At 37.0% G+C, this 144,179-nt stretch overlaps 8 protein-coding genes across 15 annotated transcripts; 4 read left to right on the top strand and 4 right to left on the bottom strand.

The window, feature by feature from the left end:
• Window positions 1–4,866: 4,866 nt before the first annotated feature.
• On the bottom strand, window positions 4,867–8,446 carry cdnf (cerebral dopamine neurotrophic factor). Its single transcript, XM_066723685.1, has 4 exons — window positions 8,271–8,446; window positions 6,633–6,760; window positions 6,160–6,301; window positions 4,867–5,693 (listed from the first exon to the last, which is right to left on the bottom strand). Exons 1-4 carry the CDS (start codon window positions 8,347–8,349, stop codon window positions 5,512–5,514), a joined length of 531 nt encoding a protein of 176 aa, XP_066579782.1. The 5' UTR covers window positions 8,350–8,446; the 3' UTR covers window positions 4,867–5,511.
• Window positions 8,447–8,651: 205 nt separating this feature from the next.
• Window positions 8,652–12,976, top strand: hspa14 (heat shock protein 14). Its single transcript, XM_066723731.1, has 14 exons — window positions 8,652–8,751; window positions 9,163–9,243; window positions 9,334–9,416; window positions 9,516–9,564; window positions 9,665–9,770; window positions 10,056–10,146; window positions 10,286–10,390; window positions 10,527–10,688; window positions 10,850–11,005; window positions 11,101–11,203; window positions 11,455–11,664; window positions 11,763–11,933; window positions 12,395–12,462; window positions 12,631–12,976. The coding sequence occupies exons 1-14, from the start codon at window positions 8,695–8,697 to the stop codon at window positions 12,707–12,709; spliced, it is 1,521 nt and encodes a 506-aa protein (XP_066579828.1). The 5' UTR covers window positions 8,652–8,694; the 3' UTR covers window positions 12,710–12,976.
• dclre1c (DNA cross-link repair 1C, PSO2 homolog (S. cerevisiae)) lies at window positions 12,851–19,530 on the bottom strand. 4 transcript variants are annotated; one of them, XM_066723727.1, is made up of 14 exons: window positions 19,381–19,530; window positions 19,197–19,248; window positions 18,821–18,905; window positions 18,503–18,562; window positions 18,139–18,194; window positions 17,592–17,693; window positions 17,266–17,338; window positions 16,752–16,892; window positions 16,451–16,552; window positions 16,175–16,311; window positions 15,819–15,873; window positions 15,271–15,359; window positions 14,970–15,067; window positions 12,851–14,838 (listed from the first exon to the last, which is right to left on the bottom strand). In XM_066723727.1, the coding sequence occupies exons 1-14, from the start codon at window positions 19,487–19,489 to the stop codon at window positions 13,850–13,852; spliced, it is 2,148 nt and encodes a 715-aa protein (XP_066579824.1). In that variant the 5' UTR covers window positions 19,490–19,530; the 3' UTR covers window positions 12,851–13,849. The 4 variants fall into 4 exon arrangements, with proteins under 4 accessions (XP_066579824.1, XP_066579825.1, XP_066579826.1 ...); XM_066723728.1 differs by having other exon boundaries at window positions 18,846–18,905; window positions 19,381–19,460; XM_066723729.1 differs by lacking the exon at window positions 18,821–18,905 and having other exon boundaries at window positions 19,381–19,460.
• Window positions 19,531–19,844: 314 nt separating this feature from the next.
• meig1 (meiosis/spermiogenesis associated 1) lies at window positions 19,845–22,390 on the top strand. The gene is made up of 3 exons (XM_066724434.1): window positions 19,845–19,972; window positions 20,515–20,687; window positions 22,053–22,390. The coding sequence occupies exons 2-3, from the start codon at window positions 20,535–20,537 to the stop codon at window positions 22,179–22,181; spliced, it is 282 nt and encodes a 93-aa protein (XP_066580531.1). The 5' UTR covers window positions 19,845–19,972; window positions 20,515–20,534; the 3' UTR covers window positions 22,182–22,390.
• Window positions 22,391–23,713: 1,323 nt separating this feature from the next.
• On the top strand, window positions 23,714–32,037 carry LOC136771386 (transmembrane protein 243). Of its 4 annotated transcripts, none has more exons than XM_066723668.1 (7): window positions 23,714–23,801; window positions 24,399–24,498; window positions 25,283–25,319; window positions 26,549–26,808; window positions 27,400–27,450; window positions 27,764–27,868; window positions 31,061–32,037. In XM_066723668.1, exons 4-7 carry the CDS (start codon window positions 26,731–26,733, stop codon window positions 31,181–31,183), a joined length of 357 nt encoding a protein of 118 aa, XP_066579765.1. In that variant the 5' UTR covers window positions 23,714–23,801; window positions 24,399–24,498; window positions 25,283–25,319; window positions 26,549–26,730; the 3' UTR covers window positions 31,184–32,037. The 4 variants fall into 4 exon arrangements, with proteins under 4 accessions (XP_066579765.1, XP_066579763.1, XP_066579767.1 ...); XM_066723666.1 differs by having other exon boundaries at window positions 24,306–24,498; XM_066723669.1 differs by lacking the exon at window positions 24,399–24,498 and having other exon boundaries at window positions 23,715–23,801.
• A 397-nt stretch (window positions 32,038–32,434) lies between these two features.
• On the bottom strand, window positions 32,435–44,441 carry dmtf1 (cyclin D binding myb-like transcription factor 1). 2 transcript variants are annotated; one of them, XM_066723665.1, is made up of 17 exons: window positions 44,301–44,441; window positions 43,095–43,210; window positions 42,773–42,895; window positions 42,471–42,565; window positions 41,787–41,895; window positions 41,326–41,402; window positions 41,002–41,159; window positions 40,142–40,174; window positions 39,423–39,532; window positions 38,998–39,226; window positions 38,671–38,822; window positions 38,242–38,451; window positions 37,951–38,036; window positions 37,469–37,627; window positions 36,808–37,188; window positions 36,156–36,300; window positions 32,435–34,801 (listed from the first exon to the last, which is right to left on the bottom strand). In XM_066723665.1, the coding sequence occupies exons 2-17, from the start codon at window positions 43,201–43,203 to the stop codon at window positions 34,713–34,715; spliced, it is 2,265 nt and encodes a 754-aa protein (XP_066579762.1). In that variant the 5' UTR covers window positions 43,204–43,210; window positions 44,301–44,441; the 3' UTR covers window positions 32,435–34,712. The 2 variants fall into 2 exon arrangements, with proteins under 2 accessions (XP_066579762.1, XP_066579761.1); XM_066723664.1 differs by lacking the exon at window positions 44,301–44,441 and adding an exon at window positions 43,976–44,179.
• Window positions 44,442–49,696: 5,255 nt separating this feature from the next.
• LOC136771383 (endosome/lysosome-associated apoptosis and autophagy regulator family member 2) lies at window positions 49,697–82,748 on the top strand. The gene is made up of 22 exons (XM_066723662.1): window positions 49,697–49,949; window positions 61,999–62,119; window positions 65,413–65,602; window positions 65,867–66,014; window positions 66,469–66,555; window positions 66,957–67,062; window positions 67,743–67,895; window positions 69,240–69,328; window positions 70,003–70,183; window positions 71,063–71,191; window positions 72,306–72,396; window positions 72,649–72,751; window positions 73,249–73,386; window positions 73,539–73,802; window positions 74,458–74,631; window positions 75,039–75,228; window positions 76,061–76,157; window positions 76,348–76,449; window positions 78,292–78,418; window positions 78,518–78,696; window positions 79,416–79,578; window positions 81,227–82,748. Exons 1-22 carry the CDS (start codon window positions 49,698–49,700, stop codon window positions 81,293–81,295), a joined length of 3,153 nt encoding a protein of 1,050 aa, XP_066579759.1. The 5' UTR covers window position 49,697; the 3' UTR covers window positions 81,296–82,748.
• Window positions 82,749–85,702: 2,954 nt separating this feature from the next.
• grm3 (glutamate receptor, metabotropic 3) lies at window positions 85,703–138,401 on the bottom strand. The gene is made up of 6 exons (XM_066723663.1): window positions 138,298–138,401; window positions 117,106–117,702; window positions 112,912–113,767; window positions 89,062–90,125; window positions 87,561–87,735; window positions 85,703–86,391 (listed from the first exon to the last, which is right to left on the bottom strand). The coding sequence occupies exons 2-6, from the start codon at window positions 117,565–117,567 to the stop codon at window positions 86,315–86,317; spliced, it is 2,634 nt and encodes an 877-aa protein (XP_066579760.1). The 5' UTR covers window positions 117,568–117,702; window positions 138,298–138,401; the 3' UTR covers window positions 85,703–86,314.
• Between the last annotated feature and the right edge of the window lie 5,778 nt (window positions 138,402–144,179).

The following is a 144,179-nucleotide window of genomic DNA, read 5'->3' as shown; positions in this document are numbered from 1 at the left end:
TAGATTATTTTCAGTATCGGGGCAAGATGCCATACTCGGAGCTATCAGGTCTGTATTTTGTCAAGTCTCCCACTGGATTCCTGAGCATTAGCCGAAGGGCAGAATTTCCCAGTCCCTTGCTTTGCTGTATTTTACACCATCCCTCAGGGCTGCCGCTCATTCCTAAATATTTCAGGCTTGGCCCAGTTTTTATTCTTGTTTTTAAGATTGTATGAAGCATTCTGTCCTAGCTAATTAAAAAACTATTCCTTTAATATAATTTTGTCTCATTTTGGTCACCATAGCCTGTAGGTGTATAGATTATTTTAGAATCTCTACACAAACTGTATTTATATACTGTACGTATGACTCGCTTCATATTGCAATAAACTTTTGTTATCTGTATTTACTTAATTTGTGATTATGTAAAATACACTGACAATTGATCATTATCTGTCCACCATGAACAGGGAGCAGATTTATATGTAACTCAATAGTTTATTTAATTGTTCAGTAGCTTATATATATAATTTATATACTATTTCCTATGTAACCTACATTTTGCAAATTAAAACTAGAAAATAAGATCTTAGATACCAGTGCCTTAGAAGAAATTATATATTGTTTGTTGTATTTGTTTAATATATTGAATCTGAGTTTCATTAATAAATATCTGAACAATATTATATATAATATAAATAAATATTTGTATATGATGTGCATTCCCTATTTCAGTGTCTCAGATCACCCTAATAGGAATCTGTACTTTATAACACAGTGACATCTGCTGGAGACTCTATTGGTATTATCCTGTTAAAATTGTTATACAAGACTTATTTATTTCAGCTTTCTACAGGTTTTTCATTATTACAAGGGTAGTAATGTTCAGCATGATTCATGGTTCCCCATGGAAGTATAGAGTATGTTGAAAAGATCATGTTCACTTTGTCTTTTTAATTGATATATCTGTGCCTTCCAGTTTAATGTGTACCAGTTACTTCTGCTTAAGTTTGTACAAGGTCTAGAAGTTATTTAAAGTATGGAATGTGAATATGAAACTCCGATAATGTTAAACTCCATTGTTAATACCAGAGAAATAAAACCCTGCTTCCTTTGTTTTAACACAGTAGATATGATCAATCTAATATTTCAATGTCACATGATTTGTTTCATGCAAAAAGTAGAACATTTGTTCAAATGAATGGGGTTTCTCGGTAGGTAGGGCAAAGTTCTCTATTCTGAGCATTTAAAGCAATACAGAATACTTTCCACCACTCTGAATCATTAATTTATTAATTATTATATATGTTTAATAAGTGGTAATTTTATTTTAAAAGCCAGTCATGCAGTAATTCGTCTCAACTCTCAAGCTATTGTAGTGGGATATTAGTGAGCCTTCAAAACACACCAACAGCCACAGTGTCACCTACCTCAGATCGCTTAATGATGGTTGGCCGAGGTATGTGTGAATAAGGTCTAGCCACATCTGGGCTTCCACCTTGAATCCCATTAATTGAGCAGACCGAGTAATTGCAATGACCGGAAGGCACTTTAGAGACACAGTCATCATTGGCGTGTGCGATGCCATGGCCATTGGAGTTAGACTTGTTGCCGTTGGGAACCGTGGGTAGCTCTGCAGGATAGTTCACAGGGCCCGGCTCTATGGAGTCCCGTTGTTTCCTTGATCCTGGTTGAACAGTGAAAACCCCCCCTCCTGGCGCATTCACATCGCACTCTGATGCTTCAGACGCTGGCGAACAGGCGCTGTGAGGAGGGGTGTCTCCTGCACTTCCGAAACACTGTTGCAGGGAAGCACAAGGAAAACTGTGCATGTTTATGGGAATACAGGTAGGCAGAAAAACACAGCTCTCCCAAATCCTAAAAAGGCACAAATAGAAAGTATAAATAATACAATTGTTGGTATGTGATGAAGTCTGCTACGTAGTCACATCAAAAAGATATCCTTTGAATCTATTCCCTTTTAAAAATCAGCAAAAAGGCAATGGTCCACGTCTTCCGCATTGCCAGACAGGCAACCAGAAGCTTCTAAGCGCTCATTCTTCCCATAACTAGATGCATTGACGGTTATAAATTGTTCCTTTATTTCCTGGCTATGATTTCATGGCAGCATCTGGCTCCAGCAGCCCCCCGCGCAGGTGCTCCCGGTGGTTCAGACGCCAGTTCTGGAAACTAACCATTCTTACAAAGCCACCGCCACGAGCCAGAGTCGCAGTCTCAGTGAGGCCTCGGGGGTGTCTGGTTACAGCTCCAGGTCTTCCCCTGCAGAGGCTCTGGCATATTGTTTAGATGTTGGTGGTGACTGACTATGAAGGCCCGAAGGCCTCAGGTTACTTGCGACGGTGTAAAGGATAGGCCTAAAGTGAAGCCTGATCCAGAGAGCCATTAGAAAACACCCGGGCATATCAGTGGCATAGCTCCACACCCCCCCCTCCCCCAAAAAAGAAAAAGTTCTACAGTTACACATATTGAAATATTTATATCCCAAAATAATGAAACCATTTCACATTCACTGTGTTTTGACATATCTGAGCAGGTCATGCATATTTAATGGCGCATCTGATTATAGGTCGGCTACAGAAATGAGGACGAAGAGCAGAGTTGCGTTAATATTGATCCCTCCATACATCAATACTGCAAGGTTTTGTATTTGAGAGTGAGATGCAAGGATCTTATTTTTTAGCAGGAAAACTTTACATTCAAACTAATTGCACATTGCCAACCATGTGGCATGATATTAAAATACTCTGAATTCTTCTAGCACGCAATTAGACAACTGTAAGACTATTTTGAAATGACTTTTTATGCAAAACCTTTTTAACAGAAACAGATATAACTTCTCAGCTGTATACTGTCACCATGAAACTGCTACATTGTTGTTTACTTTCCTATTTTCAGCTGATCTGCCATATATGCAGAATGCTCGAAATGTAATGACATTCCTTGTTCCTTGTATTAACTGGATTTAAATACTAAGAAAATACTTAATAATGCCCTTAATTCACTATAATAAACCACTCTTACAGGGGTTACAGAGAATTAACAAAACAGACATATTTGCCAAGGTTATTGGTAATCACTACATTACCATTGAAATCTCTGCACTGCTGTTAAAGACAGACATTTCAAACCACAACAGTGCGTTTCAGGTAAATTATGTGGATAACAAGGGAAGGGCTGTGGAGATGACTGTTATAAAATACACTGTATCTGTTGTTGTCATTATATGAGTTTATAATTGATATAGGGAATCAATCAAAGACAACAAAAAAATATAAATAATATTAAATGCCTATTTTTGCATCATTCAGGTGAATATGTTGGTTCACAAAATATTTTTTAATATATTATGATGTTTATAAACTCAGCAAAAATAGGAAACATCCTCTTACTTTCAACTGCTTTTATTTTCAGCAAACCTAACATGTGTAAATATTTGTATGAACATAAAAAGATTCAACAACTAAGACATAAACTGAACAAGTTTCACAGACGTGACTAACAGAAATGGAATAATGTGTCCCTGAACAAGGGGGGGACATTTCTGGGGGGAATGGCCCTAGCCCTCACCCTCCGATCCAACAGGTCCCAGACGTGCTCAATGGGATTGTGGGATGGGTTTGTGCCCATAGGCGACGTTGTTGCCGGTGATGTCTGGTAAGGACCTGCCTTACAACAGGCCTACAAGCCCTCAGTCCAGCCTCTCTCAGGCTATTGCGGACAGTCTGAGTACTGATGGAGGGATTGTGCGTTCCTGGTGTGACTCGGGCAGTTGTTGTTGCCATCCTGTACCTGTCCCGCAGGTGTGATGTTCGGATGGACCGATCCTGTGCAGGTGTTGTTACACGTGGTCTGCCACTGCGAGGACGATCAGCTGTCCTTCCTGTCTCCCCGTAGCGCTGTCCTAGGCGTCTCACAGTACGGACATTGCAATTTATTGCCCTGGACACATCTGCAGTCCTCGTGCCTCCTTGCAGCATGCCTAAGGCACGTTCACACAGATGAGCAGGGACCCTGGGCATCTTTCTTTTGGTGTTTTTCAGAGTCCGTAGAAAGGTCTCTTTAGTGTCCTAAGTTTTTATAACTGTGACCTTAATTGCCTACCGTCTGTAAGCTGTTAGTGTCTTAACGACCGTTCCACAGGTGCATGTTCATTCATTGTTTATGGTTCATTGAACAAGCATGGAAAACATTGTGTAAACCCTTTACAATAAAGATCTGTAAAGTTATTTGGATTTTTACAAAATTATCTTTAAAAAGGTCCTGAAAAAGGGACGTTTCATTCCTTGCTGAGTATATAAATACCTTCCCTGGAAAACCATCACAGATATTTTTGTCAGCATCCATGTTGACATTGTGTACAAAATTGCTAGTGAAGTTAAAAAACAACCTGTATAATACAACTGTTAAGGATTCCTAACACAATATTCCAGTAACCTGTGTGTGTACAGTCGAGGACAAAATGTTTCACAGGCTTTGCACATAAGAATAGAATGTGATAAGTTTGGCAAATATTACTTTTGATTCTCATACTCATCATATTAACCCAACAAAGTCAGATTACAATTTCCAGAGGTTCAATATTTGCTCAACCTTTGCAGAAAGTTTGCAAACGTCTACCTTCCCGCTCTGAATTGCCTACTTGATTACACAATTAACATACAGAACAAAGACTCACACATAAAATATTAATACTCTCTATTGTGAGGGGATCTGAACGGTTCTGTAAAGTTTCCATATCTGTCCCAGAATGCTGTGCGTGACGGATCATTTGTCATACATTCTTTTGTGTTTCATTGAAGGAGAATGAAAATGCATGTCACAACTTGACCCACACCAGTCACATTAGCCACAACAACAACAATACTGTTATTTTTAGAATTTTAATTAAAATTCCATTCATTTCTCATATAAATTCAGTAGAGGTTGATTTTGTATGCATAGTGCCAGAGGCTAAAATGATTGCAGTCTATATGGCACTGTAAAAAAAGAAGCCACAGGATAACAGTTGAACAGATATACATCCCATTTTCAGTGAGAGCTACACTGACAGGCTGCAGACAGTTTTCTGGCTCGCTTTTATCTCCTACCAGAAGAATGGCCAAAATGCTCACCAAAGAAAAGTTCTGTCACCGGTAATATTTTCCACTGATAAGTAACTAGAGCTCCCCCTGGTGTTTATTTAATTAACCAAATTTAAGCCAAGGTATGTATTCATGTATTCAAGAGAGGACAAATAAAATAGTAAAATAGTTCACTGGAGTAAAAAGAAAAAAACAATCACATGTATTGCACTCTGACACCTGAAACACCAGAAAACGTTTGTATTATACATAGCTACATCTTCAGTGTAAAAACATTGTAGATGTTTAGCATTTAGTGCTGTTATCCGTTTAAGCACAATTTAAGAATTATAATTTTACAAAGAGATCATTTAAACTTGACCATTTCAAATTAGAATTATACCCAGTGTCTGGAGAGTTTATTAAGGCAAAACCTTTATTCACTTGTGTATCACAAGTCTGTGCTGTGTCCCTGGCGTTTACTGTATTTTGGAGCAAGCTCTTGGATGAGGTGCACGAAGTCTGTTTTCTCAATGCAGGCTCTGCACACTTCTCCCCAGGAATTGAGAATGTTCTTCAGTTCTGCTACCCTCAGCTTAGACAAGCCGGCAACGCTGAAGTCCAGCTGCTTTTCTGAAACATGAAAGTGAGTGAAAGGTGAAAGTGTGTGGGCTTGGGTGGCAGGGGGTCTTCAGACTGCTGTTATTCATGCAAACTAATCTGTGAACAGGATGCATGCCTGTAATATTTGTTCAGCTCCTTATAACCAAGAATGCATCCAAGGATAATAATACAGAAAGGAAGGAAGTAAAGAAAAGTGTTTTCCTGTTCCTACATTCATAGTTTGTTCCAGTGTATAACAAATAATGTGTCAATGCCCAGAATGAGAATGTTAAGCCATTAATATCACACACACACACACACACACACACACACATATATGTAGACCAGAAGGAAACATGTTGTCTTTTCATAAGGGTATGCATGTAGTGGACATTTATTATAATACTTTCATATTCACACTTTGTTCTGTCATGTTAAGGAAACATCAAATCAGATGAACAGCTTATGTCAACCCATTGTCTTTTCCCCAGCATACCGTATCTCAGATCACATATCTGACTGTCCTTTTTCTGTAACTTCTCACAGATTTTCTGTACGGGCACATGGGAACTCATTGGACGGGTCACTTCACTTGTCATCTTTGTAGCTGCATCAATTGTTGCTCCCAAGTAGTAACACTGAAAGAAATTAAAGATGTGTTGTGGTTTAAAATGGCTTTTAATCCACTAATACTTATCAAATGTGATTTTTGTTTCTTTGTTTTTCAGGAATAAACTTGTCTGGCAGAGTTGCATATATAATAATATTGAAAGGAAATGTTTTCAAGGATGTAGAAACTCATTTCCGTAAGTCTTTATCAGCTAACATCCCGTTCACCTCAATCAAATTACTTGTCTTTTCAACTAAGTCACCTAAGAACAAGGGCTTGAATTCCTATACGAATCAGTGTGCCTCTAATGCAGCACACTGTCATTCGATAAGGATTTTTTCACATTTCTTCCTACTCACCAGTCGGTTTTCTTTCCCTTTGGCATCTTTGCAGGCTGCAATCAAATCTTGTTCCACCTTGGCTGGTGTCAATTCTGTGTACTTTAAATTCAAGGTCTGGTAAAACCTCTCCAGGAATCCAATACATACTAAAATTAGAATTTAAAAAATGATATATAGGCAATGAAGTAGATAGGTTGAATTAATTAGTTATTCAGTAATGTAGGCCTGTGTTTAGATCCATTTAATCTTCCCAGGAGATTTTCAATTAAATGGCATTAGCCCTCTTTCGAACTACCAAGTAAGAATGAATAAAATAAAAAACAAAACACTCCTTTTGCATTTATACAAACAATGATCGGGCCGCACTAAGATAATGTACTTAAGAGTAATAAATATCACGTGACAAAAACACCATAGCTTTTCTTATACATCACAATGTGATACATATTGCAATAAGTCCTGTTTATACCCCTTACAAGTTATCTTGGGTTTAAATAAAGATGTGGTAATAAAGCATGACTAAAAACAAAGCTATATCTGTGTAATCGCAGCGAACTCAAGATAATGATTCTCTGTTAGGGGGTCATGTCCCATCGTGATGCTGCGCCAATCAGGACTTCTGATCTTGTCCTTGCACTGTGATACAACATCTGACACCCAGTCATATTCATAAGATCATTGGAAGTACACAATGTGTTATCACCTTTTGGCACCTGCTTAAAACCCCGGTGTAGATTACACCTGGAAACCATTGCAATGTTTAATCACTGTAATGTTTAGATTACTTTTAGTGATGTGTTTACCTTTGTAGTATTGTGTACATGTGAGAATAAGATTAAGAATAAGAAAAATAATGCTTGGGATATCTCTAGAATCAATAAATGATCTTTCCCAATCTATATATATATAGACAAACGAAACACTTTAATTTGACAAATAACAATAGAACAAGTGTTCTAAATCATACAATTTGATACACATTCACACATGCTTTTTGCTGTAATTTACAGACAGCATGCAACAGAGGTAGAAGTGAAATATTTCATTGTGGGATTGGGCTGCAGCAGGTCAAAGTTCAGTCTTTATTTATAGGAAGGTAAAAACCAAGCTGTGGATGAATGGCAGCACAGGATTTTCCCATGTGCACAGTTCATTTTTCCCAGTTCACTCCAGAAAAACATCTGGAATCCAACCCATAGCTTCTCTACTCCATCTCAGATTGTTCTTGTTGTAATGCTTCTGGTCTGTTGCCATTTCAACATTTTCTTTTACACATTTATTTGTTTTCACGTCCATTTGTATACATCATGTAGATGCATACGTGTGTGTGTGTGTGTGTGTTTATTTTTGGTAAAGTTATAATGGAACATATTTGACCACACCAATATGATTTAATGCCTGTAACATCTTCCTGGGGCCAGAATGAATCTTGCTGCTAGCTCCAGTCTACCATTTTCTTGAAAATATAGATCATACTGATTTCTTGGAGTGTATTTCAGTCAAACCAATCTGATTCCCCTACTTAAGTCCACAGACCCCATTCACATGCCTTGTTTATCAATACTGTCCCCACTCTCTACACATTTGGCAGAACAGGCAGGCTCTATTTTTACATGCAGCCTCACACGCACTGCAAAGCAAGCATGTAAGTCTCACCTTCACAATCGCCTGCACTGGCAACATCAATATCAATATACAAAAATGCTATAGCTGTAAAAACCTTGGCAAACTGCATGATGTTGTTAAAAAGCAACAAAACTCAATTTCTCAAGCAGAAATCCTACCCCACACCCTAAACCCAGGACTAGCCCAACTTCTCTGGTTGTGCAACTTAAAGCGCGTCATGGGGTGCTGAGATTTGATTGGTTGGTTAATGTCGTTTAACTATTGGTTAATATTTATCAGTATTTCTATTGGACAGTTGTATTAAGTGCTGTTTTTCTATTGGTTACATTCCCGTTCTGCCGCCGAATTCCGTTTATTTTCATTGGACGCGGCGGCGGAAACTCGCATGTGATTGGTAGTTTCACTGGACGTCGATCTGACCCGGCTTCCGCTTGTGTGCCCGTAGTTAACAAGCATGGCTGCTATAGGAGTGCATCTGGGATACACATGTGGTTGCGTGGCTATTTTTAAGGTAACAATATAGTTTAATTCGTGTATTTATAAAACAGTGTCTTAATATATCGCTAGCTGTGTTGGTAGACATGTGTAGCTTATGATTATTAGGTTTTTTTCCCAGGTGTGAAATGATGGTCGAGCTCCCGGCACATTGAATGAGTTGTGTACAGTTCATTCAATTCTGTTTTATATTTAACTTGAAGTCAGTTTTACTTGGTATTTTTACGTCTTATAAAGAACTTGCACCCAGCGGTTTCATAGCCATTATTCGGATGACGTGTTTTGATTAAACCTAGCGATTTTCCTTTTTGGAACTTGGAATTCGATTTGTATGCAAAGTGTTACGTCATGAGTGTGTAACAGATCATGTGTCCATCAATGCCCAGCTGCTTGTGAAGGTGTGTATCCGTCGCCTTGTTTTATCCAGGATGGCAGAGCAGATGTCGTGGCCAACGATGCCGGTGATCGAGTCACCCCGGCCGTGGTGGCGTACAGAGAGACCGAGCAGGTGAGCGGGTTGTGGGCAGGGTTGTGAAGTTGTCCTGCTGTGCTGGTCGTTGTGCCCGCACCGTGTCACCCTGCTGTGCTTTTGTTTCAGATTGTGGGACTGGCAGCAAAACAAGGCAGAATAAGAAACGCTGCCAACACAGTGGTAAAAGTGAAACAGATCCTGGGCAGAAGGTAACTTTAAACCTGGACACTTGTTTTCCTTGTTAGGGCTTTATCAGCAGTCTGTTTTGCTGGGCTGCTTCTGATTCAATTTCCATGTATCTATTCTAGTTTCGATGACCCAGAAGCACAGAAACACAAGGCACAGAGTAAATGCTCAGTAAGTTTTGTCTGCATCAAATGTGCTTTAATTAGAATAATGTTTATTTTGTAGTGGGGGAAGAAAACAACAACATGTACTTTATCTTATGTGTTTGTAGGTTGTCAATAAAGATGACAAGCCGAAGTATGAGATCGACACTGGGGACTCTACCAAATTAGTTTCGCCGGATGATGTGGCAAAATTGATTTTTAAAAAGATGAAAGGTGAGTGTTACATGGGAAGAAGCTTGCCTCTCGGAACTAAACGTATCGGCATGTGTTAAGGTTTACTCTTCGTACAATTAGGATTTTGTCAATGCTCTCTTCAATTGCAGATTGATGACAGAAATGTAAAACTAATTCTGCATCTTTAATTAGGTACAGAATTACAGGTTGTGTGTGTTCCTTTACTAACTTGATTGATTCATCCAGAAATCACGGACTAAGCAGAAGGTTTGCACTTCATTCTGGCAGGCCTTTCTAACTTTATAATTGTTTGATTTGTTTCAGAAACCGCACAGTCTGCTTTGGGATCAGATGTCAATGATGCCGTCATTACAGTCCCTTTTGAATTTGGAGAGGCTCAGAAAAATGCGCTACGGTAACATATTAACAGTACCTTGGTTTTAAGCACCATAAAGAATTGCTTAGTATGTGTTCAGTAAAGAACAGCTTATAGAGACATTGCAATAGATTACAAATGTTCAAGTCAAGCCCTCTGTCTCTGGTTTGTTTCTTAGACAAGCAGCGGAGGTGTCTGGTTTCAACGTGTTGAGATTAATTCATGAACCTTCAGCGGCACTGTTGGCTTATGGGATTGGCCAAGACTCTCCAACTGGAAAAAGGTAAGAACTATTGAGCCAATATTGCGATCTATAAACGTATGAAACACTGGATTAACTAGGTGTATAAAAGATGAATCTTGGAGTTGGTTTAGTTATGAGAAGTGTAAAACCTTGTCTTTTTGCTTCAAATCTGCAGCCACGTGCTTGTTTATAAGCTTGGAGGGACGTCCCTGTCCGTGACGGTGATGGAGGTGAACAGTGGACTGTATCGAGTCCTGGCCACACAGTCCGACGGCAGCATTGGTGGAGAGAGTTTTTCAGAGGCTCTCGCCCAATATTTAGCATCTGAGTTTAAAAAGTGAGTGCTCAGTGTTTTCATCTGTCAACATGCAAGTTGACACTGCTGTTATTAGACTTCTTGTATCATTAATAGATGCTGCCACAAAATAATAATAAAGTGGTTTGTCACCTGTGTTTTGGGTCAAAATATAAGTACTTTTTTTGTTTCTGGCAATTTAGATCCTATAAACATGACATCACGGGCAATCCTAGAGCTATGCTGAAGCTGATGAACAGCGCAGAGGTTGCAAAGCACACCCTCTCTACTCTGGGGAGCTCAAACTGTTTTGTCGACTCTCTCTTTGATGGAATGGACTTTGACTGCAATGTCTCTAGGTAAATGGTACCCAAGGAGAGGTTGGTTAACTACCAAGTTCAATGTGTATTCTGATTTTTAATCTTCTCATATATATATATATTTTTTTTTTTAGGGCTCGATTTGAGCTTGTATGCTCTACTCTTTTTAATAAGAGTATACAGCCAATCAAAAATCTCTTGGACCAAGTCGGTCTTTCTACAAATGACGTCAGTAAGGTAAAACATTGAAATACATCATTTATAAGGATTTTTGAGTCTTAAACTTGTCTTGCACTGAAATGTTCTTGGAAGACAGTGTTTCCATAGAATAGCTTGTCAACTTGGTAGATGTCTTATTTAGAAGGAAAAACGAAGGCATATCACCATTAAATAATAAATGCACATCTATTTAAAGAACTGATTTAAAAATGGTAGGCAGGCCAAATGAAGCAGTCTGAGGTTTTACTAGCGTGTTGCTCTGTTGCTAGGTGGTGCTGTGTGGGGGCTCTGCAAAGATCCCCAAGCTCCAGCAGATGATTCGGGATCTGTTTCCAGATGTGGAGCTTCTGAATTCCATCCCCCCCGATGAAGTCATTCCAATTGGTGCTGCCATTGAGGCCGGGTTGCTGCTGGGGAGGGACGCCCTGGAGGAGGATTCTATAACGGTGGATTGTTGTGCCAAGGATATTCTTGTCAAGGTAATGAGGAGAGATGGAAAAGTGATGTTCAGCAGTGTAACATTTGTTTGGATTTTCAACCTAATAAAACATTCTCCCTCATTCTCTCTCTCTTCCAGGAGGCTGATGATTCGGGGGCGGACATCTATACAGTTTTGTTACCGTCTGGCACCCCTCTGCCCGCAAGGAGGCAGCACGTTCTGCAGAGTCCAGGGAGCCTCTCTTCGGTCTGCCTGGAGCTGTACCAGTCCCAAGGGCACAACTGCTCCATAGAAGAGAAACTGGCACAGGTAACCTTGTGCAAAGAATATCTAGTTGTTTAATCTGTTTCTGTTCTTAAGATGCCCTTAGTCGCTGCAAATCATAGGATGGGTGCACATGGAGTTACTGTTGTCATTGCTTTGATCCCTTATTTTAAATTCTAGAGGTTTTGTTGAAATGTAATTGCAGAGCAAAAAAGTGATTTATTTTAATTAACATAATTTGATTACACTGAAGTGAGCACATTAATGATGCATTTTTTAATATTACATTTACAAACTGTACATTCAATTAATTGCTACCTATCCCCTCCAAAACATTAATGATTTTATCCTCATCTATACTTGGAGTGGTTAATTTGTCTTTGATAATTGGCTTCATTGATAGCTTGAATTTAGCTCGTCTTGAGTAATTTTAATGTCTCATTAGTTAAAATTGAATTTGTGAAGTGAATTATTGAGGAATGTATTTTATTTTTTATTTTTTACAGATTGTTCTAAAAGATTTGGAATCCAAAGAAGAAAATCATGATATAGTGACAGTTCTGACAATGAAAAGGTATTACATTTACTTTATCAGCAGGATTTGTAAATTGTATTTCTAATTCTGTTCATTCAGTTTCATGAATGGCAGGGGGTGTATTTTTTCTGGCTTCTGAGAAATGCATCATTGCTTTTTCCTGAGTTCACAGGTGAACGTAAGATATTTGCTTTTTGTCTTCTGCAGGGATGGATCCTTACATGTCACATGCATGGAGCAGGGCAGTGGGAAGACGGAAGCAGTCACAATAGACGTTGCATCCTAAACAGTGTTCGTTTAAATCCATCCACACATGTTGTTCTGTTAAGGCTTAGTAACCATTTATTAGACACTTTAAAAGAGGCTAAACTGATACAATACTGTACTGTTTTTGTTAAATATAAAAACAAGTGTGGTATTAGACTGATTCAGTATTTAGTTATTTTATTGCTTAAATATAAGGTTGTTCTGTTGGGCAAATCATTTGTACTGTGCAGTTTGTTAAATTGCTCAGAATGTTTGTGAAATAAATGAAGAATTACACTATTGAAAATGTATTTTTTTTTCCTAAACAATGCATTTTGAGTAGTAACTACCTCTTGTTAATGCATTTATGGAATAGAAATATGCATCTTGTAGAAGGAAAAAAGAGACCCTGTTTTACTGATTTATACTTGTATTCAGGCACATTGGGGAAAAAAATACACAGTAATTCACTGAGCAAGTAGCGTAAGTTTGCTTGTGTGGTAAATACACACCACTGGGTTGGGTTGTGTGGTTAGGTAGATGTTCTGAAACTGGCCAATACAACCAGCTGTTGAGTACCAAATATTATACAACTTTATTATGCACAAAAGATCACTTTCATAAAAAATAAAAAAAAGTTCAGAAATAAATTATAGTTTACTGTAATCGCTGATTTGCATTTTGGTGACAAATTCTAGGTCTGTCGTTGATAGAAAAGTGGATTAAAGAACTAGCATGTCCATTAAAGTGACTCCAGTCATTAAATATCCTGTTAATGTTCAGTATTGCCTTGGTCCACCCATAAAAATATACTGTCTTTTGTAGCAACCTTACAATCTAAAAGAGGAATTAAGTATTCATTAAGCAGCAATAAAACAATGAGTGATAAAATAAATTAAGGTATAGAACCAGTTGTAACAACCCATTCTCACCCACAACTTCGGAAACGGGAGGCCAAAAAGGCAAAGGCATCGGCATCATTAGCTGGGTCCTGAGAAGTCAGATACAACCGTTGCATTGAGAAGTGCTTGAAAAGGAATGATACAAATATTCAAGTTGCCATTAAATGTGGCATTGAACATCACAAATAGTGTAATTGTTCTTATTTCTAGGACCACCCTGAGTTCCACATGATATACAAAGTAGTCCATCCTCTCCTGGGGTTTCATTTAAAATCTGGTCATGAAGTTGGTGTGCTTCCCTGACTGCCTCTCTTCACGACAACGGCCTCCCCGGCAGCCAGCTTCTTGTACAGATCCTTCAGCTCCTCTACGCGAGGCACTTCGGAGTCGGGCGTCGAGGGGATTTCAAAATCGGAGGAAGTTTGAGATTCTGATTTGACCTCTGATGGCAAATGTACAGGCCTCCGCTCACTGCTTTCCACGTGGACTTCAGGCTCATGCAAGACCTCATTTGGCCGGAGAAAACTGCACCCTCCTCTCCTTGCATCTGCGTTGTTTTCCGATTGGCTAGATTTGTGCTCACCTTTGTGTGAACACTTGAGAAGCTCTGCCCTTCTCTCTTGGGACGAGAGCAGCACGGTGTCCGTCTGGCTGCCCCAGCCCTCGCTGCCCTGCTCGGAGATGTGCGTTGACTGGGAGGAACTCTGAGAGGAGACGTGAGTGGAGTCCTCGTCATCGCTGAACAGGTCCGGCGACCGGGGTCCTGTGACTTCCGCAGAACGGGTCTGACTGTTCTCGAGTTCCGAACCCTCGTCTGTGAGGACTGGTTCCGGTTCGAAAAACTCATCCCACTTTGGAAGTTTAGAGCCATTTAACTCCACAACTGGGGTTTCCGTTTGTTGATCTTCAAGTCTTTCTTCTTCTAGGCAAGCTGTTGCCGCACAGGTCTTGGTACAACCATTTCTGCTCTGGTCACCAGAAGATGGATTGTTTGTAGTGTTTCCAGAGCTTTCTTCCTGCTCTTCTTCGACCTCATCTTCATCATCATCATTGGACTCTTCGCAGTCCATGTAGTCCTGTGTAGAGGACTTCCTTCCTGTCCCGTCATGAGAAGCCTCATTGCAGCAGTTTACGAGAGGTCCTGTCTGGATCTCCCGCGGCTTCTCAGACTTTGAGGCCATAGGTTTCTGCTCCTGTTTCCCCGGCAACTTTCTTCTCCAGGGCGTCACCTCTTCCTCATCAAAGAGCTCCTCCTCACTGTCAGAATCTGTTAAAACAAATCACATTAGTCAGTTTATTTCATCATACTGTGATGAATCTGCTTTATATCAGAATAAAGAACTTAACACTTAACGTGTGCCTAGAAATCCAGACACCATTGTTATTTATTTGTTTTACCTTTGGATGTGAAATGCAGTTTTGCCCTTTTGAGGGCCCCCAGCGGTTTGTAAACAATCTCCCCTCTTCCAGAATTTTCTCTACACATGGGTTTTAATCTGCAGGGAAAAGTGCATTAAAAACAGTGGTACAAATGTGTTCAAAACAGGCATCCCTCACCTTAAATCTAAAAACTATTAACAGTAATTGTCACTTCTCTGAAGGCCTCAAATTACATAACCCATCTCCCCTCCAAACTTTTTAAACAACAGCTTTAGAGAATTATTAAAAGATCACATTTTAAATATACAAGGACACTTACATTTCTTTGACCTCCTCTATGGTTCTGCCCATTGGGATAACATTGGGATACAAATTCACAGGGTGAATATGGGTAAGAAAATCTTTGATCTGAGAAATAAATAAAAAAACAGTAAATAAAGTGAAAACTGGTAGTTCAGTTTATTCGGTTAGATGTTATACCTAAATTGGGTTAAGAGATCTAAACTGAGCTTTAAATTATAAACAAATAAATAGGATGAAGGCATTCGGTAGCATTAATTCAGTAGACTGCACAGAGCACATATTTTCTGTTTGTGGCTGCTATTGTATTTCAAAATTTCTATGAAACTAAGTACAGAACTAATACATTGAGTCCCTCGGGGGGGCAGGCATGAGAGAGAAAAACAGATCAGGTTTTTATTGTTTTGCAAGCCTTTATCTAAGTTGTGATTCATTGATTCAGATAATCTTCCTATTTTATTCTCATCAGTGGATATATTACTGATGCCAGAATGTGAACATTTTGGTTAAATAACATGTCACATTTTCTCAACTAAGGTGATTACAAACCATACAGATAACACACACCTCTTTATAGGATGAATGAAATGAGAAACAGGCTCTGTAAGAACTCGACCCAGTCCTGAAAAGACAGAAGTCAGATGACATTCATTACACCCTGACATAATTGAATACTTAGGGACACATTGGATTTACGACATTTAATCAAATCTATTTCCTCTCTATAGCCAAGGACAATAACTAATCTGGAGAATTCAGTAAGAGTCATTCAGCTTTTTCAATTAGTTTAAAAAAAATTCTAACAATATACTATTTGATTACACAGATGGTATACCTCTACATTTTCACTTCTGCTAATGGTAGTAACAGAAAACAGTAATTAGCAGCCTGTGCAGCCCAGTACTCCAACCACACCCCCTCACCTCACAATGACATTTGTTTTCCTCGATCTTTCCCCGAACCACATGGTGGACGGTTTAATGCTGATTATGCGCAGTGGGGTTCCGTCTTTAGCCACGATTCCACACGGCAGCCGGTTTGCTCTGAAGAATTCATCATCCTGAAGAAACATTGGTTTTTTACTTAAAAGGCCACAAATAAGCAAGAGCAGTGAAGAGGTTATGGAGAAAATGTACAAAACAATCAATTTATTTTATGACTACTTCCGTTTAAAACAAATGCAAGCAAGGTCATTTTACCCTTGGATGTCTGCACGCATGGATCTGCGTTGCCCTGTCCGTGGTGACATGGCACAGTATTTCGGGCATCTTTTTGAACATGTCCAGGTACTTTACATGGACCTGAAATGAGAAGAAAAATAAAACGTACTGTTTTTAACCAGGAAGGACATTTTCCAGAAACGGTATTGTAAAGATACCAGCCACATTTTATATGCATTAATAGAAAGAAGTAAAACAGACAAATACAGACCATTTACCATTCCTTGCAGGATCCCACATAAAATTGAAACACTTGGGTATCAGTAGATGAGAAACTCACCTGTGATCCAAACTCCTCACTGAGGTTGGTGAAGAGGTACTCGTAGCCATAGGCAGCTTTGCAGTTCAACCACACAACATGGTATGGACTGAGAGTAATCCAGTTTCTCACCAGGTCCTTTATTCCATTTAAACATTCCTCCTGCAATAAGGCAGCACAAAGAAAAATGAAGGTGATGGCTGACATCTGTTGCTTTTTAAAAAGACTAGTGGAAACCCACACAAGGTCTTTACTATAGATAGATTTTAGATTTCTTGGCTAACAAACCCAAATACATTTACTCTACACATTGAGAAAGAAAAACACCTGATCACTCTCAAATAATGCATCACGGAAAAAAACAATAAAATATTTGCTTTCTTTATAAATCACTGAGATAGTGTACCAAGCGAAATTACTTCTTTGACACAGTGTACGATAAACATCTTTGTCTGATCACATCTAACATACTCAAACAAAGAATTACAATAGAAAACAAGCAACATTTGGAAAACCAGATTGTAAAGAGTCTTACCCTGCTTGGTATCTGGTAGAACCTGGGGTCAAAGAATGTTGTGTCCAGGTAAACACTCTGAATGTCTTTCACCCTAGTCATGGAAATGAAACAACAGACAGACGGAACTGATTAAACTTTAGATTTTCCCAAATCCTTTCAAAATGCACAACCGGACAATTGCAGCAACAGCTATTCTGTTATATGACGACTGTCTCAGTTACAAAGTAGTCATCATAAAGCTCAGCAAAAGCTAAATTATCAGTTTTGTTCATAAAGGTCAAGGAATCCTTCACTGCAACAACAATTGGACCACACAACACATTTAGTGGTGTACAATAGTGTACCTGTCCCCCGAGTGCAGAAACTCCATTCGAGCAGCCTCTCCTTCAGCCATTCTGAAGTCTCCTGTGTACAGAACTGTCCCATTATTGCCTTCGAACAAGAACCTGCAACAGACAGACAGACAGACAGATAAAGCTTGTGCGCCTTCAGAGACACAGGCATAAATGATACAAATGGGATCGCTTCATAAAAGAACAAAACGTCAGCACGTGAGAAATCTGACCAAAATCACTCAAAGGTCCTTTGCTCTTATAAAACACAGAGATTGTTTTTCCAATATTCCATATTTCAAGAACTTGAGATCTTCCACAGATCAAACCATCCACTTTCAAATACTAATTTAAGCAAAATCTGTGTCAAAAAGTGAGATATGCTCTTCTAATCTTACAATCAATCGTTGTCATTCTACCAATTCCAAAAAACAAAGCAGTGTTTCAAAAGACTTGCATATAATAACTGAATATAGTCCAAATATTATAATAATAATAATAATAATAATAAAAAAAATAAAGTGCCTGGATCTCCTTAAGTGGATACATCGATACTTACATGACTGACCCAGGACAGTGACCAGCAGGGAGAAGTGTCACTAGAATATCTTCCTTCTAGAGACAGAAAATGCATGAAATGTTTAAACTTTAGGTTTAGCAGTTACAATGAAAGATCAAGCAATATTCTGTTTAATGGACATGAAAAAAAAGTTTAGCTCCTTTACACACATTCATGTTGAGCAATTTGTCCTTCTAGGTCTTCTTTAAATCAGCATAAAATAGGACCTATGATTGTAAAATAATAGGTTTTATGCAAATTAGTTAGTTTTATTCAAATAGTATTTATTTTGTGCATTCAAATTCAATTACAGTATTGAGAACAGTCCATATTACATATGTTTGTAAATGTTACAGTTTCTTACCTCTCCAGATGCTTCATCAATCAGAGAAATTTGAGTTGGGCTTTCCACTTCTAAACCAACCTATAACAATAATAAGATGTACTATCAACAAATAGTATTTCAAACACAATTACAGTATATTGGCTAAACACTGCAGATCCTATAATCCATCTCACAGTGAACGATGTTTTGCCACTTCACATGGCCCAGTACAGAAACCCAAATCACAAGCACCTCGATTTTCACAAAGTTATACCACAGGATTACCATTCTGTGATCAATAACAGCAGTGTACAAACGACACCCTCTTCAGTCAAATGTGAGCCCTTCGGTACCTACAATGTGATTTTCCCAGAAAGCATACCGGGGGTTGCTCAGTAACAGCTCCTTGGTCACTGGGGAGCAGTACAGCCGGAGAGTAAGGCTGGAGTAAACGGACAATTAGCATCATTTAGTAAGCATTTATAACACAGAGATAGAACAATAGCTGATCCGCTTTCATTGGCATTTAAAGAAGGCTGTTCTGGAATCTGGAATTGTACTATTCAATGTACGTCATCACCTTCTGATTCATAACCATTCTTAAGCGTACAAGAGCACGTTAAATTGTACAGACAGATGTCCAGTCAAAAATGCATATGTAAATTGCAGAAATATTACCTGCAGTAACAAAAATGTAATTTCAGGCTGCTAGCTACATCATCTCGGAATTTACCTGCATTTTAACCTTCTTTTTAGCGCCGGTCCTTTCAATCCTTTCATATGATCTGTAGCAAAACAGGAGAATAACATGAAATCAACACTGAAAGCAGAACAACCATGTTGATTGAAAGCCTACATGATCGCATCTCTACAGAACAGCTCACACCGACCACCAACACCTGTATAACTGCACCTACCTTTGTGACAGTGAGACAGAAAATATGCCTTGGCGCTCAGATTGTCTCTGTCGAAGCGGTCTAGAGAAATGCTGGGGTATTCCTTCATCCGACCCTCAAACGAGCTCATTTTTATATTTTATCGAGCCACCCCGCCACTCTCGCATGATAATAAAACCAAGCCTTTCAAAAACTCCCCTTTAAAACCAGACCCACACACCAAGAGGGATGACTGGCAGTAACGGCCAGCGCATCATAAAGACGAGCGCCCCCTGGTGTTTGGAGGTGTTTTTGAACTGGAGATGAGTTTACATTTAGGAAAAAGTAGTACAAAATAATTAATATTGCCTTGATCAGTCCACGGTGCGCTAGAAAACTGTGAAATATGTAATTACGTAAATTCACTCATCATTTAAATGTCTAGTTTAAGGAAAATACGTGTTATTATTAAAAAACTCCGCGTTTATTTCCGCTTGGCCATAACTCTCACTCCGGGTAAGCCTTTAACCAGCCTCGGCCTGACTGACTGTTTTTGGGACTTCCACAGTTGCTAGGAAACCACTGGACGCCTGTCTCTTGAAATAACCAGCCGCAAACATCAGCTCCTTATAAAGTAAGTAAAACAACGAATTTAAACATTATACATGTATCTAGTCATGTATCTGTATCTATATATATATCGCCCTTTAAATAGGTAAACAGATATGTTCATATATAGCCTACGTACACAGATACGTAACTAAGCATAGGGCTTTTTCTATGCACGTCTGTTATCTACAAATACAACATAAAATCCTACGGTCGTAATATAGTTAGGCTGCCACATGTAGGATACGTGTCGATAGTATTATGTTAACACGTGCAAAGCCTATATCAAAGTTATATCATACTTGACTTGAGGAATACACGTTGAAAGCGTCGATGACAGCATCGACACCGGGTATGCCAGTTACGGAAATAAGTTTATGTCATTGAGATAGTCATTAACCTGCTCCCTCCAGCGCATCAGTTATACAGAGATGCGGGCCTGCACTGGAGATCAAGAAGAGACGGAGAAACACATGCATGGCTCTGTATACAGAAGTACTAAGGCAAAGCACATGCACTGAAATTGGGGTGTATCTGTCACTGATGCTGCCGCACTCCCTGGCACAGCTTGTGTACCCGGTGGCACCATGACGTGCGCGGCCCATGTGGATGCCAACGCGCAGCCCAGGTCCATGAGCCGCGCCAGCCAGTGGAGCGGCGAGGTGGAGGACCTGTACCGCTTCCAGCAGGCCGGGTACAGAGACGAGCTGGAGTACAAGCAAATCAAGCAAGTGGATCTGGTAAGAAAGAGCAAGCCTGATATTGAGGATGGTCATTTTTAAATAAATGTGCATTGAGAACAGAATGATGTCGAACACTATATTTAGTTCACCTTTTATTTATTTACATCTATTTCAGTGATTTAAATTACATTTTACCTTGGTCTGAAGAACCCGACATTCTTAGTTAGTGCGATACAGTATTACCTCATACAATGTGCATTAAAGATGAGATCAATCTGAATTGTAGAATATGTTGGGAGTGCCGAGATGATGTTTTTAATAAAAATATGTTACTTCTTAATAATCTGGGGTAGAACTGAAGATGCAAAATTAAGTAGCAGCCCAAAATGTAACTGCTTATTTAATAGTTTGTTTTTATTTTCAAAATACTAGCAGACTCCAGCCCCAAACATAACCTTTCATATATATATATATATATACTACTACTACTACTACTGCTACTCGGGATTCAATTGTAACATTTTAAATAGATATAGCATAGCAGGCAGACTACAGAAAATTAGTTAAACTGAGTCTTGACAATCAGAACACAGAAGGTGCAAACCTTTGTCCTTTCTACAATAAATAACAGTGTAATGGTAGTGTGCTATAAGATAATACATACATAGATTATAAATATTATAAGTATTGCCTTTGTTATGATGTTGATTTATCACAGACACAAATGTGGAGATGTAGCCCATACACAGCAGAAAGACACAACCTATTTTTAATTTGATTTTAAATCAGGGTGTTATTGCTGAAAGGCTTAAACCACCATATAATTATTGCTAATTATATTCAAGTTCATTTTGGTCCCTTTGTGAGTGATATCTTGGGATTTCTAATTAGATTACTGCCTGTGGTATAGAAATATGCTAAAAATAAAGATAAGCAAATCATTAAATAGGCCTAACTGACTAGTGGCTATTCCAGACGTCCTAATTGTTTAATAGAAGTTGTTCTGCTGAAGATGAATCTTGTATGTGAAATAATTTAGCCTCTCTCTATATTGAATGGTGGTTTATTTGATCAGATCAGTATTTCTATTGTTGATGTGAAATATTTCAGTTTGCTCTATTTACACAATATCACTATTTTTCTGCCACTGAAAAAAATGAAATATATTCTCAGGAGTTCATTCATCACAAATAAGTTCTTGTTTGTTTGTTTTATAAACCTTTACTGCCATAAGTTTCATATTTACCAGGAAAAAATAGTTTGTCCACAGATAAAGCAATATTGTACCAATGTACTGCAATGCTTTTTAAATAGGCGTTGGTGTGCTTGTACCTGGATCAGATGATTGATTAAAAGCTTCTTGTGCTATATTTTATATGATTTATTTAATTATATATTAATGTATTTATTAACACTTCCTAGATTGACCGATGGCCTGAAACTGGGTTTGTGAAGAAACTGCAACGACGAGACAACACTTTCTATTACTACAACAGAAAACGAGAATGTGAAGACAAGGAAGTTCGTAAAGTTAAAGTATATGCTTACTAACTTGTGTATTCTACACCCTATCTGTCTTCTCATGGAGTCATTCCTTGTAAGGAAAAAAAAACAACAATGTGAATCTTATCTAAACATAAAAGTAGGAAGTATAGCTGTACTGCAGTACCTTGAAATGAAACAGAAACATGAATCAGTACCAAAACTAAGTAAAACATGATGTTAAAATAAATGTATTTAATAAACGTTATGAGACTAAAGTGTGTTTTATCATATTATTTGTTGAATATGTCAGTGTAAGGTTAACTTATAGAAGCTACAATTTAATAAATTCATTCAATTTAATTAGATGACAACATGGGGACAGTTTTCTTTTCTACTCTCAAGAATTTCAGAAACTTTTGATTTCCATTAAGAGTATAATATTTTTGTTTTTATAATATTTTCAATTACATTTTTAACTATTATCTATGACTTCAGTTTCTGAGAATTGCTAGAGCCCTTCCAAACAAGTTATCACAAGTTATCAGCTCTGTATATTCTCTCATCGCATCTGGTCTGAGGAGATATTCAAATGCGGAGCACTAGTGCTGAAAAGGGAGCATTTGAATTTAAAGGTGGTTTGCTTAGATATTACACTAATAAGAATAACTGTTGAACACTATTCTCTGTAAGTTGCCGAACGAAGGCATCTTTTTGAAAGTGGATTCTAAAATTCTTGAAATAAAGAAGCATGTTCAATAATGCGAAATGTGTCTATGTAAGGAAACCATACTTTACATCAGCTTGACCACAATACCACCCAACTTGCAACCTCTGTTGCACCACTCTAGTTTGTATGACCTGACTTGTTTTGTAACTGATCATTAAACAAGTTTTAATCAAAATTAGCTAAAAACAACAACACGATATTTAAATGAATACACATAGGTTCCTGTATGTGTGAACATGCATTTTCAGGTTTCACCTTCATTTAAACTGTAAAAAGTTTATGTTCATTATTAAACATTTGTGTTATTGCTTCCTTGTTTAATGGGATGCCACTCCTGATGGGTTTTGTAGCACTTATCACAAACATGTTAGAAGATAGATGCAGCATAGCCCAATTTCATGATCCATGTGAGGGTTTGGTTTCATTTCTTTTTCCAAAATACTTGTTTACTCATGAAGTTTTACCCGGTTTAAATTTACCAATGAATCATCTAAATTCACTGTGAGGGACAGAAGTAATCGGGAAGTTACATGGCTCACAAGACTATTGCTCAAGACCTTTATGGTGCACATAAGCTGCAAATACATGTATTTAATGCTGAATAAGAACAGTTATTTTGAGTGGGTCTCATTGTTCAGCTATGTACATCCCTCTTTTTTCAATGTAAAATCTTCAGTCTAAACAATCATGCACATGCATATGCATATAACGCTATTTCTGCTACACAAATACATATTTCTACATAACTTTTCTATGCGAACATAGAGTCGGAATATCATTGTTTACACTACAGGACGACTTTAACGTCGCCGAGAATAAAATCTGTCAAGCGCGGACGTCCCCTTTAAGCACACTTTCCTTTAATCTCACAGCTGACCTGATTCAGTGTTAAGTTGTGCGGTTGCAGCAGCAGCTGTGGGGAAGAAACAATAAAACTGCTTTGTTTCTTTTCCTGCCAGGTGAGTTAGCCCTCTTTTACCGAGACATTTAAGATCCTTATCTCTCTTGTAATAATATGGCACACTTTCTGAATCGAGACTCATATTATGGTTGTCTTTCTCACTCGGCTCTGTTTACATGGCAATTAATAAGACACGCAAAGAACTGATTGCGTGTCGAAACCCTCTTTCATGCTTTCTTATAATGTCACATTGTATTGGATAGGCACTTGGATTTGCCCGTTTGTTGTCCTACCCTGTACTTAGTTAAGGTTATTCCACATGGGAAGCAGTTTTAGACTTATTTTCATGAAGCAACGTTTTTCAGACTCGTTGACATGTATTATTATTATTATTATTATTATTGAGGGCACATCTGTCTGTCGTCCACAGGTTGGCCACGTCAGTTTGACATGCACAACTATGTGCTGTTGATTATTTACATTACATTGCATTGTATAAAGTTGTACAGCATGTTGGACAATACAGTAGATAACGTTGTCTGTATATTATTATTATTATTAGTGAATGAAAGCAGGTGGCACGATGGCGTAAGTAATGTGAACGCAGACGCCTCTGGGTGACGGTATTATTACAGCTTCGCTTCATGTGTGTCAGGAGTTTTAAGCGGCTCAAATCTTTGGAGTAATGTGTCGTACTTCAGGATTTAAAACAAGGCCTTGGAAGTAACACACCATGTACCCTACAGAAACCCCAGGTAAGAACATTTGAATGATTGGATCCAGTCCTCCTTATGTATGTATGTATGTATGTATGTATGTATGTATGCATGATTGTATGTCCTAATTACTGCCGGATGAATAGGCCGGTCTAAGTCTGATTAGCATTATAAATATCCATCCAGGACAGCATGCCTTGGTGTTACTTACCACTTATCCTCTTGTAATCGGGACAACATAATCCTTATTGAAAAGGTACATATTCAGGTCCTGGCCGGGGACACATGAGTGCATTTTAATATTTCACAGAGAATTTGCTGTCTTAAAATAAATCAATGAGAAGTACTTATCCATTAACATGCAGACAGCTGATGTCTCTGCCAGTGGTGTGGGAGTACTGTGGGGACAACCCCAGGGACTGTACATATAACCATTAATGCCAGGAAAGCAGTTATTAAGATATATTGATTTATTGTTCATACCAATACCCTGATATCTTGCACTGGGAGACATTGGCCTACTAGGTTAATTTGGTTTGTAGTAGCTAATTGTTCCCAGAATTTCCTTTCACTTTGGATGGATTTGTCTTGGTTCTTTGATTTTTAAATGCACCTGAATTGTCTGTTTTCTGTTTCATGTTTCTAGTTCCCTTTTTTCATGCCTGCATATGTAAAATTACCAACTATAACATTAGACTCCACTCACAGTTGCTCTCAAAAATAGAACTTTCTGGTTGAAGTTGCTGACTAATATCTTATAGGTGCTTTGACAAACTCCATTTAAAAAATCAGTTATTAACCATTTCTACAATTTCCTTGACAGCTTCTGCGCTCCCAATCAGACTGAATTAATAAACAAGGTATTCATTGCCATTCTCTTCTGATTGTGTTCTGAAAAAAATACAGCCAACGTATCTCAATAGTTTACAGAAAAGTTGCCCTACATAGAAACGTTCAGATGACTTATCTCACTCCTTGGTTTGCATATTTGAAATGTTTCATTGCTGTCACAAGGTCAGGCTGTGATGTAGCCTATGGCAAAGTGTCTTTAACTTGTTCAGTTTTGCATCATGTGCTGTTTCCTTTACACTGAACCAATGCACTGAAAATATGTTTTAGTCTCTGCATGCAGGAAACATTGAGCAATTCACATGACTGGAGAGTGCAGGTGTTTTTCTGTCTCCTGAGAGTATGTGGTACAGCCATGTGACACTGCAATGCCAGCACAGTGAAAATTTTGATTAAGCTAAAAAATGTTTTATTTTTAGAATTATAATTATTGTAGAAAAAACCAGTGGCATCTTATGATTAATAAATGGCTTGAACAGCAGAAACTCTAAATATATCTGCAGATTTCAAGTACCTTCAGTGTTCAGTAACATGTGACTGCCCCATTTATTAAAACTAATGTGTTTAGATGCTATGACATCGGCCATCAAAATACAGAGGACGACCTCCCATAGAATAACTTTTTTGTATCTTGACATGGAAATTTGAAGGTAAATTTAAGGTACTGTCTGAAGTGTCAGATTGTGACACGGTTGTGACTCAGGTAGTTATTCATAAAGACACAAATGTTACACTTGTATTAACCTCAAGGTAGAAACGCAGACATGACACAAAAGCAGACTGTTTGTAATGTGTCGAAGAATTTAAGGCCTACATTTCTTAAACGTACTTAACATTTCTTTAAATTTCAATTGTGGGTTGCATGTATTTGTGTTACACATCACAAGACTACTAGTTTTATATACTTTTGTTTGTGAATTAACATAGTTATGATTTAAATGTACACACAATGATTTAATTGGACTGGTTGGTATTAAATGTAGATGGGTTTCCTATTATTAAAGCCACTTTAGATTTTATTTTACATGGTTACTACGAGTCATTATTGTCATGTCCTTTAAAGCTATCGTTTACATTGTTTGTATCTTGATTGACTTGGACAGATTTTTAAAAATTAAATAATTTTGGAGGGGATTATAATACTTTTTAAAGTTAAAAAGCCTGACAAGTGAACTTTATTTAGACAATTTAATTATTATTATTTTTTTTTAGGACTAACACTGCTTCTAATTATTCACAGAAAATCCTTCCATGGGAATGATGTGCAGAAAGTAGTGGACTCACTCTCCTCTCTTGGGAAATGCTGTTTACCTGAACAAATGTTTTCAATGAAAATGTACTGCGTGCATCTACACGTAGGAGCGTGTTTACTGAGAGATTGAAAGGCTTATTGTACAGGACTTGAACCACTATAAGCCGACAATGGATGATTTTACAACCAGAACGTATGGGACCAGTGCACTGGATAACAGACCCTTATTCGGAGAGACCTCTGCCAGGGTATGAATTGCTTTACTACCAGTACTTTATCAGTGAAAGTTATTTTATTAATGTAAGGATACTTCATGTATTACTTGTGATTTTGTATTGAACAATTTTGTATACTTAAACAACCAATTCAAACTACTTTGATCCATATTTTGCTCTAATAGGCTATATACAAAAAGGTCAAAGGACATAAATGTTGAGCATCTGTTATGAACTGCCTGCAAAATAGGAACTACAATTAAGGAACAAAGCCAGGCTAAATGCTGCACCTTGGTTGCTTGAGGATAGTCAATTATAATCGATTACAGTGGTTTCTATATTCCTATATTACTGCTTGGACCATCATCATTAGAAACATACTGGCTTTGGTCTGTTTTTGGACGCATGCTGTCCTCCTGAATTAATTCCAGTTGTTTGACATTTTCATTTCTGATACCCTGATCACAGAGTTATGGGTACATGTTAACTTCTTAAGGTTTTGAGCTGAAAGTAAAAATGTGACTGAGAGAAAAAGTGTCAAGTGGTTCTTCAGAGTGAAAATAAGCACAAAACTTTAGTAGAATATATACAGTACGTTTTCATTTTTTATTTACTTTTTTGCAGGATCGAATCATCAACTTAATAGTTGGTGGCCTCACATCCTTACTAGTTATAGTAAGTACTTTTTTTACTACAATAATATCTATCTCATCAGTGTATGACAGTATTTATTGCCCTTAATAGCAGACATATCTACTTACCACAGCTACTAATTATAAGCATTAAACTAGCCCATGTTTAAAATGCAGTTAATAATGTTTGACATTTTGGTTTATCGTACAAAATGTTCACAGATGCTTACTCATTATTATTATTATTATTATTATTATTATTATTATTATTACCTGTATCTCTTCATAAACTGTTAGCACAAATATCTCAACTTAAAGTATTTAATGATGCATTTCCCTGTTATTTCTCTATGCAGGTAACAATTATTAGTTCTTTTGTCTTCCCTAATGTACCTCCGAAACCTGTGAATGTCTTCTTGGCCATTTGCATCGTTATGATTTGCGCCTCCGTAATAATACTTGTAAGTATACTTGGGGGAAATCTAAATCTTGTGCTTATGTAATGTAATTCATCATGTGCCCCTTTGGAAGTGTATTACAATCAGATTAGCTGTGTCTTTCACATCACTTTTCATATGACATACCTACTAACATAGCTATTGCTTTCTAGGGACATAGCATTGTTTTATATTCTTTGTATTCATAGCATTGTTCCATTAAACATAGGGTTATGTGGACGGTTCAGACTCAATATGGATTTCTCTCCAGTAACGTTTAGTCTCGGAAGGCCAAAATGCAAATAATATCTTCCAACGTATATTTACTGTAGCAATATTCAAATTCCCTGCTAGCCCAGGTATTATAGCTGCTCTGTCACCTGCTGTCTCTCCAGTTCCACATTTGCTTCAAACAGTGCAGTCAATTGGCCTTCAATGCCATTCACTTCAACAGCTCACTGCACAGGGCTGATATTTGGTATGCACCTAGTGGTCTAACTTGAGAACAGATAATATGCTACTTTCTAGATGATCATATCCAGTTCCAATTGCAACGAACATTACAGTTAGAACTTGAGAATGGTAGGTTTCTATTAGTGTACTAATTTAGTCCACAGCTGGGGATTAAGGCCATTGTTTCCATCTGGTATGGGGGGGAAGTGATGTTGTAAAACTTATTTTACCAATTTACCTATTTAGAGCCAATTGTTTGTACACGCAGAACGGTCCAATATGATCCAGACTTGCAATTGCAAACATGTCTCATAAAGGGCTGTTTATGAATTGCACATTGTTAATTGAATGCATTAACTGTAATATTTAATGGCTTTACATTTTTGCAAATTGAATATGTAATTTTGTAGTGCTCTGTTTGCTGATAAAATGTGTATATTTAATTAAAGTGACTAATAAGATTTGAAAACAGTTGCATTTATTGTATTGGCCACATAACTGTAGTTAATACAGTAAGTCTGGGGGTTAGACCTCATTTGATGGTTTAATTTAGTCTGCTGTATCATTAACATCTAGGTTAATGGTTCTCAATCCTGATCCTGGAGGACCCCGACCCTGCTGGTTTTTGTTCCAGTGGAGCTCTCAATTACTTAAGTGAACCCTTAATTTAAGTAATAATTTCCTTACATTTAACTTTTTTAATTGTTTAACTGATAAAAAGTTAATAAGTTCCTTATACAATTTTATACTTAACTCAAACCCCTACTGTTTAAAGTAATTAAAAGGTTCTGATTCAGGAAATTATTAGTTAAATTAAGTAATTGAGAGCTCAGATTGAACAAACTATCAGGGTAGGGGGTCCTGTAGGACCAGGGTTGAGAACCACAGATCTAGGAGGCAGCTGTCAGCATTTGGAGTTTGTTGCAATTGGTAACAGCTGTAATCCACAGCTGGAGACTTTTGAGAGATTAGGATAGAGATTAATTGTAAATGGATTTATTAGCACATTAACTTAGTCTAGACCTGGAGAAGTAAGTACAGCTGATCAGTTTGTTCATTGGCATTGACCCATTGAGAGAAGAACTGAAGAGGAGTTTAGAACACTTTATCGAAAAAAATGAATTGTATAACAGAAATAAAACATGAATGCAAAAAAGTGATTCCATAAAAGTATAATCTAATTTGTTATTGAATTGCTCTCTACACACATTAAATCAAACCACATTAATCAAATAACATAAAATATTTGCTTAACAGCAGAGTGAATGATACCCAATGTTTTTGTAATGTAATACAGCTGTAGGGAAGAATGTTTCCGGGGCAATATGCCATATTGATTGTTTTTATGTAAATATTTTGCATCGTCACATTAGATTTAGATGTATTTTCAATAAATCAATATAACAATGGTCACATTATAGGTGCTTTGAACTGAAGGTCACCCTTTGCATATATATCTGAGTTAAATTACTGAACAGAATTACTTGCCTTTACCATTCATTTTAATTATATTGACTACTTTGGATTACTGTAGAATTTCACAGTATGCACTGCTGCACTACTGGAATCTAATTTTAACAGTTTTCTTAAATTACAGACTACTATTAAAAACAAAAACTTATTTTTAATGCCAGCTTAACCAGAAAGGGTAATGTTTCTCAGTGTGCTAGAGATAGTTAAGGCTTTTCATGTATTTCCCCCCCCAAATATTTTCCTTCGAGCTGTGATCTTGCAAAGGTCAACCTGAAGTGAAAAAGTGATTTTAACCAGAAAATTCACCCTAGGGTCTAGACCATGGGTTTTCAAACCGGTCCTGGAGTACCCCCTGCCCTGCTGGTTTTTGTTCCAACCTAGGTCTTAATTACTTAATTGAATGGTATATTGCTTTTAGGTCAATTAATGATTCAAGTAATCAATTAAGACCTCAGTTGGAACAAAAACCAGCAGGGCAGGGGGTACTCCAGGACCGGTTTGAAAACCACTGGTCTAGACCAAATCAAAACTTGGACCCATCCACAAATCGCAAATTATATAGTTGTACCCTATGGCATTTTGATGCATAAACACTAGAAAGAGGTTCTAACAATAAATTCAACCTTGAGAGATTACAGATTTGTGATTTGCTGGTCTAGCCATAGGTTTAACTTAGACCATCACGTGTAGCACCTTATTAACTCATAATGGACTTCAAGAAAATATTTTGTCAAATTGCTAAGTGTAGTTAGAATACATTATTCAATTTTTTGTTAATTATATTTTAGACTGTGGGGCATAATGCAGCTAAACTTTTCTTGGCCATAAGAAATCCTAGGGACTAGTCTTCCAAATTTTGTGAAACACTAGGTTTCAAGTCCATGAATCATGAACCAGTTTGTAATGAACTTCTTGGCCATTTTTAGCACATTTTGGACATAAATATTTTCATAGGGGAGGGGGGTTCCAGACAATTACTGACATTTTTGGATAGCTGTTGATGAGATTTACAAGAATCAAGCAAAACATGTTCGTATCCAGGGCTTTGGGATTTTTGCCATGTCTCTTGAGGTAACAGTGGAATTCATTTGAATTGCTGGCTTGGAGTTTGGAGCCTAGAGGTTATGAACTTTTGTGTTGATCTTTGATCATATTTACACTTCAGGTTGACCTTTGTGTGGTCACAGTTATAAGATTGGTGCGGTTATGATGAGCATTTTTAACTATACTGGTATGAAAAGCTTCAACCAGATGTAATTGGCTAATTAAGATGCACTTTCCCTCCAACAGATTTTCTGGTATCGTCAAGGAGACCTGGAACCTAAGTTCAGAAACCTGATTTACTTTATTTTATTTTCAATTGTCATGCTGTGTATATGTGCCAATTTATACTTCCATGATGTGGGAAAATGAATAACAATATGCCTTACAGAAATTGTACTGACAAAAAAGGAGCAGTTCTACATGAATACTTTGTACCTTATACAAGCACAAAGAATGTAATAGTCAATGTACATGAAGCGGTAATATAATTGTATAATTTAATAAAAAATGATTATATTTAAAGATCTTTAATTATGGTGGCCAAAGAGTGTCACTATGTGTTACACACATGTATAGAAAGCAGCTTATTGTCATATTTATGAGGCATATAGCAAAACCATAGCCTGTCGTGGATAAGATGAAGCAAGCATGTGATCTTGTGTAGGAGACTGTAAGGATTTTTTTAAATTGGTACATTTGAAATGTCTGTCAGAAATTTGCATTATGCAATCGCAATCCAACACTTAAGTTACTTTAGCTTTTGGTCAGATTATAAACCTTTGGTCTATAATTGCATTGCTGTATTACTACAGGAAACAACTGACCAGTGGGGTTTTCTTGGTATCATTTGAACTTTTGATATGCCAACAAAAACTGTAGGAGACCCTCGAGCTCTGGGAAAAGCCATTGCTACTGAAGCATCAACTTTTTATATTTGTATATTAAAGAGCTAAGTGTGCATTCCAAACTTGCCAATAATTTTACTATGGCATTTTTTTCATTTTTGGAAAGGTTTATATTCCTTTTAATAAAGCACTTATTGTGATGACTTGATACAAAAAAAAGACCAATTACATTTGTTTTGTTTTAGTTAAGAGGCTAAATGATTGCTCTCAATATAAAAAACAACAACATGGTATTCACTATCAAAATGCCAATAAAACTGTGACAGAAATCATCTGTTTTAATTCCAATTTTAAGGAAATAAAAAAAAAAAATCAATACTTCTACTGCTTTGATTTGTCTGTGTGTGGTGAGTGTCAAACTTATGAATTACAGTAAACACTAATTCAATCAGTGCTTTAGGCTTACAGTGGTTTCTGGGGAAATCTGTTCTGCTAAAATATTTTTTTAATCTTATTTAAATATTTTTTTGAAGACTAAACCAAGTCTGATGTCAAATGACCTTTACAGACTTACCACAAGTGTATCTCGGATGCATAATACACTGAGGTAAATACCATTCTTTGTCAAAGCCACAATATTTCGAAGGTACATAGATACAGCATGAAAAGCATGTACTAAATATAAAATACTGTACTATTGTGGGACATTAAATAACCCCCTGTGGAAGTAATGAGTGTTAATGTTTTATTAAAAAAAGAATGAAAACTACCCACATTGCTGTATAAACTCTTATTTAATAAATAAACACACAGGAAAAACAAAAATGAAACATCCTCTCTGATAAATTAATGCACTATGCTACATGGACATTTGGAAGTAGCTGAAAAAGTCCTGTAAATAAGAAACCACAGGACCAGTGCAAGATTTGAAACCCTGATAAAAGTATACGTATTTGTCTATAGGGAAAACATTAAAGATATCAATTCTGTACCTTGTTACCCTCCACCAATGCCCTTCAATTGACAAAAAATACAAGAATGCATCATACATTTGGCTTTATGGACAACTTTTAAACAATGTGACATTGTTGCTTAGAAACCATTGCACACATTTACAGACTGAAAGATTTACATCACTTCCTTTAGGTATTTTGGACCAAACAACGTTTTGTTTTGCTTTTCAGGTTGCTTAACAACTAATAGACAAGTTAAGTATCAAGCATTCTGCAATGATTTCCCCCCCAATTGGTTTGTAATTGCTTAAAAATGGTTTTAATCATGAAGATATATATTTACATCTGGCAGCTAATCTACTGATTTTGCTGTGTGTGCATGACAACCAGAAAATATGACTAAATATATGTTCATGATTTGTTCCAAGGAGTCTGTGTGGGCCGAACACTGACTGCCTAACACTGTTCTGGCCATGCTATGCTGACGGTCTTGCCTGGGTATTTGATGGTAGCGTAACATTATTAGTTGCCATACAAGCTGTTAGGGGTGTAATGAACAAATAAATAAAAAGTATTCTCTGATTATCACTGCATTAGAGGAACCCCCGAACAGTAAGGGGAAGTGGTTTGGGTTGTGGCTAGTCTTCCAGGGCTAAATAACGGCAAATTTAAAGGCCTCATTTCACCTAGTAGAGATACTCCAAGGATGCTCTTCTACATTGAACCTCCTTCCTTTCAAACACACACAAGACATCATAATGCATTCATGTTATCCAGTATTCATACGTAGTTATATAAATAGTAGTTCATTTGGGATTAAAATAAGTCTTGTCATAGTGTCTGAAAACCTTCCATACCTATAAACTGAACTTTTTTGTGTTTGTTTTCTTCCTATTTACAGTACAACCAAATGTGTTAAAAAATGACTAGACATTCTTACCTTAAGTAAAGAAAAGTAAAAAGCATTAAATGAAAAGTCTCCAATGGCATTCAGCTCAAGGAACATCTTTTCAATAGGCAGCAATAGAAATTGGATCCCATTTCATTTCCTAACATACAACAACATGTTTACCAGGCTAAACCACTTTATACTTGTAAAGTTGAAAATGAACACCAGTGCCAGATGTTCACAGTACCCTTATCATAATAATACTAATAATAAGCCTGAAAATGTTTCCAAATACTGTTTACAGGTTATGAATGTTTGAACTACTGAAAATAAGATGTTCACCGTTCAGAAATTACCTCTTTTCTATTTGGTACCCATTTGAAGCAGGTCATTGTTATACTGGTATTGAGTGACTGCAGATGCAGATGTGGAGAATAAACCTATTGAAAATGGTATCCAACTGAAAAACAAAAATGCATTTTGTTGCTATGAAAACAACCTTGAATTCCTTTTAAAACTTTGGATGAGGTGCAAAAGGTGTTTTTAAAAGTGAAGGAAAGACAACCAACAGATATTGCACAAGTATAGCACTCTTAAGTTGCTAAACCAGAAGTGTGTCATTAATGACTGTTCAAGTCTGCCCACATCTAAGTGAAAGCACGATTAAAGAATACCAAAACAGCAGAAACGAAGGTCAAATCCAGCTAGTAAAGAAGAGTGATGAAAATGGTAAAAATTAACATCAGCAGTTTGAATGTTCTTCCTTTCAAATTGACAAATAAGTTACATCACCTTGAAATGGCAAAGCACAAAGGAAAGTCATTTATTCAATGTTTCAGAAAGACATTTGGCGTTTTGTTGTGCTTTTTCTCCATCTGTATAGCAACTACCCTTTCTAATAGAATCCAAAATGTGATCCTAACTTATTAACACTGACCAGAAATACATAATAGGGCAGGAGCGGAGATTTCCATTTCACTTGGTGAAGAGGTCCTGTATATATCAAACCATGTGAACGTCACTGACCCGATATCTAAACCATTGTAGATAAAGCACAGTAGTATTTTTTCTACCCTTTAGTGTAGAAGTACCATAAGCTACACTAAGTTAAATACTTAATGACTTATGTTGGTCACACTATTAAAATAACCTACTTGTGAAGAACACAGAGTACTGAATCCATTTACAAAAGTTAGTGATGCCAGTCTGTGTCAGTCAACTAATTCATCCATGTCTTTTGAGTCCGCTGGATCAGAACCAATAATGTCTGAGCCTTCCCCTTGGTGTTCAAGTATAGGATCTAAAATCAAACAGAAGAGGTTTAAACATTTTGTTTTCATAAAAAGCACAGCTCAAAGCACTGTGTTATACAATATACACTCACCTAAAGGATTATTAGGAACACCATACTAATACTGTGTTTGACCCCCTTTCGCCTTCAGAACTGCCTTAATTCTACATGGCATTGATTCAACAAGGTGCTGAAAGCATTCTTTAGAAATGTTGGCCCAAATTGATAGGATAGCATCTTGCAGTTGATGGAGATTTGTGGGATGCACATCCAGGGCACGAAGCTCCCGTTCCACCACATCCCAAAGATGCTCTATTGGGTTGAGATCTGGTGACTGTGGGGGCCAGTTTAGTACAGTGAACTCATTGTCATGTTCAAGAAACCAATTTGAAATGATTCGACCTTTGTGACATGGTGCATTATCCTGCTGGAAGTAGCCATCAGAGGATGGGTACATGGTGGTCATAAAGGGATGGACATGGTCAGAAACAATGCTCAGGTAGGCCGTGGCATTTAAACGATGCCCAATTGGCACCAAGGGGCCTAAAGTGTGCCAAGAAAACATCCCCCACACCATTACACCACCACCACCAGCCTGCACAGTGGTAACAAGGCATGATGGATCCATGTTCTCATTCTGTTTACGCCAAATTCTGACTCTACCATCTGAATGTCTCAACAGAAATCGAGACTCATCAGACCAGGCAACATTTTTCCAGTCTTCAACTGTCCAATTTTGGTGAGCTTGTGCAAATTGTAGCCTCTTTTTCCTATTTGTAGTGGAGAGGAGTGGTACCCGGTGGGGTCTTCTGCTGTTGTAGCCCATCCGCCTCAAGGTTGTACGTGTTGTGGCTTCACAAATGCTTTGCTGCATACCTCGGTTGTAACGAGTGGTTATTTCAGTCAAAGTTGCTCTTCTATCAGCTTGAATCAGTCGGCCCATTCTCCTCTGACCTCTAGCATCAACAAGGCATTTTCGCCCACAGGACTGCCGCATACTGGATGTTTTTCCCTTTTCACACCATTCTTTGTAAACCCTAGAAATGGTTGTGCGTGAAAATCCCAGTAACTGAGCAGATTGTGAAATACTCAGACCGGCCCGTCTGGCACCAACAACCATGCCACGCTCAAAATTGCTTAAATCACCTTTCTTTCCCATTCAGACATTCAGTTTGGAGTTCAGGAGATTGTCTTGACCAGGACCACACCCCTAAATGCATTGAAGCAACTGCCATGTGATTGGTTGGTTAGATAATTGCATTAATGAGAAATTGAACAGGTGTTCCTAATAATCCTTTAGGTGAGTGTATATAGTCAGGTATTCCCAAATCTCAGTACGTTCCGTCACAGCCATTCCTCTGACCTGTCAGTGTTGTCAAGGGCAGGACAGAGTCGTTGTCCATGTCTGTAGTCGGCATGAATCCATTGGGTGACGGGACGATGAGAACAGTGCCTTCTCCTATTGTTGATTCACTGACTTGCTCTTCCATTGTGGGAGAACCCAGAGTCTAGGTAAATAATAAAGGGACATTTTCTGATCATGTTCACATGCTGAAAACTGCCAAATGTACAATTATGCCATATCAGCTATCGGCATCTTAGATCAATGTATTTTCATGTCTACTGTAGTTTCTAATATGCCAACTTCAGATTCAACTTCAAAATTCTACCACACAAACATGTTATTACCGCAAATAATGAATATTTAAGCAGAATATACAGAGAATTGTGGCATCATATGACTGATCTGAAAGTCGCATGCTATTAGGGGAAGAAAGAGAGAAGAGATGCATAAATTATGTACCACTAAAGTCTAAAGAGAGAAGGGAAAACCCCCACAGACGCACATTTCAGATCAGATCCCTCGACATGCTTAAGCATCACTGCTTCTCCACAGTATCTGTTTCGATGTGCACTCTTGGCACACCTCGGTAATTTCTCTCCAGATACGCATTTTTAAATGTGTTGTTCAGATATGGCGTGAAGCTCCGATAACACAAAGCTAGAGAGTTTACCTGTGCTGTATATGTAGCAGTCAGGTCCTCCTGCCCCTCCTCTGACTGGAGTCCAGTCTCGGCCGCATCGTCCTTGGGCTCCTCCGTAGTGCCCTCCAAGAACTTCGCTGTTTCTGAGCCACTGAGGGACGCCTGGCCGTCCATTTGTCTCTGAGTGTCACCTTTGACATGGCCTAGTTTATCTGCGTGGATATCGGAGCTGAAGACGTCCACTTCAGGAGTCTCCCGAGTGCTTTCTAGGACAGAATGTTCCACCGTCAGGTCCGACTGGGTTATGGACTCCGGGGAGGTGATGTCGTCCGAAGAGACGGTCCGGATGATGACACTGGGGTGGGACATCTGAACAGTGACGTTTTCACTGGAGTTGAGTAAATTCTCAGGCTGGGTTAAGAGACAGAATTTATCTTGTGAATAGAAACAGCACCGCTTCAGTCACAGTAATTTCAACTAATCAGTTATCAATTCATATATTTTATCTATCTGTATTTAAAACAATACAAATTATGAAATTAGTTGTTTAGTTGTTGAAAGTCATGTTTAGTGGCTTATTTACTGAAATCATTTACCAGTTTATTTCAGCTCATAAAATAGCACCATCTTGTGGATTGTTTTCGGAACAGCTGACCATTGCAGATACTGAAGAAACAGGCAGATGACTTACAGACAGTGCATGAACAATGATCTGCTCTGGAGACGAGGGAGATGCCCCTGCAGTGAGCGTTACTGTGGGGCTGGTGGACAGAGTTAAAGGCAGGCCTTGGTTTGACCCAGTTTGGATGAAGTACGTCCCTGGAGTTCCTGTTGGCTGCAGGTGGAATGACTGCAAAAAAGAAATAACGAGACATTATGTATTTAACATCCAAAAACATCAAGCATTTTGATTCATTTATTCAATTTCATTTAAAGGTGTTGTCACTTTTATTTAAAACATGCATTCTGTACCAGCATTGTATGTTCAATTTGTTGAATAACATCTGCAGCAAGAAAACAGAGCCCTACAGTGTGTGGGTTTCTTGATATGTTGCTATTCAAATTGCATTTTGCATTAACAGAACAAGAAATCGATAGTTCTAGGTATTCAAATAAATTATCCAAAGCTTGTTGTGACTGGACTGCCATTTTGTCTTGAAAATTGATACTCACGGGTAAGATTTCGAAGGTCTGCAGCGTTCCTGTGTTTAGTGTTATTGTCTCTGTGTCATTAGCAGCAACTGAGGTATCTGAAGAAGCTTCACGGAAAAAAACATATATGGAGAATATCAATAGTCAATTGAAAAAAGCACAGCTGAATTGCAAATCATAAAAGTCAAACACTAACACTTCAATCTAATCAAACTGATGATATAGATAAGATGATATTGTTTACTTCAGCCGGGCTACACTTTAGGAACACAGGATTAGAGTCAAAACCGCTCAACAGTGCCGTGACCTTACAGACATGTGTGATCTGCACTGGGATCTGCACGGGGATCTGCAGGGCTGTCAGCGGGTTGGGAGAGATGCTGTTGCTCTCCTCCAGGTGAGCCACTCGGATTTGCACCTGCTGCATCGCGGAGGGAGAGGTGCTGCCGGCCCGCGACCCCAGACCGAATTTACTGTCCGGCTGTTGGTTCTCTACCAGATCCTGGAGGCCTTTGAGAAGAACTTCAAAACAAACATACCAATAATTACAAAACATGCTGAACTACATTTGTAGGTAACGCTGTGCTTCTGGTGAGTGTAGATGTAATGAATTCCTGCATGAGGTTCTCTCACACCTCCACATGGATGTTATAATAATAACAACTATACAATAACAGTCATTATGGGTGTTTTCAAGCTTCGTAAACCAAAAGGAAGAGGAATCAAAGGAAAACCTGTTACCAGGGAAAGGAAGGTCCTTGTGGTTCGAGACTTGTCTTTTAATCGTCCACCATTTGCTCCGCAGCCACTGAGGGGAGCGGACGCTGCTCCAGCCGCCAGACAGGATGTCCCAGTTAATGTCATTTTCATCCGCCACCTCCAGTTCAGAAATCCTGTGAGAACAGCCTGAAATCTAACACAGTTCCGTTGACAGTAGCAGCAAAGAAACGCACTGCACTCTGGGTAACAGCTTGCTGGCCAATCACAGTGTTCGTAACACCGTACACAAAACATTCAGCACAAGCACAACACTTGTGTGATGAGAAGAGACACGCAACAGCACTGTACCGTTTGATTAAATTCATGTCGTCCTCCTTCGTCCACTCCGTGCCGCCGCTCTGCTTCCAGTTGAGGTAGTTCAGCCACTTGGAGCGACACTGCTTCTCAGAGCGAGTGCCCACCAGTTCGGCCACCGAAGCCCAGGAGACCCCCTGGGTGACGGTGTGGCCGGGCTCCGTGCCCGTGAGCTCGTGGACCACCTCCGCCAGCCTGCGCTCCTCGTCTTCGGTCCACTTTCCTAAACCCAAACACAGTCAGCTCATGGGAAAAACACAGTTCAGCTCCTGCTCTGAATTCACACTCGGACTGAGAGAAGAGGATGGACAGTGATTCACTCCTGAGGCCCACAGCTGGTCCTAACATTTTGTGTTTACTACATTACACTTAAACATCACCAAAATAAAGTATTGACAGTGTCTGAGTAGAGGACATACCCGTATTGCAAGTGTCCTTCATTAGCCGACACCGGTCCTTTACAGACGACGCACTTCTCCCCAGCGCGGCACCAATGGTAGCCCAATCGTTGCCATGCTTTTCCCTTAGTCTTAAGCAGAATAGAATAAAATAGAATAAAAACCACCAACCACTCGCAAAAGTGTAAATCAACACATTATTATACAACTTTGATGAGCAACATTTCATACAATGCATAGAAGACTTAATTTTGTATAATATCTACTGCACAAATGCAAGAAGAAAAATAGAAGAAATTAATCTATTTCAGAAAATTATGTATTGCTACATAAAACTCGCTGGAATCATTACAAATCAAATGTATTTGCATATACAAACACCTAATGTATTTAAATCAGAAAAAATTATTAAAAAATATATTATTTACATGGTAACTTAACTGCAAGGCACTAAAATGATTACATGAGTGAATTTGTATATACATTTTTAATTATTATTATATGTTGCTTTGTTTAGAATCTAATTCTCTGCAGAATGAAAGTTATAAAGAAAATATTCAGCAAAGGAAAACAGAAAAACAATAATTCATAATATATTATTTATTGTTCATAATATGAATATGAGCAATAAATAATAAATGAATAGGAATAATATAAGGCTTACAATGAGATCTGGAGGCCCTGGTGTCTCGTGTCATACAATTTGCTATTAATCTAATCAATATGAACTTACTACTTACTCTTTCAGCTTGTCGATTTCTTCAGGGGTGTACCTATGCAACAATGAAACAAGCATTACAATCTAAATACACACACACACAAGTTACAACTGTGTGATTATAACTCAGATATATGGGGCCATTCAATAAAAAATAAAAAATAAAAAAATCGTATACCAAAGTGGATATATCATATCCAGATAGTATCCTTGGATCACTCGGTTATTAATGGACACCAAACCAGCACAATGGGTCGAATGGCCTCCTCTCGTTTGTACAATTACTTATGTTCTTATGTTCTTATATACCAAAGTGGATATTTCATATAGCAGAACAAATATGTCACTCTGCAAAAAAATATATATATACCAGAACAAATATGTCACGTTGCACAAAAAATATATACAAAGTCCCGTGGTGGAGATGTTGGGTTGGACATGCGCAGTGTGCCAGTTGGTTAGAGATGAGAGGATCCTTCACGGGGTCACAGGCATTAGAGCCCAATCTCTAACCAACTGGCGCACTGCGCATGTCCAACCCAGCATCTCCACCACGGGACTTTGTATATATTTTTTGTGCAACGTGACATTTTTTCTGCTATATGATACATCCACTTTGTTATAGGATTTCTTTTTTCTATTATTTTTTAATTGAACAGCGCCTCACACAGATAACCTAAGATTGTGTTGACCACTGCATGTTTTATGTCAACTAAGAAAAGAGGGGTTTTGTTTGTTTGACAAAATGATGCTGTTTAGGTCTTGAACAGAGGCCTGCTTTGTTAAACTGGGCCCTGTGGAAGAAGCACGGCCTGGACTGGAGGCATCAGCTCTGCTCACTGCGGAGTCATTTCAGCTGACGAGGATTTAAAACCCACTTACTTCCCAACGTGGTTTCTGTTATCATACATGCGAAGAACTCGTCTATAAACTGCAAAGAGGGGGCGGTTGAGCCCCCAGGCAATGCTCCTGTAGAAATCCTTCCTCTCGTCCTTGGACATTTCAAAGATAATCTCTGTGGGGTCCTGGATTCCCCGATTCTGTACATGAAGGAGGAACACACATAATTTCATCAATTCATATTTCTAAATTACTTTTTTTTAATGTACAATATGCCTACATAAAAAAAAAAAAAAAAACGTAACAGCTTTTGCTTTGAAAAAGGCCTCAATGTGACTGACACAAAACTCCTACTTGCATATTCACCTTTAAATATTGATCGATGTTGCTCATGAGGATATCTATCTCCTCCTTAGACCACATTCCCTGTTTCCACTTATGACCTAAGCAAAAGAGAAACAATTGGAAATTCGTATCTGAGATGTTGATTAGCAGTTGTTAATTACACGGGGAACATAATCTCTAATTAAAATAATGTAACTTTGTAACTCAGCTTTGAAGGGAAAATCTCAGATGTCAATGAATTTATATACCTGAGAACTCAAATATTATTCACAGAACCCTGAGTGTCAAATCCCAACTTGCTGTATTTTGGATCCCTGTCTTTCTGAAGTATTTGATTTCTTACTGTTGTGTATTATGACAGTTAAGGGTAAGGTAAGAAACATTGTCTTGTAATAATGCTGGTTGTTGTCTCTTTACAATACACGCATTTATTTGTGACAATTACAATGCATCACCAATGTCTATTAAAGCAGCATCTCTACCTTTATTCACTAGGGAATCCTTATCTTCTTTAGTAGTGAACCAAGCTTGGCTGACAGGGGACACATCCTCCGTCTTTTGGGGAGACAGTGATCCATCATTCTGAAGAATCTGGACATCAGAATAAATGAACTAATTTGATGTTGTCAAGGCCAGAAAAACACATTCAAAAGAACAATGCTCCGACAATCCAAATAAATGCACACTAAACAAAATGAATGTACGCCAAGGTTCTTTGATATACCTTTCCATTATTAATCACACTAAAACATACATTGCACTAAATCCTTTGCAGCAATATATTATCCCAAAATTAGGTTAATTATGTTATTTTCAGGAACATTTTTTGCAGCAATCGCACTTTTGTCCTTCCCTAATTTTCTCAACTCATAAATAAACTCATACTAAAAACTAGAACACCAGAAATCTAAGACAAATAAATTAACTAAATGTTTTTGTTTTCCAAAATGAAAGGACCATTAAACTGATTAATCATATTGATTTGCATACTGTTTGAAGAACTCATAAAGAGGTACACTAATTGTCAAGTATATTATGAGTTACTGAGAAGTGACTGTATGACAAATAAGTACATAAAAACAATTTAAATCAAAGAGCAATTGTCCTGTGAAATTGTTTGGAAATACTTTAGGAAAGCAGCAGTAGGACTATGACTCGAATGTTACCTGAATCTGTGCCACAGCCCCATCACTGATGTCACTCTCCGTCATCTCTGTGGTGGCTGTCATTGTCACCTCAAAACTCTCATCGTTCTCTGAAACTGGGGTGAACAGGAGTCATGCAACTGTTTTACAAGAAACGGCCTTCTTTATCAATTAAAAACAAAGCCAGTGATTCAATAAAATAAAGTATAATGTTTTGCTACCACCTCTCTCTCCCTAAAGATGTGTAACTGAAGACATTTTGCAAAGGCTGTATGTCTGTGACTAGATTTTGCAACAGCAATGAATAATCAACACTGTCTTACTGGGGAGTGTGACAACCGAAATCCTCGGTGCGGATCCAGACAAATGTTGGTCATCTTCTGTGGATAAGCGCAGTCTCTTGTGCGAAGTCTCTAAACTCTCATCCGACTCCAGGTCTTCAGTGTCTGTGAACAAAGCCAACCTAGACTCTTCATTCCAGCCTCAGAGCCGCATGCATCAAAACTCAAATCCTGTCAATTCATACTGATAATGAATAATCACGATAATATTCTAATTTGTATAATTGTTCATTGATTTTGTTTTTGTTATTTAAAGCTTTTCAGCTCTATACTAGGCACAGAAACGATATTGCTGTAAACTCACCATTCTGCGGGCAGTGGAGTATAATGCTCCCGTCAGTGTCCTGAGTTAATGTAACTGAGTTTACGGTTTCCAAAGTCACTGTGCCTGACTCATCCTCAATTGTGTTCATACTCAACCTGAAAAAAAAAAATATATATATATATATATATATATATATATTAGACTGATCCACTACATCCAATTCTTCTAATTCACCTTTTGACAGTTTTTTCTTTCTTTCTCTAATAACTGATTTAGCCATAAGCAGGCTAATTATTGTGCAAACTTCTTTTAAATCTGTTGGACAGACTATGCGAGTATGTATGCTGTTGTTACACTTCAGCATTGAATGAAAATAAATGAATACTACAACCCCACCCCCTTTTTTTTTTGCTGTGACAAGACAAGACAGATGTGCTGGGACCCCCCCACATCTAGTGCAGTCAATTGCCTACTATTGTCAGCTTACATGTTCAAATGGCAATGTTTTCTACTATTGCAAAAAATCATAGTATTTTGTAAGTATTTGCGGTGGGGGATGCAAGATCTCAACAACCAACATCACACCCAGTTGATCATAATTTCATTTATTCTGCACTTCTCCTTTTATAGGAAGGAAACATTTGCTGCTTCTGTACTAAAACATGTTTCTTCGTTCAGGACGTGTGACACCTTCCCAAAATGAAGGTGATCAAGAACAGCAGACCAATGCACTCGCTTTGTGTTTAATAAACCACATCAGCTGCCCACCGCTCCCAAAAGTCTGCTGAACACAGTAGACTTCTGAAACACAGCAATCAAAGTTGGCAGTGCCTACTGCAACATGACAGGGGGTGCGTTTAATTGCCAAAAGCTGTGTACGTGTTCGCGCAATATAAAGACAATAAGTGCGGGCTATCGACCTGAACGGCCGGCGCCCCTCCTCCACAGGACAGCCTGTTTTACTAGCGATGCCTCTTCGTGCTGTACGGGCGCTTGTGACAGGCAGACGCGGTGCACAGAAAATGAGATTCTTTGTGCACTTTTGAAGTCGCCATGTTTCCAATTTGTGCAAATGCACAGAGACAAAAACAAGAGACGCCATATTCGCGGCGCTGTGGAGGCAGGGCAGGGCAGGGCGCTGCGGGCGCGGGTGCGGGTGCGGGTGCCAGTCGCGCTCCCCGGGGCTCACCCCTGCGCCGCCCGTCCCCATGGAGACGCCGAATTTTCGGTTGGGTTGTTACTTACTTCCTGCTCTGGGTCCGGGCACTTCGCAGGACCAGGATGAAGAGCCGAAATGCCAGGATGGAGGAACACGCCGAGCTCGCCGCCAGATACCGGAAGTGACTGTACCGCCATGCTCAGTCACTTCCTGTTGCCGGGAGTGTCTTTATTTCTTTATTTCTTTATTTCTTTCAGCCTGTATTGTATTAACAGCGTTTACAGTGTAACGCTCCTCTGTATAGGGATCATGTTTGCTTTTGTTGTTGTTGTTGTTGTTTTTTGGTGGGATATACAGCTTTACATTTTAAGTTGATGTAGATCAGTGTCTTAAATTAAGCCCCATTATAATTAGTTTTTTGGTTGTTGTTATTATTATTATTATTATTATTATTATTATTATTGATGATGATGATGATAGCAATGACAATAATAATGTAATATATATATAGGAAAAGTTTAGATCTTATCTCCTTTTTTTAAGATAATTTTAAATTATAATTTCAGCACAAGGAAAAAGGAGTGACATCATAGGTTGTTAATACAGTCTTATTATTCAGGAGGATGAGCAATAATAAACCAACACATATTCGGATTATTATTATTATTATTGGTAGTAGTAGTAGTAGTATTTTTATTTTCTGGTAGGAGTCAAAGCCAAGCCACGATTCCTCACCTTGAAAGAGTGGGCATGCAAACATTTCGTGTAAAAAGATTAGATTATGGAACAATAGAATACAGGTAATAATGCATTGTTGAATTTCTTTTTTAATGCATGTGACAAATGTTTTGCTAATCTTATGTTTTGGAGTTAATTTTGTGCTTGTAGTTCATAGCCCAACACCACGTTAAAAAGACTAGAGAGAAAAAGTAGATACTCAATCTAATATGTGGGTCAGGGTGACCTGGACAAATGGATCAAGGTGACTGACAAATTGAGCAGTCTGACCCTGATGGAAATATTCTACATCCGCCACTTGGGGGCAGGGGAATAGAGAGAGCTGGTGGAGCAGGCAGCAGGGTGGGGGGAGAAGGAGAGGAGAAGGACTGAAGATAGGAGGGGGCTGACAGGTGGAGAATGGAGTGTGGAAAGACAGATGCGACCAGTTTAATTTGATGTGTGCAGAGATAGGCAATGAGGGAAGTGTAGAAAGACAATAAGGAGATCATCATTTCTTGTTGGTATTTTTGTGAATATTTGGTCTGCATAACTGAGAGTGACAATAGCATTATCTGTATTGTTATGAATGACTGTAATTCTTTATACATGCATTATATAAACATCAAGGATTTATAAATGGCTCAAGTTTTGCAAATGAACCAAGCTGTTTTAATTAGATGTCCCCACAAGGAATGCCCAACCCTTTTATTTTTTTCCCCTTTATAATTGCATTTTTATGATTTGTTTTGTCACCACTTATCAAATGTCCTGACAGATCCCTAGACAAAGGAAACCACTCCCTAAAAGTTTCACTGTACAGTTATCAGTTTTAACAGGGTGTGTTCCCAGAGCCAAACACAATACCAATACAATTTCAAGCTGGTCAAACTACTCAGCTAGTTGCTTTATTGTTTGCATACAGCTTTGTATACATGCATACACACTCACAAAACTATGTATACCTCTCCACTGTTCTAATGGCTGTGGTCACAATGTGTGATCAAGAAATCCAGATTGCAAGGAAGATATTATGATTATTTCATTTCCCTTATGATTTTAAACTCAGTAATTCAGTGTTGCATTTAAAAAAAGACATACAAGTAAAACCTGATATTTAGATCAACCGAACTGTGTAAGTTATGAATTGCTATTATTATAAATTAATATTCATACTAATACAAGGTAATAATGGACAACTGGTGAACTGACAATGCATACAATGTTTAAATCGTTAAAGAGTTACATACCAGCATTGTACAAACAATGACATCTACCGCAGCTGGGATGGGTCCAGTTGGCAAATAGAGCCTTCCTCAGAATACAAAAATGTATTTACATTATACTATAAAATTGGTATTTCATTTTGTGACAAGGTATTTCTTTCCTGCTTCACTCTTTCTCAGGTTTATATTTTACATTGATGTTTTTACATATGCTTTTGCTCACTAAAAATTCTATTAACATAGAAACAAATTTGTACCTAGGTTATTTTTCATTGTATGCTTATGTCTTGTTAGGGTACTTATAGAAGTGAACCTTTTCATTTCAGTTTGGATAGAATTAAAATGAATTAAAACCAATAATATCTACAATTAATAATTATGATCATTATGGTCACACATTTTTTTTTTCAGTCTCCTCAGGCTGAAGTGTTAGCCTGGCATTTATTTTAAATGACATGTATTATTACAAAAGACAAAACAAATTACTTCATGCAGATTGTACTGTAATAAAAAATTGACTATTTACCTTGTGATCACACACTGTATCATACATTGCTGTACATTAGCCTAGTCGTACAAACTAGAGTAGGTGAGTGGGATGTTTCAAGTAATGTAAATGTTGGAATGTACTGCAGATGTTCCCCCTTTTTGAATGTGGGATTGTTTACATTCACAAACAATCCCCACTGTGCATAATCTCCTGTGTTGTTGAAAAGAAGAAAGAATAACACCATCTTTACTGTTTTCCCCCACAGTTATCGACACAGCAACACTGCATGCTGTCTAATGCTGAGTAAGGTTGTGAAATGCTGACACCCAGTTTGCCTTCATAATAAGGACTAGAATTGCTGTGGGGAAGACAAACCTGGTCTTTTTGTAGTTTTTCTTCTATCCAGGAAGTTGTGACACGACACATACTTAAACACTCAAAGAGTATACATGCCAGAGTTTGACATTGGCCATTAAGTGGTCATTTCTAACTTTCAAAGTTTTAAATGTTGCTTATATGCTAGAATAGATCTGGAGATAAATCTTACTTAAACACTATAGCAAAGACACATAAAAGCACAATTTCCTGTTACCATGCATGTTTCCCTTTAAGTATTATTTCTTCCCTTTGCAACCAAACATTACCATAATTATAATTGCCACATAATTGTAGTAAATATTGTGATTCTTTATTATTATTACATTTATTACATTCAATTAAATTTGGAATTCACATGCTAGAAAGTTCAGAAATATTGTTCAACAGCTTAATCCCCTTGGTATACTCTTCAGCAGCTCAGCAATTACTGTCTCATACAGTAAGTCTCTGTTGTAACAGCAGCATTAATTTCTAAAGAGCCCTGGGATGAATTCAGATGATAACCAAGTAAATAATTCATTTTATTATTTACTCAGATATAAGACAAGACTCTACAGAACAGTATGATTGCGTTTATAAATGGATTATACCAACTGCAAAAGATTTAACATCTGCTTCTCCCTTCATGGGATTTAATCATTTCTCAATCTAAAAATTCCACTGATGGATGGAAAGAGAAGCCTGTTACTCTTTGTAGCAATAAATAGATGGTTAAGTAAGGGATATGTTTATGTGTCCAGCAATCAAAACCTGGCCTGAATGAGAGCCCACTCTCTGTTTATCACACAACAGGTCAGCTTACTTTCCTAAGCTGATGTGGGAAATTTAGCCTGCCATGGAAACAGCTGTTCTAATTAATGGAGTACAGCCTTCGGATGCTATTTTTATATGGACTTTTATATCTGTCTCTAATTGACATGCTCTTTGAGTTCGTTTAAGAATCATTTTGATGTGCCCAATGTTCTGCTGATGCTTTTTACACTATATACTGATCATTGATTATGACGATGCGTTGCCATCATTTGTAGATGATAAAAGTCTGTGATTCACCTACATTAGTTATGATTTTGGTTACTCATATATATCTTTGTGCAAGGCATGTTTTCCAGCACACTGGACTGTATATTGGTTCAGCCCAACACAGGTTTAATTTCACATAAACTGAATTGTTATTACTAATGGTTGAACACTGTGCTTTTAAATGACAATGCTTTAAGTGTATTGTTTTAAATACATTTAGTTAACAGAACAGTATGTCAGCAAATATTTGTGTTCCCTAGTTGACTAATAGGTTACCAATTAATAATGAACAGACACAGTTGGGTCAGTTGCATACGTTCCAGACACATAGTCATTGAAACAATATATTTAAATCAGGGGAGCTCTGATATCCAGCATGTGTTCGTGCTAATTTCTAACCCCATCTAACTTTTTAAGAGTGGAAAACAGTTAAGAAAGATCTAAATCAATCAAATGGGTTAATTCAATGGTTCAATAAGCCTCAGTACATTCGAGTTCAGCTGGAACAAAAAACAGACACAAGGTTCCTGTGTGGCAAGGATTGAAACCCCCTTTATTTATTTAGACATTTATCTTTCCTCATTATGCTTTGAGTTATTTTTTGTTCAGCTGGCTGGATGCGTTTTGTTTCAAGTGTTTTTGTCCATGTCTTTGAGGCAGTTTGATATTTCGTAAGAGAGATAATTTGGCTTAGATATTGTTTGCATCATTGAGATGCTTGATTAAAAGGGGATGATAAAGCCAACGCTTTTGTTTTTCAGAATGTTTGTAGTGTTTTATCAGAACATTTATGACATTTTGAAAATTGCCAGTTTCCTTACTCAGCCTTTTATGATCAAACTGCATTTTTTGGTATATAACGTTCTTGTAGGGTCTTATGAGGTGATATGTTAAAGTGGCATATTGTCAGTGTCAATAATTGGAGATGTAATATCTGTGTCGATTAAATTAAATAAACCCAAAGCATACAACAAATAGTGAAGTACCTAAATGTAAAAAATAAAATAAGCTATAGCAGGAGCTCCAAAATAGCTCAGTAGGTAAGATCATCTACTCTTTTGTCCTATAACCCCAAATCATGGTTTTGTATCTGGCCTTTGTCATTGAATGGGGTAGTGAGCCAGGGTTTTCTGTGAGCCTGCAATGTTGCCTGCCCACCCCATACACCCATGTTTAGACACCAGTCAACAAGTACAATGCACAGACACAAACAGCCATATCTGAATTATTGAACTTGTGTGAGCGTCTGATACAGATGGTAATGCAAAAGTCTGATATTAATACTAACAGGTGTTCTGGAAACAGAGGGTAATTGTAGTGAGTTTTGTGGCACTCATTTTAATATGTCAGGGGTATGTATCAGCCCATCCTATGGGTGGCTCAGCTGGTTTAAGCACTCTGCTGACAATACATGGAGCTTGGGCTTTAATCCACATTCGCTCCCACAGACCCATCAGAGTAGTAGGTCATGGGCAATCCCTGTATTTATATAATACATGATCCTTATATGTGCCAGCGTCCGTATTTATATATGCATTCTTGTTTATGAGGACACTGTTTGTATGTGCAATGTGTAATTATGAAATTCACTTGCGCTTGCCCTGACCAAACCCAGTGACGTCACGATCGGTGTGTCCATCAGAAGCCGGTGGATGTCGTTCCGAGCGGAGCCGCCAGACAGCGGGGCGGGTGACGGGAGGTGTGTGTGCGCTGTAGTGAGGACAAGACCCAGACACACAGCCCCCCCATATGACATGGAATTGAAGGGAAATGCGAAAAGACGGTGTTTTTTCCCAGCGTTTGGTTTCATGCCGTCCTCCGCCGGGCTGTGCTGCGCTGTCCTCGGCGCGCTGCTGCTCCCCTGGGCGGCCGTGCAAGCCAGGGATCTGCCGCCGTGCAAAGAGGTGAGTAAGCCCTGCTAATGCTGGCCAGCGCAGCCTGTCACCGCTGTTTATTGTGATGTGCTACATTGCTTCTAGTATTTCCATCGCCAAAGAAAGCTTGCAAATGGTTTGGCAGTCAGTGCATTGCATGGTGCATTGCTACAGAATAATCCTGAACGGCACAAAAATAACAATGTAATGATTACGTGCATGTTTTAATATCACGGGAATCTACCATTTAATTAAATAAATGAAACATCTATCTATCTATCTATCTATCTATCTATCTATCTATCTATCTATCTATCTATCTATCTAGGTAGCTAGCTCTCTACGTAGATCTACATCAGGACCCAGTTTACATCCAGGAATGGCTCATTTATCCTAACAATGAATACAATATGCGCTTATTCACTTGCTTGCACGTTAATCGTACATTCTCATGTGACTTCACATCGGTTTATTAAAATGATAGAAAAAATATATTGTCTTTGCCATGCATGTATCCGATCACGGTTGACATAAGATGCATGTAATGAATGCACACACATCACGCAGTGCCCCGGAGGCCAAAGAAGCCCCCAACAGGGTCCCATGATGGCCTGCCATCCAGTGAAATGTCCACCTCCGCTCCATCTACAGTCACAGTGTGTGTGTTAGTATGACTAATATAACCACTTTTCACCCCCCCAAGACAATTCTTAAATGAATCTTTACAGCACTTGTTTTATAGACTGCCTGCTGGTAAAATCCATTGCACAACATTCTCCTTTTATAACAAAAGCCAAACTGGGATTACATGGATTCTAGAATAAACAACCTGAGGAGTGCAGAGGAGATTAAATAAAGCAGGACAGGAGTAAATGCATACATATATAATACATCCCAACACGATGTTGTTTACCTGAGACCCAGAGGCAGTTGTTAAAAAGATCTTCACAGTGGGAAACCTGAAGATGAGCAAAAAGTGCACTGTGAATAAAGTAAACAGGGATGCCATGAATACTGACTTGGTTATAGTTTATTCTTTGCCCCTTCTCTTCTTCTAGGGGCAATTTTCTTTCTTTGTTTAATTGTATGTGTCATTATCAATGTGCACAGTAGTTCCTCATCATCTTGTTCTGTCTCAGGTTGTCTGTATTCTAGGAGATCCTCTGGAACGCTGGCAGAGAAAACGTATTCATACTTTCTTGCCAAATGTGTTGGTACTTTACATGAGATGAACTATCTTCATGTGTTTAGCATCCCATTTAGTGTGACATTAAGGTTTTTGCATCCCTCTTTATCCGTCAACATGCTTTATCCAAATTTCCATTTCTGGTGACTGCTGCTGAGCTGTGTGACTCAGGAGGATGGAGTTGCTTGTGGTCTAAACTGTGTTGTAATAAGGGTTGCTATGGCAAATGCTCTTAGGGGCAAATTCGTCCCTGATGATTTTTAATCCCCGCCTGAGGTAGACGAGTCCCCACAATATACTTGTGCATATTTACATGAATATATATATATATTCTTTCAAATTAACATATTTGATTTTGATAGAAGGATTTCAGCCTCTTTATAAATGAGAAACTATTGCCTAAACTGATTTTGCATTGTATCATACAGATACAGAACATACAGACGTGCATCCTCTGCTAACAGCAACAATAAACTGAATACTTACTCTGTATGATTATCTCCTCATAGAGAACCAACAATAGAACAAGACTTTTTTTTTTTTCAGAAACTGGTGGAACGGGCTGAATGACAAATTGTGTGCCTTTGTTCTGTTTGTTTTAGCGATCAGGAAAGTAAATTTACACAATAGAGAAAAGGAAACGCATTAAGGAAATGGGGCTATATAAGTGCACCCTGTCAGCATGGGTAGGTTTATAGTACGGCAAAAACGATTGTGTGAAATATCAGAATCTGACATGGAGGAAAAAAAGTTGAAAAAGAGGCTATAGTTCTGACACATAACATTAGAAAGAAAAAATAATTTATTAAGAGAAAGCTTAGAAGTTTCATTTATATTATATAAGTATCCATATTTCCTAGGAACTCGAGTAGACCCATTAGTGTAATTGAAAGTATTTAAGCATTTTATTATTTGCCCCATAATATTATAGTGATTTCTGATTTCTTGTTACTCCTTGTTAAGAATGGATTTGAACTGGTATGTTAGTCTTTCAACTGCCTTTTCCTTCCTTGTATTCTGTGACAATTGGACTGATGAGGACACAGCTGAGCACAGACCTCTCACTCGTGAATGCATGAAACACTGAACGTGAAGCATGGAAGTCAAAGTCCATTATCTGGATTTCAGTGGACAAATATTGTACACATTCCCACCTTCCCTCATTGTTATTAGTGTTTGTATTAATTTGGAAAGATATGAGTGGTGCTGGGCAGGAAGGCAAAAATGGCACACCTGTTTGCTAAGGAGAGTTTTACCTTCTCTGCTATTGATACTGGGATACAAATCAACATATTGGTTTGTTTAGGTCTTATTACAATGTTTGATGCCTCAGATTTATTAAAAAAGGGTCTCCTAGTATTTTCACTATTCAGAGCATTAAAAAACTAAACTGCTTTTATTTGTGCTGTATGTCAATGAAAAATGAAATATAAGACTGGGATACTGGATAATGTTTGCAGGGTCGAATTGTAATGCGATTAGCTAAATGCGAACAGTCATTCAGTACATTGCGTCTGCAGAAATCCACAGCTGAAGATCATTCATGTGTTTATTTCTTATATCTTGTAATACATTCGTTGAAAATGTACATTTAAAACTATAAACAATAATAATTATTTCACAGAGCAGTGTTATGATTATTAGCTCACTTGTAAGTTCTCCTGCTCAGAGGCAGCCATTCTCTGGAGTTTTTCTCCCTACTGTTTTTACACTGCATCCTTTTGTATATAATTTCCCTCTTTTATACCAAAACAATTTCCCGTTTTGGGGAAAGGAAAGAAGCAGTGAGTCATCAGTGTCCGTAAATTCTCCCACATTGTGCATTAAGTGACCAAGTTTCCAAGTCATTTGTGAGCCCTGGTTATGCATTGATCAAAAACTTTTCTCTTAAGGAAAATGGGTAGATTTCTTCTAAACAGTGTGCCATTTCTTCCAAATGTTTCATCCCATTTTTTCTCTTCTTTTGATTTCCTCCATAATATCTCTGTCGGAGCCTATTTATTGTCCAAGATAGACATAACTTTGAGTTCTTCAAGTATCTGTTGATCTACTTCAGTTTTCTTAGATTTAACAAAGCTGTTAAACATGACTTTGGTTTTACTCAAGTTCATTTTAAGTCCAGTTTTCTTGCATCAGAGAGTTTTTGAATTTGAAGCTGCAGGTCTTCAAATGTTTTTGCAAATATGACAGTGTCATAAGAAGACTTAAGTTGTTCAAATAAGCTCTGCTTACTAGTTTGCCATTTAAACTTTTGTCTCTTTCTCATGTATGACGTCTCCCAATAGTGCTCGAGTAGCACTCTCTCTGGATAGTAACATTTAAATTTGAGGGTGACTGAAAAGTCTGAGAAAGATCTGCTATTGTTTGATGTCATGATTTTTTTTTTTTTTATCAAACAGTATCAGTTGCCTAGATTTCAAGAACCTTTCTGAATGTGACATAAACCATTTATATAATGTCAGGAGTCTCTTGACATTACCTGACACAATGGCCCCATTTCTTCTGAGATTGGGGAGTCTGTGTCACACTCGTAATGTGATTATTCACATTGCAGATTATGCAGATTAATTAATCCATCAAGGGAAAAGAACATCCGTGCCATGGATGGGTTCCAATCACAAAAAATACTTAAAAGTACTTTAATATTGAATGAAAGTCAAACATATAAATATTTAGTACAAATGTGTACAAATTCTGCTTTTAATCTCCAATATGGTGTCCCATGGTGACAGACATCTTTTTACTTGAATACACCTGTATAGCCCTTTGGCTGTAATTTCTTTGAGTGGTATGTTTTATAACACTGAGAAAAAAGATGAAGCCATTGAACCGTTGCTAATTCCGGGCCAGGTGTTGTTTTGTATGTGGTATATAGGGGTGTGTGGTCTAATGACATCACAGTACTCACCTCCCTAAGGGTACGTAGTGCTGTGCGTCCAGCATTAAAAGCATGACATTTGAATGTGAATACATTTTTAAATATGCAGCTTTCTTAAAAAAATATAAATAAGTTGCCTGTCCTCTTATATTTAAGTATTATTTTGGATAAGAACTGACTCGTGGAAAGGATGATTTTCTCCTGTAAATTGTCAGTTTAAATTAACACGATTATGTATACTGACCTGCATTTAAAATTGCCAGCATCGTTTATGAAATGGTAATAATCCTGACCCCACACGACCTGCAATTATTTTTTCAGAGTAATTTGATTGCTCTAAAGAACTTTTTTTTTCTATATCCATTGAAATTAATGCAATATAATGTACAAATATTGGACTACATTTCTCTATTGAACTATTAAATGATGTAATGCATTCCTGCTGTCTCTCAAAATTCAAAAAGCTGGCAAACGTGTCTCTGTCCGGTTGAACCTTAAAGGATTGACTGAAAAAGACCAGTTACAGAGTCCTCTACCTCAGAACCATATGCTTACACGTGAGAGTATCATTGAATCGGTGGTTTCAGTTTTTGTATTTTTGCTAAAAGATAACACGTTTCCTTGCCATATTTTTCAAGGACTCGTCAAAACCACCTACGTCTAGATCAAAAGCCCAGAGTGCTTAAGGATGCGAAAAATAGACTCTGCTGCCAGGAGTCTTCGTGATTTCTGCTTATCAAAACCATTCTTATACTAAACCACATTGGCACATTGGCAAGAAAATAACTCAAGCCGTAACATATTTGCACCTTCCTTGTTATGATTTATGTATTTTATTTTAAATTCTAAGGACCATTATTTTTAATTTATTTTTATTTTTTTCCGTGTGGTTTATTTTATTATTTTATTATTTTATTATTATAATCTGAACATTTGATTATTTGTGTGTGTTTGTGTGTATGTATTTAAATATTGTGCCTTCTCTGTTTCATGTTTCCGAATTGATCCAGGAACTTAAAACAGGCAGTTATTGAAGAGTCCCAGTGCATTTGCACCATCAATTAAATAAAGACATGCCTTCTAATGTTCCATATGTCCAGAACCCACAAAATGATTATCTTGTTTAATTCCTCAGTTAATACATTCAGCCTGGTTTTTAAAAAGCTGCTTTTGTAGATGTATATATTAACTATAAGAAAGGTTTTACTCCTTATGGGTCATGCATGTTAGTCCATAAATTAGCTGTATTCCATTCTGTAAAGGACTAATGTACTATTTTAGATTACACAGTGAATTTACACGTGGAAATACATATTTGATAAGAAATTCAGCCAGGGGATTAGCTTCAGGGTTAGAGTTGATATCTTCTTCATTTACATCTCCCAGACTGGATGGCACAGTCTGTAGAAATTGTAAATGGTATTGTGACATTCTTACACTCAAGTACTGTTACATTTTGGCAAAATAGTAATTAACCTTAAAGGCATATTGCCATCATATACTGGTACCTTATTTCTTTTTGAAACATTGAACTGACTGTTTATTTATTTGTATTAATTTAAGTAAGTCACCCACGTTTTTCCATAAGTTCAAAGATTAATGAACAAAAATCGTAGGTCTTCTAATCAATGTTGAAATAAATACTTCATGTAATCTACTTTTTGTTTGCCCTGTGTTCATTTACTACTAGTCCTAGAATGCGAGTATATGCAATGTAATTTTTTCTGCAGGACTTAAGGGCTTTCTTTCTAACTAGACTGTAGAGTATTATCAGTTTCCTGCATAATCCCTCATTTCCTTCCTACTTTGTGAACCTCTTCACGTAACTGGTGAAGGAGGAACAGATCTTTGCTTTAAAAGTGATACAAGTTTGAATAACAGTTAGTCTGGTTTTTATTTTGTGTGTGTGTTTTTGTTTCACTTTGTTTTTAAGAAGAGTCTCAAATACTCAGTTCCTGTTCTTGTTTAATGATCTAAATGCAGCCAATTGCAATGCTTTTGTTTTAAGACTTTTTTAAGATGTAGCTGGCAAGGACAAAGATCAGCACTTCAGTTTCAGTACAGACATCTTTGTAAAATCATCTATAATCTTATTAGCTCATAGCTGTGCATAGCTGTGTGGCATTGAAGACCTGGCATAAACATAAGTGCATTTTGCAGAAAAAATGTGACAGGGAAATTGGGAATTTTGTATGTTGTAAAGTGTATATTTTATCTCATGAAAAGCACAGTATAGAGTTCCTGAAACGTGTATTGTATCGTTTGTATTTCTAATGCTTTATGCAATGTTATGAGGATAGTTTAGATAAATATGCTCTTAATGCTAAGACTTTATTGGTTAAATAGACATTGCATAAACAAGTGAACACATTTATAAAATATTATTTTCTATCCAATTAAGTGTGCATGTTTTTACCCTCAAAGCAACTAACACCAACAGTTATTCACAGTTTTCACATGTATAGTTTATTTCTTATGTATTTAATCTTGTTTCTGTGTTCCTTAAGGTTTTAGTGCTTTTTTGGTTTATTTTAACCTGCTCTCCTTTTTTTCTACTTCTACAGGATAATCTATTTCAGGTGTTCACATCTAAGTAATTACACCATTTCTAAGATTAAGTCTATTTTATATTCATATCTAAAAAGGGAAAACTCCAATCATCGGTCTCATTTTGTAATATTTTACACAGCTTCTTTTGTTGCAGAAAATGGCTAATTATTCATTTAGAGTTAAAGCAGGTTAAGGGTCTTGTTTATTACAGAAATGTGGAAGTAAAAACAACTATTTAGCAGTTTATATTTTAGCTATTTTAGCTAAAAGAAGCTTATGGTTAAATTATTCCTGATGTTATTGTTTGGTTCATTTTATTACAGCTCCTTAGAGTATTTTACAATTCTGCTTTCCCTTTTACTAAAGCCCTTCCCTTTTTTGGAATACATTTTGGAAGTTATAAAACTGTAGAAAGCTTATTTAAAATGGCAAACTATCCTTAAACTTATTTCTTTAGATACTGCACAGTAGTCCTATTAAACTGTAGAAAGCTTATTTAAAATGGCAAACTATCCTTAAACTTCTTTCTTTAGATACTGCACAGTAGTCCTATTAAAACCTAGGAGGTTTAGCAGAAAGAACTGTCTGCTTGATGCACTGATACCTGAAGCATTTAGTTAACCACAAGGCACAGAATGTCAATATATAAGAACAGGACTACTTGTCCTCGGATGTGTTGGGCACAATGGAAGCAGTTCAGGCCCGCTGGCTCCTCTAACAGGAGCTTAACTATTAAGGGCAGGCATGGCACTGTGAGTCCCAACTGTGTAAAAGATAAGTCATTACAGTAGAAAGTGTCTAATGTTCTCTGGGTGACAAGTTTTGATTTTAGCTACGCTGTTAGTAGTCTGCAGTATTATATTTCACCAGTCTTTCAGTTAATCGGAGGATTTGTGCCTTTCGTCTTTATTTCTTTAACACCATGAAGAATTGCAGGTGAAACTGGAGGAAGAATGTTTTAAAATAAATGCTGTCCCCCTGCCCCCTTTGAACACAGACAAATAGACAACAGAAGTTTATTAGCGCCACAATTAGTAAATTTTAACATTGTAATTTTACAAATGGAAGGTTTGATGTGCTAATTACTGAATCAGCCCTAGCTTCCTCTGACTTATTCCAATGTCCTTGTTTGACATTGAGTGTAAATATTGGCAAAGTGTCCTTTCATAGAATATTAATTAAATGGGCAATATTGTGTGATTAAAGATAATTGCTAATCTAAGTTTAAAAAAACAATAACAAAACATTGTATTTTGGGTCCAGTGGACTGTTATTGCCAACTTGGAGAATATAGCACTCTAATTTTGTTTCAGCCTAGGCTTTGATGACCAAGGATGTTTTTCAAATGAGTTCAAAATCAATTAAATAAGTAAATATTTTATGTGTAGTGGCTGTTATAACAAAATGACACACATTAGTTAATACCATATGGTATGATTATACATTTAAACCAAATAGATTCACCAATAGTTCTGTTTCGCTTCATACTATTGATCACTTGTCCACCAGTATGACACAACTCAGGACAGGAAATAAACTAATGTATCAAGACATAGAGGTCTCGGTAGATTTATTGGCATTAGCTCTGCACAGTGTAAATTGTTAGCAGTGTTTTATTAAGTTCAGCAGACCCTGAGTAATGCAGTGTAAGCTGTTCGTTTTTACCTGTTTAATGGAGAGGTGTTTGTTTTAGGCATCAGTGCTGTGATGCAAATAATTAAGGGATTTAATTGACGGAATAATCTGTTTATTGCATGTGTAAATGTGTACATTTGTAAATAGGTGCTAATAACCTTAGAAATGTCTCATTCAGGGAAAAGGGTCTGATGCATTGGTTGTACAGATTATACATTATAGATCCTCCTGGGAATTTTCTATCTGCAACATATTCAGCATTAAAGAGACTTTTCTTTTCCCGTACAGTACTTAACTGGAGGTGAGACGATCTCACAACTAACTGAGCACTTGTTTGGTGGAAACTCAGGCCAGTGCAGTACTATTATATTAATGATCTGGACTCTGGGATAGTTAGCAAACTTGTCAAATTTGCGGATGATACTAAAATGGGTGGCTCAGCAGATACAATCTCGGCAGCACAGGCTATTCAAAGGGACTTGGATAATATTCAGTTGTGACACCTGGCAGTGAAATCAAGTGCAAGGTATTACATGCAGGTAACAAAAATGTCCACTATAATTACACTATGGGAGGAATAGAACTGGAAAAACTAACACAACAAAAGACCTAGGAGTCTACATGGACTCCTTACTCTCCCCATCCAAACAATGTGGGGAAGCAATAAAAAAGGCAAACACAATGTTAGTGTATATTGTCAAAAGTGTAGAGTTGAGAACAAGGGCAGTGATGTTCAGACTGTACAATGCACTAGTTAGCGCTCATCTGGATACTGTGTACAGTTCTGGACTCCACACTTCAAGAAAGATATCGCTGCTCTAGAGGCAGTTCAGAGGAGAGCAACCAGACTCATTCCAGGTCTGAAGGGAATGTCCTACTGAGAGACTGAGGAACTGACCCTTTTCACCCTGGAACAGAGGAGACTACATGGGGACTTGATTCAAGTCTTCAAAATCATGAAAGGCATTGACCACATCAAACCCGGGGACACAAATGGAAATTGGGCTTCAAGGCATTCAAGACAGAAAACAGGAGACACTTCTTCACACAGAGAGTCGTCACAATCTGAACAAACTCCCCAGCGATGTGGTAGAAGCTGAACATTTCGGAACATTTGAAAATAGACTGGATAGGATCCTTGGATCACTTAGTTATAATGGACACCAAACGAGCATGAATGGCCTCGTCTCATTTGCAGACTTTCTTATGTATGCTCTTACCTGCTTACCATGATAATACCTATACAAATCAGACACTTAACACACATTACACAAAGAAAAACTGGTTTTATTTATTGGTTTTAAATATGCACTGTGTTTGTGTCATGTTCCCAGTTTATTGTGATTGCATAGTTACATTTTGTATTCATTTTCCAAAAATGAATATCTTTAAATTTTATGAGCAGTTTTGCAAAACCATGCATTTTCTTATTTTGTTCCTGTTTGGTTTGTAGTCCCCCCAAGTAATTAAGATAGTTTCACATTCATGATAATGTAAACAAAGATAATGTGATTGATGTCTCTGTGTTATTAATAAGCCAATGAAACAAAGCAACAATCACATCACTTTTTTTTTTAAGGTTATTCATAAATTTTTGGGTTGCTTTTTAACCAATCTACCACTGTGTTCAGCATGCTGTAAGCATAAATAATTGTGTGTCTCTATCAAGGATAAGTCATTGTCCTTTATGCAGCAAGAAAACATTTATCACTGCCTGGATGAAAAAGACAATTTAATTAATGGAGTATTGTTAGGAGGGTAAATAATGAAGTGTATTGTAACTAAACAGAAAAGGAAAAAGATAATTCATTTGGCATTGTAGAACAAACAAAATAGCAGCAGCAGCTCAAGAATTAATTAATGAGGAATAATATATAACAGTAGCTGCAACTGAACTGTGTAACTATCAATCTTCAAGGAGTTACCTTTAAAGATGCCGGTAATGTATGTCAAATTAATTTACCTGAAATTCCATTATCAGAGTTTCTGTCAGTTATTATATTGACACTGCAACCTTTGTATAGGTTGGGGTCACAAATTCATTTCCTCTTAATTCTCTGTCTAGAAATGCCTTGTGTTTGTCTGTGTGGTTTTCTTTTTAAACAAAGGTGTGGAGATAAATGGTTTGCTAACTAGTGCCAAAGAATGTAAATTATTGTTGTGTAAATAAAGAGAAGAGCAAGAATTAAAGTTTCCATCTGCACAAGTGTATTGGAAGTTCAGTTAAGGCAACTCCAGAAAAAGCAAAGTCTCTGAGGCTTTGAAAACTGCTGATGCAATTCACAAAGCTCTATGCAGTCCCAGTTAAATCATGAAAAGTTGTATAAGATGTGGTGCTAAAGCATCTTGTTATGAACTTCTCTTATTGTTCAAGTTTGACAACTTTGCTGTGTGTATAATTCTCGCTATATTATAGTGTTTCAGAATAGGGTTCTATTGGTCTGCATTTCCCAAACTCCTAAATCAGCCATTCTCTGCTCCAAATGAAAGATTCTCTCTCAGAAAACAATGTTCTCTATTTGTTTTGTATGAATGAATAGCACCAAAAACAAACAAGATCACCCAGTGTCACATTAAAAATAATTCTGTACACTCCAATCTAATTAATTGGCAGAAAATAACGTTTTTTAATATGAAAGGTAGGCTGTTTATTTTCACCTGCTCTTTTATCCCTTTAGTTCTTATGTTAATTCTGGAAACTCATTTGCACTACTGTACAAGACCATGCAATCCTATTCTCATTATATTAGACATTTGTTTGCTAGTTTATGCAAAGAAGATTGTCTTCATGTAAAATAAGCTGACAATGAATCATTGGCTGACAGGAATATGATTAAATTATTTTTAAAAGATTTGTGAATGCTTTGGGATCTGTATAAATTATGCAGATATTTGTGAAATATGAATCAGGTGTGTTATCTGCCATCTAAAACTTTCTTATCAGAAGTGTCCAGTGCAGTAAATTGTAGCATATTATAGTATCATTGTGAAATACTAAAAATGAATGTCTGTGCCTAAAAATCTGCTTTTTCTAAAATATTAGCCTCTGCCATTTCCTTCTAATCCTCCTATACATAATCACTCAGTTTTGTATCAATACCCATGAATAAAGTTACGGGAGGAACTATGTGAAATAATAATAATAATACTTCAGAAGTCCCTAGTGGCAGTTCCATATTTTCATCCTAGTGAACTCTTCAGGGGAAATGTCTGTCTGCACGATGTCACTTTCTCTAGCAGTTCAGGGAGAACTGAGTAACATTAGTGTCCTTCAGTTCAGGCCAAATTCTGCTACTTCCTTTCTTTGTTCAGTGTAAAAGAATGTGAGGAATAACTATCTGAAATGTTACACTTACATTGTTTCATTTGTAAATAATGAAGCAGTAATCCCTGATCAGGATGAAGGTGGCATCTTTTGTAAGCTGCAGCAGTTTAAATGCACAACTTCAGCTTTTTCAACACTCCTATTGGGTTGCTTGAGGGTTATTATGAAAGGCGGAGGATTATTGCTGTCTAACTGCACACTGCAGTGTCTCCTCAGACATCTGCATTAACCTAGCTGTCTGTGTCATCAAAACTGAAAAGTTGTATTTTATTCAGATTTGTAAATGAGAATATGAATATGTATTTTTGTCCTTCACTGTTGTGATGCTTAAATTATGAAAGTATCAGCAATTCTATTTCCAGGATACAGCAGTAGCTAGGCTATAGTAAAAAGTAAAAGTTTAGTATTATTGTAACTGAAAATGTGTTGAGTTGCCTTTTGAGAGGGAATTAAAAAGTGTGTAATGTGTCCTCTGATGGGCTCTTTTTTACTGTGTGTTTTGCAGACAGACTACTATTTTGCGTACACAGAATGTGACAGCACTGGGTCCCGGTGGCGAGTGGCTATACCCAACAACGAGGGAAAGTGTTCGGGATTACCCGATCCAGTCAGCGGCACAGAATGCAGTAAGTGTTGAATTCAAATGTCACAAAAAAGCCATTGGCAGAAATGACCATAAAGGATCATAAAGGATCATACCAACCATGAAGCATTACAGCCTTTAAGAGTGTACAACAATCCATTCCTGTCAATTCAAACTGTTCACCAAGTTGCTCCATAAAAATAACTAAAATAATAACAAAATAAGCTAAAAGGGTTAGAGCATTGTAAGTACATTTGAAGTTTTCAAAGCAGCAGCCACAGGTTTTTGGTACCTTGGCATCAGCAAAACGCCCAGCCAGCTTGGCAAGATGTTTTTTGGCTTCTAATTGTATTCTGGCACATGGTTGCTTGTACAGCGTTACACTACACTTCTGGTCCTGATGTAATGCTGGAAGATCTGTCAGTCTTGCCTGGGGATCGGACACCCTCGTCTGGCCCTGCAAGTCAGCATGGGGCCTGGACCGCGTGGCTGGGCAGTGATCAGCTGATACATCCCTCCTTTAAACAAGACCAGGGAGCATGTGGGATGCAATACTTTTGTAATGGTTTTTACTTTACATGTGCTGTTTTCAGGAGTAGTAGGGAAATATGGAAAATGAATAGTATAAGATATAGACTTTTCCACAGAATACACTATTGTAAATGGAGCTTTTTGAAATAATAGTTTACTTAATAGTTTAATACATGTGCAATGTAATTTGATCTAATTTGCAACTCTAAATGCTAAACAGAAGTTGCTAATGGCAAATCTAGCACATTTGCTCCGTCAGCTCTATTATGCATGTGCTTGTTAGCTGAAATCATATATTTTTGACTGGTCTGATAATATTATGACCACTGTTTCAAAGTGCCACTGTTTCAAAAATAAAATAAACTTTATTTGTGTTAAAATTCCTGATAGGTGACAGTATATAATTGATAACCATCTGGCTCAAACATTGCATCAAAGCAGCGTAGTATCTCTCAAGTGTTTTTTTTTTTTTTTTTTTTTTTTAAGGAACATAATTCACATCCCTGTCATGAGGAAGTTGAGATTAAGGGCTTGTAACCAAGAGGGATGAACCAAGAAGCCAGTAGCAAAATATGAACCCAAAAGGGACCTATAAAGTAAACTTTCTTAGCAAGGAGAGCAACATATTATTAATAGGTTTAAAGTTGTCAACTGGTTTAATTTAGTTGATAGCATTTTTCAAGCCTTGGTTTCAGATTGGTATAGATTGGCCAAATTATTTAAAGCTCTTTCTTGCGATTTATATATGTTTAAAATGAGAACTTAATCAATCCTTGTGGACAGTAGTTATTTGTTCTGAAATTAACCTTTTCATTGATAACTGCCTTATCTTCAAACCAATGTGGGATTTGAGGAGATTGATCTTTCAGCTGTCTAATCTGAGCTGTAAAGAGAAACCATTTAGGCCTACATCTGGTATATTTTATTCTGTTTTTTCTTCAGTGCATTTTATCTAAAATCTCAATGCAAAGACAGCTGCTCCTTTCATTTTCTGTGGGTGTGCATACATCAGCTTTTGTTAAAAGGCCTGGCTACAGCCTCTTTAAATGGAAACTAAATATGTTCTTATCATTCATCTGTTGCTTACTGTGTACGAGCTGTGAAAGGGGTCAACCAAAAAAAATAAAAGAAATGAAATACAGTGTAATCACAGACCTGCTTTTCATTTTACATTTCTAAAGTGATACCTCTGTGGTAGTGTTAAATTGTAGGGAAACTCTTCCTATTGTGATGGTATGTGTGTACAAATAATGAGAGTGAACCAGGGGGGTGGGGGGCAAGCAACAGTTTATTCTCAGGCAGCTTTAAAGGAACCACACACAACTGTCTTTCTAAATTACTTCTGAGACTGTGACTGTCCCCTCACCCCTAAACTCGATGCCCCTGCTGTTCCTGTGCTGTAACCTTTGAACCTGCAATCCACAATTTCCTGTTTACTAACATGGATTGCCAAACAGTCTGCCCCACCCCCTAACCGACAGACCCTCCATTCCATATAAAATCCCATAATATATATAGTGCCTATAGAAAGTCTACACACCTTCCACTTCATAATAATCGTCTTGACTGTGCTCCAAGGGATATTCAAGGCCTTTGATATTGTTGTATACCCATCCCCTGATCTGTGCCTTTCAACAACTTGTCCCGGAGTTCTTTTGAAAGCTCCTTGGTGCTCATGGTTGCGGCTTTGAAATGCTTTGAAATGCACAAACCAGCAGAGGAGACCTACAGGAACTGCTGCATTTATCCTGCAATCATGTGAATCACAATTATTACACACAGGTGGAGGCCACTTAACTTGGTGTGTGATTTTGAAGGTGATTGCTCACACCTGAGCTAATTTAGGATTGCTTTTACAATGGGAGTGGGCACTTATCCAGCCAAGCTATTACAGTTTTTATTTTTTTAAACATTTTCTACAACTTTCTAGAATATATTGTTTCTATGAAAACTAAACATTTGAATGCAATTTATTTCCACGCTGTAAGGTGAACATTTTATACATATATACACACACACACTTATTGGTGCCTTTGGGAATGATAGGTTTAAAGTATAGGGATCCTTTTCATGTTCTGACTTCTCTCTTAAATGGCATAAACCTTTATCTTTATATAGAACTCTGCTGTGTGTCGCTGTGTTGTGTTCTGTACATTGAAACATTTTTTTAAGGGACATTACATATGCCTCATAGCCTAGACTAGATTGGTCTACTTAATTATTTACATTGAAAAGCTGTTTCTTTGTCAGACTATGTAATTAACATGATTCATCTGCAGGTAATTGGGAGAGGGTCTGTATCGTCTGCTGAACATGGTAGAATGACAGCTGTATTATGAGGAAGAGGCAGTAAAAGATACTACAAAAAGAGCTAGAATACTAATCCATTCCCTCCTTGGCACACCTTCTAGTGTAGCGAGATGATTTGGTCTCTGTGGCCTTGTCATGATATTCCAGTTCACTCCAAAGTTGTGCCATGTGATTGAGTTCAAGTATTTGGTTTTCAAGTATTATAATTAAGTACAATACACTGCTGAATCACATAGCGGCATATTCTGTCTTTTAATATATGACCCATCATCATACAATTCCATCAATGCTGGCAATACCCCACTGAATAGAATATCAAAACACTTACTGGTGCTCATGGCTATTTAAACCACCCTCTGATTGAATGAAGAGATTTCCTTAGTAACAGTGGCGCTCAAGAGCACAGCTTGAGGTTGCCCCAAAAATACATTCAGATTCAAGTGCAGCACAGTCTTTATGTTGTATGGGCAATTACGTCAATTGCTTCCGTTTCAGCCTTTTCATGCGAAGCCGGACAGTTCTTGGAAATGTCCTCCCAGCAGTGTATCGAGTGTGCTGCCGGGACGTACTCCCTGGGCAGTGGGATCCGCTTTGATGAGTGGGACGATATACCAGCTGGCTTTACCAGTATAGCCACATACATGGACAATGGCCCCGGTGGGGAGGAGTCTCTGACGTGTAACAAGTGAGTGTCTTGTCACTGTCACGTTCAGTTTTGGTATCGTACATATGTAGTTTGATATGAACATTGCATATCAAAACAAATTACAGAAATAAAGGCTAACTGTCCACGTAGAAAAGTTTTACCTTCTGTGTTTATAACTTTGAACCACCGTATAGAAGAACACAAGTGTTTCGTCATTAAAAGATTCTTAGATGAATACATCTTTCGATTTGCCTAACCTAGATTTGTTTGCTAATCTTAATCCGAGACTTGTTTTTCTGTCAGCTCTACCTGGGATCCTCAGGGGAATTACTTGGAATCGAATCGAGACGAGTGCACTGTGTCCTTGATCTACGCAGTGCACCTGAAGAAGCAAGGTTCGGTGTCCTTTGAGTACCAGTATGTGGACAACAACATCTTCTTTGAGTTCTTTGTAAGTTTAAATTTGACCTTACGATAAAATGAGACAAACGGTAGAAATATAATTACTAAAGAAAGTTTACAAATGAGAGGACAGTCTGACAAGTGTATCGCACAATTTTATAATAACGTCCTCTGATTTTATTTCTATATTTTAAACATTGTTCCCTTGACTCTAGTAGCTTGTCTCCTTTAATGTTTTTCTTGTTTAAGACCTTAGCCTATTAAATTAGATATAAAATACATGTGCAGCATGAAACATTAAAAGGAGCGCAGGGATTAAATTAGCACATCAGTGTATATACCCACACACACTTTGAAAACTAGTTTACGTCTATTTCCCATATTCTTGAAATAAAATGACTAGTACAAGTAGACAAATGATGATGCTTTCATACAAGAATAAAGAAAGGCAGCCATGAAAAGCTAATGTAGACTTTGAATCATTAGTATTGATTATGTTACAGATTCAGAATGACCATTGTCAGGAAATGGAGACATTGGATCAAAAGTGGATTAAACTAACAAGCAATGGAGAGTGGGGCACTCATACAGTAAGTGTTTGTTTTCTGTACAGTTAATTTCATTTCTGTACCATAAATTCATTCTTGTCAAGTTCATGGTCAGGAGATACAGGTTCATTGTAAGGAAAATAAAAAAAGGCCAGAATTGACGAGTAGTAGATCTCCCTTGTTAATAAACATCTCCTCTCAAGGGCCATATAGATCAGATGTTACCTTACCATGCCCCCTAGTTCTTCCCACAAGTAGAAGCATTGTTTGCTTTTAAGATGTTTTTTAGATGGTTTATTATATTACCATATTAAGTGAAGGTACTCAGTATGTTTAATCGATTATATATTTTTTGTTATACAAATAGTAGTCTTTGAACAATATGAAATGATGTGCTTTCATGTTCTTGTAACATCTACTGCTGCTTGCGCTTATATCTGCAGGTAAACCTGAATTCTGGCACCAACATCCTATACTGGAGGACCACTGGAATATTACTTGGTTCCAAAATTGTCAAACCGGTGCTTCTGAAGAATATTCAGATTGAAGGTAAAACCATTCTTTCTGTCAGTATACATCTAACATTCTTATCATATCCTCAAGAAATTAAGCCTGTATTATTCTTTAATGTGATCATGTGCTCAGAATGTTTTACTCTCAAAATAGATTCTTCAGTCAGCTGCCTTTTGGAAGACTTCTTTAAGAAGCATTCATTGTACATTGTAAAGCCAGGGATGTACAAGCAATTTTCCCTGACAACAGGAAATTGGCAATGGATTAACTGCTGCGTAAATGTGCTACAATTTCTTCGAAGCATTTTTTTAAGCAACGTTTACAATTATTTGAAGCAATTTTAAGATGTTTCCTGTTCAGTTTATTTTGAGTTTCTTTTAACTTTTACTGGTGATTTTAATATTTTTTTAAATTAATGTATCTCCTGTCCTTATATCTTGCACATTTTATTGTCCTAAACATATCCTCACTCAAAAAGACAAATTCATTGCATATCTATCTTCTTATCTGTAGCAAAACATCCTATTTAGTCAAATTTTTATATTATTGGCTAAATACATGTGGGAAAATAAAAAAATAAAATGAAACGGACAATGCAAGCTGATGATTAGTGACCCATGGTCAGTTTGTTTGAGACGTTTTCATTAATTGCTTTTATATCTCTGTTCAGTTTTTTTATCTTACGTTTTTTATTTGTCATTATCTTTCACATCTAGGAGTTGCATATACGTCAGAATGCTTTCAATGCAAGCCTGGTACCTTCAGTAAAACGCCTGGTTCTTCGTCCTGTGACGTTTGTCCCAGAAACACCTACTCGGGCAAAGGTGCCAGTTCCTGTACTCCGTGTGATGAGGAGAAACAGTATGCGCGTAAGTTTGAGAAACATGTCTCTGGCACTGTAGCACATTGGGGGAAATGCAACCATTTGAAGAATGGTAAAGTTGGAATTGTGCATTTGTTGTTTGAAATAAGCTGCCATGTATGTCTTATTCACAAAGGAACGTGTCTGTTTTCCCATTTCCTCATGATGCTCCTTAAATACCAATTCCAGCCATTAACATTTAAGAAGCTACTGATATCCTGTTTTATTCTGTGATGCCTCCTACAGTTTCAGCTGTAGTCTGTTAATATGAGTTTAATACCAGTTTGATGCACTAGAGGAAAATTGCATTTATCCCTTTTGTCAATTAACATTAACACACCAACACACCAAGACTACTGCACTGACACACAATGTTTTTTTCCAATGTCATCATCATTACAATCCCCATTGCTCTACATTGCAAACAGCTATGCATGAAAGAGTTATGGGAAATAACTAACTTTGTTCTTTTAAGTATTTCACGGATGATCAGATTATTAAATTTCATAAAACAGTGAAAACAATTAACAAAATCAAAGCAGGTTTATAAGGGAAGCCGGTGATCTAGTGGTTTTCAATGTAATATACAATTTTGCTGATTTGTATTATTATTTGTATCCCTTAAACAAAAGTGTTACAGGATATGCCTTAAATAAAAGACGAAAACAGTTTAAAAGTATAGATATTTGTATTTGTTGGCAAAGAAATTACCTGCATTTAAGTAGTTGGAAATGTTCACATACTATTCAGCTCAGCAGATGTCCCTGACATTTTTCAGCCAGGAGGTGACTTTTTATGTACCACTCAATGTAATTCCTATTTCCTACACTGAACTAAATAGATTGACAACTTCATATGGTAAAGTATTGGGATTTATCTGTGTTTTTCACCATGGATATTATTTTAGGGTGAATTCCATTGTATATTAATATATTTATTCAATGAGAATTAGTTTCCCTCAACAAATGATTGTGTAATCAGTCATAGGAACAATCAGGCATAGGACCCATTGAATGCATAAACAATGAACAAACTCGAATAGGCTTTGTAAACTAATTTAAAGCTAAAAGTTATTAGTGGTATGCAGTGCCAACAAAGAAATATCTCTGAAATCGAATTGAAATCCCTTTAACAGGTGAAACTATACCCTAGGTCTCTATTCAAAATGTTGTGATTTGTTGTTGCAGGATTTAGTAATTTGAGGATTTGAAATCTTACAGTAATTACTGAACTGTGCATTATTTAAAAATAGCTGTCGTATTTTGTGTATATATATATATATATATATATATATATATATATATATATATATTGTTTTTTGTTCTTACACTTTCTTTTTTGTATTCTACAGCGGAGGGATCAGCAGAGTGTAAAGACAAGCCTGTTTGTACAGCAAAAGATTACTTTCAGATTCACACACCTTGCGACAGCGAGGGAAAAGTAAGATACCTCGTTATAGATATATATATTTCAAAGTTTATTATGTTTGTGTAGATGCCTTTAAAATGTTCATTTTAAAAATATTTCCACAGTTGAGGGAACCAAAATAATGCACACTATACATTAGATGCATGTACACTTCTACTGAAACACATGGTAGAAAACACAAACATGAAAGGTGATATTAATCACTTCCCGTTCATTCTTGCAAGGCAAGATATATAGGTTTGAAAGGAGAGGAAACGGGCTGAATCCTCCCTTGTTTAGTAATACTGCTCCTATTAGTGATAAAATAACAGTGGATGCTTCCGCAACATACAACAAAACTTTGAATTAAGACTAACCGAAGTGTACACCAACACAAATGTTTATTTCTAGCTTTTCATTTACTTAGATCTTTGGTAGCTTGTTTTGTATAGTTTTTGTTTCCATTGAAGATAGTTTTGTAGGAAAATCCAAAGAATAGTAAATGGGTTGATGGGAAGAAAAGAGAAATACAATTATTGCAAAGATCCTACTGAACAGTAACTATATTTTTATGTACAAATACATGCTGCCTTCTTTTTTCTTATCACTTATCTTATTATTCCAGCATGAATATTCCAGTAGGGCCCAGGTTGCTCAAATCTGATTAGAAAAGGCAAAATGCAATTAATTGTTTCGTTTCTACGTAGACACAGATCATATACAAGTGGATTGAGCCGAAAATCTGCATGGAGAATGTAACCAACGCGGTGACTCTGCCTCCGTCTGGAGAGAAGAAGCCATGCCCCCCCTGTAACCCTGGCTTCTACAACAATGACACGGCCACCTGCTCGCCCTGCCCACCTGGCACCTATTCTGATGGCATTAAAGGTAGCCACCAGAAGCTTTCTACTCCTTTACACATTAAAAAACAGGTCATACTGGTTTTGAGTATCACTGAAATACCATCCTACACATGCAAAAATCTGTCATTTGTAACATACCATAAATAAAGGAAAAAAACTATATAATAATAAAACTATCATATAAAAACTTGAAATAATATATAACTTTGAATCAAATTTAGGCTCATATGGTATGCCAAGTCCAGATGAAGGGGAAATCTATTGATTTCAGTTTCCGTGCTTGATTTATTTTCCCAATATTATTACTTTATACGCGAGACTGTACTTTTTTGACGCACCACCCAGTCTCCCACTCCTGGTGACAGAATGCATTGGCTTATCTCTGAATACCAGTAATGCAATAATGAATCAGAACACAAAACCCTTTTTTCTTTAAAACGCAGCTATAATCACGTCCAAAACAAAAAAGGATAAACCGTGATCAACCTGGGGAACACCTGGAGGACCGCTGCGGACCACACTTTGAGAACCGCTTATCTAAACATACTTTAGACATTTATTTACAGCTATGATGCATCCTCTACATGATATAGTTGAAAATACATGGAAGTGATTTTTAAATATTTTGTGCCACCTTGTGGTCATTTGATGTAAATTCACACAGCATAAAAATGTGAATTATAAGGAGCAGTGGGGTGCACTGATGCCGTTTAACGCTACTTGTTCTCAGAGATGGTTATATTGCTGTTGGGTTTTCATTAAACAGATCTCATGAGCACAAGGAATCAACCCCAACAAAAATATTGTGAAATTTGATTAACCTGATTATCATTTATTATTAACCTTTATTATCATATACGTTGTGCTGTGTTTTCTCACGTCTCTTTATTCTGTCTTCTTCCAGCGTGTCAGAAGTGCCCTGCTGGCACCGAGCCAACGCTGGGGTACGAATACAAGTGGTGGAACGTTCTGCCCGGGAACATGAAAACCTCCTGCTTTAACGTGGGCAACTCGAAGTGCGATGGGATGAATGGTGAGGACAGCAGAGCTGGGAGGAAGGCCAAGCTAGATGGCGCTGTGGGGTTGTAGAAAACCAGTCCAATACAGATAGAAAATCCTATTTATTCACCGGAGTCTGATGTTGTGCCTCGTGATTTCGTTTTTAAATAGATATATATTTAAAAAATGGTTTTTATTTAAGCTGATGTCAGCTGGTGGAGAGAGATCTGGCCAGAGCGAGAGAACAATTCTTGAATAATGCGAACACTTCAGGCAGGGTGTTATGGAGCATTCAGATCCCTCCTTTCACTGGCAATAATGGCTTTGGCATGGCAGCAGGAAAAGCACATTGAAGCTAATAATGTGCACCTCAGGGCTTCTGCAAGCTGCTTATGTATTATGATTTGTTTTAAAAGTAAATGGTAGCCAGAGGGGACAGTATTGTAGCGCAGATAATTCTTTCTAAAAGCTTGATTGATCTGTTGTGTGTGCCAGGGAACTGTGCAGTGGATAATATTGGAAGGGCACAGCGCAATTCACAGGTGAATGGAAACCAGTGGCCTGACCTGCTTTTGAGACCTCCAGATATCCATCAAGCCCCGCCGAAGAAAACGATGAACGAACAAAAGCTTTACGTCCGGTTAATTTTAATATATTTAATGTAATTGGTGGCAATTAAGTGTATGCTCAATTTAAAGCATTTAAGGTGAAGCATAATTGCAGTACACTCACTTCACAGATAAACACTGAAAAGTGGTGTCAAATCATACATGATCTATACTTAAATAATAGGCGAAAGAGAAAGCAAGTCGTACATCCAACTACCTTCACTGTCAAAACTATGTGCAAAGCCGCTTTTCGGTGATTTGTTTCCTTTAATAAATACCTTCAACTTTTCTTATTTAATAGACTTATTTTTAGACTTTCTGGAACACGCACAAAAACGGTCACACTCGCTGTTTGATGAAGTGTTGAACGTCGGTTCTTCTTGATTGCACAGCACATTAAAACGTTAATTCTCCTGGCAAAGCTGTTACATTTTGTTTCTTCAAAAGTTATTAGTTTCTTGCCGTTGCGCAGTGTCATGAGCGTTGAAACGAGGTACCGATGAGGAGTTCATAAACCACTGCATTGTGTTTTTCTTTCAGGGTGGGAGGTGGCTGGTGACCATATCCGCAGTGGAGCGGGAGGCTCAGACAATGACTACCTCGTTTTAAACCTCCATGTTCCTGGATTTAAGTAAGCCTTCATTGTTAAACTGAAATCTGTAGAATTGCAGTAACGTCTAATTAAAAAAGTGTGTGATAATGTTTTACTCCATTATGAAATATGAACATCTTTGTGTGGTGTATTTAAAGTGTTTATTTTGAGCGTTGTTCATTTTTTTAAAATACATTGATGTAAAGGTTAGTTTGATTTTCCCTTTGGAATGGCATTTTAGAAATGATTAATAGTATTTCAGAAATGATTCACAGTATTTTTATTTGTTAGACTTCCAACTTCAGTAACTGGGACTACAGGCAGCGAATTTGGCCGCATTACCTTCGTTTTTGAGACCATCTGTTCAGCTGACTGTAAACTCTACTTCATGATGGTAAGCAGTTCAGAGAAAAAAATAATACAAATGTGTGTTTTTAAATGGCCATTTACACTTTCGATTTGCAATTATAAACTGTTTCTTTCAGTACAACTGCAACATAGAGCATCTTGAAGGAATTAAAAATGCCTGGCAACTTGATAAGGATTATCTTCTGTCGAAATGCAAAGTGACTTGACCATGCGGTTTAAATTGTGAGCCTTGCAGAGATGCATAAACTGTGAAAACGCCATTGTAAATCTTTTTGCCGTAAATGGGAAAACCTGAATATCAAACCACTTTCTTAATGTGTATAACAAGACCGTCTATCACAGTGCTCTGGCAATGGCGAGACCCAAATATCCTTCTTTTAGATGAACATGGAAAGGGGATTCATTATCAAAACGAGTTGCCAGCTACACTGCGTCAGTACTACAGATCGTAACGCCATGTTTTTTGTGAACCCTGTCAGTGGTTCTCTAATGATGATGTAAAACCCTGATTGTGTTTTCCAGGATGTGAACAGGAAAAGCACCAACGTGGTCGAGTCTTGGGTAGGAACTAAGGGAAAGCAATCCTACACCCGCGTTATGCCGAAAAATGCCTCTGTGTCCTACACCTGGGCATTTCAGAGGATTAACCAGGCCCAGGAGGTCAGTACAGTGATGGGTTTTATAGGAAAGAATGATGACACAATGTTTTAAAATGAAAGAGGTCTTTCATTCTTTTCTTTAATGGTGCTAACATTTAAAGTTAGTAAACAATCCGATTTTGAAGTTTGGACTTCGCCACGTTTCCTTTTCAGATTCGGAGGTTTGTAAACGACGTCGTGAAGATCTACTCCATCACGGTGACCAACGCCCAGGACGGGGTGGCCTCTTCGTGCCACGCCTGCGCGCTGGTCTCTCAGCAGTCCGGATCTTCCTGCATCCCCTGTCCTGCGGGACACTACATCGACAAGGACACCAACCAGTGTAAAGAGTGCCCCCCTGACACGTACCTCTCCATGCACCAGATTTATGGCAAGGAGGCCTGCATCCCCTGTGGGCCGGGCAGCAAGAGCAATAAGGTAGTGTGCTATGACGTTTTCCTGGAAGATTGCTACCAGAGGACGTGGTACTCTGCAGAATATATATCATGAAATCCTATGTAAATTGCAAATTAAAATTAAAATCTGTATATTACACTCACAATTGAGTAGTAATCTCTTGACTTTGATCTCGCAGCTTACTATAAGTCCCTACATATCTTGGAAGCTTGGAAGTTTATATAGATTTTATGTGAATTAACATTGTTTTCATTTTTGTCATATTTTACATTAGTGTACAGTTTTGTCCTTCACTGTGCAATGCGATGTGTTTTAAGACCGATACTCCATGACAGAATTTAGTTTGAAGATTATCTGTCGACTGTAAAACAAACCTTGCTTCAGTAAGAGCCGCAGAAAATGATTTGGCTAACTACATTCCTGTTAAGTTGCTTTGGAGAAGCGTTAAGAGGGGAGGGGGGGAAACAGTGCAGGAAGCTAGAGCTAAGCGTTTAGATGGATGGTTGAACAATGCTCCTTTTCATCGGAGATACTTTTCAATTGAATGACATCAGTCTGCCAAAGCCCCACTTTGTGCCGCTGCGCGTTCTCAGCGGTCCTGATGATTGGTGTCTTTGCAATGGGTGGTTATTGATGTCCTCACAGTTAATGTATTCATACTTTGTTTTTCTTGAAGGAACACACGGTCTGCTTCAGCGACTGCACCTTCACACACACAGTCGAGAACCAGACCCTGACGTATGATTTGAACCAGCTTAGCTCTGTGGGATCAATAATGAATGGGCCTAGCTTCACGTCCAAGGGAACTAAGTACTACCATTTCTTCAATATAAGCCTGTGTGGACATGAGGTAAGGCGCTTGCTGTGTGGCCTGATGTCTTGTTTATACATGTATAAAAGAGCTGCTGAAGACTCCCTCATGTTTTAGTGCAGTGCAGCAGATTAACTCCCTTCCCCCTCCCCAATTAAGCTGTTAACACTCACAGTGAAACCTTTAAAGAACAGAATAAAGCATTCTTCATAAGGTTTAGCAGGACTAGCAATCTCTAACTCTGTACTTTGGCTGAGTGATGTATTTGCCCCTATTCCAGACTTCAAAATTGAATCCAGTATGATTTGTTTTCTGCATATAGTTTTTTCCCCCCTCTTTATTTTGGTTCCTTCAGGTGATCATTTCGGAAGTATTGTCATGCAGCGTGGCAAGACTTGTTTGTTTTAGTTATTTAAGTACATCTCTACTTCCCTCTACTGAAACAGGGGCAAAGGGTGGCTGTCTGTACTGACAACGTGACAGACCTGTCGGCGAAAGACCTACAGAGCGAATCCAACGATTTCGTCAACTATGTGGAATCCTTTATTTGCCAGTCAACCATCATACCTTCAGACGGTCACGGGTTCAGAACGGCACTATCCTCGCAGTCCATTAGCCTTGCAGACATTTTCCTGGGTGAGGAAATAAAGATTGACTCATTTTCACACAAGGGAAAACAAAGAGCATTGACATTCTGAATAATACGTTCCCTAACATCAGCTGAGGTTCAGAAATTTCACAGACGTTCACAGATCAGATCAACAGACTTTTAACAGATTCTAGAACCGCATCTGACATTCTCCTTTGAATTAGACAACTGCATCAAGGTGTTCAAACACTGCACATTACCATGCACAGTAGGGCTGTAAAATGCTATCAGCGGCAATATGAGCAAGTCAAGTAAAGCAATCCAATAAGAAATCGTATTGCGGGCACCCTAGTGTGAAATTGCTTTCTTATATTGACAGTACATTCATCAACTTTATTAATTCTTTAACACAGAAAATGCATTCCGTAAAATCTTAATTCTTTGTAATGGATCGGTTTGAGTGAAATACTTGTTACAAAAAACCTGCGCTGTTTTGTTTTTAATTGTATTGCTGAACAGCAAGTTAAATAAAGTTGTTTGAATTGCACTTCATTTTTATAATGATAATAATTATGATAGCACGAATGTACATGTAATTCCTTCAGTGGCTCTTTGAGGCCAACTAAAATTGGTTTTGAGCCATTATCTTGAGATCAATAGATCATTTACATCAGGATTTCAAACTTGTTTTCTTGAAATAACAAGATACAGGGCAGTTATGTCAAGATCCTGAGATAAGTTGTCTTATGATGATGTACTTATTCAATTTTATTATGGCGTCAAGTAAACTGATGTGTACTGTGCAGTATTATAGCTTTATGAATGTACTGCTAAGTTTTCACAATGTACCACTTACTGTCTCTACAAATTATTTGACAGGAGCAACTGTTGAATCCATTCTGAATGGCACCGTTGTCAAGCCAGATCTGTTCTCTGACCCTCCAAAGAAACTACCAGATGTCAATTTCTTCTATCGGTATGTCCGGAGCAGTGGATTTATTTTGTGAAACACATATGTATGTTTTCTATGTAATGTGACCTAATTCTATCAATACTATTTGTTTTACTTTATAAAATAAATATAATGTACATTTGTGTTGGCATGTATGCTTGCCATTATGTAAATGACTTGAACGGTTCTGTTCTTGTTTTGATCTTTGCTTCAGGTCTCCACAAGCTACCTCGTCATGTGACAAGGGTCGAAACACCATTATATCACTGAGGTGCAACCCTGAGAAGACTGTCAGAGGAGAGATTTCAGTTCCCAGGTATGCTTATTACCATAATTCAAATTGTTATGAAAAAAATGTTACTACACTGGCAGGTAACTCTGGTCAAGGTGGGCCCTTGTGCTGCAGGTTGTTTAGCTCTCCAATTCCCTAATAACAAACTGGAAACTGTTTAATTGCTTCAACGTACCATACAAATAAACTGACTGACAAATTTAGAGTACAGGAACCAAACTCAGACTCTTTTTTTAAAATGTATGAAGAGCCCAGTACCTTCATTTAACTTAAGCAAGGGATGCTGAATAAATGATAACTTACTGACATTCAAAGGCGCTGGATGAAAAGCTGAAAGATCCTCTTGCAATAAATTCAGCCTCATTTTAATTCTGTCATTTTAATTTAATTTGATTAATATTCGTACTGAGCAGCGTGCAAAGGGATTGGTTTGGGGCCAGATGTGGGGGTGCAGTGTAGCGCATGACTCAAGGAACAGAGGAAAACCACTTCCTGTCATAATAAAGGGTGGATGAAAAATAAATTGAACTCTTACCATGCTGATCAGCTTCAATTGTAGAAATCCATTTCAGAAATCTTTTGATGAACTGCATCATGGGATATGGAACTGCTTATTTCCCACAATACAAGAAGGCACCTTTGTTTCCCGTTTGAAACTGGGAGACGGTGTTGACAAATGGAGGACAACTGGCTTTTTATTGCCTGGTACTTTGCTAAAATATTGGTTTGTCCCAGAATTCCATGTTTAATATAAGTACCATATTGAAACATTTCTGGAGGTCCTATATGGTGTGGCATTTCCATCTAAACTTCTTACATTTATTTCAAAATACTGTTTAAAACTATTGGTATCCATTTTTAAAAAATTGCATAAAATACAAAATTGTAGTTAGACTAAATTTAAGGAATAGTGAAGGTAGAAATTGTGATGAGAAATGTTTTGTTATTCTTTTTTACATTCCTGTGTTACTGCTTGAACTAATGAGCAGATATTGCACGTCCTAATATAGTGGCCTGCGTGCTCTGAATCCGCTATTCAGCATCTCACTTTATTAAACATTGACTGAAAATCCATTGAAAATTACAAAAGGGGAGACTTGAAAGCAATTCTGAAGCTTGTAATTCTTTTACAGAGCTGAATTCAGCAGAAACTGCAAATTCTCTTGTGGTTGTTAAATTAGAGCAAAAGTGTTTTTTTCTTTTTCTTCCTCTTCTGATTTTCATCTTACTTATGCATGATTTAGATGTGCAGAAAGTACAAGATGTGTGCCCAAAGTTATCTTTAATTACCATTTCTTTGGACTTTGCTAAAAGTTACATTTACTGCAATGTATTTGTATACATTTTTTGTGAAAGTGCTATAATTTTAAGTCGTACCAAACAATGTAGTTTCAAGTGTTGGATACTGCTTAAGAATTAAATCACAATTATTTCTGAATTATTTCCCCGTGACAGTTGATCTGTTCTGATAAATAAGCAGTGTCAAATGTGTCTAACTACAATAACAACAGCATTTTTATTTAGTACTAAGAGATCTGACAGTTGTCCTTAAGTTGTTTTTTTTGTTTTTTATTATTACCTTAAAGTCTGTTAATTTCTTTAATCTCTATGGGAGCTATAGTGTATAAGTATATAAAAAACTATATCCTCATTAAATGAATCTGAACCACCTAGTGTAGAAGTAATCAGTTCTGGTATGCTTTTAAAAATACATTACCCAATTGTCCTTCAGAGAAATGCACATTTTCCTCCACAGTGAGACTTAAACACTCAAATGACCTTGACTTACTTTCTCGACTTTCTTATTTCTTCAGCAGCACTGAAACCAATATTTTATCAGTAAAGCTTTCCTTCAATTTTCCTCAGCAAATGCCCTGCAGGGACTTGTGACGGCTGTACTTTTAACTTCTTGTGGGAAAGTGCCGACGCCTGCCCACTGTGCACAGATACGGATTATCATGAAATAGAAGGAGCCTGCAAGGGAGGCGTTCAGGTAACTCAAAGCATCCCATGCACACGTAACGACTGTTTTCAAAGGCATCAAAGTGACGTGACAGAGGAACAATTCTTACGCCCTGCCCTTGTTTTTCAGGACACCTTGTATGTGTGGAACGAGCCGAAGCATTGCACTAAAGGCGTCTCCCTCCCAGTAAAGAAAACTCTGCCTTGTGAAGCTATAGACTTCTGGTTAAAGGTTGGCGCTGGAATTGGTGCATTCACTGCAGTGCTGCTGATTTCCCTGACCTGTTACTTTTGGAAGAAGAACAAAAAGTAAATGAGAGAAGCGAATTCGTCTTTCATTGGCTGATTTTGCTGTTGTCTTCCACCCACACACCAGAGGGTGTCACTATAGAGTTATTTTAATTCAGGAGGATTGTATGAGGGTGCATGTTATAATACAATTCTACATACTGTATGTTCCTCTATGCACTTTTAACTACTGGGTTCTTGTTTTATATTCATGGTAACGTTCACCTATAGTCACTGTCAGTTCACAAATAAGATAACGTGTCTCTGTACGTCCCTTTAGAGGTGACTTATGTAAGACAAACTTTTCAGCACGGAAGAGATAAGTGTCCTTGCAGAACTTACGCAGTGTTTTTTATACCTGTACCATGATTATTACTCTAATCATATTACATGTACAAACATTGACGATATCTTCCGAGTCATGGTTACATTGTCAAGAGACAGACTTTTATATTTTCATACTATTTTTGGTAGAAAGAGGGATTGTGCTTCCAACAATTCACAAAATTATTTTAAATGTAGTATTATTATTATTATTATTATTATTATTATTATTATTATTATTATTATTATTATTGTTAGTAGTAGTAGTAGTAGTAGTAGTGGTTGTAGTTAAAGACATAGTACAAGTAAAAGTAGTAGTAACAGTAGCACTAAAAATATAGCTAGTTGTCACTCAAATTATTTTTATAATTTCCAATATGTGTATGAAGTAATTCAATGCTTCTTTTGTATGGCAGGCTGGAATATAAATATTCAAGGCTAGTGATGACCGCTAATAAAGAGTGTGAGCTCCCCGCCGCGGATAGCTGTGCGATAATGGAGGGCGAGGACAATGAAGACGAGGTGGTTTATTCAAATAAGCCGTCCTTGCTGGGAAAGCTGAAGTCAATAGCCACAAAGGTAAGCAGCTCCAGATTATTGTGGATTTCCGAACCGTTTCCCTGAGCCGTAATATGCAGAGAAAAGCAACTAATTACGAAAGCGAGAGAAAACTTAATTAATTTTTATGATTACAGGTCAAGGATGGATAATTTTACAGTTCTTCACATCACATGCGTTATAGGAAATATACCAGGCCCATTATCATTTTCTAAAAATGGTTTTAGCTCCACTCTAATGATACACCATCAGATTGTAATTATTATATTTCCTTTGTTAAAGTTTAGTTCAATATGAAAAACACCTTTATAGTGTGATCATTTCAAAGAACGTTTCAATTTTTATGTTAATACGAACCCTGCCTTTGCAAGAAATGTTATATTGTATGTATGTATAGATGAGTGTATGTATGTATGTATGTATATATATATATATATATATATATATATATATATATATATATATATATATATATATATATATACACTCACCTAAAGGATTATTAGGAACACCTGTTCAATTTCTCATTAATGCAATTATCTAACCAACCAATCACATGGCAGTTGCTTCAATGCATTTAGGGGTGTGGTCCTGGTCAAGACAATCTCCTGAACTCCAAACTGAATGTCTGAATGGGAAAGAAAGGTGATTTAAGCAATTTTGAGCGTGGCATGGTTGTTGGTGCCAGACGGGCCGGTCTGAGTATTTCACAATCTGCTCAGTTACTGGGATTTTCACGCACAACCATTTCTAGGGTTTACAAAGAATGGTGTGAAAAGGGAAAAACATCCAGTATGCGGCAGTCCAATTTTGGTGAGCTTGTGCAAATTGTAGCCTCTTTTTCCTATTTGTAGTGGAGATGAGTGGTACCCGGTGGGGTCTTCTGCTGTTGTAGCCCATCCGCCTCAAGGTTGTACGTGTTGTGGCTTCACAAATGCTTTGCTGCATACCTCGGTTGTAACGAGTGGTTATTTCAGTCAAAGTTGCTCTTCTATCAGCTTGAATCAGTCGGCCCATTCTCCTCTGACCTCTAGCATCAACAAGGCATTTTCGCCCACAGGACTGCCGCATACTGGATGTTTTTCCCTTTTCACACCATTCTTTGTAAACCCTAGAAATGGTTGTGCGTGAAAATCCCAGTAACTGAGCAGATTGTGAAATACTCAGACCGGCCCGTCTGGCACCAACAACCATGCCACGCTCAAAATTGCTTAAATCACCTTTCTTTCCCATTCAGACATTCAGTTTGGAGTTCAGGAGATTGTCTTGACCAGGACCACACCCCTAAATGCATTGAAGCAACTGCCATGTGATTGGTTGGTTAGATAATTGCATTAATGAGAAATTGAACGGGTGTTCCTAATAATCCTTTAGGTGAGTGTATATTGGTGCAGGTATAAGTCTCTTCTGAGGCAGTAGAAGTGATTATATTAAAAAATGTAATTTGAAAAATGTATTCAAATGCATCGTTACAAATCAGAAAAGTAATTTATGAATTCAGAGGTTGTTTTTTCCCACCTAGACATCAGAAAGAGAACTTTGCTAGACTTTGAAACTTCATCTTAATGTGTGGTGTCATTTATGTCAAAGGGTGTTATGTTGTTTGTTTAGGATTCCACTATTTGATCTCCCTCAGCTCTCATCATGTGTTGTTTGTTCAATTTTACAGGGAAATGGAGAGAGCTGTGAGTCTGTTCAACTCAAATCATCCAAGAATGAGAGATGGGTTTGGGGATAAAAAGAGGTTTGGTTCGAATTCAAATACGCATTGGGAGAAACAGAAACCGAAAAACAAAATGCACAAGACCACTGTTAACAATATTCTGGATGATTTGTGGACCAGGAACTCCGCCAATGAAGATATTCTAGTTTGGTTGCCTTATTACTGGGATAAAATACCTTGCCAAAGGGGATTCAGACACACTGATGATGCACTGGGTATAAGTTAAGCTCAGGAAGAGCCCTGGATAAGGGCGTCTGCTAAGAAATACATAATAAAAGAGAGACACCTTTGATACATATTTCTTTTGTTTGGTATTTTGCATTCTGGTTGCTTTTCTCTGGCTGTTTATAGGTTTAAGTAGTACTGTTTCTGTACAAGAAAGTTCCCAATAGGTCTTTCCTATGTTTCGAAATTAGGTAATGCAAGATTTAAACCTTCCCATGTGTTCAATACGATGGGCAGGAGCCAGCAGCATGCAGAGTAACTGTGCTCAGCAGACTGAAATCCCTCCATACCTCATCAGAGCGCCTACTTTATTTGAGTTGTTCATCTCATCATGCAGGTTCTGTGCAAGGAGACGTGAGGAGACTTGGAGGTCTGTTGTGAAATAGTCATGTTCATCTTGTGATAATGAATGGGGAAGAAAAACATGGAGAGTTTAAAGCCTTCTTAGCTGTGTTTTTGTTTTGTTATGTATGTATTCCTTTTGACAATTCTGCTCCTTTTATGTTTTTGAACTGTGTTTTCCTCATATCAAATTATTGGTACTTGTAAATCTCACATTGCATATTGTGGAGTGATTTGCATAGATTCATTGGTATTTTGTAATCATTTTATCAGAGAGAGAACCTATTTATTTTGCACTTTTAATTGACAGCGATCCTTCACCACATCTGAGTTTGTCATAGATATTTCCAGTCATATCATGTATTTGAATAGTCAACAGTGTGACATCTGTGGGAAAAACAAAGCAAACTATTGAAATTGAATAAGAAGGCATCAGCTGCACAGATAAATACCATTTTCTTCTGCAATCTGTTGTTCAACTCTGCATATTTATTTTGTTTAACTAGGTGTTTTTGTTGAAAGTATATATATTAAAACATACTGTTCCTCAGGTCTTTGGTTTGTTTTTGATTTTAACCAGCATTTGTGCAAGGGTTGTACATAAGTTCACACAGAAACATTTTAATGACCGTCCTCAGTTTAATACGTATTGAGCCATTCATGATAGTGTCAACAGCAGTAAAAGGCACAAAAACATTAATAAAACGGCTCCTAGTCCCATATACCTTTTATACCGTTCCTCAAATCCCATGCATAAGCAGTGAACATAAGACAATGAAAGGGAAGGAAAAGACACCAGAAATGTATGTTTGGGGGGTGGGGGTATGGGGCAGAAATAAATCATGTTGTTCTCCACTAATGTAGACTGATCTATTCTCAGAATAAAATATTGTCAACTGTTTTTGGTTTGTTAGTTATTTGTTTGGACCCCAGAGCAAGACTTTGTCCTCGGTATTTGATAACCTTGAATTCTGATTGAATAAAATCTGGTAATATAATGTATTCAGATTTCATTGATTGTAATTATTATTATTCATATTTTTTTAATTCACAGTAATATTCTTTTTAATGAAGGATTTTACATGAATTCAATAAAACGTACTGGTATTTGGTTTTCTGAAATCCATTTTGGAATGGACAGCTTAACCAGCCCCTGAGAGTAAAAGCAAAACTACAAAGAGAGTACTGCTGAAATTTATTTTAAAGCTGCAAGAACTCCACTGACAACAAAAATCACTGGAATATGTTCATTTTACCCAGAATGCAATGCTATAAAAATCCTTCAGTTAGAAGACACTTAGTTTGACCTGTCCTCGTAAAAGTGGCTGGTAAAGGGGCACATTTTAAACTCAAGGTTTGCTTTATTATTGCAGAGAATTGTTTCCTTTACAGTCTTTCCTCACATCTTTTTTAAATTGCCGTGGTTCTATTAAATGATGTATACATTTGCGCATCAGCTTTTATTTGTCTATCTAAATCATCAATTGCAACAGATTTAAAATTGAAATAACTTGGAAACGTAAGCTTTCCATATTTTAAGGAATATTACAGTTGAGGCTTGTGAACAGTTGGTAGTAAACACTTACATTTCATTATTATTTTAAGGTATAGCTGAAGACACAATCCAATAACATATATACATTATTAATGTAAGCCTAGAAGAACATCTGCTACACTCAAGCTATGTTTTATTTAAGAAGAGTAAAAACAAACCCAGCAGTGAAGACAGAAAAAGCCCGCTGGACCTCAGGTTTAATTAAAGTCATGTCAGGCTTAGTTGGGCAGTAGAGAGGCCCTAAGATTTGCCGTTCAACATGAAAGTTTGCCATTCGCCAAGGGATAGTTACTAACTCACTGACTGTAAGTGTATTTTTCTCCGAATACAAAAGGAATTCTAAAGTTATTGGAAACTGCACTCGCTCTGCTGCTTTATTATGATGCAGCATGTGTTCAGTATGCTAATGAAGGATTAACAGTATCTTGTAAAGAACAAGGTGCATGTAAATCACATTTGGGTTTCCACTAGACACTAAAGTAAAACAAAGGGGAAAATCAAAAAGACAACGCATGGGAAGGATCCACAAATAAAAGTGCACATTGTCTCTTGAGATACATTCTTAGAAGATGAAGAATGCGTGTTAATGCAGGGGACGGAGATGTGAAGGAACAGCAGGATAATTGGTGTCGGTTTTTACGTTTGGAACAGATTGTCCCCCTCAGGACACATTTCTTAGGTCAGCTGAGCATTTCTCTGCAACAGGAGACATCTGTTCCTTGGTGCCAGGGCCGATCTCCCTCGCAGGTCGTCTTCGGTGGTGCTGCAGAATCCTTTAAAGTAGATTTGGGTAATATTGGCCATGTTTACAATAGAATTAGCGCCTTGGCTTGCTTGTTCATTTGTCTTCACTTGGCCCAGCACTAAACACAAATGAATCTTGGGGGGAGGGAGTAAGGAACTTGGCCACAATCTGATTGGCCACAGGCAGCGCAGGCTTTGACTGTTAATTGTGGGTATAATGTAATGCCGGAGAATATGGCAGATTTGGAGCTTGTGAAACACGGAGCACCTGCCTTTACAAACTGCAATCCGATTTCTCCAGTTAATCTGATTTTGGAAACATTCTATAAACAAGGACTGCACAAGCGCCTCTCCTGCACCGATACTGAGAGGGTACACTGAATAATGTGGTGGCACATGTGGCCACAAAACACAAGGCTCTCTAACTGTCATCTAATGTAGAAGTGTCATATATCAACTGGAGAAACACTTTATGAGGTTGCCTTGGCTCAGGAATAATGTTTTGGGCTTTTGTGTGCCATACATATCATGGAGATTATATAGTGTAGGATAGTGGGACTATGAGTGACTGCTTTGGTTTATTTCCTTGAATTTGGCTATTTTGAGAATGGCCAGCTTGAAAGCCAACCCTTTTTTTGATGCTCTATCCCTCAATTTCGGAAGCCAGGGACTTCAATCATAGTCTGTCTGCAACAACTCGGCATGTGGAACGTATCCTCGGGGAGCGAGGAATGCACGAGCAGATAAGCCACACAACAAAGGAAAATAATCTTTCAGATGTGCTAGCATAAATAAAATGCATGACTAGGGGCATAAGATTACTTTACATAATCCGCCGCTTCCTGTTGTATTTTGGACACAAGGGTTTCTCTGTATTTTATTTTGTTCAACCACAGGAACTGGTGTGCAATTCAGATATTGCTCTGGGATTTAGTTTTTTCTGCATTTTGCATTCTATTCTACATTTTTCACATTTCCCAAGACAGTGTTTTAAATGACCCCTGTTTTATTGCATGGCTGCACTCGAAGGCAAGACAAAGAGCGATGTTTGCAGATGTGCGAGTACCAATGCTCACGCTTGTGTGTATTTTGTAGGGTCGTATACATTTAAAGCTAAGTTGTACAAGTTCATGTTAAACCAATTTATAATGGTTCTTTCTTGTTGTCATGATTCTTTAATAAATGCGAACGGCTTCGGAAAGATGTCCCCTGCTGTTTGTTTTATGATGTTTGTTTTTCACTAAATTAAATCATATTAGCCTTAAATTAGTTGCTCCACCTATTTTTTTGCAACGTGAAAAATATTGTAATCCTCTAGGTGTTGACAAAAAGCACATAGACTTTTCTACCCTGTATTTTATAATGATACACACCTGTTGAGTGATGTCTTTATAGCATAAGAAAACAGCTTTTTAAATTCAGGACAAGATACAGTAAACAGTCTGAAATACATACTACCTCGAATATTATCACTTCACTACTCCCTACATGCACAGATATCATGATTTAACCTTTGTATAAAACTACAAGACACAATTTAAGGCACAAAAAAGCCATTGTTAAACATTGTTAAGCTTTACTAAAGGTCACATTATAAGTAGGCAGATCACCCATGATTTAATTATTACAATACAAATTCCATGGTCCTTAAGTAATTTACCAATTTATACTCATCCACGCTCCATGCACGTCTGTAATTCAAAATTTACTGGGGATCTTATGGACCATTTAATGTCTATTTATTGGAGCTGTGTAATACTTTTATTGTTTTGTGCTGTTAAAACCATCAGTTTGACATAATATACATATTATATACAACATAGAAATGCATACGCAATTAATTACAACATTGAAGCCTACAAAAAATAAGACAATAAAGTTTGTCTAATATTGCAATCGCAGTAGGTCATTCTGTTACTGCTAAGTCAAATTGAATATGTATATAACAATGCAACTCATGGTTATTTACAGGGTATAATAAAACTATCAAAAACAAAGTCCAGAAAACATTCTATAAAGTCTCCTATAGTAATGTCAGTTATATGTACAGCCCTTAAAAATAATTTAATACACACTTTCTACATCAATGGTACTAGTTCACTGGAAATGCACAATATGTGCCAGTTTGCTAACAGTCTAAGAGCTGGGATTAGGCAGTTTAATGAGAGTCACAGAGATGAAGTGGTGGAATCAACAATTTCTCTCCCGTTACAGACTGTTGGGACATAATGAGTGCTCACAGAAGCTGAAAGGAAATGGAAAAGAAAAAAAAAATTAGCACGGCCCTTTTTAGATCTTTTTCATATCAGAACATAAAAGATGCCCCTGCTCATTTCAGACTGTCGAGTATTAGTGTTTCTAGGGTTGAATTAATTCGATTTTTTTTATCTTCTTATTCTCTTACACCTGTCACTTCTGCCTCCTGGATATAAAAACTAACAAATATCAGTTTACCTGACTTCATTATTTTGTAGTCCTTAATACTGCATGGATAAAGCTGGCTGTAGATGTATTCTGGATGTATTAATTTAAAACATGCCTGCATTCCAAATTCTTTTTAAAAATGTATTTTCTTAGTTATCTGTATCAATGAACCAGATGTAATTTTGTAGGCTACCTTACCAAAAAATGCGTTATTTTAAATAGAAGGCTACCCTATCCAATCACACCAATTCCCTTCCCTTCCCACAGAGGAAGTCTACGTGTTCATGATTTTCCTTTTTTAAACTGAACAACTTTTGATTGTAATAAACTTTCTATTACATTGAAGGCAGTGCTTTAACGATGATAAATAATTGCAGAATAGCAGTATGCATAAAAAATGCATTATTGTAATATTTCCACATGAAAGGATAAAGGAGATAAACGATTTCCTTAAGTTTATACTTAATTACCAAATGAGATATTTTTTTAACATGTGTTGCCCAAAAAGCTATGTTTTTATGAAGTTATCAGTGTTTCAGCCATTAGGACACACTTAAAATAATAATGGAAATTACATAATTTGTACTATGGACATACCCTTATCTATATAAAAACATTCAGTAAAGAGAACATTAAGTAATTTTGGCATTTAAAAAAAAAAACGTGTTTATAAAATAAGTATAATAATATTAAAATATAAAGCTTATAATCAAAAATAAATAAATGACTTGCACAGTTTAGTTTTTGAAAAGCATTATACAGACCATGTTTTGTGACAGCTCTGCTAATGTTCATCTGTATTTCTTAGCTAGTATTTTCAAAATGACTTGCAGGTTCACAAAGATCTTTACTGCTTAGAAATATACAATGCAAAGTCAAATTCAGTTTCCTAATCCTGCCAAATGTAACAATGCCCAACATTTTAAAACACAGTCATCTCTACAATGTAGTGACACAGTAACTATGCAGATGTTTGTTGACGGTACTCACAATGTGAATATGTGGTCGCTGCGCCACTCACACTGAACCTGTTCAGGTGTAGTCTGTGACTTGTTACATTCTTCTGCGGCTGGAACATTATGATGTGGACCTTCGGTGCGAACATGCACCCCAGGACAACAAAGCCACTCAGACTGACAGAAATACACATGGTTGTGGTCTGGACCTGGAGAGTTCAAATAAGGAATATGTTAAAATACAACTCCCAATTCAAAATTACTCAATCTCTGCCCCTCCTCCTACAAGCATACTTAACACTAAAAGAAACGTCTGAACACTGCAAAATGTTTGAATTCATGCTGATATTATTATCAGAGATTGTGTCTATATAAACCGTGCACTACAAATTATAACCTGTAGTTCTCAATTATTATGAAAAGTCTTGTGTAAAATACTGAAAATGTCAGATGTAAAAAAGTATAAGTAATTATTGATGTCCTTCAAAATCCTTCCTCATTTCAAGAATGATAGTCTCTGAAATGGTTTTGTTTATGTCTTGTCTCCCTATTCAGATATTTTATACAAATACTTTGCATGTAATATATATGTGTGTGTGTGTGTGTGTGTATGTGTGTTAAAGGGACTTGCCTTGTTAAAATTAACAACCTTAGTTTTTACCGTTATCTGTGCCTGTGTTAATCCACAAGACCAAGCTACCAGTATGGTGTTGGTTTGCATATATATTATCTTTGTGTCAAGATTACTCGTTTTATGTATAAAATGTAGGTATATGAATATAACAGACAGTACAGCTTAGCCTGTGCTCTTTAGCTTCTGATTAGAAAGGTTTCTGGTGCATTAATTTTCCCCTGAATAATCAGGATTACCTGTGAACACATTATATTTTTAAAGGGATTTAGAAAGAACAGTTCTACTTGCATCAGCGTTCTTAAAGTCTGAAGTTTCCTTTCGAGTTTCTGCTTTGAGGTCAATTCCTTTCCACTTCACTGGCAGTGGGCTTGAAAACTACACTTATACTTCAGTCATTTTCTGAATTAAATTGGAAACATTACAGTGCCCAAGTGAAGTCAAATGCAAAAAGCACATACTATTATATTAACTGGCTGATCCTGTAGTTAATGCTAAGACATTTAAAAATTACATTTCTAAAACTTGACTTTTCTGTATTTGACAGGGAATTCTGCTTTTTATGGAGTACAAATCTTTCATAAAAAAATAATTTATGATTAGGAGGTTAGTCAATTTGGTCCAATTTGGTCTAAGGCCAGTTTAAGTGCCACTACCGATTGCAAAAAACTAAAGCAAAACATTTAGTCTGCAGCAGAGGATCAAACGTCTCCTGCTGTCCCTTTAGATGTGTTCAAAGCACCGCACTAACTTTAGAAAATGTTCAAAATGAATCTAATAGACCCATGCACAATTTTTTTTTTTATTGTTAACATGTATGAAAGTAAAGTGTGGCAACTGCAATTGATTATTGATTCATATTAGTGGATTTTTCAAGACAAGGCCAACGTTAATGGCAACTTACCCTGTAGTCGCTGGAGGTCACATAAAAGATGGGGAGGAAAGCCAGCCAGATAATGCAGGTGGTGTACATTGTGAAGCCAATGAATTTGGCCTCGTTAAAGTTTTCAGGACACTTCCTGGTCTTAAAGGCATACACAGTACATAAGATTACAAGCACTACGTCGTACGACAACGAAACCAACATACTGGAGTCTCTGACGTTGCATTTCAATATAACAGTCTCCCTCTTCTCCGGCACAGTGAACCTCCTCGTGCCGGGGACCTCCAGCATGAGCCAAACGGACACAATCACAATCTGAACCGATATCAGGCTCATGCAGATAAAGACTTGAGAGCTGGGGCTGATAAACTTAGGCCTCTGTGTGCCCTCCTTCACACCGTTGAATATCCTGGCGATACGGTTAGTCTTTGTGAGAAGAGCCGAGTAGCACACGGCGAAGGAGGTGCCAAGGCCAAGGCGACGTAATGTACAAATAGCTGGAGATGGTTTAGCGATGAAGAAGAAAGTCATGCAGTAGGACATGAAGACACCGAAGAGCAGGATATAGCACAGCTCCCGCCCAGATGCTTTCACCAGGGGCGTGTTGTTGTGTCTGATAAAAACAGCCATCACTAGAAAAGTACAGATGAACCCAACGCAGGCTATTGTGATCGGACCGATGGCCCAGGCATCTTCCCACATGATGTAGTCCTCTGGTAGGTCGAAACACCCTGTCAGGTCTTCACTGGGCCACTGCCCTGGGCTGCAGGCCATGCATGTGAACTCATCCAGCAAGTATTCGTACGGCTCACAGGCTGTGCAAATCCAGCAGCAGTATTCCACGGCCTGCATCTTCTTCATTTCATTTCGGGCACAGGGGTCACTGCACTGAGAGGTGGGGACGGAGTATTTGGGCCAGTGAATGAGGTCAGTGTTCATGCTCAGGGTCTCAGCCCACTGCCCGATCTGAACATAGGAGTGTTTCTCCAATGTCTGCTGGTAGTTAAATATATTGTATCGGCCCATTCCGTCACCGTAGACATCAAACTTCACAACGTTGTCCAAATCAGGAGAGGAGAAAGGGGCTGTAAATATAAAACATAAAAACTAGTTAGTGAAGAAATTAATTATTGTATCATAACATCGACTACCCAACAACAAATGTTCAAAACAACCTTCAAACGGGAGCTACATTTGGTCGTTCACTTGCAGGTCCCAAGCTCATTAATCTCCCATGACAATTTACAACACTTGACAAGAACCAAAGTGATTAATTGCAAGGAGATAATACAGCAAGGGTAATATGAGCTGATACAAAATGATGGTCCGTTACACAAGGAAATAGTTTTTAAGGCATTCCAAAGCAGACAATGAGAAGAGGGACTCAGTTGTCACTCAATCCAAACCCCCCTAAAAATACATAATACAAACAAGAGACTATAGAAAGTCTACACCCACTTTCAAAATTGAAACGTTTTGTTGTCTTTGTAGCTTGGAATTAAAATGCAGTAAAATATATATAGTACTGTGCAAAAGTTTTAGGCAGGTGTGAAAAAATGCTGTCATGTAAGAATGCTTTCCAAAATAAAACATGTTAATAGATTATATTTATCAATTAACTAAATGCAAAGTGAGTGAACAGAAGAAAAATCTACATCAAATCAATATTTGGTGTGACCACCACAGCAACAATTCTTCTTGCACAAAGTCAGGGATTTTGTAGGCATATAGTCAGGTGTATGATTAAACAATTATACCAAACAGGTGCTAATGATCATCAATTCAATATGTAGGTTGAAACACAATCATTAACTGAAACAGAAACAGCTGTGTAAGAGGAATAAAACTGGGTGAGGAACAGCCAGACTCAGCTAACAAGGTGAGGCTGCTGAAGACAGTTTACTGTCAAAAGTCATACAACATGGCAAGACTGAGCACAGCCTCAAGACACAAGGTAGTTATACTGCATCAGCAAGGTCTCTCCCAGGCAGACATTTCAAGGCAGACAGGGGTTTCCAGATGTGCTGTCCAAGCTCTTTTGATGAAGCACCAAGAAACGGGCAACGTGGAGGACCGTAGAAGCAGTGGTCGGCCAAGGAAACTTACTGCAGCAGATGAAAGACACATCATGCTTACTTCGGAAGATGTCCAGCAGTGCCATCAGCTCAGAATTGGCAGAAAACAGTGGGACCCTGTTACACCCATCTATTGTCCGGGGAAATCTGGTCAGATTTGGCCTTCATGGAAGACTTGCGGCCAAAAAGCCATACCTCCGACGTGGAAACAAGGCCAAGGGACTTAACTATGCACGAAAACACAGGAACTGGGGTGCAGAAAAATGGCAGCAGGTGCTCTTGACTGATGAGTCAAAATTTGAAATATTTGGCTGTAGCAGAAGGCAGTTTGTTTGCCAAGGGCTGGAGAGCGGTACACGAATGAGTGTCTGCAGGCAACAGTGAAGCATGGTGGAGGTTCCTTGCAAGTATGGGGCTGCATTTGTTCGAATGGAGTTGGGGATTTGGTCAGAATTAATGGTCTCCTCAATGCTGAGAAGTACAGGTAGATACTTATCTATCATGCAATACCATCAGGGAGGCATCTGATTGACCCCAAATTTATGCTGCAGCATGACAATGACCCCAAACATACAGTGACAGTCATTAAGAACTGTCTTTAGTGTAAAGAAGAACAAGGAGTCCTGGAAGTGATGGTATGGCCCCCACAGAGCCCTGATCTCAACATCATCGAGTCTGTCTGGGATTACATGAAGAGAGAGAAGCAGCTGAGGCTGCCTAAATCCACAGAAGAACTGTGGTTCATTCTCCAAGATGTTTGGGCCAACTTACCTGCCGAGATCCTTCAAAAACTGTGTGCAAGTGTACCTAGAAGAATTGAAGGCAAAGGATGGTCACACAAATATGGATTTCATTTAGATTTTTCTTCTGTTCATTCACTTTGAATTTAGTTAATTGATAAATATAATCTATTTTTGAAAGCATTCTTACTTTAGAGCATTTTTTCACACCTGCCTAAACTTTTAGCACAGTACTTACTGTATATACATATCTGCACATCCTACCCCACAACTTCCTAGTGTTCCAATTTCCAACTTCCCTCTGCTGGGTAGTGCATATCAAAACAAAGACCCAACCATGCACACCAAAGAGCTTTCAAAAGAGCTTTGGACAAAGTTGTTGAAAGGCACAGATCGGGTGATGGGTATAAAACAATATCAACGGCCTTGAATATCCCTTGGCGCACAGTCAAGATGATTATTAAGAAATGGAAGGTGTGTGGCATCACCAAGAAGGAGACTGATCAGAGAGGCTACCAAGAGGGCAATGGAAGCTTTGCAAGAGATACAGGCTTTTATGGCCAATACTGGTCAAAGTGTGCATGTGATACAAATCCCAAGCACTCCATGAATGATACCTTTGGTTATCTTTGGCACAACCCCAACACAGAGCATCACCCAAAGAACACCATCCCTACTGTGAAGAATGGAGGTGCAATATCATATTATGGGGATGTTAGAAAAGTCCTTGAGGAAAACCTACTGCCCTCTGCAAGAAAGCTGAAACTGGTACTGAAGTTCACCTTTCAGCAGGACAATGACCCAAAGCACACAGGCAAAACTGCACTGGAGTGGCTATGGAATGGAAAGGTAAATGTTCTTGAATGGACAAGTCAGAGCCCTGACCTAAATCCAGTCTCTGTCATAGCTCTTTGCTGTCCATCAACTCTCCCCAAGGAACATTACAGAGCCTGAACAGTTACGTAAAGATGAACAGTCAAATATTGTCGAATCTAGGCATGCAAAGTTGGTAGAGACCTGTCCCAACAGACTCACGGCTGTAATTGCTGGCAAAGGTGCTTCTACCAAGTATTATATCCAATTATGATATTTCAGTTTTGTATTTTTCATATATATGTTTTCACAGCTAAAATCACAGTATTTACAACTGTTTATTTTCTTTGACTATGACTGCACATTTGTTTTCTTAAAGAAGTCTCCAGCATAATCTAACACTTGGGTAACCTTGATGTGAATTACATGAAATGAGAGTTCCTTGTTAAATGGGCAGGTTCAAGGAAGAAAAACAAAAAGTTAAATTTATTGGCGGCAACCTTCACAGAACTTTTGTTGTTTTATGTTAGGCAATTCATCGTAATAAATACATTTAAAAAAAGCAAATGCATTCAATAAATAATAAAGCTTACATTTCTTTACAGAGAAAAAGAGGAGATTTCAGTCAGGAGCAGTCAGACATTTTTCTTCCTGTGCAAAAGGTGTGTACAATTTGTCTTGTTTATGAAGTTATGTCGGACATTTAATTGACATAGGAAATTGCATTCCTGGGACCGAGACTTTGAAAGCAATCCATTAAAAAGTGATAATATCAACATTTTAATTCTTAAAAATGCCTGCGGATATTCTACAAGCTGCATGATGTGAAATATAGTCAAGGTTACTCTTTCCTTCTGGTAGGAATGATAACACATTGTAATGAAATTGCATTCGGGTTCTCTACAAATTTCCAGACAATGTTAAGGAGTAATGAACAAATGGCTCTGGATCTCCAGCACTGCAAGCAACCATTTTACCTTTCTTCACCTATTCTTGCTATCTGCCCTGTTGCGGTCATTGTCACTGTGCTTTTGTCCCTGCAAGAGGTGGAAAACCTGCAGAGATGATTGGCCTGCAGGGGTTCACTTCAATATAACAAAGACACAGCTTTTAACTTCCATAAAATCCCTAAAGCTGCTTTTTTGTTTTTTGTTAAAAATGTGATTAATCTATTGTATATGAAGGAGTGTTCTAATATCTCTTTTAATATTTCAACTGACTGCTGCTGACGTGCCTAGATTGAGATTGCACGAGCACTTGATAAACCACCAGCAAATCACTCGTCAATATTGTGGAGTTATGTGTTTATGAACTCCATAAATCACAGAGACAGTCTGGTGGGAAGCACCAGGACTTTATACAGCTTCTGATAACCTGTTTATTAGACTGTGGGGATTTTCATTTGGTTTTTCCTATCTTATACAGATGCAGTTGATTTTGCTGGATATTCTTGCATTGTTTTATATTATTCCTAAAACATTTTCTCCATAATTTCTAGAATAGTAAAAATAATAAGAAAAAATACAAAATACAAAATTAAAAAATTAGCTGCGAACACTAAATAAGGATACCAAAATGCTACACAGTCTTGTTGCAGAATACCCAGCCATATCAAATGAAATCCATGCAAATAATGACATATATTTTATAAATTCTCTATATATGGTGTATACTACTCTCTACTCTACTCTCATTTCACTCCTTTTGTAAGATGTCAAGATTTCTTTCTTAGTAACAATAACCATAATATCAAACAACTGTAAATATAAGCTATAAATTGATATTTCAATTGAAATTGCATGAAAAAAGATTTGATGCAACACATTTGTGTTTTTTTAATTGATGAACATAAGTCTGGGAAGCTGCAATGCTCATGTCAGCCAACCACCCCATGACTGTCATCTGTGTCACTGTATTTTAGTGATACTTATTGCAAATTCATCATGTGATTATCTTCATAGCTCTTTCGGGCCCATGTTGTTGGAAATTTGAGATACAAATATGAATAAAGCATCTAAAAGCCTAAATTACCATTTCAAAAATAATAAACTGTTCAACATACAGAGCTTTCTTTGAGAAACTGATGTAAATGCCAACATAACAGGATAGTAAATAATTAATAGGCTTAGATACTGCACAATATTAATTCATACAATTATTAAAATTGGCAGAAAAAAATATGTATTTAATCTATGTATATCAACCATTAGATGGCAGTGTTACGTTTATAAATTCAGGAGTATCTTTATTGTCAAAGTTAATTCACTTACTGAGTAACAAAATAATTATTTATCCATATTATATAACAGTAATCCTACTGAACTATAACAATGCTAACATTAATAATATAGATTGATCTGTATAATTAACCTAGTACAGTCAATCATCAGGAGAACAACGGCACAAATGCCACATTTTTCAAATGCACAAATGTCCATTTTGGTCATGGGTATTTAATCCAGTATTCCATGCTGTTTCCCAGAGCAGGTATTGTTTCAACGCATTGCTTCCATTTTACATGTTTCTTCCCAGGAAGAGTGTGAATGGGATTTTCTGTTGGGACACAGTTAACCGTGCTTTTATGTGAGAATCATATTGAGCTCACTTGGGATATGTTTCGAAACACAGGCCAGCCACTGACGGTGAGGTGGAGAAAGCGCCACGCTTCAAAGCTAAGCCATATCTAACAGCAGGATATTTGCTATTCTTTCGTAAAGAAAAGTGAAGATGCATCAATATGGTTACATAAGAACATTATATAACTCAGTTTTTCTCTAAATACTGAGATGCTTCTACCTTCTACTTAAATACAGTGATGCCTCATGGAGTTTCAATTGGAAATCATCCTTATCCCCAAAACTGCTCATAGAACTATAAGATTAATTAGGAAGTCTAAATTAATACAGCTAACACGTGCAATATACAAGATTCACCAGCATGTTGCACTAAAAATGAAATGATGATTTAGTTGTCCATACCAAATTGATCATGCTATCGCTTTTTGTATCTTATATCAACTGAAAAGTCTGAAATGCTGTCAAGGCCTAGATAACGTTTTCACTGCAGCTTTCTAAGTATGTGAGATTCGCTTCTTATTGGTTACAGAAAAATCCCTTTTCTTTGGAGACTGAATACTTCATATTATGATTCTATCTGAAGCAGTGAATTATCAGGATCAGGTATGTGAGCGAACAACAGCAGGGTAAACAAACAAAAAACCACTGCAAGACTTTAAATTGAGCAATGGGCATTTATTGTAAGTTGCTTACTCACAACTGAATGAAAGATTACCTCTTGACATCTACCAGCTTGAAAAGACGGATCTGTGATGTTAACTGTCTGCCTTGAGAAGGAAAGCTGGTGAATATAACAAAAAAAAAAATGAGTCTTTGCTTATAAACATCATAGTTGTGTCAGATTCTACTGACATCCTACTGAATTTGAGAAAAAGGCTTAATCTGTGTGGGAAATACTGAGGTACAAAACCGACGAAGAAGCCTTTAGACATGTACACTCCGCAGGCATCAGAAGAAAAGCCACATTCAAGAGAACACAAACCACAGAGCCAAGTGCATTTCCTCACCACACTCAAGATATAGACTTTCTATCAACTAATGTGAAGAAACAGAAATGAAATTTGCTTTGTAACTAAGCGTCAGGCGCAGCCCTCGAGACAATGCCAATACAGCCACAACCAATGAAGAACTCAGGGTTGAAATATTGCAGGTGGGAGTGCTTAAGTGAGGTTAAGTATATATTCTGAAGAATAATAAAAAAAAAATGAAGCAAAGCAAACCGGAAAACTGATGTAACGTAAAATAATGAATGAAGTCTAATTTAAAAAAAGGAGAAGTGTAAACGAAATGTGAGAGAACATCATAAATCTTTAATGCTAATGAACGCAACCTGTTACCAGATATTTTGCAAGATGACAGTAACACACCAACATGCCAATAAAAATGCAATTCAGTAGTATATGTGCTAAGGTGGAGGATATAGTATGACACATACTCAATGCTATCACACATACTCAAACTGGTACATGTGATCACCTACGGAAGGAGACAAATTCCCAAGAAGTCTTTGTCACTCATACAGAAAAGACTAGTGGTATTTTAGAAAGAAGCGAATTGCCTAGCTATCTGTTTAATGAACCACATGACCAAGCACTTCTAAAGCTTATTCTGCAGAGGGTTTATACAAAATTATAGACTGGGAAATCAGCAGCGAGAAATTCAGTTTAATATATGGAACAGGAACAAGACAGGGAATTTTTAATGTGGAGATGATATATGAGAGGAGAATTGAGATTGCGACTGAAGGGAAATGGTCTCTGCCTTACTGCCTTACTGCATGTCTTCAGTCAGTAATGTTCAGTCCTGTAATATATTGGACACAATTCAACAAATTGGCTTAGATGGCACAATTGCACAGTTGATCACTTAGTTTTGACTTTTTAACTTATTATAATGGTCATTAGAAACTTGTTTGCTATAGACAATGATTTAGACATTTCTTCAAAAGCATTTTGCCATTGTTTCCATCTCTTTCTCAGTTTTCTGATCATGTATCAAAGTAATGTATAACAACACTAACCAAATTAGCTTTACAATTAAACAATATATAAAATAAAATGTCAGATTTTTGGAATTACATTTCTGCAAAGTGTGCAGCTAACATCCTCTTGTTATTTCGAGGTGTAATCTCAGCCTTGTACAGTACAATGCTCTTACCAGTGATAGATATGCGTGTGCAAAACACAGGGCAGACAGGCGAGAATAAATCAGAATTTTATTTCCTCATATTAATACATTTCAATCAGAACACATCCCAGTCAAACAAGGCGGGCACAAATAGAGAAAAGGATACTCTGATTGGTCTAACCAATATGTCAACGAAAGAGCAATTTAAGTTGAAAACCAACAGCAATAGTGAAGGAGACGGTCAGCAGAGCACTGTGTACAATACAATGCTTTCTGCTAAGAATCCAGAGGTATCAGTCTGATCTGCTTCACGTAGCACAGTTGTTTGCTGCAGACGAATTCTCCAGAGCATGCTTACCTGCATCTATGAGCATCACTGAGGAAAATGCTGAAGCTCCGGTACAAACGCTAACTTAAAACTGACCTGTTTCATCTGACAAACTGCACAGCAGAATTGCTGATACTGCAGAGGAATCAACACTCTCTAAATTCTAAAGACAAACACCCGACGGCCTGAGACAATAAAGGGCTACTGCAGAGATGGAAAGCAAATGGCTTATCACAAGTGTAAGCATGTCAAAAACTCTGATCTTCATACAACAAAAATGAATAACTCCCAAGCGTATATGGAAAGCAATTGCATGCCACATTCATAAAGGCCACCTAGGCATTTAATCATGCAAAAGCAGAGTTAAAAGGAATGCTCTACTAGCCAGGCATGAACATGATGATATCAGATCTTGTTGCAAAACTGCGCTAGTTTGAAAGGGTTATTAATCAAACGAAAAAGCGGTGTTGTTCTGTTTAAATGCCTTTACTTGTAGTCTTGTAAAGTCTTCAAATAGTTTAAATAAATGGCAACAGTGCACTGTGTAAATGTAACACAGTGGTTCATTGAGAAAAGCGTTTCACAAGATTTCAATTCCACTGAACACAAAGATTGACTAGAGCAGGGAATAAGGCAGAGACCAGCTCTACTGTAGGAGGAATCACACAATATTCTTCCAGTCATCTATCAAAAGGATTGCAGCAAGGGTTTGATGCTACACCCTGTGGAATACATTGTGAGCTGCTATCTTTTCAGATTTGTCTGTTGGCTCAAAACAGTGTATAATATAGTGTATGTGATAACAAAATTACATGTTTTCAAAACACAATTATACCTTAAATTTGTATTTATAATTATTCTAAAGGCTTACAGGGACCATAAATCCAGCAGCAGTTTTCCACAGCCTGGTTTTTCTATTTAATTTTTGGCACTGTGGCCAATCTGAGAGTATTTGGGCCAGCGAATGAGGTCGGTGTTCAGGATCAGGGTCTACACAATCTGCCCAATGTTAACATACACATAATTGCCATATGTTTTCTGGTAGTTCCAATAATATTATAACGGCCCATTCCATCCTCATAAGCATCAAACTTCACAACGTTGTCCAAATCAGGGGGCGAGAAAGAGACTGTAAATAGAAAACATGAATATGGGTTAATGAAAAAAAAAGAGATGGATTTATTCTACATGAAAAGATTAAAATAACCAGCAAATCAAGACTGTATTTCTTTGCTGCAATCCAAAACTAATGCCACACGTTTTCTAATACATCATAAGAATGTTATAGTTTCTCTTCACAAATAAAACAATGCACTATTGAATTAAGCACATAAAATGATCATGTATTTGATATGTACAGTAACCTAACTGAGGTTAAGGAAGGGGAGGCTGGTGGTAAAGCAAGTATCAGAGAAACTGTGAAAAAAGGCATTCTTCTATTGTTTGAAGAAAATCCCCAAAGAACAATGCACACATTTAGATTTGCAAAGGCCTTAATCCCATTTTGTTAGTGACACTCTGGGAGATTCATGCTATACATGTAACGTGTAAGGCAATTTATATTTGCAATTAAATTGCAATTAAAGATTAAATTAAAACATGGCTTCTAACAGCTTTACTCCACCCGTAGGGGTAATGCAGTAGTTATTGTGTAAACACAGTGATGCAGCAATATTCCATAATTAACAATTACTGACTTTTCTGTACTCAGGAGGGTAAAGCTATGATGCACTGGAAAATGTATCTTTCTTGCCCGATTACCTCAATAGTTTGAATAAAGATTTAAGACAGGCAGACAGTTACAGATGCCCATAGGGGCCCTTTAAAATGAATACACATTTTCACACAGCCAAGTTTATATTCCATTGCTAAAAAACACAACAAAGCATGTTGTTTGCCCCTGAAATGTACAGAATCTTAATTCTATGAAAACAACATGCCAGTTTAAGAATAGGTAATATCTGGGAGTCCACACAAAAATGAACCCGACTTTGTTTCCAAACGAACTCAGCACGTTTATACACAAGACAAGTGTGAACAGCCAGCACACTGATACATTGTTTCAAAGCAAATAAACTGAATTTAGTTTGTTTGAAATTTGTGGTAATTGGGCATTCTGACTCTAAAATTAAACCTTTTGGGTAATGTAGCCTATACTGACACGTTTCAATCTATACTTCATCCACACCTGAAACAGCTTGTTGATGAAAGAGGCTGACGAAGGCTAACATGACTAACATGCAGAGTAACAGACGGGCTAGTCAGTCAAATAACAGCTGAGTACAACAGTACTGCCAAAAGTGGCGTATCAGAACTCATAACTTGTCATGGATGGTGTATGGCAGCCAATGACCTAACCGAGTTCTGCTAACCGACCAAACCGAGTCCTATCAGTGAAAAACAAGAAGCTGCGGTTTCAGTGGACTAAGGAACACAAACTCTGGAGGATTGGAAAAAACATTGCCTGGTATGATGAATCCCGTTTCCTGCTGTGAGGACCAGGATATGATGAAAACCACAGGAATCCATGGATCCATCCTTCCCAGTGTCAACAATGCAGGCTGGTGGTGGTGTGATGATGTGGGGTGTGTTTTCATGGCACACATTGGGTCACTTGATATGCAGCGTTTGAATGTCACAGGATATATGAACATCATCAAATGCTTCATGGCAACAGTGTATCCATCTGTGAATAGGTTCTTTCAGCAGGATAATGCTCCATCCCCACAAGGCTAGGATTGTCCAGGAATAGTTCTGGGAACATGAACGTGAATTCAGCTCACTGCGGTGGCCTGCCCAGTCATCAGGTCTCAATGCATCCAGCATCTGTGGGATGAGATGGAACGAGCTATTTGGATTTGCAAATCCACCACCAGCCAATTTGCAACAACAATGTGAAGCAATGTAGTTGACAGGGGCCAGCATCCCTGTGACACGCTTTTGACACCTTGTTGAGTCCATGCCCCAATGAATGCAGGCAGTTCTGAGTGCAAAAGGGGGAGCAACTTGCTATTAGGTCGGTGTACCTAATAAAGTGGCCAAAACTTTGACCTACCTGTGAAAGAATAAGTACAAACTATTACCCTGTTGCAATTTGTAATACTCATAAATCAAAATGCCAATAGTTTGTTATTTGCAATCAAAGTATAGATTTAGACCCATCGTGCTCGTTTGGTGTCCATTAATAACTGAATGATCCAAGAATCCTATCCAGTCTATTTTTAAATGTTCCCAAATTTTCATCGTCAACCACATCGCTGGGGATTTTGTTCCAGATTGTGATGCCTCTCTGTGTGAAGAAGTGTCTCCTGTTTTCTGTCTTGATCTAGGGATGTGTATGACAAATATTGTGACTATCGATAATTCTATAGCTGTTGTTGATGACTATTCAAATTACAACTTAGTTAAACATTAGGCTATGTTAAAAATACCTTCCCCATTAGGAAACATACAGAAATGGCATAATAGCAATAAGCATACCCTTCAACTCTCAACATCTCAAATCATATCTCCTCTCGTATTTTGCAAGTGTAATATTTTCCCGATATTGTCAAAATTCTTTTCCGTTAACTAAAATTTCAAATTAACTAATAAGGTTGGGACGATCTTAATTTTTTTAAACCACACTCAACATATACCAGTCTATGTTACAGTGAAGGAAAAAAGTATTTGATCCCCTGCTGATTTTGTACGTTTGCCCACTGACAAAGAAATGATCAGTCTATAATTTTAATGGTAGGTGTATTTTAACAGTGAGAGACAGAATAATAATAATAATTGATTTGCATGTTAATGAGGGAAATAAGTATTTGACCCCTTCGACTTAGTACTTGGTGGCAAGACCCTTGTTGGCAATCACAGAGGTCAGACGTTTCTTGTAGTTGGCCACCAGGTTTGCACACATCTCAGGAGGGATTTTGTCCCACTCCTCTTTGCAGATCCTCTCCAAGTCATTAAGTTTCGAGGCTGATGTTTGGCAACTCGAACCTTCAGCTCCCTCCACAGATTTTCTATGGGATTAAGGTCTGGAGACTGGCTAGGCCACTCCAGGACCTTAATGTGCTTCTTCTTGAGCCACTCCTTTGCTGCCTTGGCTGTGTGTTTTGGGTCATTGTCATTCTGGAATACCCATCCACGACCCATTTTCAATGCCCTGGCTGAGGAAAAGAGGTTCTCACCCAAGATTTGACGGTACATGGCCCCGTCCATCGTCCCTTTGATGCGGTGCAGTTGTCCAGTCCCCTTAGCAGAAAAACACCCCCAAAGCAAAATGTTTCCACCTCCATGTTTGACGGTGGGGATGGTGTTCTTGGGGTCATTCCTCCTCCTCCAAACACGGCGAGTTGAGTTGATGCCAAAGAGCTCGATTTTGGTCTCATCTGACCACAACACTTTCACCCAGTTCTCCTCTGAATCATTCAGATGTTCACTGGCAAACTTCAGACGGGCCTGTACATGTGCTTTCTTGAGCAGGGGGACCTTGCGGGCGCTGCAGGATTTCAGTCCTTCACGGCGTAGTGTGTTACCAATTGTTTTCTTGGTGACTATGGTCCCAGCTGCCTTGAGATCATTAACAAGATCCTCCCGTGTAGTTCTGGGCTGATTCCTCACCGTTCTCATGATCATTGAAACTCCACGAGGTGAGATCTTGCATGAAGCCCCAGACCGAGGGAGACTGACAGTTATTTTGTGTTTCTTCCATTTGCGAATAATCACACCAACTGTTGTCACCTTCTCACCAAGCTGCTTGGCGATGGTCTTGTAGCCCATTCCAGCCTTGTGTAGGTCTACAATCTTGTCCCTGACATCCTTGGACAGCTCTTTGGTCTTGGCCATGGTGGAGAGTTTGGAATCTGATTGTTTGATTCCTTCTGTTTGATTCCTCCCTTTAAGAGAGTGCTCCTAATCTCAGCTCGTTACCTGTATAAAAGACACCTGGGAGCCAGAAATCTTGCTGATTGATAGGGGATCAAATACTTATTTCACTCATTAACATGCAAATTAATTTATAACTTTTTTGAAAAGCGTTTTCCTGGATTTCTTTGTTGTTATTCTGTCTCTCACTGTTAAAATACACCTACCACTAAAATTATAGACTGATCATTTCTTTGTCAGTGGGCAAACGTACAAAATCAGCAGGGGATCAAATACTTTTTTCCCTCACTGTACTGCCAGTCTATGTTAAATCAAATCAGAAACATACCTGTGTGTTTGAGTTCCAATGAATACAAAATCAATAGCCTATAGGCAATAGCTGAGTATGTATTTAGCTCACTTCATGATTTTAATTTATTGTTGTAGTCCTCTTTCGTTTTCTGTCATTGCTAGGGTCGCAGGGGTGTTTGGCTTTTAAGTGGGATAACATAACAGATGTAGATTTGTGGTAGTTTAATTGCACTGCACATATTATACACTTAACAGTGTTTTAATTGACTTTGTCAAAGTATTTCCATGCAGAACTTCTCTGGGAGGAAGTCATCATTAGCCAAGGTACGTTCTAGTTAATCACAGACAAGAAATAACAAATCCCACCCGCCGGTCAATCTTCATTACTGCCACAGTACAACAGTACAACAGTACAGGCTTTAAAATAATATGAATATATACTTTTTTTTTTTTTTCTCGAAGGTTGGATTTAATTGTTGATAGTTAACTAATTTTCATCTATTTCAGGAACCTGGCACATTAAGAAAAGACAGCAGCTAACAATGTATTTAGTAGAACATTTACAGACCAACTCAAGGCATTAAGGCATTAATCTACCACTTTTTCATACACAGACAGCGGAGTATTTACAACACATTTCTAGTGCAGTGTGACAAGTTGGTTTCTGTAATATCATCATCTTTCAGTGCTTTTATTTCTGCTGTCAATACCTATCTTTAAAGCTAAAATTGGTGTTCCATGTTTATTTTTTAAATCACACAGATTTGATGATGAATTGAATCCCATATTTATTAATAATTGCTTTCCAATCAAATGACACCCTAGAATATCATCTGGATTCAGGTGATACGGAGTAATTAACTAGTCACCCAATGTCACGTCACGTGAATCGAGGAAAAGGCAAGACTTTTTGAGAGCAAATCTCATTCGTTGAGTTTTTCACATTTTAACTCAGTTAACCAGATTTGCTTACAATGAGTCTTTCTTCTAACTAGGGAAATTACGCAATGGCGGACTGACTAGTTAATTACTTTAAGGGCTGTATTGCTCTGTATAACCTGAATTCTGTTTAAAGAGAGATTAATTGATAGCAAAAATTAATAAAATTGTAACTGATCATCAGATCTGTGTGATTAGAGAAAGAGACACAGAGTAATAACACTAATTACAGCTAGTGATAGTACAGATAAACATCAAGAGTAGGCAGCCCTGAGTATAATGTTAACTCTATCTGTAACTCTGCACAGGCAATGCAGCGTGTTACACTTTGGAAACCAACAGTGTGTAGTGGGAGTCATCAGCCAATCAGAATGTCCCCACACCCCCACTGTTCTATACCCATGATGCCTAGTTGACGGACAGCTACCCTGCTATATAATACTTGTAAAGATCTATTCTTACCTCTTCTTAGGAGATGACGGTAACAGGTATTAGATTACTTTTATATATCTCTACCAAATACATATAATCTTTATCATTTGCCCTGAAACAGGTCCAACTGCTACCTTATAACATATATAAATAACAGGAGACAATTGCTGTCCTCTGCAAATGAACAGCGCAGACAGTAATTGTGGGTGCGTACAAGATTTATATATTTTCACAGTTTTGACATACACTGCGTCATCCTGAATATGAGACACAATGTTGCAAACATCTGTTCATGGGAAATAATGTTGTCTGTGATACCTCATGCATCACTCGAATACAACACAATGGGAAAAAATATGATAGTGTTAAGCTGTATAGGGTGAAAGAAAGCCTCATTATTTTTAAGTAGGTGATTTGAAAATCCTGGTTCAGTTTTACATATGAATGCTCAAGTGCATACAATGCAAAGATTTATGGGCTTTGTGATGACTATTTATATGGTAAACAACGGAAAAAGTGCCAAATAAAATACAACAAAAAGAACTCAGCAGCTGTGAATGTCAAATGTATGCAGATTTCCCCTGCTTCTACCTGATGAAGGCAGCACAGAGTACACTTAAAATACATTTTCTGGAAACAATTTAAATTCGCAAATGAAAAGCGGAAAAATAAACTGTCATTGCAGACACTTCAAAGACCCTTCCTCTCTTCTCCCTGAATGCGTGGATTCAACGCACTCCATCATCCTCCTATGAATCTGCAATCATTATCCGTTTTGGCTTCACAACACTGTTTTAGTGCTGAAATCAGTCTGTAAGTTTTGGGTGTTGTCCAGTATATCAGTCCTTCTCTGTTCACTCAGCTAGCATGGAGGTCCTAGAAAAAGTAAAGTTAATTTTGATCTCTTCTCATAACAATGCCAATTTACCTTTAGCATCCTCAGATTCTTTCTTAACATCCCAGTCCTGCAAATGGCGCCATATTTAAGATACTTCTACTCAAAAATATAACTGCTATAAAGAACACATTTGTAGTGTGCTGTGAACAGTTTAGTTTTTCTCATTACATTTTTCTCATTTAAAAACGGGTGAAGGTTTCGATACTATACGTTTTTGTTGTTTTAACGTTTAACAAACTGTCATTTAGTTTATTTTTCCTACATAGTGAAATAAAAGCAAGAATACAAGACAACACAAACAATTACAAAAGTACACTGCCTGCCCTTATGATTACAAATTATTTTAATCTTGCCTTGAACCTGAGATGTAAATCAGATAGATAGTAAAGAATGGCGTGAGACACCTCCCAACTGTGGGAGAAAAAAACTGTCAACCAGAGAAGGGGATAGGTTAAGCTCTAACATCGTTTGTAAAAGGCAAGGTAATGGATGGATGCCAGGCAGTGACCCAAGCCATGGTAATCTAAACAGACACGTTAGGATTCTGTTCCAAGAATTTGGTCATGGAACTGTGAGAACAATGTACATAATGAAAGAGAAACCTGTCAGCAACAGAACCAGCTTTGAATGCATTTGAGTGACAGACAAAGAGGAACTTTCATTGGAGAGATTTGTCAACGACTTGCAAAAAGTAACTGGAGTGGTAAACATTGAAATGCCTCCTTATCACGTGTGATGCTAGCTACATAATTAAGATATTCAAAAACGTTATTTTACCGTGCTCATCAAAATGTATCAAATAATAATCAGTTTCTTACTTTGATACTGTTCCAGGCCTTTAAAAACTCAAGTTGTGAGTAACTACTTGCAATATTATTGAGTAGACTTTAGCTGGGTGACTGAAAGCGCTTTTCTCTATGACAGGAAAGACAGTGTATAATTACCACTGAGTTAATTGCATACGTCTGACAGTTCAGAAAAGCTTCACCACTTATATAAGACAACTGCAGACTCTCTACTTCTGGGTCACAGCACTGACCATTTGCCAACCCATGCTGTGTATGCTGAGAATTGCATCTTGTAGCTTAGAGTGTGCAACACACTGACCTATACACAAAAGATTAATTATATAATTTAGCCAGAAGGAATTAATATGTCTGCCTTTGGGTGCCACTCTTAGGAATTTATTATAACTGGTACATTAGTGTCCTTAGATGTGTGACAAATGTGTTAAAAAGACACCTTGTGTGTAGACAAGATATGGTCCTTTATTACATTTTTGCTTGTTGAATATAATTGCTGAAATAAGTTAATGCAAGTATATTATCTATTCACTAAGAATATGCACAGCTATGTATACTGTTGTCAGCCCATCCTTCTTTAAACTCTGTTTTCTCTATAGGAATTTAGCTTATACATATGGGATTTCAACAATATTGTAAAAGTAAACATTTTACATAATAATTGGCAATTTTCAAAACAATTTGGCTTTGTTTGGACTTCCTTGTTAAATAGATGCTTCTCTTGACAATACTGCCATTGTTTATGATGTTTATCACATCAATGTGTATGTTATGCTCGAGTTTTATTGGGAAAGCAATAATATCATCAATAAGAAAAGGGAATTGCAGTTCTGTATAACTGTATAAATGCCTTGAAAAACAGTGAGTAATCAGGCATGCATATTAAACAATTTAAGCTTGGAATCAATTCTCTTTATATTAACTGTTGAAGTCAAAAGATGTTCATTATTATCACCTGCACAGATTTAACACTGACGTATTTGACAGAGTACAGTGGGGGAAAAAAGTATTTGATCCCCTGCTGATTTTGTGTTTGCCCACTGACAAAGAAATGATCAGTCTATAATTTTAATGGTAGGTGTATTGTAACAGTGAGAGACAGAATAACAACAAAAAAATCCAGAAAAATGCATTTCAAAAAAGTTATACATTGGTTTGCATGTTAATGAGGGAAATAAGTATTTGACCCCTTCGACTTAGTACTTGGTGGCAAAACCCTTGTTGGCAATCACAGAGGTCAGACGTTTCTTGTAGTTGGCCACCAGGTTTGCACACATCTCAGGAGGGATTTTGTCCCACTCCTCTTTGCAGATCCTCTCCAAGTCATTAAGGTTTCGAGGCTGACGTTTGGCAACTCGAACCTTCAGCTCCTTCCACAGATTTTCTATGGGATTAAGGTTTGGAGGCTGGCTAGGCCACTCCAGGACCTTAATGTGCTTCTTCTTCAGCCACTCCTTTGTTGCCTTGGCTGTGTGTTTTGGGTTATTGTCATGCTGGAATACCATCCACGACCCATTTTCAATGCCCTGGCTGAGGGAAGGAGGTTCTCACCCAAGATTTGATGGTACATGGCCCCGTCCATCGTCCCTTTGATGCGGTGCAGTTGTCCTGTCCCCTTAGCAGAAAAACATTCCCAAAGCATAATGTTTCCACCTCCATGTTTGACGGTGGGGATGGTGTTCTTGGGGTCATTCCTCCTCCTCCAAACACGGCGAGTTGAGTTGATGCCAAAGAGCTTGATTTTGGTCTCATCTGACCACAACACTTTCACCCAGTTCTCCCTTGAATCATTCAGATGTTCATTGGCAAACTTCAGACGGGCCTGTACATGTGCTTTCTTGAGCAGGGGGACCTTGCGGGCGCTGCAGGATTTCAGTCCTTCACGGCATAGTGTGTTACCAATTGTTTTCTTGGTGACTATGGTCCCAGCTGCCTTGAGATCATTAACAAGATCCTCCCGTGTAGTTCTGGGCTGATTCCTCACCGTTCTTATGATCATTGAAACTCCACGAGGTGAGATCTTTCATGGAGCCCCAGACCGAGGGAGACTGACAGTTATTTTGTGTTTCTTCCATTTGCGAATAATCGCACCAGCTGTCGTCACCTTCTCACCAAGCTGCTTGGCGATGGTCTTGTAGCCCATTCCAGCCTTGTGTAGGTCTACAATCTTGTCCCTGACATCCTTAGACAGCTCTTTGGTCTTGGCCATGGTGGAGAGTTTGGAATCTGATTGTTTGATTCCTTCTGTGGACAGGTGTCTTTTATACAGGTAATGAGCTGAGATTAGGAGCATTCCCTTTAAGAGAGTGCTCCTAATCTCAGCTCGTTACCTGTATAAAAGACACCTGGGAGCCAGAAATCTTGCTGATTGATAGGGGATCAAATACTTATTTCCCTCATTAACATGCAAATCAATGTATAACTTTTTTGAAATGCGTTTTTCTGGATTTTTTTGCTGTTATTCTGTCTCTCACTGTTAAAATACACCTACCATTAAAATTATAGACTGATCATTTCTTTGTCATTGGGCAAACGTACAAAATCAGCAGGGGATCAAATACTTTTTTCCCTCACTGTATATCTGAGGAGTACACAAAGCAAAACTTACATATTTACACTACTGGCTAGGCCAAATCAAAGGTATCATACAGTGATTCAAAACATTTCCTCTTACCAAATGAAAAGAATAAAACGCCTCTGATATTCTGATATCAAAACATAGAAAACATCAATTTCGCAGTTTCCCTTTCACTGGGAGGGGAAGGACAGTTGTTTCACGTACCAAATCAAACGAACTTCAGTATCTAATAAATTGGTAAGTCTTCCGCAAGCAGGGACGTTGCAACAGGGTAGGCAAGCCAGGCAATTGCCTGGGGCCCCGAGCTGGAAGGGGGCCCCCAAAGACTAAAATGGGCCCCCTGAGGGGCAACTAAACGGAATCCACAGTAGTGACCGCAACACAAACGGAAAAAGTCCGCTACCAGAGAAAACACCGTCAGCCCCCCCCACTCTCACCGGAGAAAACACCGTCAGCACCCCCCCCCCCCCCCCACACACACAGGAAAAATTCTGCCTAGGGCCCCTACAGACTCTAGAATCGCCACTGTCCGCAAGTCCCCATTTTAAACAACTTTGAAGTTAACAAAATCTACTGCAAATTCAGAAAAAAGCTATAAAAAATATTGTAAATGTCTTACGGGATATCCTTTACATCATATATCAATATTAATTATTATAATATGAATAATACAATTAACATGATGTTAAAAAATACAGTCAGAGCTGTACATATAAGTGTACATATGTGAAGTGTGAATATCAAACAAATCATTAAAATAAAGTTAAAGCCTAATACCATTGGGATGTATGCAAACAAATCAATTACATTAAACTGTGTGGCAACAGCAACAACACAATACAGTATTATGCTATTTAAGTACAGTAATATAACCATTGGTATAATGTTTCAGTACATTCCAAATATGAAGGTGAGGGGTGTCCCTGTACCATCTGATATCTTTGTCTTAAGGAATTGCATCACAATTTATTTTCTCTCTCTCTCTCTCTCTCTCTCTCTCTCTCTCTCTCATATATATATATATATATATATATATATATATATATATGCTGGTTTCTGTCCCCTTTAAAAGACCCAGAATAGCAGTTGTGGATTAGTCGACATTTTGTTTTATCTCCCTCACTTCTACATTCCTGCATTCAATTAGTAAGTAAGTGTGGTCTTTGTGAAATACAAAACAACTGTAAAAGTGATATATATTTGATATTGTTAATTCTCTTTTCCATACAAAACTACAACCACTATATTTGAGGTGAACAATAAATTCACAACCAATATGTAGAATCAACTGAAATATAAATACAATAAAAGCAATAAATGCCTGGTGTAAAATCATATGGCAATGCCTTTATTTGGGAAAGGAGATAAAGTACCTACATTAGTAAAAAATACCTAATGTATTGCACCTATAAAGATTAATTTCAAAAAGGAAATTACATCCATAAATAGAAAACTGTTCTCACCCCACAGTGAAGGATAGTCTTTAAATGCAAACTGATACATAAATAATGACTCATATAATTGCCTTTAATTCTTTTTCACAATCAAATGGCAATAAAAAGCCCACCAACATTCATCAATCAAATGTCAGTTAATAAATTAAACAATAAAAATAGACCAAAAATGCAGTGCCCTGCATTGTGTTTGTTTTACTACTGCATCCATTTGTTCAGTATTGAACAAAAACTGCATAACAAATAGATGTTGAAACCTTGAAAATTGTCATTCCAGAGCAGATTCTAGGGATGCACTTGTGGGGTTTAAGATATAAACCATCTGCGACACTGTCAGTTTATTTTATTTTTTTACTGAAGAGTTTCTTTTCATATCCTTTTTAGATCTTTTTGAAAGTGGCTCTGTACAGAAAAGCCTCCTTGTTCTTTCCTTTTCAATTTAAGAAGCATTTTTAAGAAAGAAGCTGTACTCCCGTCCTCCCATGTACAGGGCAACTACAATCATTAAAGGTAATGGGTGCAACAATAGACGGTGACACTTCATTCATTGCTATACCACACAAGTGCTAATCGATCTCAAGGAGCTTTCCAACCAAACTGTCAGAGGTGAGGTCAAGTAGTTAATGAGGTGCCGCCAGGAATGTGTTCAGTGTGACCCTGTAGGCGTGCTCACTTAGGGCTGGATTAAATGAAATCTTTGACCCACCCACTAGTAGCAAACTATGAACCTGCACATCATTGCAGTTACTTGTATGAGAAGAAAAAAGTAACATCTTACTTAAAAATAAAGCCGCAACTAAGTACAGTCCTATTAGCGGGTTTTGATTTAATCCGGCCCTTAATCTCGTTAACTAATGTCTAGTTCTGAATCATAAGCAACACAACACAGAATAAATGTCTAAATATCCTCTAGTTTGTGCTACAGTTACAGTTAAACTCAAAACAGGTGATTAAGACCTATTCAAATCCCATCCTTAGAGTTTAAAATCACATACGTTAGGTGTTGCAGGTGCTCAGTGGTTTCATGATGTAAATGAAAGAAAAAAACAACAACTTTTTCACTGTATTATCCAGTACAAGTGAACTCAGAAATGCATCTTTAGATTTACAAGCTGAGGGGGATAGAAAACAGCTTTTCACGCCAGTAAGTGGGAAACTATTTCAAAGTGTAGTCCAGCAAGCAGCTGAGCTCATCATGAAACTCTCAGCTCAATATTGCCCTCCAGGCTATGCCTTCAAAATCCTAGTCACACAGCAGTGCAAAGACATATTACTAATAAAAATAACAATAATACGAATGCAAAAAAAAAGAAAACAAAATCGGTGTTGTGTTTCTGGAGGATGGGGGGGAGGTTGGTAAGGGATCTCATCGGAAGTGCGTGGGTGGGGGTGTCTTGCGCTTCCTTGCGGTTGAGAAAATATCAAACAACTCTCATGAAACAAATGCTGGGATTATGTAAGGAAGCCCAATATTGTATTTTTTTCCTCTACAGTCAAAGTATGCTTTTTTAGCATGCTATAGTGGTAGTGGCCAACTTACACTCCTGCATGATAATCATAGCAACTGACTTAATGTCCATATTCACATTTGTTATAGTAAATTCATCATTAGCCATTAAAAGTCTAATTGCTTGCCCTTTCTGAAAAAAACAGAAGTGTTTCTAATTTCCATTATGTTTGAACATATGCATCCATTTCATGCTCAAATCCTGAGTAAAACAGAAATATACATACTACAAAATACAGGATTTACTTTCTGTTTGTTATTCTGTCGATCCTGCTATTTTAGGTTTCTACAGAAAGTAACGATATCAATCTATATTATATTTATTCCACATACTCAATGAATAATCACATATCTACTTAACATTGTCTGTCCTAAACCACAACATTCATGCCATCTGCCATGCCAACGAAGGAAACATTTATTTAATATGGCACCAAAAACTCTGCAAACAGAAATAAAATCGTACACGTTCACAGAAACCAACGGTTATGAAATAAATGAAGAGGAATCAGAATCAAATGGTAAATAGTTTACACAGTGATCACTAGTTTTAAATCTCAAAACAAGTCAAGTATTAAAACATTCCTCTTTAGGTAATTTGAACTTAAAGTCTTACTATACACACTAAAGTTGTTGTTTAATTCATTCAATATTTACAGACTCATTTATTTATATATTTTTGTCTATACCAAAAAATGCAATAATAAAAATAACAATAACAACAACAATAATACAATTCCAAAAATGTAAAAAGGTAGTGAATTTAAAATTAGAACTGCTCCCAAAGAGCCTAACAATGCATGGTTTATCCCATTTCATTTTACTGATTCAAATACCTCTTAAATATCACTGTTACCCCATAACTTAATTATATTATAGATTTGTTTGATTGAAAATTGGATTAGCGGTGAATAAAATTAGCCATGAAACCTTCTCCACTGATTAGATTCCTACCCTTCAAACTCACACAAATCTGATATTTCTTAGATTATTTCCACACAGCCCAGCATGCAAGGTAAGCAAATGAGGACATTGAAAGTAATTAGTAAATTGGAAATTCCCTGGTCTCTCGTTACACTGTCAACAATTCAAAGGATGTAGTCTGAAGTGGCTTGGAAATGAACCACTTTAAGCTCTTGATCTTCATGTAAGCAATGCAGCACTTCAAGTGAAACATCTCTGAGTCTATGGACACTTGTATTGATTTGAGTTATTGAAAGCATGACATGAATCTCAATAGAATTATTTCAAGGCAGACAAAAGGTAAATGAGTTAAACAACCTAATTGATCAAATTGCCTCTTATAAATTATAACAAGCTCTCATGTTCATCTCAAAAATATGTTTTATTTCTACCTTTGGACAGGTTTAACTATTCAATTGTTATCACTTGCAATTGTATCAACCATTCCAATAAAGTTAATTCCATCACTCACCACTGAAACTGATGTTCAGCAAGTAGTCACGGTATAGTTTCCTTCCATCCAGCGGCTTCATGCTGTCACAAAGCAGGGTTGTGTTGGAGCACAAGGTGCGTTGCATTATGTGTAAGGCGTGAGCCATGGCATAAACGGCATTCACCACAAACATAATTTTGGATTCTGGTTCGAAATTTGAGCTGTCGATGGCCAGGTGTTTGTCACAGGCTTTCTGTTGAGCGTTTCCATTCTGTAAGACACACTGAAACTTCTGTTCCCAGAAATCAATGAACCATGGGTTTCGTTTGTTGTTTAAAGGGTTAAGATATTGGAAGTATCTGATAAACTCCTTGACCGGATGGGCAGCGAGCTCTAAAGTAATTGCTCCATTGGCTACATTCTCGTTTCCCTTGACCACACTTTCTTGAGCCCCCCAACCATCGCTGGCAATCCATGTGAAAGATGTGTTGAGTCTATTGGCAGCAGCCAGTAGCTCCCTTGTGTCGTCACTGCGCATGAAGAGCACAACTACTTTTGCATTGGGCTTTTGGAGCAGCTGACGGATTACAGCATCGTATGACTTCTTGACGTTGGATCGACCCACCTTCTCAGAGGTGGCAATACATATGTTACGAAGCCGGGCTTCTTGTTCGAAAGCTTCAATCCCCGTCTCCCCGTAGTCGCCTTCAGAGGCCACGGTGGAGACATAGGTCCAGTTGAAGAATCTCAAGATCTCCGCCATTGCCTTGGCCTGGTAAAAGTCAGGTGGAACTGTCCTGGCAAAATAGTCATATCGGGATTTATCACTCAGTTTGGCACTTGTAGAGGCATAGCTGATTTGAGGAATTTGGAACAATCGCAGTAAATTTGCAACCTAGGGAAGTAAATAAACAATCAATGAATAAGAGTGAATATCAGTGGCATCTGGAATGTCTGTATATTTAATGTACTCTTTTAAGATTCATCCAAGTATAATTAACATAATCTTTCAAGGGATATCTGTAATACAAACCAATTCATTTTGAAAAATTACAACTCATTACAATTATTCCATGGAACAGCACAATACAAGTGTTTAAACTAAAACAGGTTTCAATGTTCAAACAAAACAGAATAAAGATAGGTGATGTATATATTACTTAATATCTCAGTTCCCATTTACCAAGTGTTTTAACTCAGGGTTAAACTTGCTATGTGTTACTATTGTATAAATGCTAAAGATGTTTGGAGTTTCTTTGCCATTTTTTCTATCACCATCCTGGAAGTGTGGTTAATTAATTAAACTAAGAAACCCATTTAACTGTTGAAAAACAATAATGTGTGGTATAGGTAGGGTTAATAATAGGTGTATGTAGTGAGTTTAGGTTTATTTTGAAATTGACAATCGCACAACAGTATATAACATATATAAGGTTATACTGTTTATCTATAAATCACTTGAAATGGGTTTCTGGTTAAATTCAAATTTTTGTTTGTGTACATACTTTTTTGTAGATGTGGTGCTTTCCTCATTTTTCCTTTATAAAACTTAACTTTTAAATACTCATGATTGGTCAAATCAGGTCACATGTGTGCATATTACAGTTTATTCCTATGGTTTGAAACTGCTTTGATGAAAGAGGAGTCACTTGTACATATCCACGAACCACTATCAACTAATACAAATAAAAAAGAAATGTGTATAAGTAAAATCATTTCTAATTCACAATAAAGATGAGATGTGTAATATATGGAAAGTTTGATGTTTTGGGAAACAAGTTTTTGGATGAGTTTCACCAAATATTTTCTGTTAATATCAACATGCCCTACATATTTAGACACTCGACTCCACCTTGCTACCTACAATTAATCTATATAGATGTTTTACATACATACAGTACATAAGTGTTTTTTTTTTTATCTTACGGATTTATGAAAACTCATATTTAAGAGCTGACATTTTTTTCCCCTCATTTAACCTGATATTTTATTTGTTTTTGCAAAATATACATATGAATGGTTTTACCTACTGTAAGATAAGGGAGTCCTTGCCATCATTTCTACAGATAAATTATTCAATATTCATTACCCTATCCAAAATACCTTACACAACATTATGTGCATGAAATGGATGGAGAAATAAATATTTTTTGATGAAAACATGCACAGGATTTTAGCATTTCTGCAGAAATACACACCAGTTTGAAAGATGTTTGCAAATATATACTACTGAGAAAAAGCATTTCTCCTCACTGGCTTTGCAGCTAATAGTTTGGTACAATTAAAGAGTAGATCAAAATGATTTCCATTAACAAAAAAATGTAATACAAAACCAAAGATATAAATGCATCTGCCTACAGCAGATTAAAACAAGACAAAACACAAGAAACAACAACTAAAAAACAAAAACAAAGACTAATTGTTAGCCGGGAAATGCACATGACAGATAACAATGCTTATCTAACTAGGGTATCTGCTGAGGTCAGATTCTGCTTGGCTTTTTTCCAGAAATGAAAGTGATATCTTGCATAGTAAAGAGATTAGGATTCCAATACAGATAGGGAAAGCTGTCTTTTGTGTAGCACAACGAACAGATTGAGAGGATTTTATGCTAAAATATGCAAATTCCTTAAATTCTGTCACAAAAGCTGATAGAATGTAGCACCAACACAATACACTATATATAAAAAAGTCTCTGGCCAGTTCGGGAGGCTGGGTAATTGCGGTGGTTTGCAGGATCTCTTTTGTATTGGGGGATTGACGGAAGCTGTCATGAGAATAGTCAAAGTCACAGATCTATTAAATAATGTACCACTTACTTTGTAGTTTAGATACTAAAGGTTTCATCTAGCCAGGTCAGGCACTGCGTGTGAATACAAATATAATCTTGCAACAGGGTTCATTTTAGAAAGAACAACCGCAGCAATAATAATAATAATAATAATAATAATAATAATAATAATAATAATAATAATAATAATAATAATAATAATAATAATATTGTCTGCATTTTAAGCATTATTAAATTAACCATCATGCTGTTTCCATGCTATTAGTGTGACTGAGAGGTCTGTTCTCACACAAATACACATAATTATTTTTGGGATTTATTTGGACCATGTTCAAATAAAATCACAGATTTGTTTTATTGAATGCATACTTTAGAATGTATTTAAATAATTATAATCAACATTATTCTGTTACATTATTATCCTTAATGGTTTTATTTGAATTAATTGAATATAATAACCCAAGTAGATGGAAGTAATCATGCCTTTGCAGACTATTTGAATAGTATACCATCCTTGGTCCCCATTTCCCTCCCTCAAGGTCTGAATTAATATCATGCATTGATTACATTATACATACATGTGTGCATGATAATAGCACACGGTACAGGATGTAGAATGCAGGCATGGCATGTTATCTTGTCCACGAAGAGGCCAGCATGTGAATTTTGATTGGGGGCTGTACATCTCTTAAGCTCCCCATAAAATAATAGGATCAGCTATGAGATCACACTGCCTTCATATCTAGATATCCTTAGGGCAATCCGTGGACTTCGCAAAAAGAGTCAAATTTATGATGGTTACAGTCAATAGTATGATAATGAAACCATGTGGGACTTTGGGGGGACCAAATAGACTATTAAAACGGTGTAATGTGCTTGATTAAAGACACTGAACCACAGTAAACTTGCATAGGCTACATAGTGTTTTAAAGGCACAAAAAATATGAACAAAATATTTGAATTAAAGGGAAACGTACCATTAAATATGTAAACCAAAATATTATTTACAGTTCTTAATCAATCACAACTTCGTTATCTCAAATTATAGAAAGCAAACAAATTAGTATTATGCTCTAACATTTGAATAATTCAAATGAAGAGCTAGACATGTGCATTCTGAGTAGTTTTATATGCTCCAAGTTATATTATATACAATTAAAACCAAACACATATGCCGGGAGGTTCAATGAAATCTGGGGACATGGTCTGAAAATTCTCAAATGGAATATTGGAAAATGTTGGGTCAAATCTAGTATTAAAGTGGATACTGGACTTAGGAAAACAATGAATGTGGTAAGATAATAATATCCCTTCTGGCATAGCCTTAATTAAACATATCAAATCTCTAGCACATTAACGTGCAGTCAGAAAGATAAATATATGTATGTGTATATGTATGTATATATTGTTTTCTCAAAATGCTTGTACTTAATAATCCTTACCTGTATAGAGACGCTACTGTAGGATCCTCCAATCACACCAGCTATCACTAAGGGGCTATTATCTTGGATAGCATAGGAGCCATCAGGGCATATAAATTCTGTTTCATCTACTTTGGTCAGGGATGCTCTGACAAATTCCAAGGACTGCTCCAAAGCATACGTATCTCTTGAACATGTATCCAGGATGTGCACACCAAGAGAGACCCCAGGTAGCAAAGACTGATCTCTGTTGATCGAATCGATTGCAAACAACATAGCCTCCAAGCGCTGTATCCCCCTTTCTTCGTTTATTCTCCCACATTCATCCATTCCCACGCCCTTTTCGTGGATGGGAAAAAGACCTCCTAACACGAGATCTCCATCGATCTTGATCTCTTTCCTAATGAAGCTGGTATCACTGAATGCGAGTTGGATTCCTCTTGAGAATAAAATCAAGAAAAGTGCTTGGAACTGGGCCACCATGTTTAGAGGACTGGGCTACACACAATGAGAGGCATCAGAGGGAACACTGCTTGTTTTTGCGTCCCACGGAAAGTTAAAGAATATCCAGTTGGACCAAACATGGAGAAGAAGACTCCATGAATTTCAGCTAGCTTCCTAGAAAAAGTAACAAAGAGAAATGACATTTATACATTTGTTTAAATTAATTATTATAAGACAATACGAAACAAGGAAACGTTGCACAGCCAATATTGTTTTCACTGCCATTATTATGTTTCAGATTATATTTTTCTGATTTTAAACTTAAAGAAAATAAAATCAACAATATAATACACGATAATTCAGTAAACTATGCTTTTTGATTCCTGACATTTATATTACAGTGAACATTTTTTCAGTCTCAGAAATTCTTCAGAAAGCAATATGAAATGAAATGAAGAAAAATGAATCATCTCAAAAAACACAAAAAACAAAGTACAGAATGTAATCCATTTGGGAATTCTATGTTTTGTGTATATCTGTAATGGTTGCAGGCCTAATATTGATGGAAACAGAGCCCACAGGTTTCATAACTAGAAATCAAGAAAGCAAAATTTCTGAAAAACTTTATTACAAATTTTACTCCCAATACCTTTTTGTTCTTTCATACTCAATTAAAACATGTTGTGCAAGTGTAGATCAAATTGTATTGCTGGGTGGCTTTTAAAAGTAACCTAAATATGGTTAGAGTACATTTGATTTAAATTCAAATTCTAGGAAACATACACCAATCCCCTTAGGAATCCTACATCACATCCAATAATGCACATGTCAATACCTTGTTTAATGTTTTGAGAATATCCTCTAAATGCACTTGCACATTAAATGCTTTTTAGGGGATTGGAATATATTTTTCACATGCAGATATACAGATTCAGAAAATATACCGGTAGATGCTTAAAGTTTTCAACTGAAACTTGGTTAAAGCCGCCTATTTTTTTACACATCCTGTTGTCTAGTTGATTATGCATTCTTATCCTTTGTAATCCTCAACCAAGCTTCCATGCCTTCATTGACTTCTATACAGAATTATTCTTCCTTTTCATGATTCTGAACTAAAGCTGATGCTATCTTTTTCAAAGTCTGCAACACTTGGCCTGTGTGTTTTAAGACGATCTCCTGTTATCGCCAACCATAGATAGAGTCTCACATTAGTCAAGAACAGTGATGCGCTCAGTCAAGAATAGTACCTGACTTCAAAAAAGGAAGCTGTTAACAGATTTGGAAGAATCTGTGCAGATTCAGTGCTCTGCATAATGTGAGAAAAAGACCAAATAGAAAATGAGGTGCAGTTTTTGTGTCTTTCAAGTATCTAACCAAGTCACAGACAGATAAATGTTCTTCTTTATGGATTTTTAAACTATTCAGAAAGGCAACCCCAATTTCGTACCTTACCAAGCATAAGTATCAAGCAACAAATGCACTTTCCCAACATTCATTGCTTTCCATCCCTTCTTCATCCCACGCTCCTCAGCTCATTCCCCCTAGTGGGGTCATTCTGATGGCCTTCGCCGTCATGGTCAGGTCATCGTTCCCTTAATCAAGGGAGTCTAGGGAAAAATAATCTATTGGGGTTGTCCGAACTCCTGAAATGTATTTTAAGCAATGATTATATTTGGATCTGAAAATCTTGTAGACACAGGCCTGTTCCATCATACTTGAACTCCAAGTATTTATTACTACCTATATCCAGTTACCTGCCATTTATGATTCTCCTCCTCCAGCTGTGACTTCCTCTCAAACTTATGAAGAGATCTGTTTTCAAAGCCCTGAGCCTGGCATATTGTTTTATACATGTTTCAAAGCCTTGGCACATGGTAATCAATGCTGATGCGATGGCATCATGCCGTTGCTTCAGATTGGATGGATGGATGGCCTGTTCTCATCTCATCCCAAAGATTCTTTATTGAGGTTTAGGTCTGGGGACTGTGCAGGCCACTCAAGTAAACTAAACCCACTGTCATGTTCATGGAACCTCCTTCTCTTTCTGCTTCACTCATCAACAAGGTGTTTTTGTCCACAGGACTTCCTCTGACTGGATGTTTTTCAATAAACCCTAGACACTGTCGTGCGTGAAAAGCCCAGGAAGGCAGCTGTTTCTGAGATACTAGTACCGGTGTGCCCGACTCTCACGTTCATACGACACTCAAAGTCGCTTAGGAGACTGTTTTTGTCCATTCTAACACTCAATCCAAAAGTAACTGAATGGTCACATGATTCACTGTCGGTAGGAGCGATCCATTTTCGTCAACTGGATGGTGTACCTAAGAAACTGGCCACTGAGTATATATTGGGAGTCAATATCTGAAATTTGATAACTGTAATGCCTATAGGAGGGGCTTGGTTCCTACAAAAATAACCGTTATTCCGTTATTCATATATTATATGAATTAGCCTAATGTTTTTTTCTTTTCATTTTTTTATTATTTCCCCATCCAGTTTATTTTAAACTATTTATGACCTATAAAGCTGAACACCTATACACTGTTCTTCACACCTTGGATGCACATTCTCTGAGGTGCTAAAATGCTAGAAAGCTTTAACAGTGCATATGTGAAGAAGAAAAAAACTAAACTATCTAGACTGAGAAGAAATCTATTTTTTTAAGAAGACAGTTTTTCAAATATAACATAATTCTCTTTAACCATTTGCAACTGAATTCAGAGATGTGCAAGAAATTTATTCTGGTAGTTTTGTGTTTGTTTTTTAAGATGTCTAAGCAGAAATAATTCAATGAATTTATAATGTAATGATATAAAGAAGAAAATGTATTAATTTATACCAGTATTCCTCAACATGTTAAATCGTTACATGCTTTAGATGTGGTGTTAAAAATGTCAACAATCATTTAATACAAATATTTTATGGAAAAAACCCAGTAAAACGATGCTGCTCTTGAGTGTCTCCTCAATAGCTGACGAACACTGCTTTATATTGTCAGACTTTGATATAACGGGCTGTGCTATGTCCTGTGCAGAACCAGTGACTTACTTGCTTTTATTTTATAATTTCTGTTACAAATATCTATGGCTATTATCTTAGATAATTAAGAAAAATGTTAATTAACATGTGATCACTGGATTCATGCAAAAGGCTTGAACCAAAATGTGTTGCAGGCACTTAACCTAAACGAACCTGACAAATGAGAATAAAATGAAACCTAATCATAGTGAAAGACAGAACATGATTTACTAGAGAGGTCAACTCCATAGCTCAGGGCCAGATTAATGCTGAGAATGCTGTTGGCTGTAGTTGCGACTCATAAAATAAATCCTAAGGTAAGTACAGGTCTACAACTTCAACATCTGAAATAATCCAGGTGGTACATATTAATTAATTCTAGCTGATGTATGTATTACTGCTTTCGATTTAAAAGCTGTATTCAGACTATAGATTAGAAACAAAAAGGTTCATTAATTAATTTTCAAATAAAATCTGGAATGTAAATGTTTCATTTTGAGGCTGTGAACTGGTGTCAAGTGTTTTTTTCTTGTGAGATCCTAACATGTGAGTAATGGTCTCTATCTCTCTCTTCCAACACATCTTGTGTGAGAGGCATATGTGGTTGTTTCACTTGTGTTTTGCCTGAGGTTGACTTGGAAAGCTTTGATAAAAGGACTGATCAGCACTACCTCCTGTGCATTCCCTTTCCCGCATGTTCATTTATCAACTGATTAGTGAGATTAAAACTGTGTCTGTATTTTTCAGCTGCAACCTCGGAAAAACAAAAACACTTTAGTCTCTGTAGCATAACATGATCATGAACAGGAGGGGAAATAATAATTTACTCCCACTGAAGCCACCAAATGACTATATTATATATTATGAGGGGTCTTAATACTATAAATACAAAAGACTTAGACATAATGTGTCAGATTCTTTGTTGTCAGAATGATAACAAGGAAGAGATGAATTTCTGTGGTATAGTGGGATTTTATTTACACTGTTCTAGCAACACATAGGGACATATAAGGCGACATGCTTAGTAACTCCTCAGCTCCTTTTTCTTATTATCATTATGTTATGCTATCTATACTGTTGTGGGACTGTTCAGTACTGTAATCCTAACTTTATAAAACACTTATATTCATGGCTTGCAGCTCCATCAGTGACGTGAAAAAACACTCGGTTAAGAGCAGTAAAACAATGAGATGCAAGGCACAATCCACAGCTGTGTACTGTTTAATTTGAACACGTTGTCACATGACAGCCATGGGTTCCATGATGTCAGTGTCTTGATTGTTGTTCCCATGCATGTAAACCACCTTTTCTAGAATTTTCCCGCAAAGACTGCACAAGTGGATCTGTATAGCTAATTTGCATATTGACTTGCTCCTTTCCCCTTAATTTGTGTGATGTCTGGTTAACTGCTGCTTGTCCCAAGTGCAATAAACTAAGAGTATGTACATCCCGAGAGGAAGAGGGTAATTTAATCTTTGACTGGAGCATATTGTATCAAGTGAGGTCAAAACACATATGTAAACACCGCCATTGTTTTTCACAAAACGAGGGCTGTCTTTTATACTGGGACATTTATCGACTCCTTTTTAGCTTTTGCACTAGCTTTGTGGTAACTGTGATTTGGTTCAGGCCTTTATTTGAAAATGTAATGTAAGGTAAGTAGGACAGTCGCAGCTGAAAAAAAATGCAAATCCATGTAGGTGGTTATTTTCAAATCATTACAATGTGTAACAACGATGCCTAGATATTATATAATACAATTTTCAGAGCTCAATCTGAGTGTTTTCTAACCTGCCAAAGAAATTAACATTTCTCTATCACACAGCTCAGAATATTTCAGACACATAATACAGACTAACTCATGTTCATTCTGGTTTATTATAATTACCTGATAATACACGCAGCAACTCCTGTTTATAACACTAACCTCAGGCCAAATACGTCGAACAGGAATTGCATTTTTATAATAAAGCTTCAGGTAGAAAAGTAATCTAGCATGACATTACCAATTAAGAACTTTCAGGACCAGCCGACATCTAATTTAATTCAGATGTCTCAGCCCAACATATGCCAACAATCTGAATAAGATTCATTGCCTCTTCTGTACAAGATGATAAGCTACATGCTTTTATGGACTGCTAAACCTCATCAAGCTGTGTTGACTGTTTTCATTAGAGCATCATTTTCTATTTTTATTTTAGATCTATGTACAATCCTCACTGGGATGACACCAATTTACCTTAGGACAGAAAAAACAGATTTGCAATTACCCAATTAATTATTTGTTTGATGCTACATTTAATTACATTTTTACATAAAGGCATGGTAAGAAATTGCATTTTGTGGACTTTAGTTTACTGATCTCTAAAGAATTTGAGTCCAAATGTAGTTAATGTTTTGGTCGTAAAGTATTTTATTTATAGGACAATTTTAACTTCTTTATTAAATATATGCACACCTTTAGCATTTATTAGAATACTGCTGACTCACATTGTGAATAGGCGATTGTTATAGTCAGCTGTTTTAAGTAACACATTATTTTACAAGTTTGTAATGACAACCTATGTAACTATAACCTATGTAACACATTGTGAATACAGTTTTCTGAGAATGAATGGGAAATAGATTCAAAGCTGGAAGGGAAACAAAAATAAAGAAACCAACAAACAGAATAGAGAATATTCTAGCTTTGAACATATGTTGAACACGTTTAACCAATCTGTACTGTAGTAATGTATTATATTAAATATCTACTAAAGCGATTTGAGGATAAAACATTCTCCAATTTCCTTTTTTGCTGCTGCATCTTAAATTGCCTATTAAAAAGAAACATAGCTTATTATTTATGTATGTATTGTATCAACATATGAAAACATTACAATGCCAACCCCATAATATAACTACACTACCTTTTATAATTATTATGAATATATAGACAATTCCCCCAACAACACAACATGTTCAGATATAATTTATGTAGCAATCGTTTGGATTAATTGTAGCTGCATAGTGATTGCTTTCTGCACAATTAATTCTTGTGAACAGGGTCTTTCTGATCCATGTCCATCGAAAGAATATCTTGTTTTTCAAAATGCACAAAGTGAATTTCACCTCCACATCAATCTCCCATTGGGAACTCAAACATACAGCCATGCTACTAACATATCCAAGAAACATCTAGGCACTCTGTGGCCTATAAGGTACATCACTCCTGGGCCTGAATAGTAAAGGATGTTACTGTAACCACTAACTGCCAAAATATATTTAAAAACAAACATTTTCACACATATCTATTGAATTATTTAACCTAAAATAAAAATATTATAATTCTAAAGTACAGCACAATTTTGTTCAGCATTGTGTTTATATTTTGCTAATTGTTCCTTCTACATTGCAGGTGTAATCTCCACTGATCCAATATTAACATTTTACAAAACAAATTTGCAGTCAAATACACAACATATGGACATTGAAAATATAATGTAGTGTATAAGAAAAAATTATGCTGTACTGGCATTTATTGAACTCCTTTTTTACATATTAACCTTTAGTAATTTCCTACACCAGCTGCATCGAAGACTGTATGCTCATGACACAAACCCTCCCGAGAAGGCAGCCAACCAAAGTTTGTAAACTGCAAAGGCAGATAAGCCACTACACTTGAGATACTCACATTGAGTTCTCCAATTGCTAGCTGTAGTGCATCACTGAACCATATCTATCAGCAAGCCAAAATGCCTGGGTACAAAGGTTTCCCGTAAGGGGGTAAAATGCAATTAAAATATTGCTTTTTTTTTTAAAAAGGTTTTAAATTATTTGTTTAAATTCCTGCAGGGAATGCGGAACAGTTCCCTGTAATTTGTATTTTTTTGTCTCTTCCTTATCTTATTAATTTGTATCTTTATGGCTTCTGCTAATTCTTTTGTATGTGATCAGTGTTTTTAAAGCATAATCCCATTTCCATCCAAAGAGTCCCTTTTCAATCACAGTTACTGTAATGAAACTCTTGAGAACTGCAGTGAGAAAAATTAAACTCTGCGACAGAACTGATTTCCCTGGGATATTTCAAAAGCCTTGTTTATGGGAGAGATGCATTTTCTAACGTAACTTTCTTTAAACTTCTGATGCATTTTATGTGAATCCCTGAGACCCTGACCATTCTATAATATGATACTAATATAGTATATTTTATAAGATAACTACAATGTTAAGCAACAGCATATTCTAATAATCATAATGATGGTTAATTTCTTGGTTAAGTCTTTTCAGTTTCTGCTTCAGTTCAATGGCACCTGATTACTCTGACAGCACACCTTACATTTTAATTTTACCCCACCCCCACATACATACACTCTAGTTTTGAATATCCTATTGTTATTCAAAGCACCTCACCACCACACTCCCACAGTGACCTGGGGGAGTTGAAGACAAATACTGCATTTTCTGAATGCGTGCTCAAACCGGTCGTCTCTTTTCACACGGCACATCTTAATGGAGAGAGTGGAGCTAAAGTGCTGATTGGAGGATATGCATAGTTCACTTTCACACCACCCTGTCCAGATGAAGCCTGGTCAACCATACAGCTTGCTCCAAAACAGAGCCACCCCTGTTCAGCCACCAAATTTCAGCCTCTACAATCCATTCTGCCTCTTCAATAACTGTTCCCCCCTTATTTATGCCAAGTTAATTATGAAGATACACCTTCAAAATCAAACTATGACCCACCGGCCCATTACAAATGCAAGTCCCAATAATTGATTAGAAAGGATTCTTGTTGGCAGGTGGGATTTGGTTTTGGACATCGGTCTAACTATTTGAGAATCGGCCGATTTAATATTGCAAACAAACTTTTTTTTAGTTTGTTTGAGTTCCTCTGAGATGGCTTTTGACATCTTTTGTTCCTCTGAAAAAACTAAGAAAACATCTTACCTTTTTAATGCGCAATTAATCATGAATAATTTTGTTTTGGCACTTGAAATTCATAATTTGAAGGTTTCTGGGAGACTATATATTATGATTATAAAGGTTTAATTTGCTTAGGATGAAAGAAACCAGCTACTTAAAACAATACAGAGACCTACAATTCCCCAATCGGCACACTTGTTTAAATTCTGGTTTCCCATTATCATCACTTGAAGAAAAAATCAGGAGACATAACTGTCATAAATACGCATATCAAAACTGTATAATCCAAATTCATGACAAAAATGCCTACACCAATCTGTGCCACGCTAAAACAATCATCACAAAATGGTGCAACGGTCCAGTATTTTGACAGTCCTTCACAGCTTATTGTATACAATGTCAACTATCTGCGAGTTCATCTACAGCTACATATATACATAGATACACAGATATATACACTTTGTCTCTCCAGGCAACACATTGCTGAAGATGAAAAGACATGCTTCAGTGACGTGCACAGGGGTTGCATAGGTTTAAGTCCCTGCCCTCCGGTGACTATGCCAAAAGTGTCCCCTTTTATTCTCATTCTTAAAAACATTGGCAAACAACCTCTTTTCGCAATGAGCCCCTGCCCTTTAAACATCTTCTGCACGGGAAAGGTGGATTTCAGATGCCAGTAGACCCTTAAATTATCACATACATAGTTGCTAGATAAAATGTAATACCAAAATAATGATCTTATTAGCCAGCACAGTGGTGCAAATCACTCTCACCACGGGATAATTGTAGAGAAACTAACACGTGTGGATGGTATAAATATTATCACTTACTTCCTAAGATATCAAGATAGCAAAAATAATGTGATTTTCTGATATGACACGAACACTTACATAAAATAGAAAGAGCTCCTGGGGCATGGAGGAATGAAATGGCACATGAAATATTTTTCTTTAAATTAGCCACGGTTGATAGTGACTCTAAACAGTTTAGATGAGGAAGCTGCGGCAGGGCTTATGTGAACTAAAAATATCTTTTTTTTCTTTTTCTTTTTATGCATCATTTAAGATTCATCATCATCACCATCTTTTTACATTAGATTGTGACATTATATCATCTGAGGAAAGCAACTGACCTGTACTTACTAATGAAGAGGGGACAGTTATATAGTTGTTAAAAGTAAATAATGTAAAAATAAAACATTAAAAGGGTATCTACAAATCTGACCTCTGGGATTTGGGAAACTGGGCTTTTCTTGATAAGAAAGAAACTTGAATGTTTAATTTACTTGTCAGAAGTTGTTTTATACTATGACAGAGCCGACTGATTACAGGAGTGTAATTTGTGTTTTGTGGGAAGGTCAATGTTTTGATTTGGGCTTGGATTGGTTTTACATAGTCATTTGTGCTGTTTGATATGATTTATGGATCAGAACTGTTTATTACAATTTTATCACTTGGCATTACTTTATTTGGAAATCTTGTGATTTTTTGAAATTTTTGTAAATGATGGGATGATAAACATGGCTAGATTCAGAGTCCTGAAAAGTATATTTGGAAGTTAAAGGCTGTGGAGTGGAAAGTGACCAATTAGATATTTATAGACCACTTCTAAGATACTAATTGGCACTCATCTGTAAACAGGATTTAAAAATAAGCCATTACTGTTATACCCAATACTCCTTCTTTCATACCTTACCAAGTCTGCATCTGAGTGATCATTTTTAACTCTTTTGAATCTATCCAATGGAAAATGCAAGTGCAGATCATTATATGTGGAAAAATCCACCGGCTTAGATAACAATGTGTGTTTTTTTAATGGTGTTTTTTATTTTGTTTTTGTTCTCATCTACCAAAGTCAAATCCCATTAAACCTTTTAAAACTTTTAGCAGATTGTGAGGTACAGAGTGAAAGAGAGTATTAAAAACGCTTTCAGATTTAGTGGCATTCCAGTTGAAAGGTGTTCCCAATTAGACTTTGTAAGCAAAACAGTAAATGCCCTCCAGGGAGCTGTCTGGGTACTCTCAAAGATGCTAAACTGTGCACAGACAGGAAAACTGATTACCCCGGCACCTTTTAACTGGATAATAGCTATGAAAGAGAAATGAGGCAAGTTAGCAAGAGAGCATCACATGCATTGTCTGTTGAGAATGAAGCCACTTTCTAAATAAGCAAATTTAAATTCCCAACATTCAAAATGCAACCAACAAATAACTATAATAATAACTTTGTATCTGAGCAATCTGTAGTATTATAGGGGTGACACTCCCCAGTAAGGAGATATGAGCGGTACTAGTATTACCTAGTAATAGTATTCAATGTTACACACAACAGAATGTGTCCAAAAGTCAGAGCTTCTTCGGAGAATCTTCTTTCGGGTACATTTTGCATTATTTAGATTAACCAGGCTGGCTAAAATGCAGACAAGGATTGGCTCATGTGCCCAAATAATCCAACCAACTGTAGGATAGGAAAGTGAGGACCATTAAAGGCAGGAGAGAAAACACCTGAACGTGAAATATTTCGTAGGAGAATTTGTGGACAGCTGCAAGTAGAAGTAACAGCATTCTTTTTTATTCCTTTAGTCACTTTAGTTGCTCTTTAATAAATAATGATTTTATTACAAATGTTATGTCTGCAATGTTTTCATTATTTATGAGTTTCTATAGCCATTTTGTGGCTACTTACAGTAAATGTGTAAGTGACTGAATAGTAATTCCATGCACAGATGTGAGGCATTATGGCAGATGGCTAATTGTCCCAAAAAAGTATGTTTGTTTAAGGTAAAGTGCCAAATGTATAAACTCAGGATTTTTGTGCATAACATGCATTTCTAAACATCTAAATGTCTTGATGTTAATTGTAATTATGAGGCTACGTTACACTTTAATTTCCTTTTTTATGTTTTAATATTATGGCTTGTTTTTCAAGCTAATAAAAATAATTCTTACTCTTACAGATAATCCATCCTTTTTCATTAACCGCTTCATTTAGTACAGGGTCATGGCGAACTGGAGCCTAACCCTGATATTGATATGTAAAACATGTTTTAATAGCTAATAACAACTCATGGTCTGTCAATGTTGTGTCAATTCTAGTATATCTATCTATCTATCTATCTATCTATCTATCTATCTATCTATCTATCTATCTATCTATATAATCACCATTACCATCAGCTCATATATCGATCCCCTGCTGGATGAGGGCTCCCCAAGATGTTTCCACTTGCTTCGATCTACAGATTCTCTTTTCCACGTCACCCCTGCACAGTTTATCATCTCATCTTCCCATGTTTTATGTGGTCGTCTTCTTTTGTCATCTCTTGGGATCCATTCAATAGCTTCCTTTGTCCATCTTTGGTCTGTTCTTCTTGCAGTGTGTCTGGCCCATTGCCATTTTAAAATGTTCACTCTTTCAATTATGTCACATATTTTAATTTGTTCTTGGATCCATTCATTATTTTCCTATCTCTTCTTATTATTCCAAGCATATATCTTTCCATGCTTCTTTGTGTCCTCTGCAGTTTCTCTTTCACTTTGGCATTAAAATGACCAGGTTTTAGAGCCATAAGTAAGCACTGATAATATGCATGGATCAAATACTTTTTTGTCAGACACATGGGTACATTTCCTTTCAACAATGTGCTGTTTCTTCCAAATGCACTTCATCCCATGTTTGATTTCTACCACAATATCTCTGATTTGTTGTCCAAGGTAGACATAACTTTTGACTTCTTCGAGTATCCATTGATCTGCTTAAATGTTCTCAGATTTAACAAAGCTGTTCAAATTACTTTGGTTTTATTCAGGTAAATTTTAAGTCCAGTTTTCTAGCTTGCATTCGAGAGGTCTTCAGGTGTTTTTGCAAATATGATGATATCATTGGCAAAATCTAAGTTGTTCAAATAAGCTCAGATTTTCTTCCCTGTCCAAGGTCTTGAACACTTCTTCAAGAGTTACCATGAAGAGTTTTGGACAGATCGTGTCTCCTTTACGAATCTTGATCTTGTCAGTGTCGGATTGTTGATGTCAGCGCTGTCTGAATATCCACACTGATTAGTTGATTCATTTCTGAATAAGTATATTTAACAATTGACAACCTTCCAATTCCTCCAGCAAACCTGTATGCCTCTTTCATTAAGACCATTAAGTAAAATAGTATGTTTTAGGGTTTGTTTAATGAGTTGTAAGACCAGTAGCTAAGGCAATTATAACTGTCTTGTCAAAACAATTGTAATTCCCAAAAAGAGAAAAGTATATGTTTGTGCTCTGAGCTCCAAATAATGTTACAGCTATGAGATTCATATGTGCCAAATATATCTGCATACAGCAATTTTGCAGACAGCAATTTTCTTTTTGTGACCAATATCACAGTCATGTAAGTTCATTGTAAAGTAGTGTTTACTAACAAAATGATTACTCATATCATTATATATGTATTGTAGGTGCATATTTGGATTTTCCAATTATTTTGTGCTTGTTCTTAGTGCTGCCATCTACTGCGTATTTTAGGAAATGGTTGTTGTACTGCAGAAGATAGAAAGTGCTATTCGGGTATTTATTCCTGTCTATGGCTCCAATTCATGGAAAAAATGGGATGGCACCCTGGGCTATTTTATTGTTCATTTTCTGCAGATCAGTAGCATTCTTGCCTTTGTAAACAAGACTAATATAGCTGTAAACTGAATATGTACTGGTTGGTATGTTTTTATTTAATTCTAATGGCATTATTTCAGTTGTTCTTTAAGAGTTCTGTGTTTTAAGTTTAATCTGGTGAACATCTAGAAATGTGTCACATAATCTACATTAGCCTTTTAAATGGTTCAACTTTAATTAGAAATAGAAGTTACCTTTCCACTGTAATTCATCAGTACATTGACTTAACATTTTTCCAAACCGCGTTCTAAGGTTTCAGTTCCAATAGAAGTTCTATAACAAACTTTTATTAATAAAAATTGGATTGCTATGTATGTGTTACTTTAATCTAGTCTCTCACTGACATTACATATATATATATATATATATATATATATATATATATTCAGGGAGCTTAAACCAGAGTCTAGGCTGTACAATGTCAGTGGCTCCTGGTAAGTACTTTCAGTAACTGAATCACTTAGCATTGCTTAGCAATCCCCCCTACTTGCCCAATGTCCTGTCTTGCACAGCAGAGACAGAGGCAGCTGTACATGTTAATAATTTATAACCCATGTTTCAATCTAAGCACGTACATAGTACTTCTGTATTGTTGTGTATTCAAACCTTTGCTTAACGAAACACTTCAAGTCTCTTTCTTGAGAACAATGGCGACTTTGCTTTAAACAGCTATTACTGTTTGTCAAAAAACTGAAAAATACATCTGTAACTTATCTTTGAATATGAATTTCCTGTGTTTAATTCCAGTTTGCTGGATATTTAAACAGCCGTTTAAATATGTCTGCATAAGACATTTTTTAGGTTGATAACAAATGTCTCAGCTGATATTTGTCATTCTATAAGAGCACATTCTTTAGTAGACATGTCAAATAATCTTTATGAACTGACTGAGAGTAACTCCACAATTCTTTTCATTTTTGTATTTTGCAGCTGACACCATATTGCCAATATCTAACTCTCAGTCGATGCAAAATGATGTCAGAAGAATGTCACATTTTCTTTTATCAATGTGAAATAAGATTGATTTTCCCATTTCCATTTTTATTTTACTCTTGCATTTTCTACTGTCGTGGATGTCAGTTTTACCTTTTTACATAGCTATAGATTATGGCAAAATCCATATATATATCATTAGGAAAGTGAGTGGCAATTTGAGCTCACAACATGAGGCGCTGTGTATATTTTCAGTTCTATGCAGGTATTGGCACTGGGGACTGACTAGCAAAGCAGTCCATGCTGTGCCCTGCAAGAATGCACTCAGCACAGATACTCTGCACAGCAGTCATTAACTCCTTGATAATTTATTAAGTGCCTCAACTTCCAGAAGGTAAGCTTTCACCACAGTATTGTTTATGCCTTCTATTAAAAGCTTAGGTGGAAATAAGGGTTAAAGCATTACAAATCCTCCCAAAATATAGAAGTGAGTGTATATGTGTATACCTCCTATATATATAATGTTATATTTATGTCTCATGTTGCCTTGGATAAAGGTATCTGCCAAAATAATACCATCATTAAGATACACTTCTGTATTTCTATAAAAATGACAACAACAACTATAAATAATAATAATAATAATAATAATAATAATAATAATAATAATAATAATAATAATTAAACTGATACAATATTTATAACAACATTTACTAACATATTATTACAGTCCACAAATTATCAGCAACCAAGCAACTCTGAAACAAATGCAACAAAGATAAATTAAAAATATTTCTGTGGGAATTAAAAAAATGTAGGCTAAGTAATTAAGGGAACATTCTTTGTTTATCTAAATAAACTACATTATGAAATGATTAATTATACGAACGTGTTTCAAGGCACAGTCAACTCAATGCAATCGATTTGGAATATTCCCACATCTTTGGTTCAGGGAGAATTTCAGTTCACAAAAGGACACATTTCTCAGCTTATTTCAGAAATAATAATAAATTGGTTAGATAAAGTATACAAGAAATCTATCTTTCAGTAGGCATAAGGAATGTAATTGAAATGGATGAATCAGTTATCTGTAAAGTTTGTTAGAAACACGTATAAAGGATGAATCGATTCATATTTTCATGTCCTAAACATAAATACACAATGTAATACTATGCTGTAAATAAGTAACATTGCTCACTTGACCAAGGAAACACTAGTTACTTATATACTTAAATACTTTGATTCTAATTATACTAATTACTTAACAGTATTTCATGTTAATTAAACATCCACATTGATTTGTTTAGGATCAAGGCAGTGAAATGGAAATACAATTAAGTATATATTTTTTAATGTACATTAATATAAAAATAGATTTCCAAGTGAACTTATCTTGTACTCTAAGCAATTCTTTTTTTGGATACCAGGAGGTCAAAGGTACACATTCCAAGAATCTGCGTACTTATTTATTTATTCATTGATTCAACAAAGCCGTAGGCAGTTTACTTAAGGATTTCATTGTGGATGAGTTGTATGTGCGACTGAAGCACAGATATTTAAAAAATGTTTGAAATGAGAAATTACAAATAATTTCAGTCTTAACAATAATATGACAATGTGTATTATTATTATTAATAATAACAATATTATTATAGTATTTACATTTTCAAATAATTGAAACAATCTAACTACTTTGCAATATCAATGTATAACTTTATATTATTCTAGGGCTAGTCCAAATCAAAACTGATTAATCGTAAATAAGAAACCTGTACCCGATCCCATCCTGATTTATAAGTAGTAGAAAGTGTTTCCTGACAATCAATAAAAATGCAACAGGATACAAAGGTTTGTACTATGAGATTCATGGGTAGGTTAACGTTTTGTAAAGTAAAGTAATACTAGGTATCATTTGACTATTGTCTTTTGTTTATTATCCACTGTAAAATCAAACAATAATATATATGTTATACAGGTGTTTGGCCAATGAAGAAAGGATAAACAACTAAAAGATTGTTCAAACCTCTAAAGGTAATCATTTCCTTGCCATCTCAACTTTCAGTTTCACTTCAACGGTCTACATATCAAATGGAAACAAAGATGTCATGGCGAAGCTGGATGGGCAGAGGCGGAGCTGGGAAAGCTTTGTTTAGATTGGAAAAGTGTGAAGTTATTTTGTTTGCTAAATAATAATAATAATAATAATAATAATAATAATAATAATAATAATAATAATAATAAAAAAATAATTTGGTAAAAAAGAAAGTACATTTGTAAGAGAATATGGTTATCTATCTCAGCAATGGAATGCAATACCCTGTTAAACACAACTTGTGGGAGATATTGACCTACAACACACAACCAGACTGAACCCAATTTACTTATATCAGGTTATCAGATTTGTTGTGCTGCCCTTCCCAGTCCTGTGATCATAACCCTATTTAAAGATTCAGCAAGCGGGGGCATTGGAGAGGGTCTGCTTCCATCAATGCCATTACAACTAAAATATTTTCTTCTTGTCTATCTTGTGCATTATGTCTATACTAATAACATATATCAAATGTTGCCACAAACTACTACAATTTTCATGCAGATGATTATAATTAATGATATTACTATTAGTGTTATTAAGTTTCTTAGAAGATGCCTTTATCCAAGGTGGCATGTTTTGTAATTCAGCTGAAATGCATGTGTAAAACGTATTTATGTAGGGAATACTAAACACTATAAACTTTTTATTGACTTATTTTAAACTATAGCGTATATTTTAAGAAACCTGATGTTTGATCATATCTGTAGTCCTGTAATCACTTGTACTACCTTCCCTTCGTCGATACAGACCAGGCTTGTAATCAATATTGCTAATGCAAGTATCCAGCAGATCTATTTATATGCACCCACATTAAATGATGGATATAAACTAGCAGTATAAATACACCTGAATATGAGTAAGTTCTTATTGGTTTTTCGTAGAAGAGGCTTAAAGTTTTGTATCTCTTTTGGAAATCGCTACTGGCATTTGCAATAGTTCAGTCTGTTTCCCGCCCCTCACCCTTCATCGTGAACTGGCTATTAGTTTCCCAACATGCCTCACTGCTAAACCCGTACTACCAGTACAGTAGAGATAATGCCAACATACACCTGTGTGCCCAGCAAAGCCACAGGAGTTATTGTTCCACAGGAAGCTGAGGGAACTCTTGCTGACATCAGATCCACCCACAGTCAGCAGTGGCTCAGTTTGACTTGATAATCTCCAGATTATGCAGCCTCAACAGGAGTCCCATTTGAGAGCTGTGTGCCTTAAGATATATTCAGAGTAATGTGTCTATTTTATGCAGAAAACATAGGATTACTCCTCAAACCTTGATTTAGGCTACTCATAATTCTCTGTGTGACATTGTGCAGTAATAGAAGAGGTAAGATCGCTAGTAGTGATGGGAAAATCTAAAAATATAGACAAGAACAGAGATGGATAGAAATCCCATGGATGTACTAATGATTATAATGCAGTTATTTTGTTCAGGTAGTCCTCAGAGTAAAGCACACATCTGTGTGTGGGGCAGCACTAGCTGTGTGTTTGTTTTCCTATGCAAGACCCCTTTTACAGCGTAAATTGCACGAATAAAGCAGATTACACCATTGTAAACCAAAACGACTAGGAGGCTAAAATGTCACTGATACTGTATTTCAAAGCCTTGATTTGAATAATTTTCACTTAATCATCTCAATTTTAGTATCCAGTCTACTTCCCAGTCTGATTTACATAATACCGTGTTCAAGGGAATTCTACCCCTTAAATCAATGCATGAACTTCGAAATATACATAACCCTCTGTGTACTTGTATGCAGTGTTACTAAATAATGCTGTTAGCACATCAGAAATTATGAATTCATAATTATGTTATGAGAAAAACCTGCACATATATATTTTTTTAATATAAATCCCAGCATAATAGACAGTAATGTACCTGAATGCTAGTTTGAACCTATGAGGGGCTGTTCAATTAAAAAATAACAGATTTTTCTTTTTTTTTTTACCAAAGTAGATATATCATATAGCAGAAAAACAAAAAATCATATACCAAAATGGATATATCATATGGCACAAAAATATAAATCACATACTAAAGTGGATATATCATATAGCAGAACAAATACAGTGAGGGAAAAAAGTATTTGATCCCCTGCTGATTTTGTATGTTTGCCCACTGACAAATAAATGATCAGTCTATAATTTTAATGGTAGGTGTATTTTAACAGTGAGCGACAGAATAACAACAAAATACTTCGACTTAGTACTTGGTGACAAAACCCTTGTTGGCAATCACAGAGGTCAGACGTTTCTTGTAGTTGGCCACCAGGTTTGCACACATCTCAGGAGGGATTTTGTCCCACTCCTCTTTGCAGATCCTCTCCAAGTCATTAAGGTTTCGAGGCTGACGTTTGGCAACTCGAACCTTCAGCTCCCTCCACAGATTTTCTATGGGATTAAGGTCTGGAGACTGGCTAGGCCACTCCAGGACCTTAATGTGCTTCTTCTTGAGCCACTCCTTTGTTGCCTTGGCTGTGTGTTTTGGGTCATTGTCATGCTGGAATACCCATCCACGACCCATTTTCAATGCCCTGGCTGAGGGAAGGAGGTTCTCACCCAAGATTTGACGGTACATGGCCCCGTCCATCGTCCCTTTGATGCAGTGCAGTTGTCCTGTCCCCTTAGCAGAAAAACAGCCCCAAAGCATAATGTTTCCACCTCCATGTTTGACGGTGGGGATGGTGTTCTTGGGGTCATTCCTCCTCCTCCAAACACGGCGAGTTGAGTTGATGCCAAAGAGCTCGATTTTGGTCTCATCTGACCACAACACTTTCACCCAGTTCTCCTCTGAATCATTCAGATGTTCATTGGCAAACTTCAGACGGGCCTGTACATGTGCTTTCTTGAGCAGGGGGACCTTGCGGGCGCTGCAGGATTTCAGTCCTTCACGGCATAGTGTGTTACCAATTGTTTTCTTGGTGACTATGGTCCCAGCTGCCTTGAGATCATTAACAAGATCCTCCCGTGTAGTTCTGGGCTGATTCCTCACCGTTCTCATGATCATTGAAACTCCACGAGGTGAGATCTTGCATGGAGCCCCAGACCGAGGGAGACTGACAGTTATTTTGTGTTTCTTCCATTTGCGAATAATCGCACCAGCTGTTGTCACCTTCTCACCAAGCTGCTTGGCGATGGTCTTGTAGCCCATTCCAGCCTTGTGTAGGTCTACAATCTTGTCCCTGACATCCTTGGACAGCTCTTTGGTCTTGGCCATGGTGGAGAGTTTGGAATCTGATTGATTGATTGCTTCTGTGGACAGGTGTCTTTTATACAGGTAACGAGCTGGGATTAGGAGCACTCCCTTTAAGAGAGTGCGCCTAATCTCAGTTCGTTACCTGTATAAAAGACACCTGGGAGCCAGAAATCTTGCTGATTGATAGGGGAACAAATACTTATTTCACTCATTAACATGCAAATCAATTTATAACTTTTTTGAAATGCGTTTTTCTGGATTTTTTTGCTGTTATTCTGTCTCTCACTCTTAAAATACACCTACCATTAAAATTATAGACGGATCATTTCTTTGTCAGTGGGCAAACGTACAAAATCAGCAGGGGATCAAATACTTTTTTCCCTCACTGTATGTCACGTTACATAAAAAAATATATACCAAAGTGACGTGTGGAGTTGCTGGGTTGGACATGCACAGTGTGCCTGTTGGTTAGAGATGAGAGAATCCTTCACAGGGTCACAGGCATTAGAGCCGAATGAGGGAGAAATCGATCTGGACATTCATGTGCAGGCGTTAATCAAGATACCACTCATCGAGCCTAAATTAAAGTTTACAAGTTTACACTCTGAGGCTAGTGTATGCGTTGCTCGCTATGTTTTATTGTATGCTGTACTTTATTATTAATAGGCTATGTTTTTATCATGTTGGTTGGTGCTTTCAGAAGAAGGGTCATTATTACTCAAGGTGGTGAACTCAAAATCTCACTCGCAACGAATTAAAGATTGATGATGGGACATCTAGTGCATCAGTGTGTTCATTTCTGTGGTGCAGGGCCAGTCCCTGAACCATGATACTGACACGCCAGTCTAATACAGACCAGCTGTGTCAACGATTTATTAATCCCATTGTAAATGTTCATTCTACTCTGAAACCGTTAAACACAGGAAAATATATATTGTACATTGTACAACATTGTGTGTTAGCTGGGTAAGTGGAAACATTTTTGGGTGATCCACTGCTGGGTGATTAAATATAATCTAATATAATTAAAAAACTAAAAATAACATTAACATACTGTATATGCACAATGGTGTGGCAGACACTTAATTGACAGTTTGATCAAAATTACTATGTAAGGGCAGTACTGTACAGTCATGAGTCTAGATTGGTTTCACTACTCTAATTGGCTTGCCTTGATTTTGATTATTATTAGCCGATATGTTTTGTCAATGTGATGCGGCCTCTGTTTGTTATAAACTTGAACAGCATCACATTGGTCATAAATCTACAATTCACCACCGCATTACATTAAAAAACAAATAGAGCTATTAATCAATCATAAATAACAAGTACAGTACCAATGATTTAAAAACTGTTATAATTGTGTATTCATGTATATGTACACTCATCGATAATGATCATCCCACACTTGTAAACGTTCACATCGAACCAACTGGCGCACTGCGCATGTCCAACCCAGCATCTCCACCACAGGACTTTGTATATATTTTTTGTGCAATGTGACATATTTGTTCTGCTATATATTTTTTTTGCAGTGACATTTTTTTCTGCTGTATGATATATCCACTTTGGTATATAATTTATTTTTTCTGTTATTTTTGAATTGAATGGCCCCTCATATGAACCTACTAACCTCCATTTGCAAATATAATTCACCAGCAACTTTGATAAATTACAGAGGATGTGATGTGCCTCCAAAAGCAGGATTTTGGGTGGACATGTGTTTTAAACTCCCTTGTTAAGATTTCTACCTAGTAACCATCACATTACAGGTGAGTACATATTACACACACACACACACACACACGCACATATAGATAGATAGATATAGATATATTTAATAAGTTGTTAACATAATATGTGTATAAAAAAATTGTTTGCCTGAGCTGTTTACACACAGGTAGGTAATAGGTTTCCATTTATTGTTCTAATTAACATTTTTTAATGATACATTTTTAATTTATTTCACTTACCAAGATCTCAGTTGTTCTTTTCTGCCCAATCCACATTTATTCTCCAGGCTTTCAAAATCTCTGTCCAATCCAAAATAGAATTTCTCCCAGTTCTCTCTTTTCCCTTCCCTGGGATATAGAAAATGATAACGTAGAAAATAAGCTGTAGTTTTAATCATAGCCTCATACATCAAGTTTAAAAAGAGTTCATTTATATTCATATGATGTACACAGATAGGAACTATAACTTTTGCACATATTAGTCCTCAAACAGTATGTCAAATCAGAATAACAATCAATACTGAAACACTGTTAACATACATACATTTATCTCTATTATTCATTAGAAATCCTTGTTATACTCAGGTGTTTCACAATATACACTGTAACTGGATTACATCTACCCCAAAGCCATCACTTTGTCTAGGAAACAAATATACATACAACAACAACGAGATTTAATTTAATATATGCACAAAGTAACAGTTATACCTATCTATATTGTTATTGTTTTTTTAGCTGAACTATACAGGATACTTGTAAGACAATAAAAAAGTCACAACAAAGATATACTTCCTAGTGAATACTTTTCTCCCAACATTAGCATTACACAACATTTATTTTTTGATGTTGTCTTGGTAAATTCAATAAAACGAAATCAATTGTTTGCTTTATGCATCTGATAGATTTACCGCAACACACTGCAGGGGGGAAATTGATATTTCTTTGGAGAATTTCAATAACTAATTTTATCCCATAGTAAGATTTCATTCCACTTTATAATCAAAGGTCACTTTCAACTTCAGTAGGTCAACATAAACTTTGAATACCGTTTAATATCCACATATGTGTTTAAAGTAAACCTTCAAGCAATCATAACTAATAACGGGACTTGAATTAGGCTATATATTGATATTTGACGTTTAGGTCATAGGTGCAGGGATTATTTTAAATATTCAGACATGCACTGAATAGCATGCATGTGTATTCTTCTATCCACTCAATCATTGTACATTCATATTGTCAGGTACATTAAGTAACAACATTTATATATTTATATTTTGCCTTTTCAACTGCAGCCAACACTATGGTTTTTACACCATAGCCAACACATATTGGGTGCTTCTCTGGTTGTTTTCCTCCACACCACAGTGATATGGATCTTGTAATAAATGAGTAAATGCATTTGATTGATGACTTGGGAACTGCACTTACTGTCTCTTCTTTAAGTATTCGGACACTGTCCAAAGTGCAGGAGCTACAGGTCATACACTGACAATAAAGCGCTGGTGGTCTCGGCGTGGGAGCAACATTGTAAAACATCCCAGGAAACATCCAAATAACAAATGCGTTTGGTTGCTGGGAAAAGGAGACTCGTACGCACTTTAACATCCCATTGTACTTGGACAGTTACCATTATGTCATGTTAAAATAACAAGAACATATACATGAAAAACGAGCTCGATTCCTGGAATTCAATACCCAGCTCTTTGGTTTTGTAGATTATATAACAGGCGCAATAACTTGCCGGGGTTACGCAGAAATACTGAATGCATCTCTTTTGAGGAAGCAAACTTATGATACAGATTTAAACAGCTCACCCGGGAGGACTTTTTCTAGCCATGACATTGTAACCATGCTTATTCACCAGTTTTGCCCATTGAAAATTACACACAGCCTAGCTACACTTCCCCTATGCATGCCTTTTCCTCCACATAAATAAAAGAAAAGCAGCCTATAGTCACTTTTACTATTCATAATCGCTTAATCTTAATTGCATTCTCTCCTGATTATTATTATTATTATTATTATTATTATTATTATTATTATTATTATTATTATTATTATTACTTTAGTTGTGCAATAAGCATCCCACGTTAGCTTGGTGCAATGCAAGCATCAACGAGGTCCACATGATTTTGTAGTCTGCGTACATAACATTTTCTTTTTCTACAAACACTTCCTCTGTTCCCACCCCTTCCCTTCCCCTTTTTCCCAAGCAATACAGTTTCTCCTTTATCAAAAACTCACTGCTCAGTTGCATGACTTGAGTAGCCCAACTTGCCTTTGCTTCTTTTCTGTCCACAAGGGAGATTTCTTCCACCAGTTTCCTCTTTTCTTCTCAGCAGCACCGGGTTGCTGAGTTTGGCAGGTCCCTTGCAGAGCCCGTCGAGTGGCAGCGCATTGAAGTGAGTGTTTCTGCAGGAGTGTAGTGAGAGGGAGAAACAGCCCGTATTGAAAAGGCTGCTGCTCCTTTGCAAAGGATGCTTCTGTCTCCTAGCAACAAAAATCAATCCGGCTGGGATACGTATTTTTTGTGATTGGATGATGGGAAAACTTTCACTCTCCTCCTACATTCCTAAACTGGGGGTTGGGGGGGATTTACAATACAGAGTAGTGGAAAATAAATCTTGCTATTAACCAGTAGTACGAACATGTGTCAGCTGAACTGTTTGCTAAAGACAAGTAAATAGTGAGTGCTAATATGAATTCCCCTCTTCTGTTTTGCTTTGCATATCAGAGACAGGTGTGTGCTTTTTACATGATTGACAACTGTGCAATAATTCATAACCAATATAAGTGATTACCCCCCCCACACACACACACACACTCACACATACACATACATGCAATCACACACGCAGAGACACAAATACATGCATTTTGTACCCTACCTAAACTAATATCACATGCAAATTAAATAATGTTCCATCACCATATTATAATGTTAAGCCCTACTGGGCTTATGACATTTTTTTTTTGCTGGGTTTATCCGGAAATCAGGAAAGATTATGACTAACTTAAAGCAAATTGGGAGCGACCAGGTGGAGATTGTCATGTCTGAATTCTGTCACAGTGGATCAGATACCTTGACAAGATCTGATTAGGCACATTTAACCGAAATCCAATACTTTTCATTTATATTGAGGAATATACCCAGATGCTTCATTTATAGACTCACTTTACATGATCTTCTGTTACCTTATCCATTAAAATGGTCTATAAATACTAATAGTGAGAACTATGATCAATAAAAAGTGTTTCCTCTTAGTCATTTGATTTGGAAAGTATTTCGTTATGTACTTAGTGTGAAAGTTAATTTGGTAACTTACATAATATGCACTTAAAATAAAAATAACACCTTTTATTATATAAAATAATGATTAAAATCCCTATGGATCTGTGAAAAATATTAACACTAATGTGTGAGGAGCTATTCAGTTTGTATTAATCAAGTTGAATTAACTACATTTATGGCTGTAGAAATGCCATAATAATAATACAAAAAATGTTTTGCAGTGTGATTCAGTCGAGATACATTTCAATAAATGACATTTAGACATTTTGACATTGCATCTTGTTCCTATGCTTTGGGTTTTCTCATGGACTTCTCCTTGCTTGTGGCCTCATTTTCACCTGAATGTTCCTAGTGTTTCTGTTTTTTGAATGGATGTGAGTGTTTGGTATGATGTCACATCTATTCTGTGCAAAGCTCACATTCAGATGTAAGCATTTAAGTCTGCCATTCTCCCATGAATGGCTTGTGTGTGATTGAAATGGGCAAATACATGGATAGTTCAAAATGGGAATTCAATGTGAAGCTTTCTACATGGTCAACCAAATGAAAACTACACTATGCCAAAATTAAATGACTAATTAATTTATTTGAATTCTTTATATTTGGATACTCTTAAAATGAAAAATCACCTGGAATCTTTACAGTTTTCTCTGGGCTGCATCTGTGTTTAAAACCCCCACAAACAAACAAACAAACAAACAAACTCTAAAGAGACAGGATTGATAAATATTGATTATTTTTAATGAAGCACCAAATAATATTGTTTCAAATGAAGGGAATACATATGACTGCACAATATGCATAGAGTTTATGTTGAGCAATGCACCAGTATTTGCAACTCAAAATAAAAGACTTACCTATTGAAAAAAAACACAAAGAGCAGGAAGCTTTGCAAGATGTATTTATTTTTGTCTTTTTTTTAGGATTGAATCTTTGCAGCTATACATGTGTGGTGTTTCCATGGTTATAGGCTTCTACTGTACATGATCTTTGAACCAATAAACAGCTTGGAAAGCTGACAATCCATAGTATATGAGATCCTGCTGGAAAAAAAATGAAACCTACAACAATTAAGTGTAATATAAATATTATTATTGTATCTTCATGATGTTAGTGACATATATTCTTGTTTTTTTCTTCTTTTCACAGAGCCTCAAATGAATGCAGCCCCTTACAAGTTCAACATGATGCATTTGATAATATTTATGATTTGTTCTTATTGTATTTAAATAATTTGTGAGCAAGTTTGCAATGGTATTTATAAAATTAAGAAGAAATTCAGCATATGACTTCCCTTTGTATTCCATGTGAGTAATGAAGCATGATATGCATGTTCAAGGCCATCAAAAAAATGAAAAAAATGAAGGATTATGAAAAATCTGTACTTCTGGTGCTAAAGGTGAATCATGATGAATACCATTATTATGTCACCAAGGTTATTTTCCAGAGATTTGTTATCAATTTCTGTGTTAGGAAGGCACAGCTATTTATTACAAAATGGTTTGCTTGACATGAAAAACAAAACAAAAGAAAAAAGAAAAAAACCTGAAGATAAATAATTCACCCACTGACCCCAAGCAAGTGAATACACACAAACACTTATTCAGCTCCCCCTCCACTTCCTTTCCTTCCCCCATGTCTCATCCCACCTTACCACATGCATTCTAATACCATGTAAGTAAATCAGTATGAGCAATATTTTTGTATTTCCTCAGTTTTAAAAATGGGAATGGTTATCTCTAAAGTAAAATGGAAGAAGACTGCTAAAGATGATACACTGTGGAAGATGCATTTGTACATTTTTCTGAAATAAAAGTGCTTCTCATTACCACTATGCTTGAACATACACATCAAAATTGTACGTGAAATCCTCAGCAAAACATAAACATTCATATTACAAAATACTAGGAAACACTATATACTGATCTCAAAGATCCAGATAGTGATTTTAGCTGATATCTATGCTACCATGTACCTTCTATCTTCGAGTGTGTGTAGCATGCTATACAATCACTGCAAAAACAAGTAATCAGTGACATTGGTCTGGACTCAAAAATGGTTAGTTAGTGTCTTGTCAGTAATGTTAAACAAATGAACAAAGCAGACGTTTCAGGTCATATTAACAAAACAGGTTACATTGCAAAAACTGCAAAACCACATTTAGAGATAGAATCGATTACTGTGCTCTAGAGAGATTAATCAAAGGTCTGTACAATTCCTATCTATGTATTACTATCAATGTTTTTAATGGTTTGTCTTACATAATATATAATCATATACCTACTAAATGTTGCCTGTTATGCAGACTTGAAGCCTAATGAAAACTGGCAGGGTATTGGCAAAAACAGCAGAAGGGATAGCCCATTTGGCTTATAATATAACACCAGACAAGTAATGATGATCGGTGTCTTTGAAACGATCTCCGCATTCGAAATGACAATACTGGTCTAAGGGTTGTTATAGGTGTGTGAAGTGAAATTTCAGATTATTCGACATAATTTAAGAACTGTTCAGAACAGCGGACTATGAGTTTGTACATCGCTGTTACTTATGCTTTCTTTCTCTCCATATATATTCTATATGTGTGTGTGTTCATGTTTGTTATTTTTGTTTGTTTAAAATCAGTTGTTAACTTACTGTAGAAAATTATCTATTTCTGCTGTGATTAAATTGTTTATAAAGCATATTTCTCAAACCCAAGTCACAGAAAAAACTCTAAAAAGACTTTCCATGTAAATATTTATTGTAGACTTTACAGGCCATGGTTATTATGGTTTCCCATATTCTCGTATGAAATGCACAGACCCTACTATTGCCATCTACT

Source organism: Amia ocellicauda, chromosome 15 (assembly GCF_036373705.1).
Source record: "Amia ocellicauda isolate fAmiCal2 chromosome 15, fAmiCal2.hap1, whole genome shotgun sequence".
Classification (NCBI taxonomy): Eukaryota; Metazoa; Chordata; class Actinopteri; order Amiiformes; family Amiidae; genus Amia; species Amia ocellicauda.
This window is presented reverse-complemented; position numbering and strand designations above follow the sequence as displayed.

What these genes read in the sequence shown, in the direction of transcription:
- cdnf (XM_066723685.1), bottom strand. Translation starts at nt 8,349, where the DNA reads ATGCAGTTTGCCAAGGTTTTTACAGCTATAGCATTTTTGTATATTGAT. An exon ending in CAGTGCAGGCGATTGTGAAG is followed by an intron (nt 6,761 to 8,270) that starts GTGAGACTTACA and finishes TTCTAATTTTAG; the next exon opens with TATGTATTGGATTCCTGGAG. An exon ending in AAGGGAAAGAAAACCGACTG is followed by an intron (nt 6,302 to 6,632) that starts GTGAGTAGGAAG and finishes AATTTCTTTCAG; the next exon opens with TGTTACTACTTGGGAGCAAC.
- hspa14 (XM_066723731.1), top strand. Translation starts at nt 8,695, where the DNA reads ATGGCTGCTATAGGAGTGCATCTGGGATACACATGTGGTTGCGTGGCT. An exon ending in CCAAGGATATTCTTGTCAAG is followed by an intron (nt 11,665 to 11,762) that starts GTAATGAGGAGA and finishes TCTCTCTTCCAG; the next exon opens with GAGGCTGATGATTCGGGGGC. An exon ending in TAGAAGAGAAACTGGCACAG is followed by an intron (nt 11,934 to 12,394) that starts GTAACCTTGTGC and finishes TATTTTTTACAG; the next exon opens with ATTGTTCTAAAAGATTTGGA.
- dclre1c (XM_066723727.1), bottom strand. Translation starts at nt 19,489, where the DNA reads ATGAGCTCGTTTGAGGGTCGGATGAAGGAATACCCCAGCATTTCTCTA. An exon ending in TTCATTCATCCTATAAAGAG is followed by an intron (nt 15,360 to 15,818) that starts GTGTGTGTTATC and finishes TTTATTTCTCAG; the next exon opens with ATCAAAGATTTTCTTACCCA. An exon ending in ACTGCATTTCACATCCAAAG is followed by an intron (nt 14,839 to 14,969) that starts GTAAAACAAATA and finishes TTGTTTTAACAG; the next exon opens with ATTCTGACAGTGAGGAGGAG.
- meig1 (XM_066724434.1), top strand. Translation starts at nt 20,535, where the DNA reads ATGACGTGCGCGGCCCATGTGGATGCCAACGCGCAGCCCAGGTCCATG. An exon ending in AAATCAAGCAAGTGGATCTG is followed by an intron (nt 20,688 to 22,052) that starts GTAAGAAAGAGC and finishes AACACTTCCTAG; the next exon opens with ATTGACCGATGGCCTGAAAC.
- LOC136771386 (XM_066723670.1), top strand. Translation starts at nt 26,731, where the DNA reads ATGGATGATTTTACAACCAGAACGTATGGGACCAGTGCACTGGATAAC. An exon ending in TCGGAGAGACCTCTGCCAGG is followed by an intron (nt 26,809 to 27,399) that starts GTATGAATTGCT and finishes ACTTTTTTGCAG; the next exon opens with GATCGAATCATCAACTTAAT. An exon ending in GCGCCTCCGTAATAATACTT is followed by an intron (nt 27,869 to 31,060) that starts GTAAGTATACTT and finishes TCCCTCCAACAG; the next exon opens with ATTTTCTGGTATCGTCAAGG.
- dmtf1 (XM_066723664.1), bottom strand. Translation starts at nt 44,157, where the DNA reads ATGGCGTCTCTTGTTTTTGTCTCTGTGCATTTGCACAAATTGGAAACA. An exon ending in GAAATCGACAAGCTGAAAGA is followed by an intron (nt 39,533 to 40,141) that starts GTAAGTAGTAAG and finishes ATTCTGCTTAAG; the next exon opens with ACTAAGGGAAAAGCATGGCA. An exon ending in GACATGAATTTAATCAAACG is followed by an intron (nt 38,823 to 38,997) that starts GTACAGTGCTGT and finishes CTGTTCTCACAG; the next exon opens with GATTTCTGAACTGGAGGTGG.
- LOC136771383 (XM_066723662.1), top strand. Translation starts at nt 49,698, where the DNA reads ATGTCGTTCCGAGCGGAGCCGCCAGACAGCGGGGCGGGTGACGGGAGG. An exon ending in GAGAGTGGGGCACTCATACA is followed by an intron (nt 66,556 to 66,956) that starts GTAAGTGTTTGT and finishes TTATATCTGCAG; the next exon opens with GTAAACCTGAATTCTGGCAC. An exon ending in GTAAACTCTACTTCATGATG is followed by an intron (nt 72,752 to 73,248) that starts GTAAGCAGTTCA and finishes TGTGTTTTCCAG; the next exon opens with GATGTGAACAGGAAAAGCAC.
- grm3 (XM_066723663.1), bottom strand. Translation starts at nt 117,567, where the DNA reads ATGGTGGCCCAGTTCCAAGCACTTTTCTTGATTTTATTCTCAAGAGGA. An exon ending in GCTGAACATCAGTTTCAGTG is followed by an intron (nt 90,126 to 112,911) that starts GTGAGTGATGGA and finishes TTATATTTACAG; the next exon opens with CCCCTTTCTCCTCTCCTGAT. An exon ending in TGACCTCCAGCGACTACAGG is followed by an intron (nt 87,736 to 89,061) that starts GTAAGTTGCCAT and finishes TGAACTCTCCAG; the next exon opens with GTCCAGACCACAACCATGTG.